This window comes from Pristiophorus japonicus, chromosome 1 (assembly GCF_044704955.1).
Source record: "Pristiophorus japonicus isolate sPriJap1 chromosome 1, sPriJap1.hap1, whole genome shotgun sequence".
In the NCBI taxonomy this organism is placed as follows: Eukaryota; Metazoa; Chordata; class Chondrichthyes; family Pristiophoridae; genus Pristiophorus; species Pristiophorus japonicus.
The window spans coordinates 408,160,726-408,304,904 of NC_091977.1; the positions used below are offsets into that span (position 1 = coordinate 408,160,726).

General features: G+C 44.9%; 1 protein-coding gene across 4 annotated transcripts; it reads left to right on the top strand.

The window, feature by feature from the left end:
- The first annotated feature begins 5,019 nt into the window (after nucleotides 1-5,019).
- ca8 (carbonic anhydrase VIII) lies at nucleotides 5,020-115,250 on the top strand. Of its 4 annotated transcripts, none has more exons than XM_070875575.1 (9): nucleotides 5,020-5,244; nucleotides 5,762-5,953; nucleotides 16,927-17,051; nucleotides 24,803-24,898; nucleotides 51,356-51,418; nucleotides 61,492-61,540; nucleotides 61,654-61,766; nucleotides 71,716-71,873; nucleotides 115,201-115,250. In XM_070875575.1, the coding sequence occupies exons 1-8, from the start codon at nucleotides 5,169-5,171 to the stop codon at nucleotides 71,848-71,850; spliced, it is 849 nt and encodes a 282-aa protein (XP_070731676.1). In that variant the 5' UTR covers nucleotides 5,020-5,168; the 3' UTR covers nucleotides 71,851-71,873; nucleotides 115,201-115,250. The 4 variants fall into 4 exon arrangements, with proteins under 4 accessions (XP_070731676.1, XP_070731658.1, XP_070731666.1 ...); XM_070875557.1 differs by lacking the exon at nucleotides 115,201-115,250 and adding an exon at nucleotides 111,331-114,023; XM_070875565.1 differs by lacking the exon at nucleotides 115,201-115,250 and adding an exon at nucleotides 113,521-114,023.
- The last annotated feature ends 28,929 nt before the right edge of the window (nucleotides 115,251-144,179 follow it).

The following is a 144,179-nucleotide window of genomic DNA, read 5'->3' on the forward strand; positions in this document are numbered from 1 at the left end:
AGGAAATAGTTAGTTGGATTGGTTATTTGGAGGATCCTGGGGATCTTATTTAATGCATGGAGCAGTTATTCTCGTTATGATAATAGTTACCTGTTGTCTGATTATTGGTTGCTTTAATGTCTGTTGTAAAGTAATGATGGCAAAATTCGGAGCAAACTCTTGCAGTCACGAGCTCCCGGAATCTGGTTCAACAGACTAAAAGTTTACTCGAGGATCAAGAAGAGTATGAGAAACAAGAATGCGAACGGCTGAATGCGATACTCCTGGAATAATCACCAGGGTTATCATGGAATGATAAAAGGGGGGAATGAGAATGTGAATAGAAGAGTTGTGAATGTGTCAGTTGAATAGGATCATGGGAAGATGGCTAAAAGAAAATGTCAAGCTGAAATATTTGCAATGTCGACACAAAAAGGGGTTACTCAGAGTTGTGGTCAAACACGAGTTACACGAAAAAGCAAAGTCAGGCATGAGTCAGACGAGGGGCTGCTATAACCAGCCATGAAATAGGGAAATGCTATGTAAATCGAAACTATAAACACATCTCTGGAGCCCGCCCTATTTGGAGAGTTGTTAGCCTGCAATTGGGTATGCTATGGGGGAAGTCAACCAATGATTGTATAAACTGAGTGTCACTCAAATATGTTCTGCTGTAACAATGTATAAATATTAAGCTTTTGTACTGTTACGGGACTTGTCAAGAGAGAGGTGGACAGGCTCAAATCGAGAGTGTTCCCTTTATCTTAACAGGTCCCGGCCGGAGAATCTCTAATAAAGGTCTTATGTTGCTAAGACTAAAAGTGCTCGTGTGTCAGTGAATTCGCTGAAAAAGATTGAAGGGAAAAGAATCCAGTATCTACATGGTGGCCGTTGCACACCAGCCACCACAAGGGCTTGACAGAGCTAGGTCTTGGTCCAGTGGCAAGGATTAACCAAAATGACTGGAGACCACCTCTGCTGCACAGACCTAGTGTGCATACAAGCGCAGTGTGGGCTGGCGCGTGCTGCCCCTGGGCCCACGCCTCTTCTGGCCCCAAACTCACGCCTCTCCTGGGCCTCGATCGCGTCGCTCCACGATCACTTGCCGCTCCTGTGCCCCCAGCTCGCCGCTCCTGCTGTACCTGTCCACACTCCAATCACTGACCTGGACTTTGATGATATCCAATCCAGTCGCCCTCTTCGCTGCCGTCACCCTCCTGCACCAGCTCGTGCTGTACCTTGCAGTGGTATGCCGCCACGCTGCTCCAGACTGCCCTCACCAACTCATGGGAGACTACGAATGGGACAAACCAACTTGTAAGCCCCTCGGGGGCACCGGACCCCAGTTGAGAACTCACGTGTCCCAACAGTAGCCAATCACAGGAAGCCTGACAAAAATTAATACAGCAGAAAATAAATCGTGAGTTTTTACAATTCAAAGTGTGAGATCGTGAGTTGGGATAAATTTTCATTAAAAATTGCGTGTCTCTCAATTAATTCGCGAGAGTTGTCAATACTGGCAATGCCACTGAAGGTAATTTTTTTAATTCATTCTGGGATGTGGGCATCACTGGCAAGGCCAGAATTTATTGCCCATCCCTAATTGCCCATGAGAAAGTGGTGGTGAGCCGTCTTCTTGAACTGCTGCAGTTCCTGTGGTGAAGGAACTCCCACAGTACTATTAGGGAGGTAGTTCCAGGATTTTGACCCAGCAACGATGAAGGAACGATGATATATTTCTGAGTCAGGATGGTGTGTAAATTGGAGGGGAACTTGCAGGCGATAGTGCTCCCATGCGTCTGATGCCCTTGTCTTTCTAGGTGGTAGAAGACACGGGGCTGGGAGGTGCTGCCGAAGAAGCCTTGGTGAGTTGCTGCTGTGCATCTTGTAGATGGTACACACTGCAGCCACAGTGCGCGGTGGTGGAGGGAGTGAACATTTAAGATGATGGATGGGGTGCCAATCAAGTGGGCTGCTTTGTCCTGAATGGTGTCGAGCTTCTTGAGTGTTGCTGGAGCTGCACTCATCCAGGCAAGTCATCATCATCATAGGCATTCCCTCGTGGCTTGCTTCCACTCTAAAAGTGAGTTCTTAAGTGACTAAACAGTCCAATACAGGAATTACAGTTTCTATCGCAGGTGGGACAGATAGTCGTTGAAGGAAAGGGTGGGTGGGGAGTCTGCTTTACTGCACGCTCCTTCTGGTGCCTGCGCTTTCTTTCTGCATGGTCTCAGCGACGAGACTCGAGGTGCTCAGTGCCCTCCTGGATGCTCTTCCTCTACTTAGGGCGGTCTCTGGCCAGGGACTCCCAGGTGTCGGTGGGGATGTTCCATTTTATCAAGGAGGCTTTGAGGGTGTCCTTGAAACATTTGCTGTGCCCACCTGGGGCTCGCTTGCCATGTAGGAGTTCCGAGTAGAGTGCTTGCTTTGGGAGTCTTGTGTCAGGCATGCGAACAATGTGGCCCGCCCAACGTAGCTGGTCAAATGTCATCAGTGCTTCTATGCTGGGGATGTTGGCCTGATTAAGAACACTTTACCGGCTGTCCTCCCAGGGGATTTGCAGGATCTTGCAGAGACATCATTTGTGGTATTTCTCCAACGATTTGTGATGTCTACTATATATGGTCCACGTCTCTGAGCCATACAGGAGGGCGGGTATCATTGCAACCATGTAGACCATGAGCTTGGTATCAGATTTGAGGGCCTGGTCTTTGAAAACTCTCTTCTTCAAGTGCCTGAAGGCTGCACTGGCACACTGGAGGCGGTGTTGAACCTCGTCGTCGATGTCTGCCCTTGCTGATAATAGGCTCCCGAGGTATGGAAACTGGTCCATGTTTTCTAGGGCCACCCCATGGATCTTGATGAGTGGGGGGGGCAGTGCTGTGTGGTGGGGTCAGATTGGTGGAAGACCTTTGTCTTACGGATGTTTAGTGTAAGGCCCATGCTTTTGTACGCCTCATGAAGATGTTGACTATGACTTGGAGTTCAGTCTCTGAATGTGCGCAGACACAAGCGTCGACCACGTACTGTAGCTCGACGACAGAGGATGGGACGGTCTTGGATCTGGCCTGGAGACGACGAAGGTTGACTGGTTCTGTAGTTTAGTTTCACTCCAATGGGAAGCTTGTTGAGTGTGAGGTGGAGCATTGTAGCGAGGAAGATCGAGAAGAGGGTTGGCGCAATGACGCAGCCCTGCTTGACCCTGGTCCGGACGTGGATTGGGTCTGTGGTGAATCCGTTAGTCAGGATCACGGCTTGTATGTTGTTGTGGAGCAGGTGGAAGATGGTGACAAACTTTTGAGGCAGCCGAAACGGAGGAAGACATTCCATAGTCCCTCGCAGTTAACAGTGGCAAAGGCCTTTGTAAGTCAAAGAAGGCCATGTACAAGGGTTGGTGCTGTTCCCTGCATTTCTCTTGCAGTTGTCTTGCGTAAAGATCATGTCCGTTGTGCCCCTAGTGGACACAATCCGCACTGTGACTCCGGGACGAGCTCCTCAGCCACAGGGAGGAGACGGTTGAGGAGTGCTAAAGCATAGTTGATGAAATAATATTTACTTATACATTATCTGGGTTGGTATTGGTGGGATCAATAAATGAATGACGCCTGACACACCACAGTCAGGTGCCTCTCACAGCTGGCTTACTCTATGGAGGTCCGTGAGAGTGTGCATACAGACCTTTTGAGGCTTGGAGTATTTGTAGACCATCAATACAGGTGCACACGTAAAATGATACACATTGACATCATATTCTACCAGTCTGAATAGTTGGACTTGGGCTGGTAAGTAGGGTAGTTTCAATGAATTTTATGATATTCTGGCATACTTGGATTCTGGGAGCCTGCAGTTGTTGCGAGCAGCAATTCTTGAGTCTAACAACCTACTGACGTGGGGTATATATAGTGCAGTTAAATCGGAAAGACATTTGGTTGCTCGGCGCTGTAACTTTCAGAATTTATGATGCTGTGTAAATTCATTGCAAAGTATGACAGTGGATGAAGGATTAACAACTGTGATATATATTTGCTACTTTATTGAGTGTTAATTTAGTTTATTATGGAAAAATTCCAGTAAGTACATTAGATATTTTTGTTTTAAAATATAACCTTTTAAAAAACACCAGGAGGCATGCACTTCTGCTTGATAATGTGGTTGCCAGACTTCCTGTCGTAGATCTGCACTATTCATCGAACGGGTTGCAGAGTGGAGGAAGTCTTCTGAAGGTAAGGCAGAGGTGAATGTAACATTTTAGAACGGCACTTTAAACCAAATTTTCTCTGTAATTCGACTCGAAATCCACAAAATAATTATTAAACAATATTTGTTCCTTAATAATCCACAATGCTGAATTACAAAGTTTTGTGCTGGGAACGGGGTTTATACTTGAGGGAGAGTGATACTGATTTCTGGTTGCATCGTTGCAAAAACCTCCGCCTGAAGATTATCGATATTCAGCTGCATACCGGGCAAATTTACTAAGCAATCCGAATCTGTCAACTAAATGGGCCATTCCGCTGAGCGACCATAATTCAATGCACGTTATGTTTCATGGCAGCGGCCTGAAATCGGTTCAGTGATACCATCCCCGTAACATGAACATCGCTTTAACAACTCTCAAGCTTCAACCCATGACCCGGTTGGAAGTTAACGCACCTGACAGATTAGAGTGGTTGCACAGATCCTCCTACTTTGAGTATAACCTGGGAAAAGGAGTGAAAACTCCAACAGCTGTGGCTTACGTGGTTTAGCGGCACCAGGGGTTTGCAGTTTCAAAATATAAAAATGCATTTTACTTTAAATTGCACAATACTTAAATATTTCTCGACTTGTATCAGTGCATTTAGCTGCAGATATTATTGGAACAGAAATTGGAAGCGTAACATTTCTACTTCTCCAAGGTGATAATGTGTGACACTGTTTTGCAGCTGGTCTGATTGCCGTTTCCGCTGAGTTGGTGAATTGTTTATTTGTGTATTTTTCTTTAAAATCAAGATTGAACGTCCGTTTAGATATCCATAATGTTTTGGCTAGGGCACAGCAAGGAACCTTGGAGCAGCCAGGAAAGTGCAGCTTGTGGGCTGGCGAGCGTTTCCTGCGCGCGCGCCTGTCAATCAGTGAAGGGCCGGCCGGGGATCATTGTCGGGAGCAGCAAGCGAGCGCCCCGCAGCTCAGTCCCGGCAGCATCCTCAATGGCTGACAGCACTTTCATTGAGGAAACAGACCCTGACGGGGATAAGGAAGGACTGGAATGGGGTTATGAAGAAGGTGAGCTTTTGAACAACTTTTTTTTTTTAAGTGTGCAAATAAATGCTACTACTTCATTTTTTTTAAAGAAATCGTATCAAAATTAAATTTTCCATAAACTTGGAAGATATTTTTATCCTTAGGGTTGTTTCTTTGGCGAGGGATTTATTGCAAACAGGTATACTTGTCCTTAAAAGTATTAATTCGCCATTGAGTTGACGATAGATACATGGTAAACTCCATTTAGGAAGTTTAAGTCATTCTTTCGATTTTAAGTCACGAAGTCCAAAACTCTCCAAGAAGCTCAACTAATGTAAGAAGTAATTATTTGTGTACCTTTTTATAATACGGGAACTTGTAAGCAGTCAAACTCTTCTAAGTGTCATTGGTAACCTGCTGCTCCAAATTCAACCTGCAAAAGCTATATCCATTTGATTTTTAAATCTGATTTTATTTTTGCCGTGTGAAAAATCAGTAAGCGTTGTAATAATACATAGCTGAAAACAGACACACAGACCATCCAATTGTTCTATTTTAGGAGTGGAATGGGGACTCCTGTTTCCTGAAGCTAATGGAGAGTATCAGTCTCCTATAAATTTGAACTCCAGGGAGGCGAAGTATGACCCTTCACTATTGGAAGTGCGTTTATCACCAAATTATGTCGTTTGTCGGGATTCTGAAGTAATTAATGATGGCCATACCATTCAGTTACTGCTGAAGTCCAAATCGGGTACGTAAAACAAATGCGCAAATAATTTAACTTGTGCATTTGATTGTGCATTTTGCTTTTGCATTTATTCATCTCGTTCTAATCCATTGTTTATTCCTAAAACAATTGCCATAATGTGTGGTAGATTAAGCTGCCTGTGTAGATTGAATAGATCGGCACAATTTATAGTACTGGCTTTCAGCAGCAGGCTCAACACGTAATACTGTTTATGGCACATAACATAGCACACAGAAGGAATCGTCTGTATCTGTAGTGACGTCACGAACACTTAGTGTTTTGCCACAAATATAGCACAATGGTATGTTTGTGGGATATTTTATCCCCCAATTTTGTAGATGAAACAACAATTTATTGGTATGTCTTGGAGAGGGAGTCTAGATCTAGTTTATACTAAAATTGATCTGAATGGACATGGGTTTGAATCTTATCCTAAAGTGCTCCTGTTGTAAGATGGCACTGATTCAGCACATCTAAGTCATCCAATTTTTCATTGTCAAATGAATACCAGATTTTAGGACTGATTTGACGATGAAATAGTATGAGTTTTTGTAAGATTTTGGCCTGGTGGTTCTCACCATGGCTTCATAGTACAGTATCATAGAAATTTATAGCACAGAAGGAAGCCACTTGGCTCATTGCGACTGTGCCAGCTTAATCCAATTTTCCAGCTCTTGGTCCGTAGCCTTGTAGGTTACGGCACTTCAAGTGCATATCCAAGTACTTTTTAAATATGATGAGGGTTTCTGCCTCTACCACCCTTTCAGGCAGTGAGTTCCAGACACCCACCACCCTTTGGGTGAAAAAAGTTTTCCTAAATTTCGCTCTAATCCTTCTACCAATTACTTTAAATCTATGTCCCCTGGGTATTGACTTCTCTGCTAAGGGGAATAGGTGCTTCCTATTCACTCTATCTTGGCCCCTCATAATTTTATACACTGCAATTAAATCTCCCCTCAGTCTCCTCTGTTCCAAACAAAACAACCCAAGCCTATCCAGACTTTCCTCATAGCTAAAATTCTCCAGTCCTGGCAACGTCCTCACAAATCTCCTCTGTACTCTCTAGTGCAATCACATCTTTCCTGTAATGTGGTGACCAGAACGGCACACAATACTCTAACTATGGCTAATGTTTTATACAGTTCTAGCATAACCCTCTTGCTCTTATAGTCTGTAAATCGGCTAATCGAGGAAACTATCCCGTATGCCTTCCTAACCACATTGTCTATATGTCCTGCTACTTCAGGAATCCGTGGACATGCACTCCAATGTCCCTTTGCTCCTCTACACTTCTCAGTGTCCTATCATTTATTATGTATTCCCATGCCTTGTTAGCCCTCCCCAAATGCACTACCTCACTTTTCCGGATTAAATTCCATTTGTCACTTTTCTGTCCACCTGACCAGTCCATTGATATTTTTCTGCAGTACACAGCTTTCTTTCTCATTATCAAGAACATGGCCACTTTTTGTATCATCTGCAAACTTCATAATCATGCCCCCTACATTGAAGTCTAAATCATTGATATATACCACAAAAAGGAATGGGCCTAGTACTGAGCTGTTCAAAACCCCACTGGAAATAGCCTTTCTGCCACTGAGCCAATTTTGGATCCAACTTGCCACTTTCCCTTGGATTGCATGGGCTTTTAGTTTTCTGAACAGTCTGCCATGTAGGACCTTGTCAAAAGCCTTTTCTAAAATCCATGTGGACTACATCAAATGCTCTACCCTCATCGATCCTCCTTGACACCTCATCAAAAAATTCAATCAAGTTAGTTGGACACGACCTTCCGTTAACAAATCCATGCTGATTGCCCTTGATTAATCTGTGCCCCCCCTTTCTAAATCAGTCATTGAAAGTTGGCATGCAGGTACAGCAGGCGGTGAAGAAGGCAAGTGGCATGTTGGCCTTCATAGCGAGAGGATTTGAGTGTAGGAGCAGGGAGGTCTTGCTGCAGTTGTACATAGCCTTGGTGAGGCCACTCCTTGAATATTGTGTACAGTTTTGGTCTCCTAATCTGAGGAAGGTCATTCTTGCTATTGAGGGTGTGCAGCGAAGGTTCACCAGACTGATTCCCGGGATGGCAGGACTGACATATGAAGAAAGACTGGATCGACTAGGCTTATATTCACTGGAATTTAGAAGAATGAGAGGGGATCTCATAGAAATATATAAAATTCTGACGGGATTGGACAGGTTAGATGCAGGAAGAATGTTCCTGATGCTGGGAGGTCCAGAACCCGGTGTCACAGTCTAAGGATAAGGGGTAAGCCATTTAGGACCGAGATGAGGAGAAACTTCATTCCGAGAATTGTGAACCTGTAGAATTCTCTACCACAGAAAGTTGTTGAGGTCAGTTCGTTAGATATATTCAAAAGGGAGTTAGATATGGCCCTTACGGCTAAAGGGATCAAGGGGTATGGAGAGAAAGCAGGAGTGGGGTACTGAAGTTGCATGATCAACCATGATCATATTGAATGGTGGTGCAGGCTTGAAGGGCCGAATGGCTTACTCCTGCACCTATTTTCTATGTAAATACCGATTAATACTGTCCCTCAGAATTTTTTCCAATAACTTGCCCACCACCGAGGTTAAGCTTACTGGTCTGTAATTACTCAGTCTACCCCCTTTCTCTCTTTTTAAACAATGGTGCAACATTAGCAGTCCTCTTGTAGAGTGTTTTGCGGCTTTTCAGTATCATCTAGTTCCATATATAAAGAAAAAATAAACAAGCTCTAAGTTGCTCTGAAAGGAAAATGATAATAGATAGGATAATCTGTGGCTGTTGCTAAGGTCCAAGACAAAAATTGAAACAAAGACTTTCAGCGTTAATGGAACCCTGTTCGCTTACTGTTTTGAATCTTTAACAAAATATAGATAGTAGAATTGACTGGCTTCTAGCTTGGAGCTCAGTTCAGAGGTCAGTCCTCCTGATTTTGCTGTCACAACTTTTACTGATTGGAGAATCAGAAGTGCTGTGAATTGGGCACACTGACTACACCAGATACTTCAATTCATGCTCATGGTAAGGCTTTATGCCTTCTACTATTTAAGATTACCCTTTATAGTTATTGCCAAATTTGTTAAGTTTCTCAGCAGTACTAGTTGCCATTTCTGTTGGTGCTGTTCATCTTTAGCTGTTGGGTAGTAGAGCTCACAAATAATATAGGTGGTTGGTACGCAACATCACTTCACTAGTGACACCGTTTTTATGTAATGACAGAAAAAAAGAAATGTAAAAAAAGGTGCAGTAGTCACCAATCTTAAAAAATAGGCCTGAAAATTCCTCAAGAGTAGATGCACCACAGGAATTGTGACAAGGTGGGACTTCCACCTGCCAGTCTGCCCTGGTGCTGACTTCATCCAAATTCCTGAGACAGCATCATTAACATAAAAGGGGCTAGTGCCCACACCATTTATGGTGCTCCTGTGTTCCTGTGTACCCACCCCACAAGGAGTCTGGAATTTCTTACAGCTCTGTAGGGAGGGGTGGGTGGGGGAGCAAGCGGATGGGCTGGTCTGGCCTGAGAACAAATTTTCCATTCTGATGTCATCATCATTAGTGTAGTTGCCATTTTCTTAAGTGGTTGATCACTCTGAGATTGACTGCTGCTGGGAAATGATGTTGTGGGCCCTACTTATGCCTGTTGTATGGCAAGCATAATGCCTGCTTGCATTATGCTTGCAGGTGTACTGGATGTTAGGTGGAACTGGCGGTGTTTCTAGTGAGGTGCATGATTGCTTTGGTTTCCCCATCTTAATACTGACATCTGTATTTAGGTTAGAAAGGGGTGGTTATCTGGTGGAATGGGGTTCAGATGTAAACTTCCACACCACCCAAATTACATAATTTCCATGCCAATTTTTTCCCTCCCAACTTTCTATCTTCCCCATCGCTAACTCTTCACAATGACACTCAATTATGTAATTGCACAACATTCTTTTCCAGCGAGGATCACTGAATAACAAATGAGTGGAAACCCTAACTTGTGTTGCTAAAAGCCTATGGGATCCAGGGCAAAGTGGCAAGTTGGATCCAACATTGGCTCAGAGGCAGGAAGAAAAGGGGAATGGTTGATGGGTGTTTTTGTGACCGGAAGGCTGTATTCAGTGGGGTTCTGCAGGGCTCAGTGCTGGGTTCCTTGCTTTTTGTGGTATATATCAATGATCAAGGCCTCATCAAGGACACCGAGGCTGTCAGGGCTCGCTGGAAGGAGCACTTTGAAGATCTCCTCAATCGAGACTCTGCCTTTGACTCAAGTGTTCTCGACTCCATCCCGCAGCATGCTACCCGCTATCACTTCAGTAAGGCACGAGGTAGAAAAAGCCATAAGACAGCTTTAAAAACATCAAGGCTATATGTGCGGATTGAATCCCTGCTGAGGCACTGAAGTATGGCGGAGAGGCACTTTTGGCGTGAATACACAACCTCATCTCTCTCATCTGGAGGGAGGAGAGCATGCTGGGAGATATCAGAGATGCAGTGATTGTGACCATCTTTAAAAAAGGGGACAAGTCCGACTGCGGCAACTACAGAGGAATTTCCCTGCTATCAGCCACTGGGAAAGTCGTCGATAGAGTCCTCCTCAACCATCTTCTCCCCGTGGCCGAGGAGCTCCTCCCGGAGTTGCAGAGCGGATTTCGTCCCCTACGGGGCACAACGGACATGATTTTTTGCAGTGCGACAGCTGCAGGAAAAATGTAGGGAACAGCGCCAGCCCTTATACATGAACTTCTTCGACCTTACAAAGGCATTTGACACTGTCAACCACGAGGGTCTATGGTGCGTCCTCCTCCATTTCGGATGCCCCCAAAAGTTCATCACCATCCTCCACCTGCTCCACGACGACATGCAGGCAGTGATCCTTACCAACGGATCCATTACAGACCCAATCCACGTCTGGACCGGGGTCAAACAGGGCTGTGTGATTGTCACAAACCTCTTCTCAATCTTCCTCGCTGCCATGCTCTACCTCACAGTCGACAAACTCCCTGCTGGAGTGGAACTAAACGACAGAACCAGTGGGAAGCTGTTCAATCTTCGCCGTTGTTGTGTATGGAGAAAGAATCAGACTGAATACTGTGAGCTCAAAGTAACGTGTGACCTTAGTCTTTTATTGCAGGTCTCCAGAGAGCCTCTCTAACCTGTGAAGCCGCCTTAAATACCTGTGCTCCCAAGGGATTATGGGATCCCTTGGGACTCTGGGGAATGAGCCCTCTGGTGGCTGTAGAGAGTAAATACAAGTCTACATATATAACATTCCCCCCCCAAAGTCAATAGTGTAACTATTTACAATGTGAGTCAATCTGGGGCCCTTCTTGCCCTGGTTGATTGTCTCGGTGGGAAAGCTGGTGTTGTTGAATCATTTGTTGGGCCTGGCCTGTGGCGGATGGCATAGTTGTATGCGGATAACGTAAGCGCCCATCTCTGGATGCCGGCCGATGTGTTGGTATTTATCCCTTTACTCTCGGAAAACAGGGAGATAAGAGGCTTATGGTCAGTTTCCAATTCAAATTTTAGCCCAACCAGGTATTGATGCATTTTCTTTACCCCATAGACACACGCGAACGCTTCTTTTTCAATCATGCTGCAGGCTCTGTCAACCTTAGACAGACTCCTGGATGCATAAGCAACTGGTTGCTGTTTCCCAAAATCATTAGCTTGTTGCAATACACACCCGACGCCATATGACGACGCAGCACATGCTAGTACCAAATGCTTACATGGATCATAAAACACAAGCAATTTGTTTGAGCATAACAATTTTCTCGGTTTTACAAAGGCATTTTCTTGGCTTTTGCCCCAAACCCATTCTCTGTCATCGTGCTACAGTATGCAGACGATGCCTGCGTCTACGCACATAGAGGCTGAACTCCAAGACATAGTCGACGTATTTACTGAGGTGTATGAAAGCATGGGCCTTAAGCTAAACATCCGTAAGACAAAGATCCTCCACCAACCTGTCCTCGCCGCACAGCACTTCCCCCTCCCCCCCCCCCCCCCCCCCCCCCAGACATCAAGATCCACGCCGTGGCCCTGGACAATGTGGACCAATTCCCTTATCTCGGGAGCCTCCTATCAACAAGAGCAGGCATTAGCGACGAGATCCAACACCGCCTCCAGTGTGCCAGTGCAGCCTTTGGTCGCCTGAGGAAAAGAGTGTTTGAAGACCAGACCCTCAAAACTGCCACCAAGCTCATGGTCTATAGGGCTGTAGTAATACCACTCTCCTGCATGGGTCAGAGACATAGACCATGTACAGTAGACCTCAAGTCGCTGGAGAAGTACCACCAACGATGTCGCCGCAAGATCCTACAAATCCCCTGGGAGGACAGTCTCACCAACGTTAGCGTCCTCGTCAAGGCCAACATCCCCAGCATCGAAGCACTGACCACACTTGATCAGCTTCAGTGGGCAGGCCACATAGTTCGCATGGCAGACATGAGACTCCTAAAGCAAGCGCTCTATTTGGAACTCCTTCATGACAAACGATCCAAAGGTGGGCAGCGGAAACGTTTCAAGAATACTCTCAAAGCCTCTCAAAGTGCAACATCCCCACTGACGCCTGGGAGTCCCTGGCCAAAGACTGTCTTAGGTGGAGGAAGTGCATCTGAGAGGGCGCTGAGCACCTTGAGTCCCATTGTCGAGAGCATGCAAAAATCAAGCGCAGGCAGCGGAAAGAGCGTGCGGCAAACCAGTCCCACCCACCCGTTCTCTCAATGACTATCTGTCCCACCTGTGACAGAGACTGTGCTTCTCGTATTCGACTGTACAGCCACCTAAGAACTCATGTTAAGAGTGGAAGCAAGTCTTCCTCGATTCCGAGTGACTGCCTATGATGATGATGATGATGATATATCAATGACTTGGACTTGAATGTTGCGGGTATGATTAAGAATTTGTAAATGACACTAAAATAGGCTGTGTGGTTGATAATGAAGAAGAAAGCTGCGGATTGCAGGAAGATATCAATGTACTGGTCAGGTGGGTGGAACAGTGGTAAATGTAATTCAATCTGGATAAGTGTGAGGTAATGCATTTGGGGAGGTCTAACAAGGCAAGGGAATACACATTAAATGGTACGTCACTGAAAAGTGTAGAGGAACAAAGGCATCTTGGAGTGCAGGTCCACAGATCCCTAAAGGTAGCAGGCCAGGTAGATAAGGTGGTTAAGAAGGCAAATGGAATACTTGCCTTTTATAAGTCGAGGCATGGAATACAAGAGCAAGGCGGTTATGCTTGAACTGTATAAAACTCTGGTTAGGCTGCAGCTGGAGTACTGCGTGCAGTTCTGATCACCACATTACAGGAAATATGTGATTGCACTTGAAAGGGTGCAGAGGAGATTTACAAGAATGTTGCCTGGACTGGAGAATTTTGGCTATGAGGAAAAATTGGAGATGCTGGGTCAGTTTGCTTTGGAACAGAAGAGGCTGAAGGGAGACCTGATTGAGGTGTATAAAATTATGAGGGGCCTGGATAGAGTGGATAGGAAGGACCTGTTTCCCTTGGAAGAGGGGTCAACAACCAGGGCACATAGATTTAAAGTAATTGGGGGAAGGTTTAGAGGAGATATGAAGGGAAACTTCTTCACCCAGCGGGGATGTGGAACTCACTGCCTGAAAGGTTGGTAGAGGCAGAAACCCTCCCACATTTAAAAAATACTTGGATGTGCATTTAAAATGGCATAACCTACAGGGCTATGGACCAAGAACTGGAATGTGGGATTAGGCTGGATAGCTCTTGGTTGGCCAGCGCAGACACAATGAGCTCAAATGGCTGCCTTCCATGCTGTAAATTTCTACGACTCTATGTTTGGATGTCCAACATGACTCGTTTGAGCCCTAACAATGAATCCTTTGAAACCAAGGCAGCTCCAGCTGATTCTGTTTATATTTCTTATTTGTTGGTTTGTCCTGTTTGAGTTTGAAGGACCTGCAATTTTGAAAGATCTGTCTCCGTCATGTATTTAACTGTCATTGAACCCATGTATAAACTGACCTCAGTTGTACACTGAGAACATTGACCACTAGGTGGTGAACTTGTGGGAGACACTTCTAACCTGGTCTTTCAGGTATAAAAGGGGAAGCTCCACCCACCTTCATCACTTCAGTGCTGGAATAAAAGTTACTGGTCACAGAATGACCTTCTCTCAAGCATGGGCCTCGTGTGCATTTGTACTGTATAGTAAGGACCTATCAGTCTCTCTTACTATTGCCTCACTAGTGAATAAATCCAAGTGCAACACCAAGAACTGCTGGTACCAGCAACTTGAGATATATGCAAATTAATAGGAACATGTATTTAAATTTTATGTGGCCTCTGAGGCTCCATAGTACATGCTTATGTGACACACAAGGACAAACTAACCCGGGAGCATTGAGGCTCATATTCTACTTCTTCTACTGCTAGAGTCCTGCCTGATAGTAGCACACATCAGGGATCGGACCTGAGACCTTCTTGCTACTATGGCTCACCTACTCATTGAATAAATTACAGACCCATGGGCTAGAAAGTATTTGATTTCAACCAACATGTTAAAAGTGCTTCTACTCATTAACCTAGATGACTTGGACTAATTATCAGCTTATTTGAAAAACAAAGCAGCCCAAAATAGCAAAAAGCTGGAAAATCCACTTGGATCGCAGCACCTAGTTGGCTATTCATTGAACAGCACAAGCAATAGTCAAGAAAGAAAGAACTCGAACTTATATATAGGCCTTTCAAACATATGAAAATGAAGCACAAGAAAAGACCAGCTGGTCCCATACTGTCATGCTGCAAATAATGCACGCCATGACCTAACCATACTCACCCTCCCCCATCAACCTGCTAGGTAAACTCCTGGGAGCAGCAAAATATCAGAAAAAAAACCTTGGGCTAATTAAGTGGGGAAAAAAAACTTTGGGAACTTACTCCTCGACCCCTGAAGAAGATCAAACAAATTCCAGGAAATCATGGTGACTCCCAAAACCTACCTACCTTCTGTATATTGTTCTGTCGGCCACACGGAAAACTTGTCCAGCTTCCTTTTGAATGTTTGCAGCAAATCTATATTTACTGCACAAGCTGGCAACTTGTTCTATAGGTCGACAACTGTCTGAAAAGGACTAACATTTAACCTCATTCTATGCATATGGACATGTACTCATGCTCCATGGTCCTCACTAACCTACCTAATTCTAATAGCTAATCCACATGGACTGAATCTAATCTCATTCTTTCATTATTTGAAACCCCTCATTCAAATCTCCTCAATGACTGCACTGTTTTTTAAAGTAAAGAGCCCCAGCTCTCTAACTCTGTTGTGATAACTAAAGGCCTTTGAACTAAGTATTAATCTTGTAACTTTCTTCTGAACCTTTCTCAGGGCCTCTAGAATAGCCTATCATGCGAGAAGACTGATGCTGAACAAAATATTCTAATAAGGCTTAATCATGGGTTTGTACAAATACAGTATAGTTTTGTTTTTTTGTACTCTATTGTCCTGGCAATACATCCCAACATACATTTTTGCATTGGTTTCTTGACACTAGTTATGAACCTTTAGTGATTTAATGTACGACAACACCCAGGTCTTTCTCCTGCTTAATAGCCTTGAGCACACAACCTTGCATGGTGTGCACATGCTTGGAGTTGGCCTGACCCGTGTGGATAACACTGCATACATATTAAATGACATTTTGTAATACCCGAGCCAATTCCCCCATTGCATCTACATCCACTTGTAAACTATTTTTCTCATCTAAGGTCCGAACACCCGCTACAACAGTTTCCCAGATGCCTTCATTCAAATGAAGGTGAAGAGCAATAACCCTAATGCCATTTCTGTGGAACTTCACTCGTGAATGGTCCATATGCAGAACCACGACCATTAATATTAACCTTTTATCTATGAAAATGGAACAATTCCTTATTAAACCCCAAATCTCCCTACTAATCCCACAGGACTCGATCTTATTAACCAACATATTCTGTTGCACCTCGTCAGGATGTTCCAAAGCACTTTGCAGCCAATTAATTACTTTTGTGGGGTGATTACTGTTGTTTTGGAGGCAAACATGGCAGCCAGTTTGCACATAGCAATGTTTCAAAAGCAGCATTAAGACAACAGATCAGTTACAGTTTTTGATATTGTTGTTTGAGGGACAACTGTTAGCCAGGACACTTCCCCTGCTTTTCTTTGAATAGTGCTGTGGTTTCTTTTAAATCCACCTGAACAGGCATAGGCTCATTTGAAAGAGGACACTGCTGACAATGCAGTGCCTCCTGAAGGAGCATCAAGTACTTTGGGTCTGGGATAGCACCACCCACTAAACCCATCAGAAGAAGATTAATTGTGGGATGGGACAGATAACAAATCATGTTGATGTGCTCCAAGTGGAACAAAAATAATTCACCTATTTTATGATCCACATTGAGTTATCCCACAAGAATTCTCATTTCTATGTGGTGTGTCAAAAGGAAGAACCATGTCTATTCAAGTAGGGCATGACAAACCAGAAGATAATTTGTTCTGGCTTTAATAACATTCTATATACTTAATGAGAAGAGTGGTATATAATTTAGATTTAAAATCTGTAATTAATTAATTACCTCTGGTCTACTTTTGTCACATTTTGATTTTAAAGCACTTAATTAATGCACTATTTTTAACTCTAATGCTGATGAGTGCAGAGACTTAATTTCTCGCTGTAATGGTAGTACTGGAGCTTTGTTTCTAGGCCACTATGACCTAATAAAAGCAGCTTCTTTGAGTGTTTTTTCTTATGTTGCTTCTATTGTTGGTATGTTGCTTTTGATGAATTCAGTTCAAATTAATGAACGTGAAGTAGGTGTTCACCAAGGGTGGCTACACTACAAATGAAAATGCAGTAAAGTAAACATATTTTGTGAAAAATCTAATGTTTACACATAACATAAATTCTACATTGCTTTTAATTTGTAAAATTATTTTGTTGATCTATTGCAGTTTTAACTGGTGGCCCTTTTCTTGGCAATCATGAATATGAATTGCATGAAGTTCGATTTCACTGGGGTAAAGAGAACCAGCGTGGCTCTGAACATACTGTTAATTTTAAAGCATTTCCCATGGAGGTAAGTGCTAGACCAAAATAGATACTTGTGAATGGGTAGTGTTGTGCAGGAAGTTTGAGTTACCCCTTTGGAAATTGTATTGTTTTACCAGCTGAAAATAAGAAAAATATCAAATCCCAAAAGGTATGTTGATGTATTGTGGAATGTCGGTAATCGCTCCTTGTTCGGTTGTTATCAGTGTTGAACACTCATTGTGCTGTCCTGTCCAAGTAGCTCAAAATGCTTTTCACAATAATATCCTGTTTAGCATTCTCTACACATGTACTGCATTTCTCAGTTCATAGTGAGGAATTAGTTGCTGAATCTTGGGTAGTTTTGTATCGTGTTGTAACCTTTTGGGCTGCCTCCTCCTCCTATCCCACCCCCTAAAAATGTTAGGTCCTTGAGCATTAGTTCAGTACTTCAGCCTGTTTACCCACTGGACTCTTGTTCCCTGGGGGGAGGGGAAAGGGAGGTCTCTGAAGAGTTGTGGGGTCCTTGCACTCGATATCACAACTTGAAGGCCAGAAGATTTTGAACATATTTCCTTTTCAAATGCACAGATGTTAATTTTGTTAATAAACGGCAAGAAAAGACCAAATTATATTTCTGACTGTCTTTGATTTTGCAGCCTTGAATTTGTACTTCTTTGATCTGGAAGATGTAATTTGTTGTGCATTCATGGAACACTAAAAAGGTCACTTTGACTCTGACTCTGGAGTCAGTCACTTAATTAGGTTTCTTTTTAAACAGGGCCACCTGTTCATCAGACCAACTTTTAAAGTGGGAACATCTTAATTAAGTCCTTTTTAAAATCAGGGCATTGAGTGGCTTAGCTGGAATATCTGACTCATGATAAGATCCCTGGGTTTGCGAAACTCACTAAAATAAATAGTACATTTTGTGCATCTCCATATCGAAGAGGAAGGATGGTCATACTCCTCTGGGCCAGTCTATTAGCTGTGGGTTCAAACTTTGGCACTATTATATGTACCAACTCAAGCCGTTGCCTGAAGATGTGGAAAGGTGTCTGAGCGACTGGATTGTTAAGTACTCCATTCTGTAGTGTTATATCTTCAGTACAACTCACAAGCACACACAAGCCTTAAGATGGCAGAACTCTAGTCAGGTGACCTGTTCCCTCTTTATTTGTACACAGCACTGGCTGCAGTGCCACAGTAGTCCACAGGTGGAGCTATATATATTGCACTTCTCCCTCCTTAATGAAGAAGTAATTATAACAAAATAATCATCATTCATAACTTGCATGGTTATACATAACAAAAGGTATGGACTTTTTTGCCATATTTACAAATCAAGCTTAACCACTTGTTTTCTGTTTCGAAGAGGATACTTTCGCTCTCTAACAGAACCTTCCAAACATGGTGTCAAATTTAAACTCATTCGAGGCTATTTTCTTCCAAGGGATGCCCTTGATTTCCATTTGAACTCTCTCTCTCTTACTCTACCTCTATCAAAGTAACTGCGTGCAAAACTCTTGGTCAAACACATTCCCAGGCGCTGGTCATGGAGGTCTCCTAATAATTTGGACCTGAATTTATTTGGTATAACCACTCTTGCACACCACATGATACAATCTATCGACTGATAATTCATTCTTACGAATGAAGAATGGATGAATATCTTTGTTACCTGGTTTGGCCAGCTATTTGCAATATAATCATACACCTTTGACATCACTGGGTCACGTTTGGTTGCTCTGCCAATCTCTTCAGCTGTGACTGGCAGTTCATCAATGTATGAAAAATAGAACACTTCTTCCTTATTGGGTGTAACTTGTGATGTGGCAGGCAATCTAGACATAGCATCAGCATTACTGTGATCAGCTGATCGTTTGTATTCAATATCATATGTATATGCTGACAAAATCAAAGCCCATCTCTGCATTTGGGCAGCAGCTAATGTTGGAACTGGGGACTTTGGATGGAAGATTGCTGTCAGGGGCTTATGGTCTGTAATGGTGGTAAACTTATGACCATACAAGTATTTGTGGAACTTCTTGACCCCAAAAATGAATACCAAAGTTTCACTTTTGATTTGCGCATAATTACGCTCACTGGCACTGAGTGCGTGAAGCAAAAGCAATTGGGCTCTCCTCCCCACTGTGTAGTACATGAGAGATCACTGCCCCAACTCCATATGGAGAAGCATCACATTGCTAGCTTGATCTCCTTAGATAGATCATAGTGAACTAACATGGTGCTCTCTATCAATTTGCTTTTACACTCCTTGAATGCTGTATCGCATTCATCTGACCACTTCCAATGGACCTGTTTTTTCAATAGTTCATGCAGTCAAATTTGGTAGGAACTTCCCATAATAGTTCAATAGACCCAAAAATCATTGAAGTTCAGTGACATTCTTGGGAGTGGGTGCATTTCTGATTACTTCCAGCTTTCCCTTTGTTGGATGTAAACCATCGTTGTCTACTCTGTACGCTAAGTACTCCACTGAGTTTTGAAATAACTCACACTTGCGAGCAGACACTCATACTCTGTGCTTCTCTAGCCATTTGAGGACTTCATTCAATATATTATTATGAATTTGCCTATTTGGTGCAGAAATTAGTATGTCATCTAAATAACATACTACCCTTTCAAAGCCTTGCAAAATCTGGTTCATCACCCCTTGAAATATGGCAGGGGCGGAAGACACGCCAAATGGTAGCCTATTCAATTGATATAGGCCTAGATGAGTATTTATAGTCAAGCATGACTTGGACTCCTCATCTAGTTCAAGTTGTAAGTAGGCATTCGTAAGATCCAACTTTGAGAAGATCTGACCACCTGTCAGTGTTGTGAGCAAATCTTCTATATTTTGCAATGTATTGGGGAGATTACCCTCTAGAACCTGGTTTACGGTTACTTTATAATCACCACACAATCTTACCTTACCATCGGACTTAAGTACAACAACAATGGGTGTAGCCCAATTACATAGATCTATTTTAGAATTAATGTTCTCAGTCTCTAGTCTTTTGAGTTCTTGCTTAACTTTCTCCTTGAGTGCATATGGTATGGGACGTGGCTTGCAGTAAATCAATCTAGCGTCCTTCTGTACCCTGACACTTGCCTTGAAGCTGTGGATCAGACTGCCTGTTTCGCAGAACACCTTCAGATAATTCTCGATGACATCATCCTTTGATGCAAATCTTGTTTCAACATGAAAAATCTCACTCCAATCCAACTTCAGTGATCCCAACCAATTTCTTCCTAATAAGGCAGGCTTGTCTCTTGCCACTACTAATAGAGGCAAACTCTGAAATTGATTCTTGTTTTCACCGGTACGGTGATTCAACCTACCACAGAAATGTTCTCGCCCGAGTAACCTCGCAGCTCTATCTTAGAATTCTCCAATGGGAAATCATGCAATTTGTCGAGGTATAGCGTCTCCGGTATTACACTCACAGATGCACCAGTGTCGATTTCCATGGGTATCTTGGTTCCTGCAACATCTATGTGGATTATACTTTTCGAATCGCTGTTAGTTATCCTTGTGCTCCTGATATGTAGCTCTAAAACCTCCTCATCCTGTTGTTTTTCTTCCATGCTATGTAGTCTCTGGGGATTTCTACTTATAGCTTTGAAAGCTGGTTTACCCTTCAGTCGATATGCGTTCACAAGATGCCCAGTTTTCCTGCAGCTGAAACACTCTGCCTTCACATATAGACAACTTTGAGCAATGTGTTGTCCCAGGCACCGATAGCGGGACTTCAATGCTCTGTTACCATTGCCAGTTCCTGAGACCTTGGGGACCACTGCCTTTTACTTTTAACCTGCAGGCGATTCACTTCGGTTGTCTGACGACTGGAAATAGTCTGAAATTCTTGGGAATATTGGTCGACCATGTTCATTGACATAGCTGCCTGACACGCTAAATCAAAAGTCAAGTCCGGCGTTGTCAATAACTTTCTTCTGATTGCATCATTTTTCATCCCACAAACAAAGTGTTCACGCAATGCTCGGTCCTGAAAGTTTCCGAAATTACAGTGGATAGCTTTTTTTAATGCTACAATGTACTCACTGATATTTTCTTTGGTTAATTGATCTCTTATTCCGAAACGATAACTTTCAGCAATTTCCAGGTGCTCAGGACTGTAGTGCTGTTGTGACTTATCTGCTTAAGAGTTGTGTCCTTTGGCTTGACAGGCACAAGCAAATTTTTCAGGGTTTCATACACCTTGGGCCCTGCTTCAGTTCAGAAAATTGGCCATTGTCTTTTCAACACCACCCGGTTATGGTTTTCATCATTGGGGACTTCGATGATATAATTTGCGGTGAAAAACATTTCTAGCCACTCCACATATGCTCCGAAACTTTCACAGTCGTGTTGAAACTCCCCCAAAATGCTCTATTATTCCCATAGGCATGGCTATCTGGACTCTGGCAGTTCAGACAAGTGTGCTTGTAATTTATCTTGGATTTGTAGCTATTAATGAGTTTGAGAGCTTCTCTATTTTAATTGTCAGTTGGCTGAATCCTCCACCAACAAAAATTGCAGCTTTCTTTCCCAGATTATCTCATTCTCATCGCCATTATTATATCTTCAGTACAGCTCACAAACACACACAAGCCTTAAGATGACAGAACACTCTGGAACTTTAGTCAGGTGACCTGTTCCCTCTTTATTTGTACATAGCACTGGCTGCAGTGCCACAGTAGTCCACAGGTGGAGCTATATATATTACATATTGTGGTAACTTATTGGCTGGTAACAGAAAGAGATGCAGGATACAAGGTGACTGAGAGAATGTGGTGGCTGAGAAGTGGTTTCAGCAAGCAGCTGCAGGGCCAGTGGGAGAATCACTGAAAATGGCATCTCAGCTGAGTCTTGTCCTCCTCACATAACACGAAGGCAAGTATCTGACTACCATGAGAAAAATAATTGCCCTCAATTTTTGCTTGTTGTCTCTTGTGGCACAACACCTGGCTAGGACATGCTTCACAAGTGCAGCACTAAAAAGCACTGTTCTATTTTTACAAAGGCAAACTGACCTCACAGATCTGGAATAGTCCCAAAAGCAATTAACGATACATTGATTTAATTTCTTGTGAAAAAGAGCTGGCTTTTTTTTGGAATAAGACTGAAGATTACAAGAGTAACAATAGACAGAAGATCATAAGAAATTCTAACAGAATTTTGATTTTTATAAATTGGGGCAGAGAGTACAAGAGCAATGAGGTAATGAAACATTTGTATAAGACAATGGTTAAACCACAATTAGAGTACTTTGAAGTTCTGGGTACTCCGATTGGGAAAGGACATTAATGCCCTCGAGAGTGTTACGTTCATAATCAAGTAATGTAACTGAGTACTGTAGACATGAGTAAGTGTGACCTTAGCTCCTTTATTCAAACTCCAGAGTATTGGTACAGCATGAGAGGCCTGCTTATATACAGTGTTCCCAAGAAATGCTGGGATCCCTTGGGACTCCAACAGGTATGCCCTCTGGTGGTGATATGATACAGGTTACCTAGGGTTGCATACATAACAGAGAGCATAAAAGTGTAAATTCACCAGGATGAGACTGTGGATGAACAATAGTACAGTAATTATAAAGTGAGACTTTAGATAATGGGACTATTTCTACTGGAGCAGAGAAGGTTATAAGAAATTATATAATGTTTTTAAAATTATGAAGGATTTTGATCGGTGAATAGGGAAAGACTTATTTCTTGGGAAGTGAATGAAGAAAGGTCAATTGAAATTTGTCACCATAGAAGTTTGGAGGAGTTTCTTTATGAAGAGCATGGAATACTTTGCCACTGGAATAGTTCAGGCAGAGACCACTATATCTTTTAAAGGAAAAGTAGATAAATAATATATGGGGAGAGAGCAGAAAAGAGCTGCCATGGACTGAACGGGCCAAAACCAAAAAGTTCTGACCAAGCAAATGTGACCCTAAATGGATTAAAAGTGAGATAGAGGAGAAATTGGCTGTACAAATCCTTTAGGAAGAAAGGAGGAGGGGATCGCTGGGATGAAAATAAGAAAATATTAAAAGGTTTAATAGAGGGTCAACGTGAATCCTTGAAAAGGCATTGAAGCTGAGGCTAAGCATAACAATTACAAAAAAAACCTCTCTTAGTATCACAACAGTAAGAGGGCAGTCAGAAAAGAGCTGAATCCCATAAAAAGTGCAAATAGCCTTGAAACTGAGGACTAGCACAAAATAATCTGAATGACCATGTCTTCCCTGTGAATACTCAGAGGAAATAAACAACATGACTGCACTAAAAACAGATACCCCAAGTATAATCAATGACTTCACTATAAATGAAATAGAATTTTTGGACAGGTTAAATGGGCTCAAAACAAATAAATCCACAAGGATAGATAGTATTTATCCCAGCGTGCTGAGGGACTAGGAATGAGATCTGTGAGGCACTGACAACCATTATGAGGGAGCCCTTGGACTCTGTTGTACCAGTAGATAGGAAAAAGGGTGAATGTGATGCCTATATCTGAAAAGGTGCTAAAATAGACCCGGGCAACGGCAATCCCATTAGTCTTACTTCTATTCCATGTAAAATAATGGAATGAATTATAAGGAGTAAACTTGAGAATTATCTGTCCAATAACCTAGTTAACAGTGGTCAACATGGATTCAGAAGGGGAAGATCGTGAACAACCTCTTCAACTTCTTTGAGAAAGTGGCAGTCAAATTAGACTATGGTAAGCCCCATGATGTGTATCTCAAGTTCAATGTTTGTGGTAGGAACACAAGATACCACAATAATCCCAAAAGATTGCAGAGGGCAGTTAAGAGTCAACCACATTGGTGTGAGACTGGAGTCACATATAGGCGAGACAGCAGTTATAGGCAGTCTTTTAAGAAAAATTCTAAATGTGAGACTGCCCTCTCATTACCATGAGATGTCATCAACCCACGTGTCAGTAGTTAGACCATGATGGGGTTGATGACAGGTGCATGCACCATGGCTTTCAGACATCTGCAGACACACAAGGCTGAGTGTGAAGGAACACTTGCATGTAAAGGCTGGGGGTGTAAAGGACCTATGCCTCCTCAGATATTAATGCTAAGCTCTTAAAACACTTGAACACAGCGAATGGGAGGTAGTTGACATGGTTAGTGTAATGCATTCTTGGAAGTTGTGGCTGACTTTCCTTTTATTTCCTGATATGGTACGAGTCATTTAACTTCATTTGGCAGTAAATTGTTGCACGTGGGGTCATTGGGTTGGCACTGGTTGCCCTAGCCATATCCTTCCACTGGACCTTTTGATGGTCTTTATTGCTTGGTCTCAAACAGGGCCTGCTTACTCTGTCTTACTTGGGCCTGCATCATTTCCACTGCTGCCTCTGAAAACGTGGGGGCTCTATGCCCTGCAGCAACCTCTATCTTGCCCCAAAGAATCTAACTACTACTTTTGACGAAATTATTTGCTGATGCCTGACCTTTTGAGGTGCTGCAGCAGGTTACTTTCTGCCACTAATTTCAATGGGGTCAGCACCAGTGTGATTGGGAGGCCGAAGACCGACACTGCTGCATTCTAGCAGCAATTGTCACACAGGAAAATCTGGGCTATTATGTTGTTTTGTTCTGTATTTATTTAAAAAAAAATCAAATACAAGATTAAAGGATCTGATTTTGCATAAGAATCAGCAGACAATACTTTTGAAAAGGCTTATTTATTGGGCATTCCAGTTTCAAAGAGCGAACAATGATTGAAGTGGTTTCTTTTTTTTATAAAATTGTTTTTCCTAATTTACAATATTTGTATTTTCAGCTCCATCTTATCCATTGGAACTCTACCTTGTTCAACAACATTGATGAAGCTTTGGGGAAGAAAAATGGGATAGCTATCATTGCTTTGTTTGTCCAGGTAAATATTCAATTGTAGACGAGCATATTATTCACCCTTGCTTGGGAGGGGAGGGAGGCGGGAGGAGGGGGTAGAGCTATATTATAGAACGGGTTGTTTGGCTGCTCTTGTTTACCTTCTTGCGGCCACTTACAAAGTGACATTATTGAAGTCTGGCCCATTTGCACCAGCTATTTTTGTACTAAATTCAATTCTGTCAAGTAGCTTCACTACAATGGACTGTGCCATTCTTTAGAGCACTTTTTTAGTTGCACCCATTAAGGCACTACAATTACATCCAAATTGCTGTAGAGAAATAACATGATTAATGCCATACAAGATTTGGATTCCGTACAAAAAACAACAGGTTTAAAGGCAAATTTCTGTGCTACACAGCTGTGAAAACTTTTGGTTTAGACAGTCTGAAGGTATCCCTGATTTTGGTTCTTTGTACCAATTTCTCGTAGGCCATGTTGCATTTCAGAGGTGTATGTGACTTATATGGAACAGGGCCTGCAGTCAGGTAGTAGAACCTGAAGCTGTGGAGCAGTGGGGATTGGAGCCTGTAGCCAGAGAAACAAAAGTGCAAATGCTTAGAGAGTCAAAGTAGTGAAATAGCAGGAGTTTCAGGAATGATCACCAATGGCCCAAAAAAGGGAGTAATTAAGGATTTAACAATAAAATACCATGAGCTAACAGTATAAACAAATATACATCTGTCAGATTATGCACTGTGGGGCAAGAATGCAACCATGGTACACAGTGGAAAAACAGAAGGGCCTTTAAAAATAGTGGAAGAATGTATGTGTGTAATCTGAAATAGCTCCCAAGTAACTTCTACAATGGGGCAAGAGATGTACTTTAAGCAAAACTAAATTATAATTGAAGCTGGTACAGTACAACATAACAAGCAGAAATTGTGCTTCTCATGCATCAAACTCCGCACAAATTGCAGTCACACCCACTCCTCCCCGCTGCCGCCACATGAAATCAGGACTTGAGCCCCTTCCACAAACTATAAATTGCCATGCAACAACACCAGAAATGAAGCAACAAACACACATTCAATTACCCCACCCACATTGAACAGCAATTCATGGATCAGGCCATAAATCCGTGCTCAATGGTCTCATGCACTGAGCATAAATTTGGGGATTAGACCCGAACTTTTCTTTAGGATTTCCCCACCCCACTGAGCAGAGGGAGTGTGCTTACCTCCACACCCATACTCCCTTCCCCATTGGCTACAGATATGTGAAAGGAACCCTCCACTCCAAATTTGGCAACTCCCTTAACTGAGCAGAAATATAGAACACCCCGAACTCTATTATTTGGCAACACCCATTAAGTCAAATAACACCCCCTCCCAAACTGACCATTATTTTGGTAATTGGATCCCAAAACCCCCACTTAAGAGCATCTTTCCATCGATCATCACTTGGGTGATTGGATCCCACTATCCTCAGCCGAACAACACCCCACTTACTGAGCATTGTTTTGGTGACTGAATATAACCGCCTCACTTGAGCATCTTTCCACATAGCTGATTGGAGGCACTCTCCCCATTCGCCTACACCTCCTTTCCCGTTCCCCCTCTACCTCCATTTCGTTGCATCCTTCATCTCCTTTCCCTCTATTCCCTTTATTTTCACTCCTCTTTTTCCTTTCTTACTCATCCTTTCCTATTTCAATGATCCCCTGCCCTCTAGCTTGACCTAAATAAAGCACTTGATCTTCATTGCCCATGTGCAGCACCACAGAAAATTAATTAATTCAGAAATATAACTAAAACTGACCCATACTCTTTTCGATATGTATTAATGATCTGGACTTGGGTATGCAGGACATAATTTCAAAGTTTGCAGATGACACAAAACTCAGAAATATAGTAAACAGTGAGGAGGACAGTAACAGACTTCCGGAGAACATAGAGAGATTGGTGAGATGGGCAAACACATGGCCGATGAAATTTAAGGCAGAGAAGTGTAAAGTTTTGGTAGGAATAATGAGGAGAGGCAATATGAATTAAAAGATGCAATTCTAAAGGGGGTGCAAGAACTCTGAATCTTTGAAGGTGGCGGGACAAGTTAAGAAAGCTATTCAAACACATATGGGATCCTTGGCTTCATAAATAGAGGCATAGAGTACAAAAGCAAGGAAGCTATGCTAAACCTTTATAAAACACTGGTTAGGCCTCAGCTAGAGTATTGCATTCAACTCTGGGCACAACATTTTAGGAAGGATTACAAGGCCTTTGAGTGTGCAGAAGAGATTTACTAGAATGATACGAGGGATGAGGGACTTTAGTTATGGAGAGAGAGTAGAAACGCTAGGGTTGTTCTCCTTAGAGCAGAGAAGGTTAAGGGGAGATTTGATAAAGGTCTTGAAAATCATGAAGGGTTTTGATAGAGCAACTAAGGAGAAACTGTTTCCAGTGGCAGATAGGTCGATAACCAGAAGACACAGATTTAAGGGGAGTGGCAAAAGAACCAGAGGCGACATGAGGTAAAACAATTTTACGCAGCGAGTTATTGTGATGGAATGCACTGCCTGAAAGGGTGGTGGAAGCAGATTCAGCAATAACTTTTGTTGTGTATGCATGCCTGTTTCCTGTGTGATGTCCTGTAACACTGTTATGTAACACTGTTATGCAACACTGAATGGACCATTACACTGTACACACCTTACCGGTACACAAGAGGGTGCTGCTGCTGGAGACCTAAGGATTACCTGCACACTGCAGATAACCCAGTATAAAAAGGAACTCTCAGCTTGTTGTCCTGACTCGAGGAGCTGCAAATAAAGGACTACAGGTCTACACAGTTTTAGTATCATACCCTGCCTCGTGGAGTCATTACTAAAGGTGCCTACATACACTACAACTGGTGACAGGTGACGAGAATACGAGGTCACGAACTACACGCTCAACATGTCTAACCTCAGCAACTTTCAGCAATTTATAGAGGGGGAAGATTGGGATGCTTTTGTGGAAAGATTGGAACATTTCTTTATAGCCAACGACCTGGATGGGAATACACCGGCTACATGACCGAACAAGCGCAGGGCTATCCTGCTGAGCAGTTGTAGGCCCTCCATCCATTGTCTCGTCAGGGACTTGCTAGCCCCAACAAAGACAACCACCAAAAGCTATGAGGAACTTGTAACACTTTTATACAGGAACAACTAAAACCAAAAGGAAGCATCCTCACAGCCAGGCACCAGTTCTACTGAGGGCCAAGAAATTGCTAAATATGCTGCACACCTAAGAAGACTAGCTGCTCCATGTGATTTAGTAGACCACCTAAATGAAGGCCTAAGGGACATATTCATCATTGGAATCGGCCACGAGGGCCTCCTGCACAAGCTGCTCTCTGCTGACATCACAGTCACCCTGCAGAAAGCAATTCAAGTGAGACAGGCCTACATGGTTTCGGCCAGCGACTCCAGGCGAATGCTGACCCAGGACTCTAAACCGGCGAGCGCAGTGCACTGCATGGATACTTCTAAGGGCAGAAACGTTGCCCCGAGTCCCGCAACCATGAGTCTGCCACATGGGGCAAACCAGATGGCCCCATGCTGGCGCAAGCTCGTGCCGACTCTCTGCAAAAGCACTTCAGCTAGTTTCACTGCGGAAACCACAGTGCCCACCAGTGCCGCTACAAAGACTATGCATGCAAAGGCTGCAAAGAAAAAGGGCACTTCAGAGAATTTACGGAAAAAGCTGTACTCGCCGCGTTTCATGAGTTGGCTGATCAACCGGGCTCCGACACAGATGAAGAGGAAATTGCTCAAACCCTGGAAGAAGAGTATGGAATTTATACATGCTCCACCGAAAGTTCTCCATGGACGATGGAAATAGACATCGATGGGGTCCCAGTCTCCATGGAAACCGACACCGGGGCAAGCCAGTTTGTGATGAGCCAAACGACCGTTGAAAAACTTTGGATAAATCTTGCCACTCGACCAAAACTGTCTCGTGGAGTCATTACTAAAAGTGCCTACATACATTACAACTTTTCAAAAGGGAATTGGATAAATATTTGAAGTGGAAATATTTACTGGGCTCGTGGGAAAGAGCAGGGACTAATTGGCTAGCTCTACCAAAGAACTGGCACAGGCATGATGGGCTGAATGCCCTCCTGTGCGGTACCGTTCTATAATTCTATATTGTAGGAGTTATGCCAAAATAGATTTTTTTTTTTAGAATTAATAATGGAGTAATTTTATTTCAAGCAAATTTAAATATTAACTCCACCAATAAAAGCTTTTTTTTAAACAAAACAATAGATGCTCCTTTAACAGGCCGACTGCCTTGGACCTGAACCAGCAGAACTGAGGGAATTTACAGGAAAGGAAAAGTCACTGGGAAAGGTTGAGAGGAAATTTGATAGAGTTGTTCAAAATCGAGAGGGGTCTAGACGGAGTAGATAGAGATGAACTGTTCCCATTGGCAGAAGGGACGAGAACCAGAGGACACAAATTTAAGGCGATTGGCAGAAGAACCGAAGGCGACACGAGGAAAAACTTTTTTATGCAGCAAGTAGTTGGGATCTGGAATTCACTGCCTGAAAGGGTGGTGGAGCAGATTCAATTGTGACTTTCAAAAGGAAATTGGAGAAGTACCTGAAGGGAAAAAGAATTGCAGGGCTACGGGGAAAGGGTAGGGGAGTGAAACTAGCTGAAGTGCTTTTGCAGAGAGTCGGCACGAGCTTGATGGACTGATTGGCTTCCCTCTGTGCTGGATCCTGTTGTGTATCTGTAAAGCATGCACACCCATGTTCCGCCACCAGGGAGCTCATCCCCTGAAGTCCGAAGGGATCCCAGCATCCCTTGGGAGCAATGTATATAAGCCAGCCCCTAAGGCATGTTCCTCACTCTGGAGTGTCTTCTTAAAGACTGAGGTCACTGTTACTTTAACCTCCCTGTGTGCAGCCTCATCTGTTAGGGACACACTAACTGGCGACGAGAATACGAATCCAACGCAAAGATGCAGCAAACTTTGGGCATCTGGAGAAGCTCTCGGAGGGTGAGGACTAGGAAGCCTATGTCGAATGGCTAGATCAGTACTTTGCAGCCAGCGAGCTGGACAGAGAAGGAAGTGCTGCAAAAAGGAGAGCGGTCCTCCTCACAGTCTGCGGGGCACCGACCTACAGCCTCATGAAGAATCTTCTGGCTCCGGTGAAACCCACAGATAAGTCGTATGAGGAGCTGTGTACACTGGTTTGGGAGCATCTTAACCCGAGGGAGAGTGTGCTGATGGCGAGGTATCGGTTCTACACGTGCCAGCGATCTGAAGGTCAGGAAGTGGTGAGCTATGTCGCCGAGCTAAGGCGACTTGCAGGACAGTGTGAGTTTGATGGCTACCTGGAACAAAAGATCAGACATTTTTTGTACTGGGCATTGGCCATGAGACCATCTTACGAAAACTTTTGACTGTAGAGACACCGACCCTCAGTAAGGTCATTGCGATAGCACAGGCGTTTATGTCCACCAGTGATAACACCAAACAAATCTCTCAGCACACAAGTGCTAGCAATGTTCATAACTGGAACTGTGTTTGCGAGCAGAAATGTACAGGGCAGAACCCATGAGTCTGCAACTGCCAGCAGGCCTCAAGTGACCCAGATGACTCAAAGTCTGCAACAAAGGATGAATGCAAGGCAATTCACACCTTGTTGGTGTTGTGGAGGCTTCCATTCAGCCTATTCATGCTGCTTCAAAGGGTATGTTTACAAGAGCTATGGAACAATGGGGCACCTCAAACGAGCTTGCAAACAAGCTGCAAGCTCTGCAAAACCTGCTAACTACCACGTGGCAGAGGAAGATTTGTCCATGGTAGATCAAAGCAATTTCGAGTCTGAGAGGATGCAGATGCTGAAGTACATGGAGTGCACACATTTTCAACAAAATGTCCACCTATAATGCTAAACGTAAAATTGAATGGCTTACCCGTCGCCATGGAACTGGACACTGGGGCTAGCCAATCCATCATGAGTAAAAAGCTGTTTGCGAGACTGTGGTGCAACAAGGCATTCAGACCAGCCCTGAGCCCCATCCACACGAAACTGAGAACGTACACCAAACAGTTTATCACTGGCCTGGGCAGTGCCATGGCCAAGGTCACCTACGAGGGCACGGTGCACTAACTGCCACTCTGGATTGTCCCGGGCGATGGCCCCACACTGCTTGGAAGGAGCTGGCTGGGCAAAATCCGCTGGAACTGGGATGACATCCGAGCGCTATCACATGTTGATGAGGCCTCATGTACCCAGGTTCTTAACAAATTTTCTTCCCTTTTTGAGCCAGGCATTGGAAACTTTTCCGGGGCGACGGTGTGGATCCACTTGGTCCCAGAGGCACGACCCATTCACCACAAGGCGCGAGCGGTACCTCACATGATGAGGGAGAGAGTGGAAATCGAGCTGGACAGGCTGCAACGTGAGGGCATCATCTCCCCAGTGGAATTCAGCGAGTGGGCCAGCCCGATTGTTCCAGTACTCAAGTGATGGCACGGTCAGGATTTGCGGCGATTTATAAAGTAACTATTAATCATTTCTCGCTACAGCACCAAAACCTGCTACCTAAGACAGACGACCTATTTGCGACGCTGGCAGGAGGTAAGACGTTTGATTAGGGCAGGGAAAATGGAGTACGAGAATAAGCTTGCAGGGAACATTAAGGCGGATTGCAAAAGTTTCTATAGGTATGTAAAGAGAAAAAGGTTAGTAAAGACAAACGTAGGTCCCCTGCAGTCAGAATCAGGGGAAGTCATAACTGGGAACAAAGAAATGGCAGACCAATTGAACAAGTACTTTGGTTCGGTATTCACTAAGGAGGACACAAACAACCTTCCGGATATAAAAGGGGTCAGAGGGTCTAGTAAGGAGGAGGAACTGAGAGAAATCTTTATTAGTCGGGAAATTGTGTTGGGGAAATTGATGGGATTGAAGGCCGATAAATCCCCAGGGCCTGATGGACTGCATCCCTGAGTACTTAAGGAGGTGGCCTTGGAAATAGCGGATGTATTGACAGTCATTTTCCAACATTCCATTGACTCTGGATCAGTTCCTATGGAGTGGAGGGTAGCCAATGTAACCCCACTTTTTAAAAAAGGAGGGAGAGAGAAAACAGGGAATTATAGACCGGTCAGCCTGACCTCAGTAGTGGGTAAAATGATGGAATCAATTATTAAGGATGTCATAGCAGCGCATTTGGAAAATGGTGACATGATAGGTCCAAGTCAGCATGGATTTGTGAAAGGGAAATCATGCTTGACAAATCTTCTGGAATTTTTTGAGGATGTTTCCAGTAAAGTGGACAAAGGAGAACCAGTTGTGGTATATTTGGACTTTCAGAAGGCTTTCGACAAGGTCCCACACGAGATTAATGTGCAAAGTTAAAGCACATGGGATTGGGGGTAGTGTGCTGACGTGGATTGAGAACTGGTTGTCAGACAGGAAGCAAAGAGTCGGAGTAAATGAATACTTTTCAGAATGGCAGGCAGTGACTAGTGGGGTACCGCAAGGTTCTGTGCTGGGGCCCCAGCTGTTTACATTGTACATTAATGATTTAGACGAGGGGATTAAATGTAGTATCTCCAAATTTGCGGATGACACTAAGTTGGGTGGCAGTGTGAGCTGCGAGGAGGATGCTATGAGGCTGCAGAGTGACTTGGACAGGTTAGGTGAGTGGGCAAATGCATGGCAGATGAAGTATAATGTGGATAAATGTGAGGTTATCCACTTTGGTGGTAAAAACAGAGAGACAGACTATTATCTGAATGGTGACAGATTAGGAAAAGGGAAGGTGCAACGAGACCTGGGTGTCATGGTACATCAGTCATTGAAGGTTGGCATACAGGTACAGCAGGCGGTTAAGAAAGCAAATGGCATGTTGGCCTTCATAGCGAGGGGATTTGAGTCCAGGGGCAGGGAGGTGTTGCTACAGTTGTACAGGTCCTTGGTGAGGCCACACCTGGAGTATTGTGTACAGTTTTGGTCTCCTAACTTGAGGAAGGACATTCTTGCTATTGAGGGAGTGCAGCGAAGATTCACCAGACTGATTCCCGGGATGGTGGGACTGACCTATCAGGAAAGACTGGATCAACTGGGCTTGTATTCACTGGAGTTCAGAAGAATGAGAGGGGACCTCAGAGAAACATTTAAAATTCTGACTGGTTTAGACAGGTTAGAATGTTCCCAATGTTGGGGAAGTCAAGAACCAGGGGTCACAGTCTGAGGATAAGGTGTAAGCCATTTAGGACCGAGATGAGGAGAAACTTCTTCACCCAGAGAGTGGTGAACCTGTGGAATTCTCTACCACAGAAAGTAGTTGAGGCCAATTCACTAAATATATTCAAAAGGGAGTTAGATGAAGTCCTTACTACTCGGGGGATCAAGGGGTATGGTGAGAAAGCAGGAAGTGGGTACTGAAGTTTCATGTTCAGCCATGAACTCATTGAATGGCGGTGCAGGCTAGAAGGGCTGAATGGCCTGCTCCTGCACCTATTTTCTATGTTTCTATGTTCACCAAGCTCGACCTGACTTCGGCCTACATGATGCAGAAGCTGGAGGAGTCTTTGAAGGGTCTCACCTGCATCAACACGCACAAGGGACTGTTCATCTACAACAGATGCCCGTTTGGAATTCGGTCGGCTGCAGCGATCTTCCAGAGAAACATGGAGAGCCTACTCCCGTCGGTACTACACGTCAGGACGACATATTGGTCACGGGTCGGGACACCGCCGAGCACCGACAAAACCTGGAGGAGGTTCTCCAGCGACTGGATCGTGTAGGGCTGCGGCTGCAGAGGTCGAAATGGGTCTTCTTGGCAACAGAAGTGGAGTTTTTGGGAAGAAAGATCGCGGCGGACGGCATTCGGCCCACAGACGCCAAGACAGGCTATCAGGAACACGCCCAGGCCACAGAACGTCACGGAGTTGCGGTCGTTTCTGGGACTCCTCAACTATTTTGGTAACTTCCTACCAGGATTAAGCATCCTTTTAGAACCCTGACATGTGTTATTGCGCAAAGGTGAGAACTGGGTATGGGGCAAAAACCAAGTAATTGCTTTTGAGAAAGCCAGAAATATTTTATTGTATTGTATAACCCGTGTAAAAGACTTGTGCTAGCATGTGACAAGTCGTCGTACGGAGTCGGGTGTGTATTACAACAAGCTAACATTGCGGGGAAGTTGCAACCTGTTGCCTATGCTTCCAGGAGATTGTCTAAGGCCAAGAGGGCCTACAGCATGATTGAGAAAGAGGCATTAGTGTGTGTGTTCGGGGTAAAGAAAATGCATCAGTACCTGTTTGGCCTCAAATTTGAGCTGGAAACCGAGCATAAGCCCCTCACATCCCTGTTCGCTGAAAACAAGGGGATAAATACTAATGCCTCAGCCCGCATACAAATGTGGGCACTCGCGCTATCATGTATAACTATACCATCCGCCACAGGCCAGGCACCGAGAACTGTGCGGATGCTCTAAGTCGGCTACCATTTCCCACCACGGGGGTGGAAATGGTGCAGCCTGCAAACTTGTTGATGGCGCAACCCGCAGACTTGTTGATGGTCATGGAAGCATTTGAAAATGATACATCACCTGTCACGGCCTGACAGATTAGGACTTGGACCAGCCAAGATCCTCTGCTGTCCCTAGTAAAAAACTGTGTACTGCATGGGAGCTGGGCCAGCATTCCCGTTGAAATGCAAGAGCCAATCAAACCGTTCCAGCAGTGAAAGGACGAGCTGTCCATTCACTATTGTGGGGTAACCGCGTAGTGCTACCAAAAAAGGGCAGGGAGACGTTCATCTCTGATCTCCACAGCACACACCCGGGTATAGTAATGATGAAAGCGATAGCCAGATCCCACGTGTGATGGCCCGGTATCGACTCTGACTTAGAGTCCTGTGTATGGCAATGCAACGTATGTGCTCAGTTGAGCAACACGCTCAGAGAGGCACCACTAAGTTTGTGGTCCTGGCCCTCCAGACCATGGTCGAGGATCTATGTAGGCCCGTTTCTCGGTAAAATGTTCCTGGTGGTGGTTGATGCCTTTTCAAAATGGATTGAATGTGAAATAATGTCGGGAAGCACCGCCACCATTGAAAGCCTCAGGGCCATGTTTGCCACCCACGGCCTGCCTGACATACTGGTCAGTGACTACGGGCCATGTTCCACCAGTGCTGAATTTAAAGAATTCATGATCCGCAATGGGATCAAACATGTTACCTCGGCCCCGGTTAAACCAGCCTCCAATGGGCAGGCAGAGCGGGCAGTACAAACAATCAAACAGAGCCTTAAATGAGTCACAGAAGGCTCACTCCAAACCTGCCTGTCCCGAGTACTGCTCAGCTACCGCACGAGACCCCACTTGCTCACAGGGGTGCCCCTGGCTGAGCTAAGGACACTTAAAACCAGACTCTCGCTGGTTCACCCCAACCTACATGATTAGGTAGAGAGCAGGCGGCAGCAACAAAATGCAAACGATGGTCGCGCCACTGTGTCACGGGAAATTGATCTGAATGATCCTGAGTATGTGCTAAACTATGGACATGGTCCCAAGTGGATCGCGGGCACGGTGATAGCTAAAGAAGGGAACAGGGTGTTTGTTGTCAAACTAGACAATGGACAAATTTGCAGAAAGCACCTGGACCAAACGAGGCTGCGGTTCACAGACTGCCCTGAACAACCCACAGCAGACACTACCTTTTTCGAGCTCACAACACACACAAAGGATCAACGACACCACGCCGGACTAGGAAATTGAACCCATCACGCCCAGCAAGGCCAGGCTCACCCAGCAGCCCTGCAGGGCCAACAACACGCCAGCCCAGCGAGGGCACAGCCAACACACCAGAACAGACATTTGTACCGAGGCGGTCCATCAGGGAAAGAAAGGCTCCCGACTGACTCACCTTGTAAATAGTTTTCACTTTGACTTTGGCGGGGGGAGTAATGTGTATCTGTAAAACATGCACTCCCATGTTCCGCCACCAGGGAGCTCATCCCCTGAAGTCCCAAGGGATCCCAGCATCCCTTGGGAGCGCTGTATATAAGCCGGCCCCTAAGGCCTGTTCCTCACTCTGGAGTGTCTTATTAAAGACTGAGGTCACTGTTACTCATCTGTGTGCAGTCTCATCTGTGTTAGGAACACAATATATACGTTCCATGATTTTATGATAATCGCTATGTCCATTCTCATTCACTAGCTAGCGACTGAATCAAACTTCCATTGCTCGATGCCTGTCTGTCGAATGCCTGTTCATCCTCTTAATTAGGGCCTGGTATGTGGCACAGAGAGATCCTGGAGAACAAAAAGGTCAAAATAGAAATTAACTCAACTGTCTTATTTGCACTTTGTAAAATAGCAAGCCATGTAACTTAATTAACAATAATGGCCTGAATATTTCAAAAAGGTAGAAGATGCATCACCAAGATTAATGCCATTCCCTCTTGAAACAGCTTCTCCTCTATTAGTGGACAAAAGACAGAGGCCTGATTTGAATAGTGCAAGTTCTTAAGGGCTAGAATTTCCACTTCATTTCCGGCGGGTTTCTCGGCAGTACTGCTCATTTTTGGCGGAAAACCACCTGGCGAAAATTTCCACTCCATTTTTTAAAGAGTTCTGCCGGTGTTTGAAAATTATTGCTGGGGGGCTGACCGCTGATGTGCATCGCCGAAAAAAACACTACCGTCCAAGTTTGGGCTCAGCGGTGATCCTTGGGTAAGGTCGTAAAAACCGCCCACGAAAAGCAGCCAGAGCTGGGCAGTAGGTAAGTAGCCCTGCAAAGAAAGGTGAGTTAAAGGGTTTTTTTATAATTCTTTAAAAATTCTTTTACAGCGATGATGTTAAAAAGGGTCTTGAGAATATTTTCTGATTTTTTTTATTTTTTGTTTCTTGGAAAAAATATTTTTTGTGTTTTCATCCTCTCGGTCTAGATTTGACAATTACCGCCCATTTTGATTAAGAACCGTCCAATTTGGCCAGGATCGCGTTTAACCGCCGAGAATCGAGGTGTAGATCCATTTTCTCGCCAGGCGGTATGGTTTCCTTTTTTTGTGCAATTTTTCGCTGCCGTTAATTAAGAATCTTGGCGATCTTTTTGGGCGGAAATCCGGCGGTCGGTGGCGGATTTTAGGGAAATTCTAACCTTTTTATCTTTAAGGATTTATACAGGGGACTTGATGATGAATAGCAGAAGCTTGTTTTACAAGTTCAAGTAATTACAGCTGGGAAGTACCTTTTGTTGTAATTGGCATTTAGTTCCTGGTTCAATATGAAGGTCAGTTAGTTTAGATTGAAAAACTTTGGGCTGGAAATTCGTTAAGTTAGCGCCACCAGTTAGAGCTTGGTCTGGATGCTAAGGGGTTAGCGCCTGACTGTGGCGAATCCAATGGTGTATGCGACCGTCAGTGGTGAATTAACGCTGTCGCTGTTGGCGCCTAGGCCTCTAGCGCCTCATGTTCTCACATGGTGACGTCAATGTGTGTGCAATGCTCCGTTAATGGCCCCAGTGGAAAATTGCTTTTAGCCCCCTGCTTCAGTGCCTTGCGCCAACAATGCCGGTAAGAGGAGGCGTGCGCACTTGGAAGCGGACTGCAGGAGCAGTATTTAAAGGGAATGCTTACATGACACTTGAACATCACGAAAAAGGCGCTTTCAGCGATTGGACCATTTATTACTTGCACCAGTCTGGTAGCTGCGCAAAATTTTTTGCACCTTTTCCTCAAACGTCTCCAAATGCTACACTTTCTGAAAGTGATGAAGGCTGCAATGGCAGTCGCTCAGATCGCGTTAAAAAAACACCACTGATGACTGAGGTTATACAGCGTGATTGGCCCTTCCCTTTAAGAGATGGAAGCAGCCTGTGTCATTAAGGAGTGCTGTTTGGACTGCATATGCCATTCTTTATCACTCTGCTGGTAGCACACCACTCTTAGGTTAGCACCCTAAGTTAGGAGTACAGCGCTTGATTTACCACTCCACTTCCCTTTTGGAGTGCTAACAATGAATTTCGCGGGAGTCGTCAATGATTAGCGCCTGGCGCTAATTCTTCAATCTTTAAAGTTTTAGCGCCCCAAATGGGGCTATACTGAATTTCTCCCCCTTTAAGTCCCAGGTATGTGACCTTTGGTTTTACTGGATATATGAAATAAGAAATTGGATAGTTCCAGTCCTACATGGAAATAAGAGAGACACATTGGGCTCAATTTTCCCCAAGCCCGTTTTCTAGGCCAGAAATGCGTCAGAAATATTTTGCCAAAGTTTCCCCGATGTATAATTCGAATTTGGTGCCCCGCAGCGTGTCCAGTCACCTCGGAGGGTGGAGCTTGCTGTCGGCGCCGAAAAATGAAGCCGCACCTTCTGTGCATGCGCGAAAAAAAATTAAGTTTTTTACAACGACTCAATGAACGCGTGTGCTCAATTCAGCTCGGGTTTGGCAATTGGCTGTTTTTGAAGAGCCAGTTGTGTGTGTGAGAGAAGGAATGCTGTGAGAGCATTGGGAAAATCGTAGCTGGAGCAATACAAGATGCAACGCAGGGCAAGGACCAAGAATTTCTTACAGGAAGAAGTGGAGGCACTAGTTACTGTGATTGAGAACAGATGGCAGGAACTGGACTCCAATGCAGCCCTGTACCTTTGGGAAGCCAGCAATCCTGGAGAAGCCCACAGCCCTGTCATGGATCGCTTGGCCTGCCCATTGGAGGCTGGTTTAAACGGGGCCGAGGTGACATGTTTGAGCCCATTGCGGGTCATGAATTCTTTAAATTCGGCACTGGTGAAACATGGCCCGTTGTCACTGACCAGTATGTCAGGCAGGCCGTGGGTGGCAAACATGGCCCTCAGGCTTTCAATGGTGGCGGTGCTTCCCGACATTATTTCACATTCAATCCATTTTGAAAAAGCATCCACCACCACCACCAGGAACATTTTACCGAGAAACGGGCCTACATAGTCGACATGGATCCTTGACCATGATCTGGAAGGCCAGGACTACAAACTTAGTGGTGCCTCTCTGGGCGCATTGCTTAACTGAGCACACACGCGGCATTGCCGTACACAGGACTCTAAGTCAGAGTCGATACTGGGACACCACATGTGGGATCTGGCTATCGCTTTCATCATTACTATATCCGGGTGTGTGCTGTGGCAATCCGAGATGAACGTCTCCCTGCCCTTTTTGGGTAGCACTATGCGGTTGCCCCACAACAGGCAGTCTGTCTGAATGGACAGCTCATCCTTTCGCCGCTGGAACGGCTTGATTGGCTCTTGCATTTGAACGGGGATGCTGGCCCAGCTCCCATGCAGTACACCGTTTTTTACTAGGGACAGCAGAGGATCTTGACTGGTCCAAGTCCTAATCTGTTAGGCCGTGACCGGTGATTTATCATTTTCAAATGCTTCCATGACCATCAACAAGTCTGCGGGCTGCGCCATTTCCACCCCCGTGGTGGGCAATGGTAGCCGACTGAGAGCATCCGCACAGTTCTCGGTGCCTGGCCTGTGGCGGATGGTAGAGTTATACATGATCGCGCGAGTGCCCACCTTTTGTATGCGGGCTGAGGCATTAGTATTTATCCCCTTGTTTTCAACGAACGGATATGAGGGGCTTGTGATCGTTTTCCAGCTCGCATTTGAGGTCAAACAGGTACTGATGCATTTTCTTTACCCCGAACACACACACTTAATGCCTCTTTCTCAATCATGCTGTAGGCCCTCTCGGCCTTTGACAAGCTCCTGGAAGCATAGGCAACAGGGTGCAACTTCCCTGCAACATTAGCTTGTTGTAATACACACCCGACTCCATATGACGACGCATCATGTGCTAGCACAAGTCTTTTAAACGGGTTATACAATACATGCAGCTTGTTGGAGCATAAACAGTTTTTGGCTTTCTCAAAAGCAATTACTTGTTTTTTTTCCCCATACCAAGTTCTCACCTTTACGCAATAACACATGCAGGGGCTATAAGAAGGTGCTTAACCCCGGTAGGAAGTTACCAAAATATTTGAGGAGCCCCAGGAACAACTGCAGCTCCATGACGTTCTGTGGCCTGGGCGCATTCCTGATAGCCTCTGTCTTGGCGTCTGTGGGCCGAATGCCGTCCGCCGCGATCTTTCTCCCCAAAAACTCCACTTCTGTTGCCATGAAGACGCATTTCGACCTCTTCAGCCGCAACCCTACGCGATCCAGTCTCTGGACGACCTCCTCCAGGTTTTGTAGGTACTCGACGGTGTCCCGACCCGTGACCAATATGTTGTCCTGGAAGACCACCGTGTGTGGTACCGACTTGAGTAGGTTCTCCATGTTTCTCTGGAAGATCGCTGCAGCCGACCGAATTCCAAATGGGCATCTGTTGTAGATGAACAGTCCCTTGTGCGTGTTGATGCAGGTGAGGCCCTTCAAAGACTTCTCCAGCTCCTGCGTCGTGTAGGCCGAAGTCACATCGAGCTTGGTGAACGTCTTGCCTCCTGCCAGCGTCGCAAATAGGTCGTCTGCTTTAGGTAGCGGATATTGGTCCTGTAGCGAGAAACGATTAATAGTTAATCGTCACACATCCTGTCCGTGCCATCACTTTTGAATACTGGAACAATCGGGCTGGCCCACTCGCTGAATTGCACTGGGGAGATGTTGCCCTCGCGTTGCAGCCTGTCCAGCTCGATTTTCACTCTCTCCCTCATCATGTGAGGTATCGCTTGCGCCTTGTGGTGAATGGGTCGAGCCTCTGGGACCAAGTGGATCCGCACCTTTGCCCCGAAAAGTTTCCAATGCCTGTCTCAAAAAGGGAAGGAAATTTGTTAAGAACCTGGGTACATGAGGCCTCATCGACATGTGATAGCACTCGGATGTCATCCCAGTTCCAGCGGATTTTGCCCAGCCAGCTCCTTCCAAGCAGTGTGGGGCCATCGCCTGGGACAATCCAGAGTGGTAGTTCGTGCACCGTGCCCTCATAGGTGACCTTGGCCATGGCACTGCCCAGGCCAGTGATAAACTGTTTGGTGCACGTTCTCAGTTTCGTGTGGATGGAGCTCTGGGCTGGTCTGAGTGCCTTGTTGCACCATAGTCTCTCAAACATCTTTTTACTCATGATGGATTGGCTAGCGCCAGTGTCCGGCTCCATGGCTACGGGTAAGCCATTCAATTTTACGTTTAGCATTATAGGTGGACATTTCATCGAAAATGTGTGCACCCCGTGTACTTCAGCATCTGCCGCCTTTCTCTCAGGCTCGAAATTGCTTTGATCCACCATGGGCCGATCTTCATCTGCCACGTGGTGGTTAGCAGGTTTTGCAGAGCTTGCAGCTTATCTGCAAGCTCGCTGGAGATGCCCCATTGTTCCAAAGCTCTTGCAAAAACATACCCTTTGAAGCGGCATGATTAGGCTGAATGGAAGCCTCCACAACGTCAACAAGGTGTGAAGTGCCTTGCATTCATCCTTTGTTGGGGACTCTGGGTCACCTGAGGCCTGCTGGCAGTTGCAGACTCATGGTTTCTGCCCTGTACATTTCTGCTCGCAAACACAGTTCCAGTTAATGTATGAACATTGCTCGCACTTGTGTGCTGAGAGATTTGTTTGGTGTTAGCACAGGCTTTATGTCCACCAGTGATATCACAATGGCCTTGCTGAGGATCGGTATCTCTACAGTCAAAAGTTTTCATAGGATGGTCTCGTGGCCAATGCCCAGTACAAAAAAGTCTGAGCATTTGCTCCAGGTAGCCATCAAACTCACATTGTCCTGCAAATCGTCTTAGCTCGGCGACGTAGCTCGCCACTTCCTGACCTTCAGATCGCTGATACGTATAGAACCGATACCTCGCCATCAGCACGCTCTCCCTCGGGTTAAGATGCTCCCGAACCAGTGTACACAGCTCCTCATACGACTTATCTGTGGGTTTCACCGCAGCCAGAAGATTCTTCAAGAGGCTGTAGGTCGGTGCCCCGCAGACCGTGAGGAGGACCGCTCTCTTTTTTGCAGCGCTTCCTTCTCCGTCCAGCTCGTTGGCTACAAAGTACTGGTCTAGATGTTCGACATAGGCTTCCTAGTCCTCACCCTCCGAGAACTTCTCCAGGATGCCCATAGTTTGCTGCATCTTTGCATTGGATTCGTGTACTCGTCGCCAGTTATTGTGTTCCTAACACAGATGAGGCTGCACACAGGGAGGTTAAAGTAACAGTGACCTCAGTCTTTATTAAGACACTCCAGAATGAGGAACAGGCCTTAGGGGCCGGATGCTGGGATCCCTTGGGACTTCAGGGGATGAGCTCCCTGGTGGCGGAACATGGGAGTGCATGCTTTACAGATACACAAGAAAACCTATCACATTAATTATCCTCTCCTGTCAGTAGTGATGCTATTGCATTTATTTCATTAACAATCTCTTCTGCGTGAATGGCAAGGCGAGAGCTGGCCGTCCAGTTAACTCTCCCCTTGGCCTTCCTTGCCAGCTGCTCCTGCTCACCTATGCTTGAGGGGACTGCACTGAAGAATTCATCAAGACACTTGGATGCTGATTTCTGTGGCCTGGTGCTGAACAGGACTGAGATTCAATCTTCAGCATTTAAAAATAAAATGACTTCTATGCATTTCCTCCCCATCCAACACCCCCCTCCCTTCCTCCATCGCCAACACTGTGGTCGCTGGCAGTGGGGCAGCCATCACCGACCCTCTCTGCATCTTCCTCCAGAATGTCCATTCGCCTGCGAACAAGGTCCTTCCCTTCCATGAGCTTATCGTGGATGATGGCATCGACATCATGTCTCTGACGTAAATCTGGTTGAGAGGCAATGACACCTTACCCTTACCCTTACCCTGGCTACATCTTCAGACCGTCGTGGTGGCGGTGTGGCTCTCATCAGAAAATCTGCCCCCCTACTCCTCCGGCACTTTTTCCTCCTTTGAGCATCTCACTCTAATACACCCCTCTCACCTCTTATTTAATATTCTCGTTCTCTACTGCCCACCCAAGTACCATAAAAATGCTGTTACCGATATTTCTTCACTACTTTCCTCCCTCTGCCTCTGCATCGAACAACTTCTCATCCTTGGTGATTTCAACCTCCATCTCAATTCATCATGTGGTCTCTCCTGTGAGTTCAATAGCCTCCTATCCTCTCTCAATCTATCCCTCCATGTAAACTTCCCAACCCATATTCACGGCCACCCCCTCAACCTTGCCATCTTTCGTGGCCTCACTACTCCCATCGTGTCAATTGCAGATAAGGCCATCTCTGACCACTTCCTTGTATCGCTCTCCATCCACATACCCGGCACCCCCGCTGCCTCCAACCCTACCTCCTTTTGTGTCCGCCCCTGGAAAAAAAACTCCCGACTCTCTTAGAACAGCACTTATGAATTCCCAACTGTCCAGCCCTTGGCCTTCCATTCACCATGACATTTCTGCAGCTACCAATCTGCTCAATCAAAACCTCACCACCACCTTTGATGCCCTAGTCCCTGTTAAAACAATTACTCTATCTTACTCTGGCCTGTTATGTCTTTGGATGCTCTGATCATGACTCCACGAGGCAATGTATTGCACTTGAACTGCAGTGACCTTAGTCCATTTAATATAACTCCAGAGTGAGGATCACACATGGTGGCCTGCCTTTTATACTAGGCCTGGCACAACTGTACAGGTAAACCTACAAGTCTCCCACTGCAGTGGCACACCTTAGAGACCATACAGCTGGTGTACAAGTTTCCCATAGTAGTGCCCTCTGGTAGCACATCATATGTAATAGTGCAAGCAGTAAACATGTCTAGATACATGACATCACTCTCCCCCAAGTCCTAAGTGCAAATCACCTTCATACTTTGACTGTGCTCTGGGCTTAGCTCTATCTGGTTGACCTTTGGAGGGTCGTTTCCATCTTGGGTGAATAGGTGGTGTTTCGTTGGCAGTAGAGGTGCTGGTGGTTTCTGTTTGTGAGTCCATGACCATTCCATTCTCTTTCCCCCCCCATATAGATTATGCCGGTGGCTCATTACATTCAAATGCATTCAAGTCCAGGAAAAAAAAAATGGCATTTACGTCATTACATTTGTGGTGCATTTTTACATTTGACAAGGTCCCGCATAAGAGATTGGTGTGCAAAATCAAAGCGCATGGTATTGGGGGTAATGTACTGACATGGATAGGGAACTGGTTGGCAGACAGGAAGCAGAGAGTTGGGATAAACAGGTCCTTTTCAGAATGACGGGCAGTGACTAGTGGAGCGCCGCAGGGCTCGGTGCTGGGACCCCAGTTCTTTATAATATACATTAACGATTTAGATGAAGGAATTGAGTGTAATATCTCCAAGTTTGCAGATGACACTAAACTGGGTGGCGGTGTGAGCTGTGAGGAGGATGCTAAGAGGCTGCAGGGTGACTTGGACAGGTTAGGTGAGTGGGCAAATGCATGGCAGATGCAGTATAATGTGGATAAATGTGAGGTTATCCATTTTGGGGGCAAAAACACAAAGGCAGAATATTATCTGAATGACGGCAGATTAGGAAAAGGGGATGTGCAACGAGACCTGGGTGTCATGGTTCATCAGTCATTGAAAGTTGGCATGCGGGTGAAGGCGGCAAATGGTATGTTGGCCTTCATAGCAAGGGAATTTGAGTATAGGAGCACGGAGGTCTTATTGCAGTTGTACAGGACCTTAGTGAGGCCTCACCTGGAATATTGTGTTCAGTTTTGGTCTCCTAATCTGAGGAAGGACGTTCTTGCTATTGAGGGAGCAAGTGAAGGTTCACTGGACTGATTCCAGGGATGGCTGGATTGCCATATGAGGAGAGACTGCATCAACTGGGCCTTTATTCACTGGAGTTTAGAAGGATGAGAGGGGATCTCACAGAAACGTATAAGATTCTGACGGGACTGGACAGGTTAGTTGCGGGAACAATATTCCCGATGGTGGGGAAGTCCAGACCCAGGGGACATAGTCTTAGGATAAGGGGTAGGCCATTTAGGACTGAGATGAGGAGAAACTTCTTCACTGAGAGTTGTTAATCTGTGGAATTCCCTGCCACAGAGAGTTGTTGATGCCAATTCATTGGATATATTCAAGAGGGAGTTAGATATGGCCCTCATGGCTAAGGGGATCAAGGGGTATGGAGAGAAAGCAGGAAAGGGGTACTGAGGGAATGATCAGCCATGATCTTATTGAATGGCGGCGCAGGCTTGAAGGGCCAAATGGCCTACTCCTGCACCTATTTTCGATGTTTCTATGTACAGTTGTGAGGCAAGTACATTTGACTGGTGAGATACATTCTTGATACATACTTTGAATCAGTACTAGTGTCAGCACTGGTGCTTGAGGACAAGCTAGTTCCAGAACTGCTGGATGGTGTCCACTTAGTCTGGTGGCGGTACGGTGCCCAGTGCTGGCAGTGGGAACCCAGTTGGCTCAAGTTGGCTGCTCTCGGGGCCTTTGCCATTGCTCCTAGCGTCGCGCAGTTTCACAGATGCCTGTGACCTCCCTGCCCTTTCCTTACGCCCTGGGTCGCTGCTGCTCCCTGAGGAGCTGTCGTCTGACTCGCTTGCCTGGGCGTGAATTGGTTTTGGAACCTGGCTCGTCCTGGTCCCATTTTGGAGAATCGTTGCGGGTGACCCTTCGTTCCTGGGTGTAGCCTTGGTGGCGATAGGGTCTGGGGGCTGTGCCTTAGCGCAGTTTGTTTTTTCAGGCTCGTGGCAGTTGGTGTCAGCGGGTGCCCGAGAGGTGGGGCCAATCAGGGGCACGTTATCGATACCGGTGCCGTTGCCCTCCTGAGATCGCTTGCTCTGCAGCTTGTCTATATTAGCTGCTTGTGGCCACAATCCGTGATGCATCACGCTGGTCCCAGGGACGCAGGCTACAGCATTGAGTAGCCCGCTGGACCTATGTGCTCCCGATGGGTGTTTGCCCGCTACATTATCTGAATACAGTTGAAATCCTACATCGCACAACTTTTCTTTGCCTATTACATGTATAAAACTCTGATCATCAATTACAAGCTTTACATTTAATTCACAGTTGCTGTTGGATTGATTGAGAATGTGGAACTGTCCCTTTAAGTGTGGTGGGTTGCTGGCTTCCTTTTAAGAGAGCCTTACTATCTTTACCCCAAACCTCTTCTTCGCTCGGTACCACGTGTTGTTCCATCAGCGCTTCATGGTTTGGGCGCCATCTTTCTTCCATCTACGATGTCGACAGCTGTGATCCTCTTCTCCCCGGGTTCTGCCACCGAAACTGCGAAGTCGCCTTTGGATCCGATTTTCTTCCTCCGGAGTCCTGCCACTGGAGCCTGGAAGGTGCGTTCGGGTCGTCTCAGCTGGATCATCACCACGCAGTCGTGCTGAGCGGTCTATGCCTCGGGTGCTGTGCTGGTCTGCTCTCTGGTGCTGGATCCAACATCAGGTGGGGGCTTGCTTTGCCTCTGAGCGCAGGGCACGTCGATCGCTGGAGGGATGAAATCTTCCCAGCTCCAATGGATCTTCTTCTTTCACAACCTTCCGAGTAGTGTTGGTCCATCACCTGCAACAATCCACAGAGGTAACTTGTGCACCACGCCATCATGGAGTACCTTTACATCTGCACTACCAACGACTGGGATAAGTTCATTGTTGTAGGTGCGCAGCTTTGCCTGAACCGGGACCAACTTGGGTCGTTCAGCTTGATTGTCCCATAGCCTCTCAAAGGCTTCTTGAATCCTTACTGACTGGCTCGCCCCCGTGTCCACTTCCATGAAGACTGGAACGCCGTTTGTTGACTTCCATCCGCAACAGGGAACATTCTGTGGTGCAGGTAAACGTGCCATACATATGATCGTGGGGCTGAGCTGCCTCTCTGATTATCGCTTCATAATCCGCGCTGGATTCATAGCCATCTGCAGACTCTTCATCAACACAGTGAGGCATATTTCTTTTACACATTCGCTGGAGGTGGCCCTTTGTGTGGCATCCTTTACACACATAATCCTTAAAACGGCACTGGTGAGACCTGTGATTCCCTTCGCGACACCAGCATGGTGCTACTCGATTAGCCCCCCTCGGCGGACTCTGAGAGGTAAGGGATTCAGGGGCCTGTTCTCTCTCCCCTGAGGAGATTCACGTTCTACAGTCCAGCCTTTAAAAGGCGCTAGTCTGTGTACAGTACTTGCCGGGTTTGAGTCCGGAGGATGAGTCATCCGCCTTGAGTCGCAGGTCGAGGTCATGAATGCCTGGCTCATGGTGATGGCCGTCTGCAGTGTGACTGTGGTATCCGCAGATAGTAGTCTGTGAAGAAGGCCCTTGTGGCCAATTCTGATGACAAAGATATCCCGCAGCACTTCGGTGAGGTGGTCGCCGAAATCACACAGTGCCGCCAGCCTCCTGAAGTCTGCAGCATATTTCGCGATTTCCTGGCCTTCGGGACGTCAGTGGGTATAAAATCGGTGTCTGGCAGTGAGGATGCTCTCTTTGGGCTTGAGTTGTTCTTGGATCAGTGTTACAAGCTCTTCTTGGCCGTTGTCTTCGCTGGTGCCAGCAAGTCCCTGACGAGGCCATAGACGGTGGGCCCACAACTGGTTAGCAGGATACCTCTGCGCTTATCAGTCAGTGTGGCCGGATTATCGCCTGCCAGGTTGTTTGCTGTGAAGAAATGGTCCCATCGGCGAACTGCTGCAACTTACCAAGGTTAGCCATTTACGCGTGAAAGTCCGTAATCTCGTCGCCAATTGTTATGTCTTTGGATGCTCTGATAATTACTCCACGCGGCAATGTATTGCACTTGAACTGTAGTGACCTTAGTCCATTTAATATAACTCCAGAGTGATGATCACACATGGTGGCTGCCTTTTATACTAGGCCTGACACACCTGTACAGGTAACCTACAAGTCTCCCACTGCAGTGCCTTCTGGTGGCACACCTTCGTGACCATACAGCTGGTGTACAACTTTCCATATTAGTGCCCTCTGGTGGAACATCATATGTAATAGTACAAACAGTAAACATGTCTAGATACATGACATGGCCGATACCCCGGTACAGCCCTGATCTTCGCTTCCTTACATCCAAGGGACGCAGACTCGAATGGATATGGCTGACAACTGGTTTAGCCATTCACTGCCAGATCTGGCTGGATCACATAAAGCATTATAGCTCTCGTCTTCCAAAATTGCTTTCTATTCCAGAATCACTTTGGAATGTAAAGATAAACCCTCGCTTCTATTCTCCACTGCTAACAGTCTTTTTAAACCCCTCTCCCCAGTCTCCACCCGCACCTCCGACAATAAGTGTGAGAAGCTCACGGACTTCTTTTATGATTGAGACCATCCATTTGGCTGCCTCTGCCTCTTTCCTTCCTTCCCTTAGCCCACTGGACCAAATTTCCTCTAAGGATCCCCCCTGCCTTAGCCTTGACCTCACAACCTTCTCCAGTTTCTATCTGATTTCCCCTCATGACCTTTCCAAGCTCATCCTGTCCATGAGACCCACTTTCCTGCTCCCTATTCTCAACAAACTGCTGACCACCCAACTTCCTTTTCTGGCTCCCATGTTAGCTGATTAGCTGACATTGCTAACAGTTCTCTCTCCTTGGGTACTGTCCCCCTCTCCTCAAATCTGCTGTCATCAGCCCTCTCCTCAAAAAACCAAACCTCAACCCCTCTGTCCTTGCAAACTACCGCCCCATCTCCAACCTCCCTTTCCTCTCAAGTCCTTGAATGCCCAAATCGGTGCCAATTTTTCCCGCAATACCATGTTTGAATCCCTCCAATCAGGTTTCCGCACCTGCCACAGTACCGAAATGGCTCTCCTCAAAGTCACAAATGACATCCTTTGTGACTGTGACAAAGGCAGACTATCCCCCCTTGTCCTTCTTGACTTGTCTGCAGCCTTTGACACGGTTGACCACTCTATCCTTCTCCAACACCTCTCCACCGTCATCCAGCTGGGTGGGACTGCACTTGCCTGGTTCCATTCTTATCTATCTAATAATAGCCAGAGAATCACCTGTAACGGCTTCTCTTCCCACCCCAGCATCGTTATCTTTAGTGTCCCCCAAGGATCTATCCTTGTCCTCTCCTATTTCTCATCTACATGTTGTCCCTTTGCGACATCATCCGAAAACACAGCGTCAGTTTCCACATGTACACTGATGATACCCAGCTCTACCTCACTACCACTTCTCTCGACCCCTCCACGGTCTCTAAATTGTCAGACTGCTTGTCTGACATCCAGTTCTGGATGAGCACAAATTTTCTTCAATTGAATATTGGGAAGACCGAAGCTATTGTTTTCGGTCCCTGCCACAAACTTCGTTCCCTAGCTACTGACTCCATCCCTCTCCCCAACTTCTGTCTGAGGCTGAACCAGACTGTTCGCAGTCTTGGTGTCATATTTGATCCTGAAATGAGTTTCCGACCACATATTCGCAGCATAACTAAGACCGCCTATTTCCACCTTTGTAACATCGCCCGTCTCCGCCATGCCTTAGCTCATCCGTTGTTGAAGCCCTCATCCGTACCTTTGTTACCTCTAGACTTGACTATTCCAACACACTCCTGGCTGGCCTCCCACATTCTACCCTACGTAAACTAGAGGTAATCCAAAGCTCGGCTGCCTGTGTCCTAACATGCACCAAGTCCTGCTCACCCTCACTCTTGTGCTCGCTGACCTACATTGGCTCCGGGTTAAGCAACGCTTCGATTTCAAAATTCTCATCCTTGTTTTCAAATCCTGTCACCCCCATCCCTATCTCTGTAATCTCCTCCATCCCCACAATTCCCCGAGATGTCTTCGCTCCTCTAATTCTGCCCTCCTGAGTATCCCTGATTATAATTGCTCAACCATTGATGGCCGTCCCTTCAGTTGACTAAGCCCTAAGCTCTGGAATTCCCTGTCTAAACCTCTCCGCCTCTTTACCTCTCTTTTCTCCTTCAAGACACTGCTTAATACCTATCTCTTTGACCAAGCTTTTGATCACCTGTCCTAATTTCTCCTTATGTGGCTCGGTGTCAAATGTTTAATCTCATAATACTCCTGTGAAATGCCTTGGGACGTTTCATTATGTTAAAGGCGCTATATAAATACAAGTTGGTGTTGCAACACTAATTAATGAAGGGAGGTTTCAAAACATGTTGGATAGTATGTTGAAGTTCACCACTCGCATATGGGGTATTCCTGCATGGCTTTGACACTCTGCAGTCAACCAGGGTAAGAATGAGTAAAGGTGCATTGTTGAGGTTTTTGTCATCAGTCTGTCTAGTACTCGTGTCTGAGTTTTCTGATTGACTTGTAAGTTTTCTGATAGTACATGAGGGTTGAAACGCCTTATCCAGACTAGGGTTAGGGGGTGGGTTAATATATGCTCTGGATAAGGGGTTTCAACCCTCATCATGTGTGAGCCTGATTACTATGGTGTACACGATGACAAAAAAAAGCAGCGTGTGGCCAAAGGGAAAAATAGCTGTGAGGGTAGTAGCAGCTTTTGAGAGTGTAAGCAGAAAGGAGGTGGTGCAGTTTTCTCTGCTTACTTGTGACCAACCATGGGAAGTGGGGCTGTGCATAAAGGATGAGAGATGTAAAGGGAATTCTTACTGTCGCAGCCCTGGTGATATTTTTACATTTCCTTCTGTTCTTCAGTCAGGTCCTGGAGAAAATGCAACTCGCATTCGCATGTTATGCCATCTCTTGCCATACCTGTTCACTAAATTAAAAGAGTGTGCTTACTTGCCTGAATCATGTTGCTGTATGGAACACTAAATGTTCTGAACTCCATGATGACTGCCAGTTACTCCAGAGCCACTTCAGATGTTGGTCAGAATCCTACTCAATCCGAGTAAAATAGCCATGCCTGCTCCACCATCAAGTCTGCCATGCCTAGATAAAATAGTTACAGCATAATAGTCCCATAATCTCACTCGTCCTCCCATGGTCGGGACACTTCTGTACAGCAATTATATATTCTCCTCCCCAAACCCACCATTACCTGGAGAAAGCTGAAGTTGCAGGAGTTTACATAGTCCTTCATCTGTTCCCTATGAAGGCACCAGTGTAAATGGATGGGAATGGTAAAGAGGGGCAGGTGTTTTTTCTCCCCTACCTGCAGTGCCAACTCTTTCTTCAGTATAAAAGAGATTGAACACAGATGCATGATTCATATTCCTATACTACTGAATCTGTTCGTATTTATATTTTTTGAATCAGTCCTAAATATAATAATGTTTTAAATGTTATAAAAGGATCTGCTGTGGCAGCTTCAAAAAATGTATTTCAGTTTTGTTCAGTGACCTACTGTTCTGCAGCACTGATATATATGATGGCTTACTGTAGATAGCACAAGTTCCAGACAAGATTCAAGGTTATTATGTGTAAAATGTTCAAGTATTATTAACAGCAATATTTATGTATAAGGCTAGCCGTTTGTTGCTGGGTGAGTGATTGCTAAGTTTTTAATGCCTCTTATTTTCACGCACTGGATGAAAAATGGTAAAGGTAAATAAATACCTATTTTTGTTTGTCACAGATAGGAAAGGAGCATTTGGGTCTAAAGACTGTTACTGAAATCCTTCAGGAAATTCAGTACAAGGTAAGCTATAAATAATTTTCGCTGTAGAACAAACAATATCTGCCTCCCTTATGGTGACTCAACATCCTTATAATGTAATTAAGATAAAGGAAGTTAATGCAGCCAACTGGCTTCATATATATTTGTATTCAGAGATAGGGAAAAGGAAAGCAGCACTTGGTGGTGTAAAAATAAAGGAGATTGATACACTTCAAGTTAGTTCAGCTCAAGTGATTTGTGTTACAAGGCTTACCACTCACTAGTACAGCACAGGCCCCCATTAATGGAGAGAGAGCATCTCACAATTGTTCACATTGCTTAAGTGAAAGTCTTGGATGCTAATGTACCTAATGTACATAACAGCTCTCTTTTTCAGTGATCTGCTCCCACAGACAGAAAGGAGATGAGGAAAAGTGGAGGGCAGAGAAACCCAAGGCAAAGAACAAAAAGGACCACTGTACAGCAAAATTCTAAAAGGACAAAGGGTGTTAATAAAACAAGCCTGAAGGCTTTGTGTCTTAATGCAAGGAGTATCCGCAATAAAGTGGATGAATTAATTGTGCAAATAGATGTTAACAAATATGATGTGATTGGGATTACGGAGACGTGGCTCCAGGATGATCAGGGCTGGGAACTCAACATTCAGGGGTATTCAACATTCAGGAAGGATAGAATAAAAGGAAAAGGAGGTGGGGTAGCATTGCTGGTTAAAGAGGAGATTAATGCAATAGTTAGGAAAGACATTAGCTTGGATGATGTGGAATCTATATGGGTAGAGCTGCAGAACACCAAAGGGCAAAAAACGTTAGTAGGAGTTGTGTACAGACCTCCAAACAGTAATAGGGATGTTGGGGAGGGCATCAAACAGGAAATTAGGGGTGCATACAATAAAGGTGTAGCAGTTATAATGGGTGACTTTAATATGCACATAGATTGGGCTAGCCAAACTGGAAGCAATACGGTGGAGGAGGATTTCCTGGAGTGCATAAGGGATGGTTTTCTAGACCAATATGTTGAGGAACCAACTAGGGGGGAGGCCATCTTAGACTGGGTGTTGTGTAATGAGAGAGGATTAATTAGCAATCTCATTGTGCGAGGCCCCTTGGGGAAGAGTGACCATAATATGGTGGAATTCTGCATTAGGATGGAGAATGAAACAGTAATTTCAGAGACCATGGTCCAGAACTTAAAGAAGGGTAACTTTGAAGGTATGAGGCGTGAATTGGCTAGGATAGATTGGCGAATGATACTTAGGGGGTTGACTGTGGATGGGCAATGGCAGACATTTAGAGACCGCATAGATGAATTACAACAATTGTACATTCCTGTCTGGCGTAAAAATAAAAAATGGAAGGTGGCTCAACCGTGGCTATCTAGGGAAATCAGGGATAGTATTAAAGCCAAGGAAGTGGCATACAAATTGGCCAGAAATAGCAGCGAACCTGGGGACTGGGAGATATTTAGAACTCAGCAGAGGAGGACAAAGGGTTTGATTAGGGCAGGGAAAATGGAGTACGAGAAGAAGCTTGCAGGGAACATTAAGGCGGATTGCAAAAGTTTCTATAGGTATGTAAAGAGAAAAAGGTTGGTGAAGACAAACGTAGGTCCCCTGCAGTCAGAATCAGGGGAAGTCATAACAGGGAACAAAGAAATGGCAGACCAATTGAACAAGTACTTTGGTTCGGTATTCACTAAGGAGGATACAAACAACCTTCCGGATATAAAAGGGGTCAGAGGGTCTAGTAAGGAGGGGGAACTGAGGGAAATCTTTATTAGTCGGGAAATTGTGTTGGGGAAATTGATGGGATTGAAGGCCGATAAATCCCCAGGGCCTGATGGACTGCATCCTAGAGTACTTAAGGAGGTGGCCTTGGAAATAGCGGATGCATTGACAGTCATTTTCCAACATTCCATTGACTCTGGATCAGTTCCTATGGAGTGGAGGGTAGCCAATGTAACCCCACTTTTTAAAAAAGGAGGGAGAGAGAAAACAGGGAATTATAGACCGGTCAGCCTGACCTCAGTAGTGGGTAAAATGATGGAATCAATTATTAAGGATGTCATAGCAGTGCATCTGGAAAATGGTGACATGATAGGTCCAAGTCAGCATGGATTTGTGAAAGGGAAATCATGCTTGTGCTTGACAAATCTTCTGGAATTTTTTGAGGATGTTTCCAGTAAAGTGGACAAAGGAGAACCAGTTGATGTGGTATATTTGGACTTTCAGAAGGCTTTCGACAAGGTCCCACACAAGAGATTAATGTGCAAAGTTAAAGCACATGGGATTGGGGGTAGTGTGCTGACGTGGATTGAGAACTGGTTGTCAGACAGGAAGCAAAGAGTAGGAGTAAACGGGTACTTTTCAGAATGGCAGGCAGTGACTAGTGGAGTGCCGCAAGGTTCTGTGCTGGGGCCCCAGCTGTTTACATTGTACATTAATGATTTAGACGAGGGGATTAAATGCAGTATCTCCAAATTTGCGGATGATACTAAGTTGGGTGGCAGTGTGAGCTGCGAGGAGGATGCTATTAGGCTGCAGAGTGACTTGGATAGGTTAGGTGAGTGGGCAAATGCATGGCAGATGAAGTATAATGTGGATAAATGTGAGGTTATCCACTTTGGTGGTAAAAACAGAGAGACAGACTATTATCTGAATGGTGACAGATTAGGAAAAGGGAAGGTGCAACGAGACCTGGGTGTCATGGTACATCAGTCATTGAAGGTTAGCATGCAGGTACAGCAGGCGGTTAAGAAAGCAAATGGCATGTTGGCCTTCATAGCGAGGGGATTTGAATACAGGGGCAGGGAGGTGTTGCTACAGTTGTACAGGGCCTTGGTGAGGCCACACCTGGAGTATTGTATACAGTTTTGGTCTCCTAACTTGAGGAAGGACATTCTTGCTATTGAGGGAGTGCAGCGAAGGTTCACCAGACTGATTCCCGGGATGGCGGGACTGACCTATCAAGAAAGATTGGATCAACTGGGCTTGTATTCACTGGAGTTCAGAAGAATGAGAGGGGACCTCATAGAAACGTTTAAAATTCTGACGGGTTTAGACAGGTTAGATGCAGAAAGAATGTTCCCAATGTTGGGGAAGTCCAGAACCAGGGGTCACAGTCTGAGGATAAGGGGTAAGCCATTTAGGACCGAGATGAGGAGAAACTGCTTCACCCAGAGAGTGGTGAACCTGTGGAATTCTCTACCACAGAAAGTAGTTGAGGCCAATTCATTAAATATATTCAAAAGGGAGTTAGATGAAGTCCTTACTACTCGGGGGATCAAGGGTTATGGCGAGAAAGCAGGAAGGGGGTACTGAAGTTTCATGTTCAGCCATGAACTCATTGAATGGCGGTGCAGGCTAGAAGGGCTGAATGGCCTGCTCCTGCACCTATTTTCTATGTTTCTATGTTTCTACACAGATCCATCGATAGCACGAGGGAGTGCCAGCAACTGGGGCATGGCTTAGAGTAGGAACAGATAAGGTTGCTATTTCTTAGGCAGCACTACATTTGGGCCATCTAGCCTCCACTACTTAAATGACAGAAGATGTGCCGAAAGAAAGAAAAACCTCAGCAGCACCTGATGTGGCAGAATCTGTTGCAAGCCCATTTCATAATTTCTTGCATTTATATAATGCCTTTCATGACCTCTGGTTGTTCCAAAGCACTTTGGAGCCAATGAAATACTTTTGAAGTGTCGTTACTGTGGTAATGTAGGTAATGCAGCAGCCAATTTGTGCACTTCAAAGTACCGCAAACAGCAATGTGATAATGACCAGATAATTCCAACGCTCTTCTAGTGCCATGGGATCTTTTACATCCACCTGAGAGGGCAAATGGAGCCTTGTTTTAATGTCTCATCTGAAAGACGACACCACCAAAAGTGCAGCACTCCCTCAGCATTGTACTGAAGTGTTGGCCTAGATTTTGTGCTCAGCCCCTGGAGTGGGACTTAAAACCACAACCTCTGACTCAGAGGTGAGAGTGTTACCACCCACTGAGCTACAGCTGACACTGATCTAGCACAAGATGGTTCAGGGCTTCTTCAATCCCAAGAGCTGCCATGTACACCCACCAGCTAGCTCCTTAAATTGGGGAAGCACCTATAAGGCGTACTTGCAATAGGTTCTGGAAGACAATTGTTATACTCTGTTACCAATTGCTGTATCTGCATTCACTTTCTAACCATGGGTTTTGCAAGAGTTTTATTAACAGGAGCTGTAGAAGGCAGCAGTGGCCTCCTGGAAAGCAACCTTCAAATTTCTTTTCTCCTTTTTGAATAAACTGGTTATAGAAAGTTGCCGTAAAATAAAAGTACTGTCATTGTTGCATGGGAAGTGGGCATTAACCTGCTGATTGTGCTGCTGATTTGTGATTACCTGGACAAAGATGTGGAAATTCTTTTGGAGTCAGGAATGCTGTGACAATGGCCCATAAATTGCGACCTCTCTGGGTGCGTACAATTTGCCCAGCGACTGTCCTTCAAACTCTTACGCCTGGTAAAAGCATAAGGTCTGCTTTTACTAGCATAAGAGTTTCAAAAGATAGAAAAAAAACTTATTTTTATATTAAAAACCCTGTCCATTAAGGTAAGTTTATTTTTACCCCTATTAAAACATATATTTAAAAAAAAATCTAACTTTTTTTTTGTCTAAAACATTTAATTAATTTCAATTTCAATTAATTTTAAATATGTGAAGTGTTTTTTTATTTATTTCAAATGATTGTGTTTTGGGGGGTATCCCCATTCATAGGGCCCAAGTTTCCACATGATTCGCACCTGATTTTTAGGAGCAACTGGTGGAGAACGGACTATTTTAGAAATCGCAATTCTCCACATTTTTTTTTCTGCAGTTCTAGTCAGGTAGAACAGTTCTAGTTTAGAACAGAATTTTTTCTTCAAAAGGGGGCGTGTCCGGCCACTGACGCCTGATTTGAAAGTTTCCACAGTGAAAATGTACTCCAAACTAAAGTAGAATGGCGCCAGTGAAGATTTTTGTAGAACTGAAAAAACCTGTTCTACACATTAAAAAATCAGGCACAGGTTACAAATTAGGCGTCCAGAACAAGGTGGGGTGGAGAAGGGAACTCATTAAATTCGACAATAAATCCTTATTTATACTTCTACAAATATTATACAAATAAATCCAACCTGAATAAACAATTATAAGCCAAGAAAAGATTAAATAAGCCATCTTCCTACCTGTGTGAAAGTGCTTCAGCCAGGGAGAATTCTGCAGCTGTTCGTGCCGCTGAGGGAGCGAGGGAGAGAGGGAGAGGGTCGGGGAACAGGAGCGGGTGTTGGGTCGGGGGGGGGGGAGCGGGTCTCGGGTCGGGGCGGGGGGTGGGGGAGAGCGGGTCTCGGGTCTCGGTCGGGGCGGGGGAGAGCGGGTGTCGGGTCGGGGCGGGGGGGGAGCGGGTCTCGGGTGTCGGGGGGGGGGGGAGCGGGGGTCGGGTCTGGTCGACGGGGGGGGGGGGGGGGGGGAGAGCGAGTGTCGGGTCTGGTCGGGCGGGGAGCAGGAGCTTGGCCGTGGGAGGAGCCTCATTCACGCAGCCCCAGTGAGGCCATTGGGCCAGGGCTAGGGGCTGCGTGCTTCGGGCCCCTCCCACACAGTTCGGCGCCTGGAGCTACTGCACTTGCGTGCCGACTGTAGCGCGCATGTGCAGAGGTCCCGGCACTGTTTTCAGCGCAGGGACCTGGCTCCGCCCCCCCCACCGCTCGTGCCGGCTGTGCCGAGTGCCACAGAACCTGTAAGTAGGTGGAGAATACAGAGGATTTTTTTAGGCGCCGTTTTAGGTGCGAAAAACGGGCGCCCAGCTCAGAGGGGTGCCCGTTTTTTTTCTTGTGGAAACTTGGGCCCATAGAAATGGTGATCTCTGTACAAACGGAACTCGCCATTACTGTGAATAGGGATATGCCATTTTCATTGGTTGGTCCGGCTCATGTTATCCCAGTTATTATTTAAATGGAGAAAAATTGCAAAGTGCTGCAGTACAGCGGGACCTGGGGATACTTGTGCATGAAACACAAACGGTTAGTATGCAGGTACAGCAAGTGATCAGGAAGGCCAATGCAATCTTGGCCTTTATTGCAAAGGGGATGGAGTATAAAAGCAGGGAGGTCTTGCTACAGCTATATAAGGTATTGGTGAGGTCACAGCTCACTGGAATACTGCGTGCAGTTTTGGTTTCCATATTTCCGAAAGGATATACTTGCTTTGGAGGCAGTTCAGAGAAGGTTCACCAGGTTGATTCCGGGGATGAGGGGGTTGACTTATGAGGAAAGGTTGAGGAGGTTGGGTCTCTACTCATTGGAATTCAGAAGAATGAGAGGTGATCTTATCGAAACATATAAGATTATGAGGGAGCTTGACAAGGTGGATGCAGAGAGGATGTTTCCACTGATAGGGGAGACTAGAACTAGGGGGCATAATCTTAGAATAAGGGGCCGCCCATTTAAAACTGAGATGAGGAGGAATTTCTTCTGAGAGTTGTAAATCTGTGGAATTCACTGCCACAGAGAGCTGCGGAAGCCGAGACATTGAATAAATTTAAGACAGAGATAGACAGCTTCTTAACCGATAAGGGGTTATGGGGAGCGGGCAGGGAAGTGGACCTGAGTCCATGATCGGATCAGCCAAGATCGTATTAAATGGCAGAGCAGGCTCGAGGGGCCGTAAGGCCTACTCCTGCTCCTATTTTTTATGTTCTTATGTTCTTATGCACATACCCTCCTGGAATACGTGGGCCCTGCGCTGGGCTGCGCATCGAGGCCTCGGAGCAGGAGTCTTCGTTCTTTTGGGACCAGCAGGTACATAGAAACTAGGTGCAGGAGCAGGCCATTCGGCCCTTCGAGCCTGCACTGCCATTCAATAAGATCATGGCTTATCATTCAACCTCAGTACATCTTTCCTGCTTTCTCTCCATACCCCTTGATCCCTTTGGCCGTAAGGGCCATATCTAACTCCCTTTTGAATATATCTAACGAACTGGCCTCAACAACTTTCTGTGGTAGAGAATTCCACAGGTTAACCACTCTCTGAGTGAAGAAGTTTCTCCTCATCTCGGTCCTAAATGGCTTACCCCTTATTCTGAGACTGTGACCCCTGGTTCTGGAACTCCCCAGCAAAGGGTTCATTAAGGAGAAAATGACAGAGCTGGGCATCTGCTGTAAGCTGACCTGCAGGCAATCTCAAGCAAAATAAATATTTTTGTGGTCGGAGGCATCCGCTCGCGGGAAGCCTCAGATCGCAATTTCGGGGCCAATGTGGATGCATTAATTTTGATTTTTCCAAATTTCCTTAGATTCTAGAATGGTCTAAGTGGATTGGGAAGGTAGCAAATGTAACACTGCTATTCAAGAAGGAGAGCGAGAGAAAACCGGGAACTACAGGCCAGTTAGCCTGACATCAGTCATCGGGAAAATACTGGAATCCATTGTTGAGGAAGTGGTATCAGTGCACTTAGAAAATCATAACATGATTAAGCAGAGTTAACATGGTTTTATGAAAGAGAAATCAAGTTTGACAAATTTATTTTGAGGATAATGAAGGGGAACCAGTGGATGTAGTATATTTGGATTTCCAAAAGGCATTCAATAAGGTGCCACATAAGGTTACTAAACAAGATCGAGGCTTATGGGATTGGACGTAATATATTAGCATGGATAGAGGATTGGATAATGGACAGAAAACAGAGAGTCGGGATAAACGGGTCATTTTCAGGTTGGCAGGCTGTAACCAGTGGGGTGCCGCAAGCATCAGTGCTTGCGACTCAGCAATTTACAATCTATATTAAATGACCTTGATTAAGGGACCGAGTGTAACGTATCCAAGTTTGCTGACGATACAAAGCTAGGTGGGAATGTAAGTTATGAGGAGAACACTTTGGGGGAGAAATTCGGTTGTGCCTCAATTGGGGAGGTGTCCTAGGCAGAGCGGTTAATTTTACGCCGGCAAATGGTTTGCATTTGCCGCTGCAAAATTCATCAGCTGGGCCCAGAAATTGGAGTGAGACGCTAAGGGAGGCGTTGACGCATCTTTTGGGGCACTAGGCCGGCTGAGTAAGGGAAAATCCCGAGCCAAACGGCCGGTCTTGGAGCGCCATGACAGAGGCCTGGGGGGAGGGGGGAGAGAGTGGAAAAACCTGAAAAAAAACACCAAAAACATTCCCAATACATAGTTCACACCAGCACAATATAAATCACAAAAAATAAAATAAAAAACAATCATACTTACCTCATTGCGGCTGCTACAGCTTAGAACGCCTGCTTTCACAGGCATTCCCACCAGGGCGCGCTATGGAGCGCTAAGGGTCGGGCAGCAACCAAAAATCGAGCCGGTGTCACAACCATAAACGTTGAACATTGGCTCGCAATTTCCGGGCGGTAATGCTCTGTGCCCATCGATACCGGCACCGAATGTCCCAGCAGGGCGCTGGAAGCTGGCCGTCCGGGCGCAAGTGCTTTCCGCCGCCATTGTTGCCTTCCGGGACGCTAAGAGGTGCGGCAGATAGACAAAGTGACTGGAGAGTCTCGAACTAGAGGGCATAGTCTCAGGATAAGGGGTAGATCTTTTAAGACCGAGATGAGGAGGAATTTCTTCACTCCGAATGTTGTGGATCTTTGGAATTCTCTGCCCCAGAGTATATTCAAGACTGAGATAGATGGAATTTTGGACTCTAGGGGAATCAAGGGATATGGAGATCGGGTGGGAAAGTGGAGTTGGGGACGATGATCAGCCATGATCTTATTGAATGGGGGAGCAAGCTTAATGGGCCGTATGATCTACTCTTCTTTCCCTTCCAAAACATTGTGATATTGGGAGCACAGGTATTTAAGGAGGCTTCACAGGTTGGAGAGGCATTCTGGAGACCTACAATAAAAGACTACGGTCACACTTTACTTTGAGCTCAGTGTTCAGTCTGACTCTTTCTCCATACACAACAAAATCCATTTATACAATTTTAATTGCAGCAATCTCAATTCCAGCCATCCAGCTTTAAGACACTACTTACATACAAACATATGACAATGATGGACAAAAAAAACTTTCTGGTTTATCTAGCCTGTCCCACACAACTACAATGCCTTGTCGTCACAATATATACACTTCCCACCCAAAAGCCTCGTACTCTCCCGGGAGAGGCGAGAAAACAGATAAATACTCAGGACAATTAGGGGAAAACTTCTCCAGAAACAGGTCCAGAAAGGCTAGAAAATTTTACATCAATTTTATATGGAGGAACGAAGTGCACAGTGTCAAAAGGCCAATCAGAAACACTATGTAAGTCTAGTGGGAAACTGGTTAAATTTAAATTAGCACTATTTTACATCCATTGCTTGTCTGCACTGCGTTGAAGAGAATAATCCTGCTGGTTAGAAGACTACCCCCATTGACCATTTAATCATAGAAAATGTCACAACAAAGCTCTTCTATTGTTTTCCTTCCAGCAGGGTCACTGGGTAGCAATTAGACTAATGTCCCCTCCTCCTTCTTTAGCCCTGTGATCAATCATTTTTATTGTGAGAAAAAAATAAAGTTATTGTGAGTGACAGAAAATTAAACCATGTAACATTCATAATTAGACAATCGTAAACGACTCCAACTGGAAGTGTGTATGTGTGAACGTCGGGTCAGGATGGGGCTCGGGGTTTGGCAATAATGCCACTGCAGACAAATATCTCTAAGGTCACACCTGAAGAATGACTGTACCGTACCCCAGCATTGACAACTTCAGGAGAGGAAAGGGTGAAAATTAGTCGGAAAAATACACTGGTTATCAGAATTAGGCAACAATATAACAAAATGGTTAAAATTAAATGGTGAAATTGGTGTATTTAAAAAAAAATAGTTTAGTTCAATTAAGAAAATGTATATGAAATTACTTGGATTAACTTCCAAATATTGGTTGTGAATCAGAGACAATGTTAGAATATCATTGTTAGGTGGTCAGTTTTATTGGTTATGAGAAGAATAGGTCAAGTTTGTGACATGATACAAGACTATAATTTTCTTCACTTAACTGTACCATGTAATTATTCTTGGATATAAAGATTTTCTCTCTTTAAAAAAAAATTGTGTATCTTTTGATTAGGGGAAATTGAAAACCATACCATGTTTCAATCCTAATACCCTACTCCCTGGTAAGTATTATTTACTCCTTGATGACATTCACAGTATCATTAATAATTAAATGGGGCACTTTGTAATCTTTTAAAAATGTTTCTAATTTCCTCACATCTTTTCAATGTTTTAGATCCACTCCTTCGAGATTACTGGGTATACGAAGGCTCTCTGACTATCCCTCCGTGCTATGAAAATGTGACCTGGGTATTATTCCGATACCCTTTAACAATCTCTCAGTTGCAGGTACATAATTCACTTCACAAAGCTTGCCTCTGTGGAGAAAACTTGGAAAACCACTTTTCTAAAGTTTCTTTATGTCTTTTAAGTAAAGGTTACAGTCTTTGAATTCATACAGGCAACAGAATCCAAGCAAAGGTCAAAGATGAAATGATAGTTGGCTTTTATCACATTTTTGCTAAACAGGTCAACAGGAGTTGGGTAACCATAGGGATCAACCAATAAGAGAATAAACGTACCATGTTGTGTATTTCCACTTTGGTTTAGCTGTTAAATGTTACTGTTTGAAGTTGTTGTATAGTGATGTTTGAAAAAAAGAAAAATAATTTACCCTAAACTTTTGAAGCACAAAATTGGATATGTGAGCTAGAAATAGCCATATGGTCATTATAATATTCTTAATTTTACCCAGGTTAATTTGAATATTAATTCAATACAGTTTACCTAACAATGTAATATGTAAATCATTCACCTGTGAAATTTATCCAGATTAGAAAGGAAGAACTTGCTTTAATATAGCATCTTTCACAACCTCAGGATATCCTGAATGCTTTACAATCAATTAAATACTTTGTGGTCACTGTTGTAATAATAGAAACACAGCAGCCAATTTTGCACACAGCAAGGCCCCATAAACAGCAATGAGCTAATGACCAGATAATGTTTGTGATGTTGGTTGAGGAATGAATATTGGCCAGGACACCAAGGGGTAACTCTCTTGCTCTTCTATGAATGGTGTGATAATAAGTCCACCTGACGTATACCAGGTTTTAAAAATTCTTAAGTGAACATTGATGACTTCCATTAAAGACATTGACAGTGAAGAGTTTTGAAAACTAACAGAAAGAACAAATTAAGTTAATGTCAATAGATTCCATCATTAACCTAATGTAAATCAATGCATTTTCCATTAGAACCATAATAGTTTCATCATCATTATAGGCAGTCCCTCGAAATCGAGGAAGACTTGCTTCCACTCTAAAAGTGAGTTCTTGGATAACTGAACAGTTCAATACGGGAATTAGAGTCTCTGTCACAGGTAGGACAGACAGTAGTTGAAGGAAAGGGTGGGTGGGGAGTCTGGTTTGCTCCTTCCGCTGCCTATACTTGCTTTCTGCATGCTCTCGGTGACGAGTCCTCCCGGATGCTATTCCTCGACTTAGGGCGGTCTTTGGCCAGGGACTTCCAGGTGTCGGTGGGGATGTTACATTTTATCAAGGAGGCTTTGAGGCTGTCCTTGAAATGTTTTCTTTGCCCACCTGGGGCTCGCCTGCTGTGTAGGAGTTCCGAGTAGAGTGCTTGCATTGGGAGTCTTGTGTCAGGCATGCAAACAATATTCCCGCCCAACAGAGCAGGTCGAGTGTGGTCAGTGCTTCGATGGTGGGGATGTTGGCCTGATCGAGGACACTAACGTTGGTGCGTCTGTCCTCCCAGGGGATTTGCAGGATCTTGCGGAGACATCATTGATGGTATTTCTCCAGCGATTTGAGGTGTCTTCTGTATATGGTCCATGTCTCTGAGCCATACAGGAGGGCGGGTATCACTGCGGCCCTGTAGACCATGAGCTTGGTGCAAGATTTGAGGGCCTGATCTTCGAAAACTCTTTCTCAGGCTTTCACCTTGTGAGCCATAGCAGCGCGGCGGTCCTTCTAGGGGAGGGCGCACTGCCACGATCGCCATGTCTTTTTTTGATCGGCTGACTGCCAGGTCGGGCTGACAGTTATGCTTCTGGGTTCGGCTGGTAGCCTGGCACCCCCTCTTGGGTGCCAGACAACTGGCCCGGCCGAAATCCTCCCTGATGGCCCAATGGACAGAAGTTTCAAAATGCCGAAGGCTCTCCCCTTTAAGTGAAGGGGAGAGCATGGTGACACACACGCGTCGTGATATCATCTCTGCTCTGCTGCTGACTGACAGCGGCGGAGACTCTGTCCTGCCTCCACTTCCGCCCCTCTAGAGTACTTTATTGCCCCACTTTCACCCCCATTATGACCGACTTCTGATCCGCTTCAAAAAAAAATGACAGAGCTGAATTTACCGAAAGAGGCGACCTCATCCGACATGGCGGAAAAAACACTTCAGGAGCAGAAAGTGCAACCCGTTTCGGGTGGAGGTAAATTTTGGCCCCATTCTGTTTTTTGTAGATAGGATATTGGCAATCTTCCACATTGGCAGGTAGATGCCAGTGTTTATAGCTGTACTGGAACGGCTTGGCTGGGGGAGCAGCTAGCTCTGGTGCACAGGTCTTCAGCGTTACAACTGGGATGATATCTCGGTCCACCACCTTTGCTGTGTCCAACACAATTAACTATTTCTTAATGCTATGTGGAATTAACTAAATTGGGTTGGCACTGGTATCTCTAATGATGGAGGATGCCAAGTAGGATCATCTACTTGGCACTTTTGGCTCTAGGAATTTGCAAATAATTCAGCCTTTTCTCTTGTACTCAAATGCTGGGCTCCACTATGGTTGAGGATGAAGATGTTCATAGCTGATCTTCCTCTCATTCGTTACTTGGTTGTCCACTACCATTCTTGACTGGATATGATTGGGCAAAGCTTTGTAATGATAAATGACATCAGTCTGTGGGAAATGACAACACCTATCTGGGTTTAAAAAAAAATCATTCTTGGGATTATGGGCATCTCTAGCAAGGCCAGCATTTATTTCCCATCTCAAATTGCCCTTGAGAAGATGGTGGTGAGCCGACTTCTTGATACTTCAAGCTACCCAGACTACCTTTCAAAGTTTTGGATAACCACATGTCACAGTATTCTCTGAATAAAAAATAGTTTAATAATGTCTGCATCTCTAAGGTGCATTTGACCTTTGTCCAGACCCTCATGACTTTTGAAAAACACTTCTCTTGTGATTCCATTTCTTCACGATTGTTGGGGGCTTAACCCAGTGATTGCTCTTTTACATCATTGCCTAAATACCTGGCCGTGCCAATATCTCTGCCAGCACTTCATGCCAGTGAGGGTCCCAACAGGTGCTACTGTGATGAGTAGTCATCATCATATCATCATCATCATAGGCAGTCCCTCGAAACTTGCTTCCACGCCAAAAAGGGATGAGTTCACAGGTGTTCCAATGAAGAACCTAATGTTCCAGGTCCCAAACTACATCTTGAAAGGTGGAAGATGCCTGCGTGTGAATTTTTTTAACGTGTGGTGGCCGTTGCACACTAGCCACCACACGGGCTTGACAGAGCTAGGTCTTGGTCCAGTGGCAATGATTAACCAAGACGACTGGAGACCAGCTCTGCTGCATAGACCTAGCGTGCGCACACATCGCAGTGTGGACTGGCCCCGGGCCCTTGCCTCTTCTGGGCCCCGAACTCACGCTTCTCCTGGGCCCCAATCATGTCCCTCTACGACCTTGTGCCGCTCCTTCGCCCCAACCTCGCTGCTCTTCTGCTGTCATTTGAAAGATGCTTTGTTCTCCTCCAGCAGATAGGATATAATCAGTGAATAAGCAGATAGCTCTTTGCATATTATATTGCTAGTAAATAGATTTTTATGTGGTTAGGGACTACCTCTAAGTATGAACAGATTGAGAAGTACTATACCTGTCAGATCAGAAGTAGGGACAATTTATTGGAAACCTAATGAACCGCTCTTATACCCATTCTAATGGTTGGCTGCCCAGTAGTTTTGGTAGCATCTGCCACAAATCCATTCAGACATTTTTCATTTTCCAGATTGAGTAATGGGAGAATGTTTTAACTGTCTCCAAATATGACTTTCATCACTATTTGAAGAAAGTTTCATTTTATGATTGTACATTCATTAATGCTTTTCTTCTTTCTTTAAATGGTGTCTCTCTCAATTATATGGCCGCCTCCTCCATTTACAGAAAGGGATTTCTTTCAATTGTGCATTCATTCACAATGCCATTTCCACACACAAAAACTAGGTAGTGTTTCAATTTGTTTCCATGTGTGGCTTGCAAGCACATTGAAAGAATGCTGTAACAATTGAAGATTAATTTATAATTTGTTTGCCTTTATAGAATCAAAGAAATTGCAGCACAGATAGAAGCCTTTCATTCCACCGTATTTAGCTATTAAAGTGGAGTAATCTACTCCAATCCCAATTCCATGTCCCTTTCCCGATATATAACCTTTTACATTCTTTTTTTGTGTAGAAAAAAAAATTATATCCTCTATTAGCATAATACCTATATTTAAGAAGGGGGATCGAACATGTCCAGGGAATTTTAGACCAGTCACTTAACATCGGTGGTATGAAAAATAATGGAATCCCTACTAAAGGAGAAAATAGAAGAACATCTAGAAACAAAAAATAAAATAATGAATAGTCAGCAGGGATTTCAAAAGGGAAAGTCTTGCTTGACCAACCTCATTGAATTTTTTGAAGAGGTAACAGAGAGAGTAGACAATGGTAATGCAATAGATGTAATTTATCTAGATTTTCAAAAGGCCTTCGATAAGGAAGCCCATAATAGACTGATGAACAAGGTCAGAGAATGCGGAGTCAGGGCACAAGTAATAGAATGGATAGCTAGCTGGCTTCAAGATAGAAAGCAGAGACTGGGGGTAAAAGGTAGCTATTCACAATGGCAGAAGGTGAGTAGTGGTGTTCCACAAGGATCAATGCTGGGACCACTGTTGTTCACAATTTATATCAAAGATTTAGACTTTGGAATCAAAAACACAATTTAAATTTGCGCATGACACCAAATTGGGGGTAATAGTCAATACTGAGGAGGACTGCAACAAATTACAGGAGGACATTAATAAACTTGCAAAATGGGCATATAATTGGCAAATGAAGTTCAACATAGATAAATGTGAGTTATTACATTTTGGTAGGAAGAATAGGGAGGTCACTTATTACTTGGGGGATGCAAATCTAATTGGGGTAGAGGAATAAAGGGATCTTGGAGTAAAAATACACATCACTAAAACTTGAGATATAGGTTAGCAAGGTCATTAAAAAAGCACACTAAGCACCAGCGTTTATTTCTAGCGGTATAGAATTGAGAAGTTATGCTAACCCCGTATCAAACCTTGGTTAGACTGCACTTAGAGTACTGCGTACAGTTCTGTCGCCATATTATAAAAAGGATATAGAGGCACTGGAAAGGGTGCAGAGAAAATTTACAAGGATGATACCAGAAATGTGAGGGTATACATATCGGAAAAAGATGAACAGACTGGGTCTCTTTTCTCTTGAACAAAGAAGGCTGAGGGGTGACCTAATATAGGTCTTTAAAATTATGAAAGGTTTAGATAGAGTGGATACAGAGAAAATGTTCCCACTTGTGGGGACGAGCATAACTAGAGGGTATCAATGTAAGATAGTCACCAAGAAATCCAATTGGGAATTGAGAAAAATTTATTTACCCAATGAGTGGTGAGAATGTAGAACTTGGTACCACAGGGAGTGGTTGAAGCGAATAGTATAGATGGATTTAAGGGGAGGCTAGACATACAAATGAGGGAGAAGGTAATAGAGGGTTATGCTGATAGATTTAGATGCGGAAAGATGGAAGGAGGCTCGAGTGGAGCATAAATGCCGGCAGGGACTAGTTGGGCCGAATGGCCTGTTTCTATGTCGTGTATCCTATGTAATCAGCTCTTGCATATTTGTCTTTTGCTAGATTTTGTTACGTCATTGGCTTACTTTAGAGTTATTGTCAAGTTCCTCAAGATTTTTCCTGACCTCCTTTGAGATTGAGATTGTTGTTGAGAGTTTACTCAACCTCAAACATTTTGCTAAGTACTTTAACTGTATGATTCTAAAAAGATTATTCCTTCTGTCTACTCCAGGATTTCAGTAGCTGTGGCAGTGAAGCAGGCTTAGTGAATTCACTGATTAGACAAGTTTTTAACTAACGCTTTGGGCCATAACTGCCTTAATGGCCTTTGCCACTATTTTTACTAGTTAAATGCTCTGTTGGAGCAAGTGCAGGTGATTTCTCTCCGCTTCCCCACCCCCCCCACCCAACCCCTCACTAAAAGTAGGGAGTAAATGCTAGTCTTGATGAATCACAACCTAGAAGCTGGCCAGTGAGTGGTATTAGCAATGTTCGGAGATGTTAACTGCTTGAACAGCCTCGAGTGTTGAAAAAAAAATGTAAATAAAGTTTGACCTTCCTCCTGTCCTCTTTAAAAACTGTGAAAGAGTAAGAATAAATATCGTTTCTTTGAGTGGTTTCCCTGACTGTCCTGGAATACATTAGATGTTGCACCTCTCTTAAAACTTTGCCCTACGGCACCGTTGAATAGCCAAGGAACACAGTGCTCTTAAATTTGGGACATACTTATTTCATTAGAATCATAGAATGGTTACAGCACAGAAGGAGGTCATTCAGCCCGTCGAGCCTGTGTCAGCTCTCTGCAGGAGCACTTCAGCTTGTCCCACTCCCCCGCCCTTTCCCCGTAGCCCTACAAATTTTTGTCCTTCTGTAACTTATCTAATTCCCTTTTGAAAGCCACGATTGAATTTGCCTCCACCGACCTTTCAGGCAGTGCATTCCAGATCCTAACCACTCGCTGCGTTCATTTTTTTTTTCCTCGTATAGCCTTTGGTTCTTCTGCCAATCATTTTAAATCTGTGTCCTTTGGTTTGTGACCCTTCCGCCAGTGGGAACAGTTTATCTCTATCTACTCTGTCTAGACTCCTCATGAACACCTCTATCAAATCTCCTCTTAACCTTCTCAGCTCTGAGGAGAACAACCCCAGCTTTTCCTGTCTATCCATATAACTGAAGTCCCTCATTCCTGGAACTATTCTTGTAAATCTTTTCTGCACCTTCTCTAAGTTCTTCACATCCTTCCTAAATTGCAGTTCCCAGAATTAGACACAATTGAGGTTGAACCAGTGTTTTATAAAGGCTCATCATAACTTTTTTGCTTTTGTAGTCTATGCTTCTATTTATGAAGCCCAATATCCCATATGCTTTTTTTAAACCGCTTTCTCAACGTGCCCTGCCACCTTCAACGATTTGTGCACATACACCCCCAGGTTTCTCCCTGGATGCACCGCATTTAGAATTGTACCCTTTAGTTTATATTGCCTATTTCTCACTTTTCTGCGATAAATTTATTCTAAATTTCATTATTTGCAGAGTTCTCTAAAATAATTGTTCAAAGATGTTAGAATTGCCAATGTTAACAGCCATTTTGTGAACTGGTGTGTGAATAAACAATTGGACCCCAAGGGTTGACAAGTAACCAGGAACACTTGGATACAAGACTTCACTCTAGTTCCACCAGATAAGCATGACAACAATTTTTTTTCCTTTACCATTCAGTGGCAGGGAACCCTTCCCAGCTTACAAAGGGGGCTCAACATATTAACTTTCCTATTGAATCCTATAATGAGCATCCTGTTTTTTGGCCTAGGCCTTCTATAGATTTAATGCATTAACACCTGTCTTACAGTAATGCTACAACAACAATTTGCATTTATAAAGAGCTTTTAACAATAAAATGTCCCAAGCTTCACAGAATCGTAATCACAAATGGATGTCAAGCCAAAGAAGGAGATATTGGGAGACATTTTAAGGACGGTCTTAAAGGAGGAGAGGGAGGTGGAGAGCTGGAGAGGGAATTCTGGTGCATGATTAGCAGGAATTTGGTGCAAGATCATTCATCAGAAAATTATTATTTATTCGTTCATAGGAAGTGGATGTCGCCAGCAAAGCCAGCACTTATTGCCCATCCCTAATTGTCCTCGAAGGCAGTGATGAGCTGCCACCTTGAACCGCTGTGCCTTTTGACAGTTTGGTACAACTGACTGGCTTGCTCGGCCACTTCAGATGTAACCACATTGCGGTGGGTCTGGAGTCACATATAGGCCCAGACCGGGTAAGGACGGCAGATTCCCTTCCCTAAAAGACGTTAGTGAACCAGATGGATTTAGTTTTGAAGGGTAACTGCATAGCAGACAAATTTGTGGAATTGACTCTTCAATAACCATGGCAGCTTTGATATATTGCTTCAAATGATGCACAGTTTAGCAGGGCAAACTTCACTACATTCTTCAGAACACACCAAATAGGTAATTCTGTTTCCTAGCAATCTGTATTATGGTATATGTTACTAATGATGTGGAATATAAGCAATAAGGCTGGGTCAAAACTCTTTGCCTAATAGCATTGTGGGAGTACCTTCACCACACAGACTGCAGTGATTTAAGATGAAGGCTCACCACTACCTTCTCAAGGGCAACTGGGAATGGGCAATAAATTGGAGCCTTGACAGCGATGTCCACATTCCAAAAATGAATTAACAAAACACGTAATGCAACTGCTCGCCTTTAGGTATATTGTTCAGTTAAGATAAACCGCTCATACTAAACTTCCCCCATCCCAGCACCCATCTAGACTGGTAATGATCTATTTACTCGCAAGGTGCTAAATTAATGGTGCAATTCAATGTTCAATTTAATGATGTCCTTTAACTTTTGTTTTGAAATCTGAAATTAAAAAGGACAATGCTGAATGACATAGCACCTCGTTAGCATCTGAAAGACTGCAGGAAGAACCTGAAATATTCGCCTAAATTTCTCTTTCAGATTTTGAATGACCTTTGTATTTTCTCTCTAGCTTTTATTTCTCCTGCAATAATGAAGTATTAGATCCTTTGAAGTCCTTTTCTTATCTCAAAAGACCCCTGACAATTGACAGGAACTTAATATGACTAAATTGAGCTTCTTTACATAGTTTAGAAATGGGAGAATCATATGCTTCTGCACTAAAAGTTTCTTAAAAGGCCACAGCGTCCCTATTCATCCGCCCTCTCTAGATTCTAAAATCTTGTGCAAGTATCTAGTTCCTGCTAATGAGATTCTGTGAACCATAATAATTGGTGATGCAATTAAGAAGCTGTTCCTTGCTTTAAAAATGAATACATGGAATTAAATTGAATATTTGGCCCAATGAATTGCAGCTTAAAACACTGTCAAGTACAGTTAGAAACCACATTTGTACTTATGATTTCTCTTTACAGTGAGCTTTTTTCGTTATTGCACGGAAGTGAATATCTAGTTTGTGTTTCTCAATGTAGGAATAATTTTTTTTAAGTCAATATTTGGATAAGTTCTGAATATTGTTGCAACTTGGTAACAAACTGTGAAATAAAGTACTTCCCTCATTTTATTGGTACATTAATCTTTTTGTTTTTTGTAGAGGTGCATGCACATGTTTGCATACTCTTGTTTTTTATTTCTTTGTAGGCTTTATTGTCTTTTTTTAATGGCCGATTCAAAATTGATCATTAACTTTTAGCTTATGTTGCATAATGCCACCCTATTTTTCTGTTCATTAATATTTTGGGGAAGTCCAGAACCAGGGGTCACAGTCTAAGGATAAGGGGTAAGCCATTTAGGACCAAGATGAGGAGAAACTTCTTCACCCAGAGAGCGGTGAACCTGTGGAATTCTCTACCACAGAAAGTTGTTGAGGCCAATTCACTAAATATATTCAAAAAGGAGTTAGATGAAGTCCTTACTACTAGGGGGATCAAGGGGTATGGCGAGAAAGCAGGAATAGGGTACTGAAGTTGCATGTTCAGCCATGAACTCATTGAATGGCGGTGCAGGCTAGAAGGGCCGAATGGCCTACTCCTGCACCTATTTTCTATGTTTCTATGTTTCTATTTAATAAATGTGCTCTTTAGTGCAAGAAAGGAGATTGAAGTGCAGCACAAGGCATTAAAATAGCTCCGCAATTACTTGGGTGTAATGAATCAATGCCAAAGTAGTTATTACAGGAGTAGTTTTTTGATGACGATACTGATTGTATTTACACATCTGAACAAGTTAAATTGCTTTAGTAAATCATTCCCCTTTTAATACATTGAGAGTAAAATATATCTGCGATGTATAGATATATTACTTAAATAAAATAATCTTATGTATAAAATGATGCTTTATAAAATTGCATACTCTTATAAATCTGGTTTCATTTTATTTTTCATCCTAGATAGAAGAATTTAGAAGGGTACGGTCCCACATAAAAGGAGCAGAACTACCTGAAGGATGTGATGGAATTTTAGGAGACAATTTTAGGCCAACTCAGCCTCTCAGTGATCGAATCATCAGAGCTGCATTCCAATAAGAAACAGTGATAATCAATTTCAGGTAATCATAAAACAAAATGTTTTTATCTGCTCTACAAACACACATTTATCATAAAATGTGTGATCATAAAGGTATGTCAAAAGAGTCTAGTGGCAAGCTGCCATGCTGTAGGTTTATTGAAGTTTTTGAAAATCATTTCACTTCGAGACATGTTTGATGCATACAGAGATGTGATTGTCTTTAACTTGAGCAACAATACATTTTATTTGTTGTTACAATCCAGGTTTCTTTTACTAAAACGATATGAATAAATTGAAATTAAGTAAAATGTAATCTTTGTTGAACACTCGAGCAGGAGTACCTCTTTTGTAACATTAATGCCCCTTTTATACTAAGTTTTAATTGCTAAATGTATGCCCATGGCTTTGTAAATTCTACAGGAACATTTTATATAAGCAGATAAATTTCATACTGGTTTTGTTACTTTGTCTGCACCTCCTAAATAGGCAGTTCAGTCCTGAGGGGATGCTATCCAATTTTAGAAAGAAGGACATTAATATTGGGCCAGAAATCATGCTCCCCATGGGTGCGTACGAGGTGCGCACGTGTCTGTGGGGTCCCCCACAAGTCCCAGATTTAGGTATGTGAAACCTAAACCGATACTTGCGATCTATTTAAAAAAGGAGGCAGACAAAAAGCAGGAAACTATAGACCGTTAGGCTAACATCTGTGGTTGGGAAAATGTTGGAGTCCACTATTAAAGAAGCAGTAGCAGGACATTTGGAAAAGCAAAATTCGGTCAGGCAGAGTCAGCATGGATTTATGAAGGGGAAGTCATGTTTGACAAATTTGCTGAAGTTCTTTGAGGATGTAATGAACAGGGTGGATAAAGAGGAACCAGTAGATGTAGTGTATTTGGACTTCCAGAAGGCATTTGACAAGGTGCCACATAAAAGGTTACTGCACAAGACAAAAGTTCACGGGGTTGGGGGTAATATATTAGCAAGGATAGAGGTTTGGCTAACTAACAGATAACAGAGAGTCGGGATAAATGGTTCCTTCTCTGGTTGGCAACCAGTAACTAGTTGGAATGCTGCAGGGATCAGTGCTGGGACCCCAACTATTTAAAATCTATATTAATGACTTGGAAGAAGCGACCGAGTGTAACATAGCCAAGTTTGCTGATGATACAAAGATGGGAGGAAAAGCAATGTGTGAGGAGGACACAAAAAATATGCAAAAGGACATAGACAGGCTAAGTGATTGGGCAAAAATTTGGCAGATGGAGTATAATGTTTGAAAGTGTGAGGTCATACACTTTGGCAGAAAAAAAATCAAAGAGCAATTTATTATTTAAATGGAGAAAGATTGCAAAGTGCCACAGTACAGCAGGACCTGGGGCTACTTGTGCATGAAACACAAAAGGATAGTATGCAGGTACAGCAAGTGATCAGGAAGGCCAATGGTATCTTGGCCTTTATTGCAAAGGGGATGGAGTATAAAAGCAGGAAAGTTTTGCTACAGCTATAAAAGGTATTGGTGAGGCCACACCTGGAATACTGCGTGCAGTTTTGGTTTCCATATTTATGAAAGGATATACTTGCTTTGGAGGCAGTTCAGAGAAGGTTCACTCGGTTGATTCCGGGGATGAGGGGGTTGACTTATGAGGAAAGGTTGAGTAGTTTGGGCCTCTACTCATTGGAGTTCAGAAGAATGAGAGCTGATCTTATCAAAACATATAAGATTATGAGGGGGCTTGACAAGGTGGATGCAGAGAGGATGTTTCCACTGATGGGGGTGACTAGAACTAGAGGGCACAATCTTAGAAACATAGAAAATAGGTGCAGGAGTAGGCCATTCGAGCCTGCGCCACCATTCAATATGATCATGGCTGATCATGCAACTTTAGTACCCCATTCCTGCTTTCTCTCCATATCCCTTGATCCCTTTAGCTGTAAGGGTCACATCTAACTCCCTTTTGAATATATCTAACGGACTGGCCTCAACAACTTTCTGTGGTAGAGAATTCCATAGGTTCACAATTCTCTGGGTGAAGAAGTTTCTCCTCATCTTGGTCCTAAATGGCTTAACCCTTATCCTTAGACTGTGACCCCTGGTTCTGGACTTCCCCATTCTTCCTGCATTTAACCTGTCCAATCCTGTCAGAATTTTATATTTCCATGAGATCCCCTCTTATTCTTCTAAATTCCAGTGAATATAAGCCTAGTCGATCCAGTCTTTCTTCATATGTCAGTCCTGCCATCCCGGGAATCAGTCTAGTGAACCTTCGTTGCACTCCCTCAATTGCAAGAATGTCCTTCCTCAGATTAAGGGACCAAAACTGTACACAATATTCAAGGTGTGGCCTCACCAAGGCCCTGTACAACTGCAGTAAGACCTCCCTGCTCCTATACTCAAATCCTCGCGCTATGAAGGCCAACATGCCATTTGCCGCCTTCACCGCCTTGCTGTACCTGCATGCCAACATTTACTGACTTATGTACCATGACACCCAGGTCTCGTTGTACCTCCCCTTTTTCTAATCGGTCACCATTCAGATAATATTCTGCCTTCCTGTTTTTTTTCCACCAAAGTGGATAACCTCACATTTATCTACATTACACTGCATCTGCCATGCTTTTGCCCACTCACCTAACCTGTCCAAGTCACCCTGCAGCTTCTTAGCATCCTCCTCACAGCTCACACTGCCACCCAGCTTAGTGTCATCTGCAAACTTGGAGATATTACATTCAATTCCTTTGTCTAAATCATGAATGTATATTGTAAATAGCTGGGGACCCAGCATTGAACCTTGTGGTACCCCACTAGTCACTGCCTGCCATTCTGAAAAGGACCCAGAGGACAGAGAGTGGAGCGCATCAGTTCAAACTGTCAGGAGACAGAGGGTGGAGAACATCAGTTCAAACTGTCACAGGAAGGAGAGTGGAGAGCACCGGTTCAAACTGTCACAGGAGCATCCAGTCATACCCCGGTAACTGCCCCCAAAGGAAGTGGAGTGTGGGCCGCTTCCAGTGAGGGGTGGTAAGGCCAATTCTGCGGCGGGAACAGGACTTCCACACTGGGGGCTAAAATTCCCGGCCCCAGAAGGTTACCGCCCCCAAGATGGGAGCCTGTGCGGGGAGGCAGAGGGAAGTGGAGGGGAGACGGGGGCGGGGGATGGAGGGGAGAGTGGTGGAGATGGGGGGCGGAGAAACCCAGGGCGGGGGACAGGAGGGGCTACATTGCAGTGGAGGTCTGGGGGGTGGCGAAGTGTGTTGGCGGGGCGGGTCAGGGGGCTCTGTGCCTCGGTGCGGGGAGTGTTCGGAGTGGGGTGGACGGGTTGACTGTGCAGATGGCGGTCGGTGGATGTGATGTGGTTGGCGTCGCGGGGGCGCGGCTCCGGGGTGGCCGGGGCTGGGGGCTCGACATCCGGGGGTGTTCGGCATTTGGGAAAGATTCTGACGGGACGGCGCGGGTTGGGTGCTGGAGGTGTGTTCCCCGGTGTTTGGTGGGTCCGGAGCCGGGGGAGGGTGCAGGGTCTTGGGATGGAGGGTGGGCTGTTTGGGGCTGGGATTGGGAGAGACTTCTTCACTCGGGGAGTTGTTGGCCTGTGAGGTTCCCTGCCGCGGAGAGTTGTTGATGCCAGTTCATTGGATGTATTCGGGAGGGAGTTGGATGTGGTCCTTGCGGCTGGGGGGGGGGGTCGGGGAGGTGCTGGGGTGGGTGATCAGCCATGATCTTGTTGAATGGTGGTGCAGGCTCGAAGGGCCGAAGGGCCTACTCCTGCACCTATTTTCTATGTTTCTATGACCTGTTTATTCCTACTCTTTGCTTCCTGTCTGCCAACCAGTTCTTTATCCACGTCAATACGTTACCCTCAATACCATGTGCTTTAATTTTGCACACCAATCTCTTGTGTGGGACATTGTCAAAAGCCTTTTGAAAGTCCAAATACACTACATCCACTGGTTCTCCCTTGTCCATGCTACTAGTTACATCCTCAAAAAATTTTAGAACATTTGACCAGCTTGATTTCCCTTTCAAAAATCCATGCTGACTGCTTTTCAAATGCGCTGCTATTACATCTTTAATAATTGATTCTAACATTTTCCCCACTACTGATGTCAGACTAACTGGTCTATAATTCACTGTTTTCTCTCTCTCTCTCCTTTTTTAAAAAGTGGGGTTACATTAGCTACCCTCCAATCCATAGGAACTGATCCAGAGTCAATAGAATGTTGGAAAATGATCACCAATGCATCCACTATTTCCAGGGCCACTTGCTTAAGTACTCTGGGATGCAGACTATCAGGCCCTGGGGATTTATCGGCCTTCAATCCCATCAATTTCCCTAACACAATTTCCTGACTAATAAGGATTTCCTTCAGTTCCTCCTTCTCGCTAGACCCTCGGTCTCCTAGTATTTCCGGAAGGTTATTTGTGTCTTCCTTAGTGAAGACAGAAGCAAAATATTTATTTAGTTGGTCTGCCATTTCTTTGTTCCCCATTATAAATTCACCTGATTCTGACTGCAAGGGACCTACATTTGTCTTCATTGATCGTTTTCTCTTCACATATCTATAGAAGCTTTTGCAGTCAGTTTTATGTTACCCGTAAGCTTACTCTCATACTCTATTTCCCCCCTCCTGATTAAACCCTTTGTCCTCCTCTGCAGAGTTCTAAATTTCTCCCAGTCCTCAGGTTTGCTGTTTTTTCTGGTCAATTTATATGCCTCTTCCTTGGATTTAACACTCCCTAATTTCCCTTAATTCCCTAATTAACCACGGTTGAGCCACCTTCCACATTTTATTTTTACGCCAGATAGGGATGTACAATTGTTGACGTTCATCCATATGATCCTTAAATGTCTGCCATTGCCTATCCACCGTCAACCCTTTAAGTATCATTCGCTGGTCTATCGTGGCCAATTCACGTCTCATACCATCGAAGTTACCTTTCTTGAAGTTCAGGACCCTAGTCTCTGAATTAACTGTGCCACTTTCCATCTTAATGAAGAATTCTACCATATTGTGGTGACTCTTCCCCAAGGGGCCTCACACAACAAGGTTGCTAATTAATCCTCTCTCATTACACAACACTCAGTCTAGGATGGCCAGCTCTCTAGTTGGTTCCTCGACATATTGGTCTAGAAAATCATCCCTTATAAAACTCCAAGAAATCCTCCTTCACCGTATTGCTACCAGTTTCGTTAGCCCAATCTATATGTAGATTAAAGTCACCCATGATAACTGCTGTACCTTTTATTGCAAGCATCCCTAATTTCCTGTTTGGTGCCATCCCCAACTTCACTACCACTGTTTGGTGGTCTGTACACAACTCCCACTAGCGTTTTCTGCCTTTTGGCGTTCCGTAGCTCTACCCGTACAGATCCCACATCATCCAAGCTAATGTCCTTCCTTACAATTGCGTTAATCTCCTCTTTAACCAGCAACGCTACCCTACCTCCTTTTTACTTTCTGTCTATCCTTCCTGAATATTGAATACCCCTGGATTTTGAGTTCCCAGCCATGGTCACCCTGGAGCCATATCTCTGTAATCCCAATTACATCATATCCGTTAACAGCTATCTGCACAGTTAATTCATCCACCTCATTACGGATACTCCTCGCATTGAGACACAGAGCCTTCAGGCTTGTTTTTTTAACACTCTGTCCTTTTAGAATTATGTTGTAATGTGGCCCTTTTTGATTCTTGCCTTTGATTTTTCTGCCCTCTACTTTTCCTGATCTCCTTTCTACCTTTTGCTTCTGCCCCCATTTTACTTCCCTCTGTCTCTCTGCATAGGTTCCCGTCCCCCTGCCACATTAGTTTAAACCCTTCCCAACAGCATTAGCAAACACTCCGCCTAGGACATTGATTCCAGTCCTGCCCAGGTGCAGACCGTCCGGTTTGTACTGGTCCCAACTCCCCAGAACCGGTTCCAATGTCCCAGGAATTTGAATCCCTCCCTCTTGCACCATTCCTCAAGCCACGTGTTCATCTGAACTATCCTGCTATTTCTACCCTGACTAGCACGTGGCACTGGTAGCAATCCTGAGATTACTACCTTTTGAGGTCCTACTTTTTAATTTAACTCCTAGTTCCCTAAATTCTGCTTGTAGGACCTCATCCCATTTTTTACCTATATTGTTGGTACCTATATGCACCATGACAACTGGCTGTTCACCCTCTCCCTCCAGAATGCCCAACAGCCGCTCCGAGACATCCTTGACCCTTGCACCAGGGAGGCAACATACCATCCTGGAGTCTCGATTGCGGCAGCAGAAATGCCTATCTATTCCCCTTGCAAGAGAATCCCCTACCACTATAGCTCTCCCACTGTTTTTCCTGCCCTCCTGTGCAGTAGAGTCACCCATGGTGCCATGAACTTGGCTGCTGCTGCCTTCCCCTGATGGGCCCTCTTCCCCCAACAGTACCCAAAACGGTATATCTGTTTTGGAGGGAGGTGACCGCAGGGGACCCCTGCACTGCCTTCCTGCCACTGCTCTTCCTGATGGTCACCCATTCCCCCTCTTCCTGTGTAACCTTTACCTGCAGTGTGACCAACTCACTAAACGTGCTATTCACGACATCCTCAGCATCGCGGATGCTCCAGAGTGAATCCATGCGCAGTTCCAGTGCCACAATGTGGTCTGTCAGGAGCTGTAGCTGGACACACTTCCTGTGCACATAGTAGCCAGGGACACTGGCAGCATCCCTGACTTCCCACACAGCACAGGAAGAGCATGACATGGTTCTGGGCTCTCCTGCCATGACTTAACCCTTAAATTAACTTAATTTGGCAACAATGCCAAAGGTTACCTACTGATAAGAAAAGAAAAGGAAAAAGATAAAATACCCACCAATCCACGAGCCAATCACTTACCCGCTTGGCTGTGATGTCACACTTTGATTTCTTTTTACTTCTTTGTTTACTTTCTGCCCCTGCACCAGCTGGCCTCCTCGACTGCCGCTGTTCCAAGCTGCCGCTGCCCGCTCTCGCGATGCTGGCCTTCTCTGATCTGCCACCGCTCCCACTTGCTGCCGCCGCCCTTTATCCTCCTGCGCCGCCCGCTCTCGCGATGCTGGCCTTCTCTGATCTGCCACCTTAGAATAAGGGGCCGCCCATTTAAAACGGAGATGAGGAGGAATTTCTTCTGAGGGTTGTAAATCTGTGGAATTTGCTGCCTTGGAAAGCTGTCGGAGCTGGGACATTGAATAAATTTAAGACAGAAATAGACAGTTTCTTGAGCGATAAGGGTTATGGGGAGTGGGCGGGGAAGTGGAGCTGAGTCCATGATCAGATCAGCCATGATATTGAATGGTGGAGCGGGCTCGAGGGGCCATATGGCCTACTCCTGTTTCTATTTCTTATGTTCTTATGATCTGCCAAACAGATTGCATGCATCCAAAACTAAAGGGCCTCTGTGGGCAGAGAGTTGTGTTATTTGCCCAACTTCTGCCCAGCGAATGTCCTTGAAATTCTTGCAACTGATAAAAGCAGAAGCAAGACCTGCTTTTAACAGCGTAAGACTTTTAAAGTGCAGAAAAATACATTAAAAAAATAATTTAAACATTTAAAATCCTGTTAAGTTTATTTTTAAACCCTTCACAATATGTAAATTTATTTTTCAAAAAATTATGTTGGTTTTAAATAATTAAATTTAATTTTTATTAATTTGAAATATGTGATGGTTTTTTTTAGTTGTCAGTGTTTGTGTTTTTGGGGGTATTCCAATTCATACTTATGGTGATTCCGTAAGTATGAATGGGGATCACCTACTCTGATAGGTTGGGCTGGCCCACGTGATCCCATTGACGTGTACGAAACTCATACGTTCCTGGGATACATGTGCCTCTATGAAGGCCTTCGCGTAGAGGGCCAGGACTGCAAGCCTACGAACATCTGGGACCACCAGGTACTTTCGTAGACATTTTTGCGGTCGGAGGCATCCGCTCGCAGGATGCCTTCGACCGCAATTTCTGGGCCAATAAATTTTTTTGTTAATGGTAATGAAAAGAAATGCCAGTTTATTTTGTTTTCTACTGGGAGAGTTTGCTCTATAGAATTTTGTTAACTTTATGATGCCAACTGACATAAACATGGTTAATCAGGACTCAACTGCAATAATGTTGATTTTACAGATGAACAAAATCTTTAATCGTCAGAAATCTGAAAGACTGGCTTTTAAATCTGTATCATAAGAATCAAGATATTTATGCTTTTATGTGTAAGTAACCTCAGGGTTTTTAAACCAGAAAGTACATTGTCTGCTTGTGTATTTTGTATTTAAATGTAAATCATGTTAAAAGGAATTACGCACCGGCATCTTCCACTCGACTAACATGAAGTTCGGGACCTGGAACGTCAGGACCCTCATGGGCAATTCCAACAGCGACCGACCGGAACGCCGCACCGTCATAATTGCCCAGGAACTTACTCACTTTGATATCGGCATCGCAGCCCTAAGCGAGACCAGGCGGGCAGGGGAAGGCCAGCTTAAGGAACAAGGCGGAGGTTATACCTTCTTCTGGAAAGGGAAACCAGAGGCAGAACGCCGCCTCCACGGAGTCGGGCTTCGCCATCAAAAACGAGCTGGTTGACCGCCTCAAAGACTCCCCCCGCGGGACTAACGAACACCTCATGACTCTTCAACTCACCCTATCCCAGAACCAGTGCGCCACAGTCATCAGTGCTTACGCCCCAACACTCGATGCAACAGATGAGGCCAAAGAGGGTTTTTCCTCCAACCTCTCAAAATCCCTGACCTGCGTCCCTGCGGGTGACAAACTGATCCTCCTCGGCGACTTCAATGCCAGGGTCAGCAAGGACACAGACCTCTATGGAGGCGTCATTGGCAGAGAGGGGGTAGGGAAAGCCAACTCCAGCGGTATCCTACTCCTGACAAAATGTCTAGAACATGACCTTGTCATCACCCAACACCTTGTTCCGCTAGAGGGACAAATACAAGACATTGTGACAACACCCTCGCTCCAAGCATTGGCACCTGCTCGACTACATCATCATCCGAGCCAGGGATCGCAAGGATGTGCGCAGCACCCGTGCCATGACATGAGCTGTCGACTGCTGGATAGACCACCGCCTAATCAGATCCATCATTGACATCAACATAGCCCCAAAGCGAAGGGGGCAGCAGAAGCAGTGTCGCAAAAAAGTCAATGCCAGAGCACTTAAGGACCCAGCTAAGAGAGCCCTTTACAGTCAACGCCTCACAGCTAACCTGGCGTGCCTTGATGACCCAGAGATGCAGAATGCCCATAGCACTTGGTCTGCCCTCCAGGCCTCCATAACCAGGAGACGCTCGGTCACTCACCCAGGAAACACCAGGACTGGTTCGATGAGAATGATCGGGAGATTCAAGAACTAATAGACTGTAAGCGCAGGGCATTTCTGAGCCTTAAACAGCAACCCAACTCTGGAGCAGCAAAGCAGCATTACAGACGGCTAAAGGCTAAGGTCCAACAAAAAACTCGGGACCTAAAGAACAGGTGGTGGATGGAGAAAGCACAGGAGATACAGCAGCTGGCCAACAGCCATGATGTGCGAGGATTCTTCACCGCAGCCAAGGCCACCTACGGACCAAATTCACAAGGCCCCACCCCACTCCTGGCCAAGAACAGGGAAACACTCATCAAGGACACCGAGGCAGTCAGGACCCGCTGGAAGGAACACTTCGAAGATCTCCTCAATCGAGACTCTGCCTTTGACTAGAGTGTTCTCGACTCCATTCCGCAGCATGCTACCCGCCACCACCTCAGTGAGACCCCAACACTGCACGAGGTAGAAAAGGCCATAAGACAGCTAAAAAAACAACAAGGTTACGGGAGCGGATGGAATCCCTGTTGAGGCACTGAAGTATGGCGGAGAGGCACTACTGGCGCGAATACACTCATCTCTCTCATCTGGAGGGAGGAGAGCATGCCGGGAGATCTTAGAGATGCAGTGATTGTGACCATCTTTAAAAAAGGCGGCGACCGACTGCAGCAACTACAGAGGAATCTCCCTGTTATCAGCCACTGGGAAAGTCATCGCTAGAGTCCTCCTCAACTGTCTTCTCCCCGTGGCTGAAGAGCTCCACCCGGAGTCACAGTGCGGATTTCCTCCCCTCCGGGGCACAATGGACATGATTTTTGCAGTGCAACAGCTGCAGGAAAAATGCAGGGAACAACATCAGCCCTTATACATGGCTGCCTTTGACCTTACAAAGGCCTTTGACACTGTCAACCGCGAGACCTATGGAGCGTCCTCCTCCGTTTCGGATGCCCCCAAAAGTACGTCTCCATCCTCCACCTGCTCCATGACGCATGCCCCAACCCTCTTAATCTTCCTCGCTGCCGTGCTCCACCTCACAGTTGATAAGCTCCCTGCTGGAGTGGAGCTAAAGGACAGAACCAGTGGGAAGCTGTTCAACCTTCGCTGTCTCCAGGCCAGGTCCAAGACCACTCCAACCTCTGTCGTCAAGCTACAGTACGTGGACGACGCCTGTGTCTGTGCACACACAGAGGCTGAACTCCAGGACATAGTCGACGTATTTACCGCGGCGTATGAAAACATGGGCCTTACGCTAAACATTAGTAAGACAAAGGTCTTACTCCAGCCTGTCCTCGCCGCATAGCACTGCCCCCCAAACATCAAGATCCACGGTGTGGCCCTAGACAACGTGGACCACTTCCCCTACCTCGAGAGCCACCTATCAACAAGAGCAGTCATTGATGATGAGATCCAACACCGCCTCCAGTACAGCCTTCGGCCATCTGAGGAAAAGAGTGTTTGAAGATCAGTCCCTCAAAACTGTCACCAAGCTCATGGTCTACATGGCTGTAGTAATACCCACCCTCCTGTATGGCTCAGACATGGACCATGTACCTCAAGTCGCTGGAGAAATACCACCAACGATGTCTCTGCAAGATCCTGCAGATCCCCTGGGAGGACAGATGCACAAACATTAGCATCCTCGACCAGGCCAACATCCCCAGCATTGAAGCACTGACCACATTTGATCAGCTCCGCTGGGCAGGCCACATAGTTTGCATGCCAGACATGAGACTCCCAAAGTAAGCGCTCTACTTGGAACTCGTCCACGGCAAACGAGCCAAAGGCAGGCAGAGGAAATGTTACAAGGACACCCTCAAAGCCTCCCTGATAAAGTGCGACATCCCCACTGACACCTGGGAGTCCTTGGCCATAGACCGCCCTAAGTGGAGGAAGTGCATTCGGGAGGGTGCTGAGCTCCTTGAGTATCGTCGCTGAGAGCATGCAGAAATCAAGCGCAGGCAGCGGAAGGAGCGTGCGGCAAACCAGGCTCCCTGCCCACCCTTTCCCTCAACAACTATCTGTCCCACCTGTGACCGAAACTGTGGTTCTCGTATTGGACTGTACAGCCACCTAAGAACTCATGTTAAGAGTGGAAGCAAGTCTTCCTCGATCCCGAGGGACTGCCTATGATGATGATGATGTATGTTTAAATTACAGTCACACCACATCAAAGTAATCCATTGTACATTTAGCATTTTGTAATACTTTTTGGAAACTTGCACAATTATGATTAATTCATTCTTGGGATATGGGCATTGCTAGCTAGAAGGAACAACGATTTATGTGTAAGTCAGGATGGTGTGTGACTTGGAGGGAATTTGGAGATAATGGTGTTCCCATGCGCCTGCTGTCCTTGTCCTTCCAGTTGTTGGAGGTTGCGGGTTTGAGTCGGTTATATATTTATTTCTTGGTTTGTTCAGGACTTTCCTGTATTTGTAATGTATTTAAACATTCCAAACCTTTTGATTTTTGATTTCCCAAGAGGAAGAATGAAAGGTAGAGCTGAGCAGTGTATTGGAGCTTTTAATTTGTTTACATGCCACCAGCAAACTGCAGGTGACAAGTATGCATACTACTTGCAGCTGGCCAGTTGTGGGAAGGTGGGAAATGGTAAAATTCTTAAACACAATGAACGAACCGAGAGATCGCAGGGTGGCAATACACATGTGCTGACTTTTCCAGCACAGACTCGATGGACTGAATGGTCTCCTGCTGTGCTGTACTATTCTATGATTCTATTAACTGCATGTGGAGGACAGGCTGTCTCCCACGCTGAGCCCGCTGATAGTTGAAGTCTTTGGGGGTGGGTGGCAGGGTGGGCGGGGGATGGCGGCACAGATAGGCTGGTAGTGAGCTTGAGTTTTTTTTGTGTCTTCCTCCTTCTGGCCCCACCAAACCATAAATGTACACATTGTTTTAGCAGCCTCCAGCGGTCCCTTTAAGGATCCCAATGTAAGGCATAGGACCCTGATTTGCATATTACAAATGGCCTCCCACCTGAAACAGATGGGAGTGTCAGCTGGCCATCTCGGGACCCTATCCAAGATGGCAGCAGCTGGAGTCCCAGCATAAATGGGGGTAAGTGACGCAACACCATTTTTGGGCCACTACTGCTCCATTTATCCCGGTTGGAGCGAATTAAAGTTAAAGGTGGGAGTGCAGGTAGAAAAAGCCATAAAAAGGAAAATGGGACTCTGGAATTTATATATTAGGGTATTAACTAAAAGAAAAAAGGTGATGTTAATCAGTACAGATACTGATTAGGCCACTATTGGGAGTATTGTATACAGTTCTGGGCACCCATTAAAGGAAGGGTATTGGAGCAATGAAAAGCATACTGAGAAAACTACCAACCTTTTATTTGGAATCAGTGGCTATAGCTATGAAAAAAGATATGGATAAATTGGAGCATTTTTCATTGGTACAGAGAAGATTAACGTGGCCTAAATATTTTCAAAATCCTAAAAATGAAATTAAATGTGTGAAGAATGAAACGTTTGCACTGGCTGGTGAATCAGTAACAAGGGGCTATAGATTCAGGATTATCCTTAGAAACATGAAAGGAGGATGTTAGAAAAAAATATTTCACGCATATAATTATTAGACTGCTTTACGACAATTGTCTTGAGGTGGAGACTACAGTGTAATTTAAAAGGAAACTGGATCAGTATTTGAAAAGGAAGAATGTAAAAGGATATAGGAAATGGGCATAGAAAAAGATAGTGCATAACTCCAGTTGAAGAGTTAGCACTGCCGTGGGCATAACATGTTGTAATTTCTATGATAAGATGGCAGTAGAAGTCTCGGTTCATATGTGTATGTTTCCCTTTTTGTACATGTGCATGCAGATGTGTACTGAGGTTCACAAAACAGGATGACCTATATAGGAGTCAATCTAATCATTCTATTTAAAACAGAATTTTCATTTGTCCATGTCCCTCTGAAACATAAAATTAAAGTTACATTTAAAGTTCATGAACCCGTTCTTTTTCATAAAAGGAATAAGTGTACATGAATAACCTTGGATATTGTCCCACTTTTAGACAAACTACAGTAATCCCAATTCTCCCCCAATTCTATTCTCCAGTTGTTTTACAAATCAGCAAAAAAGTATATTTCTAGAATTATTCAAAATGTATATATTTTTTGCAACATTTCTGTGGAAGCATACACATAAACCACAACTTTTCAGCAATGTACTCCAGCTGCAGATTTTTTCTGGGACATCAGTTTGAATATTAACTTGGAAGTATTTGAAATCATTATCTGTATGCTATTATCTAAAAGTTTCATATCTGTAAAATTACATCCCACTGCAAGGAATTGCAGTTATGATGAATTACTGACAAAGACATCAGTATTTACATAAATGATGGTAAATCACAATTTTAGAACAATAGAAGAGATTTTAAAAAACGACAACAATCTGAAATAAAGAGAGAAACTGCTAGAATATACAGGGATCTATCAACATCTGGAAAAAAGCAAACATTTTCTTTTGCATTTTCTATTTTAACTCAGTCAAAGATGATTAATCATAAATGAAACTGCTCTGGTTGGCGGGTTTTTAAAATTTATTCTCTGGACATGGGTGATGCTGACAAAATCACTTTTAGTGCCAATCCCTAGTTGCGCTTATCCCTTTTACTTATCTTTAGGTTACCATTATTTCCACCCATTTCCCCCTTTAAACCAGTTTTTTAAAAAGGATAGGGGTGGGGTGGGGGAAAGGGGTGTAAATATTAGATAAGAAAAAAACGATGTATAGGTCATAATACAAAAAGTCGTAAAAATAACGTACTCTAGGAGCATACAATGTTGTAGGAAGTAACAACAAAATACCTGTTTAAAATAAAACAGGAGTGATGAAAAATAAAAACATTAAATTGGCTGTATAGCAATGCCAAAGTGTGAGGAAAAACATCAACGGGGCAGGGTGGGGATAGTTACCCAAATAAGTGTTTGTATATGAATGCGCGTAGCATATGAAGTACAACAAATAGTTAGAAACATAAATTCAGCTTAAAGTGTATGATGATGTAGTCCTAGGGTGTGGTGGGAATGCAGGACAGGTGGGCAAGCATTGCTAATAGGAGTTCAGACTCCTAAATCCAAGCAGGGCAGTGGTGCATAGAGAATGGACCATCAACAAAGAGGCTCAAGGCTCATGGACTGGTGGCAGCTTTATTATATTTAATAAATTAAAATCAAGCTTGCTTGTGGCAGTAGGAAATAAAAGTTACAAAAATAAGTTTACTTGCAGAGCAGTTAAATAAACAAATATAAATAAAACTTATCTGCAGTGCTACCTACATGAATGGACTAATGGACCTGCAAGTCAGAGTTTGGAGGTACAGCAGCTCCACCTAGTGTTGAGACGATTGAAAGGCAAGTCGTCATCATCATAGGCAGTCCCTCGGAATCGAGGAAGACTTGCTTCCACTCTTAACATGAGTTCTTAGGTGACTGTACAGTCCAATACGAGAACCACAGTCTCTGTCACAGGTCGGACAGATAGTCGTTGAGGGAAGGGGTGGGCAGGGAGCCTGGTTTGCCGCACGCTCCTTCCGCTGCCTGCGCTTGATTTCTGCATGCTCTCGGCGACGATACTTGAGTTCAGCGTCCTCCCGGATGCACTTCCTCCACTTAGGGCGGTCTATGGCCAAGGACTCCCAGGTGTCAGTAGGGGATGTCGCACTTTATCAGGGAGGCTTTGAGGGTGTCCTTATAACTTTTCCTCTGCCCGCCTTGGCTCGTTTGCAGTGCACGATTTCCAAGTAGAGCGCTTGCTTTGGGAGTCTCGTGTCTGGCATGCGAACTATGTGGCCTGCCCAGCGGAGCTGATCAAGTGTGGTCAGTGCTTCAATGGTGGGGATGTTGGCCTGGACGAGGACGCTAATGTTTGTGCATCTGTCCTCCAAGGGGAGTTACAGAATCTTGCAGAGACATCGCTGCTGGTATTTTTCCAGCAACTTGAGGTGTCTACTGTACATGGTCGACGACTCTGAGCCATACAGGAGGGCGGGTATTACTACGGCCTTGTAGACCATGAGCTTTGTGACTGTTTTGAGGGCCTGGTCTTCAAACACTCTTTTTCTCAGGCGGCCGAAGGCTGCACTGGCGCACTGGAGGCGGTGTTGGATCTCGTCGTCAATGCCTGCTCTTGATAGGAGGCTCCCGAGATAAGAGAAGTGGTCCACGTTGTCCAGGGCCACGCCGTGGATCTTGATGTTTGGGGGGCAGTGCTGTGCGGCGAGGACAGGCTGGTGGAGGACCTTTGTCTTACTAATGTTTAGCGTTAGGCCCATGCTTTCATATGCCTCGGTAAATACGTCGACTATGTCCTGGAGTTCAGCCTGTGTGTGTGCACAGACACAGGCGTCGTCCACGTACTGTAGCTTGACGACAGAGGTTGGAGTGGTCTTGGACCTGGCCTGGAGACGGCGAAGGTTGAACAGGTTCCCACTGGTTCTGTAGTTTCGTTCCACTCCAGCGGGGATCTTATCAACTGTGAGGTGGAGCATAGCAGCGAGGAAGATGGAGAAGAGGGTTGGGGCGATGATACAGCCCTGCTTGACCCCGGTCCGGACATGAATTGGGTCTGTGATGGATCCGTTGGTAAGGGTCACGGCTTGCATGTTGTTGTGGAGCAGGCGGAGGATGGTGATGTACTTTTGGGAGCATCCGAAACGGAGGAGAATGCTCCATAGACCCTCGTGGTTGACCGTGTCAAAGGCCTTTGTAAGGTCGAAGAAGGCCATTTATAAGGGCTGGTGCTGTTCCCTGCATTTTTCCTGCAGCTGTCGTGCTGCAAAAATCATGTCCGTTGTGCCCCAGAGGGGACGAAATCCTCACTGCGACTCCGGGAGAAGTTCCTCGGCCACGGGGAGAAGACGGTTGAGGAGGACTCTAGCGGCGACTTTCCCAGTGGTTGATAGGAGGGAGATTCCTCTGTAGTTGCTGCAGTTGGACTTGTCCCATTTTTTAAAGATGGTCACGATCACTGCATCTCTAAGATCTCCCGGCATGCTCTCCTCCCTTCAGATGAGAGAGATGAGATCGTATATTTGCGCCAGTAGTGCCTCTCCGCCATACTTCAGTGCCTCAGCAGGGATTCCATCCGCTCCCGTAGCCTTGTTGTTTTTTTAGCTGTCTTACGGCTTTTTCTCCCTCGTGCAGTGTTGGGGTCTCACTGAGGTGGTGGCGGGTCGCATGCTGCGGGATGGAGTTGAGAACACTCTAGTCAAAGGCAGAGTCTCGATTGAGGAGATCTTCGAAGTGCTCCTTCCAGCGGGCGCTGACTGTCTCGGTGTCCTTGATGAGTGTTTCCCTGTTCTTGGCCAGGAGTGGGGTGGGGCCTTGGGAGTTTGGTCCATTTGTATCTCCTGTGCTTTCTCCATCCACCACCTGTTCTTTAGGTTCCGGGTTTTTTGTTGGATCTTAGCCTTTAGCCGTCTGTAATGCTGCTTTGCTGCTCCCAAGTTGGGTTGCTGTTTAAGGCTCAGAAATGCCCTGCGCTTGCAGTGTATTAAAAGGCAAGTACAATAGTAAGCACAGACACCTTGCAGTTAAAATATGGGACAAACTATTCGTACTGCACTTTTTTTGACACTGCCCGCCCCCACCTCCCTGCCCGTACTGCTCTTTTTTGACCGATAGGCGACAAGCCCCGCCCCCTGTGAAGCTCCGCCCCCCCTCGCCCGGTCGAATCATTCCATGCGGTTGGTGCCAGGAAGCAGGAACTGATGCTCTGACTCTCTTTCCCTCCCTCTTCCCCCGGCTGCCGATGGCAGTGGGAGGGGCACGATGGCGGGAGAGAGGCTGGGGGGAGGGACGAGAGACTGGGGGAGAGGGAGAAGTGGGACCCTGCGATCAGTCTGACCACGTTGTTGCTCCACGTGTTCTTCAGCCAAGCTGCTCCTCCGGCTGACCGTCGACCAAGTCTCCTGCTTAGCCACGAGTCCCGAGCAACGGCGGGGGAGAGCAATGGCGGCGGAGGAGGGGGAAACCGAGAGATTGAGGGGAGGGAGAGTGTGAGAGAGAGGCTGTTGGGGGCGTGGGGGGGGAGTGAGAGAGGCACTGTGGGGGGTGGGGGGGTGAGTGAGAGAGGCGGTGGGGGGTGGGGGGTGAGTGAGAGGGGCTGTGGGGGGGGGGGAAGTGAGTGAGAGGGGCTGTGGGGGGGGGAAGTGAGTGAGAGGGGCTATGGGGGGGGGGAAGTGAGAGGGGCTATGGGGGGGAGAGAGAGGGGCTATTGGGGGGGAGTGAGAGAGAGGGGCTATTGGGGGGGAGTGAGAGAGAGGGGCTGTGGGGGGGGGTTAGTGAGAGGGGCTGTGGGGGGGGGTGAGTGAGAGGGGGTGAGTGAGAGGGGCTGTGGGGGGGGGGGGTGAGTGAGAGGGGCTGAGTGAGAGGGGCTGTGGGGGGGGGGTGAGTGAGAGGGGCTGTGGGGGGGGGGGGAGTGAGAGGGGCTGTGGGGGGGGGGGAGTGAGAGGGGCTGTGGGGGGGGGGAAAGAGTGAGGGGGCTATGGGGGGGGGGGAAGAGTGAGAGGGGCTATGGGGGGGGGGAAAGAGTGAGTGAGGCTGTGGGGGGAGGAGTGTGAGGGGGGATGGGAAAGGGTGAGAGGGGCTGGGAGGGGGAAGTGAGAGGGGCTGGGGGGGGGGAAGGGTGAGAGGGGGTGGGGGGAGAGTGAGAGGGGCTGGTGGTGGGGTGGAGGGGGGAAGAGAGAAATGGGCTGGGAGTTGGAAAGAGAGAAAGAGGCTGGGGGGGAAGAGTGGGAGGGGGTGGCGGGGAGAGTGAGAGGTGCTGGGGGGGTGGAAGAGTGAGACTGGGGAGGAGAGAGAGGAGAGACACGGGAGGTGGGTGGAAATCAGAGGGGAGAGAGGGAACTTGGGGAAGACAGATCATGTTCTTCCAACCCCCTACAAGGGATATCGTTGGAGTGGATGATATCCAGAAGTCACGACACTCACTATTCACTTCATACCCAATAAATCTGTTAACAATCCGTACACAATGCCTGCCCCATCTGTGGTGGTGTGGTGGGTGGGAGAATGCACATGCGCTGGGGTAAGGCACTTTGGCTGGCCCTTGCTGTCCTCTGGGGAGCTCTGTCCTCTGTTGCTTCAGGAAGTCAAAGTGGATCGAGTTACAACTTGCAAAGTCAGTGAGACCTTGGGATGGGCAATTCCAGTGACACATTCCTGTGAAACTTCAGGGTGTGGCTTATCCTCCAAGTGGACCAATCAGAAACAAAGGGTAGAGCATGTTGGGCATTTTGGCAGTACAAATAAAATAACTCGGATGTGGCACCGAGGTGTGCGAGCTGTTTCCACCAGATCTGGGCTGGCTGGGTGATGGGCAGCAACAAGTGCAATGACAGAGTGGGATCAGGGATGCTGTCATCCTGAGAGAGAACAGCAGGTTCCTGCTCCACTGACCCACCACCACTCGCCCGGGGCAGCACCTCAGCATCCTCACCAATCTGCTGCAGGACAGATTGCTGGGCTGCTGCAACACCATGAGATCGCCGGTCAATTGTGATGGACCCAGTGATGATGACAGCAATCAGAGCTTGCGTGGCATGCAGCTGAGACAGCTTAACAGCACCAAGACATTGCGTGGCATCAAGCTGAGACTGCATGAGAGCAGTCTAAGCATCCATGCGAGCAAGATGTGTCGCTTTATTGCAGCAGCAAGATGTGTCGCTTCCACCTGTGCTGCAATGCAAGTTTCCACACCGCCCATGACACGCGTCATGAGGTCTGGAACCGCACGGTCTGTCCGGGAGTCCACCATCGTCTGCACAGTGGCAATGATGGGCTCCATGGTGGGCGCAGAGCTGTGTACAATGCGGGAGATGGACTCCTCCATGCTCCTTACTACTGCCTACAGGCTCTCGGACACCTTTGCCATTGCATCCATCGTGTCCGAGTGCATGGCCATCGCTCTTTGTGTGAATGCCTCCCCATCGAGGTCCTCATCTGAGTCCTGTACCGTAGATCTTGTCTGCGAACTCACTTTCTGGGGAAATGGCTCCCGGGGTTCCCTTTCCCCTTAACCATGCTGCAGCCCGCTAGGCCCCGGTGCATCACCCAGTGCAGATCCCTCTACTAACCTAAGCTCTAAGGACCTCGTAGTGCCAGTATCTGAGCTGGTGCCTGCGGGTGAGAGAAGCAGTGATGTAGTGCTTGGCTCCTCCTCCTCTTTCTCCCCCCCCCCCCCCCCCCCCCCATCCTCGTCCCCCTCTTCTCCCTCGTGACTCAGTTGGGGGGGCTCGGGGACAGGCTGGTCATCTGCTGTATGGTTATCTGAAAGCATAGAAACATAGAAAATAGGTGCAGGAGTAGGCCATTCGGCCCTTCTAGCCTGCACCGCCATTCAATGAGTTCATGGCTGAACATGCAACTTCAGTACCCCATTCCTGCTTTCTCACCATACCCCTTGATTCCCTTAGTAGTAATAGAAATGGCACGAGTCACGTTAAGGTGAGGGCAGGGGGGCAGGAATGGAGCAAGGAAGGCAGACAGTATGAGGAGCTGGAAAGTGATAAGGCCTTGTGGTTTAACGGGCAAGTAGGATGAGAAGAGGGGATAAAGATACCATTGTTGCCCCTAGCGGACACGACGTCTCCGCCGGTCATGGCGCCCACCACCTATGGACCAATGAGCCGCAGCATTCACTCTTACAAGTCAGTCAGCTGGCGCAGTTCAGCTTCCCCTCCCTTCAGTCCGCTGCTGCTCCCATCTGTTATGTATCATCTTCACCTGCAAAAGAGAGTCCAGCTATGAATGTGGAAGATATGCCTGCCGTGGTTGAATAGCTGTGTATCTAGGCAAGGTGTGAAATGAGGATGTGACTGTGAGTAAGTACAAATGCTTGATGGTTGCCTGTTGGGTTAAGTGCTGGTTTGCAGAGTGTGCACCGACAGAGGCTCAGAGGCTGATATGCAAGAGTTATGCAACTCGCCTTGACCATCCAGCTGAGGTTGTTGAATTTCTTCCGGCACTGTGTTAGACTTCTGTTGACCATGGTGCTGGCCGACAGCTCCGTGGCCACCTCTGCCCACGGCCCTAAAAACCTGTGGAGTTGGCCTTCTCCCAGATGGAGGGAACAGTGCATCCTTCCTTCTCTCCACTGCCCCCACCAATGTCTCTAATGCCAGGTCATTGAACTGAGTGGCCCTTCTAAGAGAATTTGGAGCAGTTATCTCAGAACTTCCTTCTAGCTCTGTGAAGTCCAGCAACGATGAAAAATGACCAGGTGCTGCCTGAAACGACATCCCCTTTAAGAACTGGAATGAGCAGGAGGCTGATTATTACTGAATCAAAGTCACCTGAAATTGGGTACAGCTCTGGCAATAGTGCTACAGCAGTGGCCATTAGCACTTCAGATACTACCTCCCTTCATTTTTGAGGTGAAAATGCCAAATTTCCCACAATTTTGCAGCCCATCTCACCGGGCGCTAACTGGCCAAAAAGTTAAAACTTAGCACCCCACTGAATTTTGCCCCCAAAGATTTTATAGTACTTAAAGTTGGCTTTTAGCAGCATGGGATGCTGATAGCCAGACCGTGGGTCGATCCAGGGAAGGTGATGGAGTTGAACAAAATGCGGTCAACATCCAGTGAGGGCTCATGGTAGCTCAAGGTTCAGGCAAGGGTAGGAGACAAACAGTTGGTGGAAACAGCCTGAGGTGGTGCAATCTACAGACGAGCCTTCCAGGCCCACAGCTGGTCACGGATGTCCTGCAAGTCTATCTGTAGTCTCTGGCCCTGGCACACAACAGCGTTCCACCAGCCGTGCTGCAGCCACAGGGGACACGTTGCCGAGGAGAATTAGAATAGCTCAACGAAAGAGGGGATATAGGAAATGCACAAGGGCGATGAATAAATATGCATTTATACATTTTATTGTTTTATAAATGTTGATTGGAATGTTTAATGTTTGCTGTTGTCTCTCATTTCAGTTTTGGGGCTTTGGTATGGAAGGGAAAATTAATGTGATGATGGGGATGTCCACAGGAACCGGGAAGTGGGATGGAAATCAGTGGGAATGAGCTGTGATGAGATGGTCGCGGACCTCTGTTGCTGGATCATGATGGAGTCACTGCCTCCTCCATTGCGGCTATTGCTGATCCTGCTCTTCCTTGTCCTGCTGCTGTTGCTGCTCCTCCTGGTCTTCCTCCTCCTCCTGAGATGGTGCCGCTGTGCCTGGTGGCAATGGCTGTGCCCTCATGATGGCGAGGTTGTGCAGCATGCAGCAGATGATGACGAATCGGGACACCCGCCCTGGCGAGTACTGGAGGACTCCTCCTGAGCAGTCAAGGCAGGGGAACCATTGCTTGAGCATTCGATGGTCTGCTCAAGGATGTTACTGGTGGCGCCATGGCTCTCATTGTATGAGAGCTGGGCAGGAGTGGTGGGGTTACAGAGGGGAATCATGAGACAGGTGGAGAGCGGATAGCCCTTGTAGCTGAGCAGCCAGTCGTGGGCTTGATGTGGTGGCTGGAAGAGAACTGGCACACCGGTCTGGCGCAGGATGAAGGCATCATGGCTGCATCCAGGATTGCGGGCATTGACGGTTGTAAGATTAGGATCACAGGTTACACACACATTACCCAAAGGGTCTTAGGAGTTGTAAGGTGTAGCTCTTTAATAAATCAGATACTACATGCAATTGAGATAGATATAGTAGACATACAACCTGTGACAGATGAGAGCAATCTACGCCCTCGGAATGGAACGGACGGACGTTGAGGCAGAACAGCGGTCTCTGAACAGATCCCGAGCTGGTGGAGGTGTTGGGCCGAAGCCAGCATAGGGTGCACCTCAGAGGTTTGAGCTTGACCAAGGTGTGAGGCTGAAGCCTGCATGAGATGCACCTTGAATAAACTCCTCAGTCTGCCTGTTTCTCTGTCTCGGTTGCCCGTTTTTATACCTTATTTCAGTGGGCTGGTGGATACCTTGCATCAATTATGTTTTACCCATTCAATTGTCCAATCACAGGGGAAGGGGTACCTATGAGGTCATTTTCTTCCTTATCACTATCTGAATGTCTTGTTGCCCTTTCAAAAGACAGCTTGTTTATCTTTAAGGCGCCTTGCTAAATCCCTTATCGCCATAGTTAGACCTTGAAGGCCTGTTTTTCTGACTTGATCGTAGCTCTCTGTGTCTGCTGATCTGGCACAAGTTTTTCTTTTATAAAACCATTATTTCTTTTATAATTCGGAATTTCTTCGGAATCATAATTTCTTACCTAGTGAGGATGCGGGGTGTGTGGTCGCACACCAACTGCACATTCAGTGAGTGGTAACCATTGAGGTTATGGAACATCTCAGGATTGTGATGTGGTGCCCGTAAAGCGACTTGGGTCCAGTCAATGGCGCTCTGTACCATGGGAAAGCCTGCTGTCCTGACTAATCCACATGCATGCTCGTGCTGCTTCTCTCTGCTCAGGGGGAAGGAGATGTAGTCCCTTCTCCTGTAGAGAGCACCTCTGACCTCGTGGATGCAGCAATGGATGGCCAGCTGGGAGATGTTGAAGATCTCTCCTGTTGCACAGTGGAAGGATCCATTGGTGTAGAAATTGAGCACGATGGTGACCTTGCCTGCCACTGAAAGAGCCATCTGAGGCTCGAGGTCTGGTTGCAGCAGATGGCAGAGCTCTGTGATCACGTCCTTGTTAAAGCGCAGTCTTCGAACACACTGCTCCTCAGTGAAATGGAAGTAGGAGAACTACTGCTGGAATACCCTGGGAGGAGGGTATGGTCTCCTGTTGCCAGCCCAGTTGCGCCTTCTCCCTCTGGCCACATTTTGCTGTCTGTGTACCTGTCTTTCTCCCTCTCTTTGTCTTTCTCCTTGTATTGCTGCTTCTCTTTCTCTCTGCCTTTCTTTCTGCCTTTGACTCCGCCTAAGTAATCTCCGACGGTGAAGTCGCAGCGGGAGTTGAGTGCAAACAGCCCTCATGAAATGTGATAAATGTTGCAGTGTCCAATCTGCAATGAATTAAAGCAATGCTTAAGAGCCAGAACAGTCCTTTTAGATGAAAACAGCTACACTCCTTGCAACAGGCACTCTGCCTATTTGTCAGCAAAATGGAAATAATAATGGCAAACGGAAACGTTTTTGACAAGATGGCGCCTTTAAAAAGCGCTTCTCCAGCTTCCTCCTGCCAGCAACTCCACAGCTGAAGCTGTCGTTGTCAGCGCCAGGCAGTACCTGAGGGGGAGAGGCCACATTCATGGGGGGGGATGGTACTGAAGCTGTCATGTAAGTACATGCTGTTTGTAGCCACCAGATGGTGTCATTGTTGGAGGCCACTAAGCAGCACGTGCATGATGCTGCTCTGATATAAAAGGCCAGCCATTCTGTGAGTCAGGCACTTTGGGTCTAAATAAAGCAGAAGCAAGGTTAAACAGTACTCAGTTTGAACCTTTATTGCATACATAACATTTGGCGACGAGAATACAAGAACCTTTGTTTGCAAAATGAGCACGATTGGATTTTTAAAGTGATTTGTGGAGGGAGAAGATTGGGCAGACTTTATGAGCCATTTGAACCAGTACTTCGTGGGCAACAAAATGAAGGGGGTCGACGATGCAGATCGTGCCGGGCCGCGTTCCTCACTCTGCGGCTCAAAGATCTACGGTCTGATGAAGAATCTACTCGTGCCTAGTGATCCAACAGAGAAAACGTACGATGAGTTGTGTACATTGGTACAAGAGCCAGCCCACACTGCGATATATGTGTGCGCGCTGGGTCCATGCAGCAGAGCTGGTCTCCAGTCGTCTTAGTTAATCCTTGCCACTGGACCAAGACCTAGCTCTGTCAAGCCCGTGTGGTGGCTGGTGTGCAACGGTCACCACACGTTAAAAAAATTCATGCACAGGCATCTTCCACCCCCTCAATTGGATCCTTCATCGAAACACCTGTGAACTCGTGGAAGCAAGTCATCCTTGTTCGAAGGATCGCCTATGATGACATTGGTACGGGGGCACTCAAGCCAGACGACGGCATCATCATCTCGAGATACAGGTTTTATACACACATTCGATCGGAGGGCCAGAGTGCGGCGGAATTTGTTGCCGACCTGAGACGTCTAGCGGGACCGTGCAAGTTCGGGACGGTGTTGGCAGACATGCTGCGGGATTTCTTTGTTATCGGTATTCTGCGCAAACTTCTGCCGGTGGAGGAGTTGGATTTAAAAAGGGTCATCCAGATCGTTCAATCATGTATGAAGACGGACAGGAGTTTAAAGCAAATATTGGTGAAGAACCGAATCTCAGCAAGTATTGTCAATGCGACTGATTCAGCATTCGGCAAGCGGCACATGGCAGGGCCTATCCAGCTGCGTTCACGAAACCTGTGGCTGTCCAAAGTCCGCCAGCGGGAATGTATCTGACTTCGCCGGGTTGGCATTGTGGGGGAAATCATCGGCACCAGCAGTGCCAATTTAAGCAATATAGTTGCAAAGGCTGTCTGAGAGTGGGGCATCTCCAGCGCAAGTGTCCGCAGATGAGCAAGTGAGCTGTGACACACCACATGGGGAATGAGTCAGACTAGCGTGGATCCGGATATACAATCCGAGATGCCAGAGGAGGAAGTGTGTAGACTGTACTCTTTTTCATAACCAAGAGTAAACCAATTTTGATGTGAAGTTTAACGGGATACCGGTATCGATGGAACTGGACGCGGGCGAGTCAATCGATCATGAACGAGAGTGCCTTTAATAATCTGTGGGATACTTCCCTGTTAACGCCAAGCTGCGCACGTACACCAAAGAACTGATAAAGGTGATTGACAGTGCACAAATTAATGTGTCATATAACGGTGCGGTTCACGAGTTACTGCTGTGGATTGTTCCAGGCAATGGCCCAACGCTGCTCGGCAGGAGCTGGTTGGAGAAAATCAGATGCGACTGGAACGACATAAAGACATTGTCATCGGAGGAAGATACATGTGCCCAAGTATTGAGCAAGTTCCCCTCGCTGTTCGAACCGGGTATCGGCAACTTCACAGGAGCGAAGGTGCAGATCCACGTGGACTCACATGCAAGACCCGTCCATCATAAAGCTCGGGCAGTGCCGTATATGATGAGGGAGCTTGAAGAGATTATGGGCCCAAGTTTCGAGCCGCGCCTAGAACGGCGCAGTCCCGACCTGGACGCCCGTTTTTCGCGCCACAAAGTGCGCCTAAAAAAAAACCTCTGTATTCTCCACCTCCCTGCAGGTCCTCTGGCCCTCAGCGCAGTGCAGCACGAGCTGTAGGGGGCGGAGCCAGGTCCCTGCGCTGAAAACAGTGCCGGGACCTCTGCACATGCGCGCTACAGTGGGCGCGCATGTGCAGTCGCTCCAGGCGCCCAAAACTGTGTGGGAGGGGCCGAAGCACGCAGCCCCTAGCCCTGGCCCAATGGCCTCACTGGGGCTGCGTGAATAAGGCTCCTCCCACGCCAGCTCCTGCTTCCTCCCGTCCCGACTCCCGCTTCCGCCCCCACCCCCGCCTCCCGGACTGGATCCGACCTGACCTCCCTCTCCCTCCCTCCCTTCCTTCCCCCTGACCCGAACCGAACCAACCTCCCTCCCACCACCCCCCCGCCCCCCGACCCGAAGCCACCTACCTGTAAATGTGGTGCTGGGGACGGGCCCTGCCCGAAGTCTCGGGCCCGGCCCGTTCAGCCTCTCTCCCCATTCTCCTTTCCCTCCCCCTTCCCCCTCCCCCTCCCCCCCCCCAATCTCCTTTCCCTCCCCCTTCCCCCCCCCAATCTCCTTCCCTTCCCCCCCCCAATCTCCTTCCCTTCCCCCCCCCCAATCTCCTTCCCTTCCCCCCCCCCCATCTCCTTCCCTTCTCCCCCCCCCCAATCTCCTTCCCTTCTCCCCCCCCCCCCAATCTCCTCTCCCCCCCCCAATCTCCTCTCCCCCCCCCCTAATCTCCTCTTCTCCCCCCCCCAATCTCCTCTCCTCCTCCCCCCCTCAATCTCCTCTCCTCCTCTTCCCCCCCCCCCTCCCCCGAATCTCCTCTCCTCTCCTCCCCCCCCCCAAATCTCCTCTCCACCTCCCCCCCCAATCTCCTCTCCTCCTCTCCCCCCCCCCCCCGAATCTCCTCTCCTCTCCTCCCCCCCCAAATCTCCCCTTTCCCTCCCCCCCCCCCCCAAATCTCCCCTTTCCCTCCCCCCCCCCCCCCAATCTCCTTTTCCACCCCCACCACCCCCATCTCCTTCTCTTTCCCCCACCATCGCCTTCTCCCCCCCCCCCCACCAAGGTTTTTTCGAGCGTACAAAAATCTTCACTTACTCCATTCTAAGTTAGTTTGGAGTAAGTTTTCACTGACGAAACTTTAAAAACAGGCGTAAGTGGCCGGACACGCCCCCTTTTGGAAAAAAAAATTCTGTTCCAAAGTGAAACTGTTCTAACTGACTAGAACTGGAGCAAACTAAATGATGAGAATTCCGATTTCTAAGATATTCCGTTCTACACCAGTTGCTCCTAAAAATCAGGAGCAAATCATGTGGAAACTTGGGGCTTATATCAGCGGTCGAATTTAATGAATGGGCCAGCCCCATTGTTCCTGTGCTGAAAAGTGATGGCACAGTCAGAATCTGTGGAGACGACAAGGCTACGATCAACAGGGTTTTGAAACAAGATCAGTACCCGTTACCGAAGGCTGATGACTTGTTTGCGATGCTAGCCGGAGGGAAGTCGTTCACAAAACTGGACTTGACTTTGGCCTATATGACGCAGGAGTTGGTTAAGACATCGAAGAGACTTGCGTGCATTAACATGCACAAAGGACTGTCTATTTACCACAGGTGCCCGTTTGGAATTCACTCGGCTGCAGCAATATTCCAGAGGAATATGGAAAGTCTACTGAAGTCCGTTCCCAGAACCGTCGTGTTCCAAGATGACATCCTGATCACCGGTTGTGACTCCAAGGAACATCTGAACAACCTGGAAGAGGTTCTATTGCGTTTGGACAGAGTGGGACTCGGACTTAAATGCTCGAAGTGCGTCTCCATGGCACCAGAGGTCGAATTCCTCAGGAGGAAAATCGCCGCTGATGTCATCAGACCGACTGAAGTGAAAACCAAAGCGATCAAGAATGCACCCAAGCCACAGAACGTGATGGAGCTGTATTCGTTCCTGGGTCTACTCAACTACTTTGGTAACTTCCTACCTAAATTGAGCACCTTGAACCACTGCACATGCTATTGAGAAAAGGCAACAACTGGGTGTGGGGCGCATTGCAAGACACAGCTTTCGAGAAACTGCTTTGCTCGAACAAGCTGCTGGTACATTATGACCCGTGTAAACGTTTAGTTTTGGCCTGTGACGCATCGTCATATGGAATTGGTTGCGTGTTACAACAAGCCAATGAGTTGGGGAAACTTCAACCTGTCGCATATGCATCCAAAAGTTTTTCGAAAGCAGAAAGCCCACAGTATGTAGAAAAATAAACTTTAGCATGTGTGTACGGTGTTAAAAAGATGCATCAATACCTATTCGGTCTGAGGTTTGAATTAGAGACTGATCACTAGCCGCTTATTTCGTTGTTTTCCGAGAGCAAAGGTATCAATACCAACGCTTCATCCCGCATCCAAAGGTGGGCGCTGACATTGTCTGCCTATGATTGTCATTCACCACAGACCTGACATAGAGAATTGTGCCGATGCTTTGAGCCGGTTGTCGTTGCCCACACCGGAGGTGGAAACGCCACAACCAGCGGATCTAATGTTAATCATGGATGCTTTTGAAAGTGAAGGTACCCCGTCATGGCTCAACAAGGTAAGACCTGGACCAGCCAGGATCCGATATTATCGCTGGTAAAGGGTTGCATCCTCAAAGGAGATTGGTCTGCCATACCTAAGCAAATGTGCGTGGAGGCCAAACCGTATATTCGTCACAAGGACGAACTGTCTATTCAAGCAGATTGCATATTGTGGGGCAATCAAGTTGTAATGCCTAAGAAAGGGAGAGCGAAGTTTGTGCATGAGTTACACAGCACACATCCTGGTATAGTGATGATGAAGGCCATCGCCAGGTTCCTCGTATGGTGGCCAAGAATTGATTCCAAGCAGGAAGCATGCGTGCATCAGTGCAACATCTGCATGCAGCTCAGCAAAACACCAGCGGAATCGCCACTGAGTCTGCGGTCATGGCCATCCAAACCTTGGTCCAGGATCCATGTAGATTTTGCAGGTCCTTTCCTGGGCAAGATGTTTTTAGTGGTGGTGGATGCTTATTCGAAGTGGATAGAATGCATAACCATGTCATCCAGTACATCCATGGCAACCATAGAGAATCTCAATGTCATGTTCGCGACACATGGACTGCTTCACATAGTGGTGAGTGACAATGGATTGTGCTTCACCAGTCAGGAGTTTGTAAAACTTAACGGCATAAAACATGTAAGGTCAGCACCGTTCAAGCCTGCGTCCAATGGGCAAGCAGAACGTGCAGTATAAATTATCAAGCAAAGCATGAGGAGAGTAACCCAAGGGTCACTGCAGATCCGCTTGTCTTGCATACTGCTGAGTTACAGGACAACACCCCACACACTCTCAGGGGTCTCGCTTGCTGAACTCATGATGAAAAGAGGTCTTAAAACCAAGTTATCTTGTACATCCAGATTTAAATAATCATGTTGAATACAGAAGACAGAGTCAACAAGGGTGTGACGCGAGATTTCTGTTAATGATCCTGCATATGTGTTGAATTATGGTCAGGGACCCAAATGGATCGCTGATATGGTAATGGCCAAGGAGGGCAACAGAGTATTTGTTATTAAGCTCAAGAATGGGCAAACTTGCAGAAAACACATGGATCAAACAAAGCTGAGGCACACAGACGAGCCAGAGCAGTCGGACGAAGAAACCGTCGATGACCAACCAAACTACCAGCAGCCTTCAGTGGACTCGAGGGTCATCAGTGAACCCGGAATTCCCATCACGGACTTGTTCAATAAAAATGGATTTGCAATTCCTGACATGGCCACTGCCACCACCAACAAGTCAGCCATCCAGCCACCAGCCACAATAGACTCCGCACATTCACCCAAGGCCGGAATCGAACTGAGACGGTCAACCCGGGAGCGTAAAGCACCGGACTGTCTCAACTTGTGAAAGACTGTGAAAAGATCTCCGAGGAGGGTATTGTCACGTATGTACATGCTGTTTGTAGCCACCAGATGGTGTCATTGTTGGAGGCCACTGAGCAGCATACACATGGTGCTGCTCTGGTATAAAAGGTCAGCCATTTTGTGAGTCAGGCACTTTGGGCCTAAATAAAGCAGAAGCAAGGTTGTACCTTGTTTAGTTAAATAGTACTCCGTTTGAACCTTTATTGCATACATAACAGAAGCGATGTGCATGGCGATGATGTCATCATCGCCGGGCGCACAGAGCTTGGGAGGTGCTTGGTAACTTCTCAAAAAAACCCGAGGCCAATTTTGCTGGGAGCAATCACCCGGGCGAAATCTGGTTTACGCCCTGATAGCGCCTCCCGGAGGTTCTAACAGGAGGCATAAATGAGGGCACTTTCGGCTCCTTTATCTTTCCTCTCTACCTCATTCCAATGCCTCCTCCCACGACCCACCACCTGCCCTTGCATTCCACCTTGCCTTCACTCATTTCCCAACCCTAAACTGAGAAACTGATTCTTTGTGATTAAAAGCAATTGCTGTGCTTTACAGTATAGTTGCTGACTGTACAACTGTAGAGTTGCATTAGGTATAAGCCAGGAAACCAGTAAAGATATGACTATAGCACAAAAAAAAAAAGAGGTTGTGAGAACCAGCGGAACCCCAGCCATGATGAGACAATTGCGAGGCCTCATTAAAAATGGCTTGCTTTTTTAAAAAAAATTTAAAATAAACCTTACCTAAGTCTGTAGTGGCTGGAAGATGGTCTCTACATTCCGACCTATGCAGAAAACAGATGTAGAAGCCCTCAACTTAACTTTATAAATTTCAGTTACTGAGGGGAAAAAAAATTAGCAGGCAAAATTGTTTTTGGATTTGAATAGAAATATAGAAAATAGGTGCAGCAGCAGGCCATTCAGCCCTTCGAGCCTGCACCACCATTCAATATGACCATGGCTGATCATTCCCTCAGTACCCCTTTCCTGCTTTCTCTCCACACCCCTTGATCCCTTTAGCCATAAGCGCCACATCTAACTCCCTTTTGAATATATCTAACGAATTGGCCTCAACAACTCTCTGTGGTAGAGAATTTCACAGGTTCACAATTCTCAGAGTGAAGAAGATTCTCCTCATCTCGATCCTAAATGGCTTAACCCTTATCCTTAGACTGTGACCCCTGGTTCAGGACTTCCCCAACATCGGGAACATTCTTCCTGTATCTAACCTGTCCAATCCTATCAGAATTTTATATGTTTCTATGAGATCCCCTCTTATTCTTTTAATTCCATTGAATATAAGCCTAGTCGATCCAGTCTGTCTTCATATGTCAGTCCTGCCATCCTGGGAATCAGTCTGGTAAACCTTCGCTGCACTCCCTCAATAGCAAGAATGTCCTTCCTCAGATTAGACTAAAACTGTACACAATATTCAAGGTGTGGCCTCACCAAGGCCCTGTACAACTGCAGTAAGACCTCCCTGCTCCTATACTCAAATCCTCTTGCAATGAAGGCCAGCATGCCATTTGCTTTCTTCACTGCCTGCTGTACCTGCATGCCAACTTTTAATGACTGATGTACCATGACACCCAGGTCTTATTGCACCTCCCCTTTTCCTAATCTGTCACCATTCAGATAATATTCTGCCTTCCTGTTTTGCCACCAAAGTGGATAACCTCATATTTATTTACATTAGATTGCATCTGCCATGCATTTGCCCATTCACCTAACCTGTCCAAATCACCCTGCAGCCTCTTAGCATCCTCCTCACAGCTCACACTGCCACCCAGCTTAGTGTCATCTGCAAACTTGGAGATATTACATTCAATTCCTTCGTCTAAATCATTAATGTATATTATAAATAGCTGAGGTCCCAGCACTGAACCTTATGGTACCCCACTAGTCACTGCTGCCATTCTGAAAAGGACCCATTTATTCCTACTCTTGCTTCCTGTCTGCCAACCAGTTCTCTATCCGCATCAATACATTACCCTAAATAGCATGTGCTTTAATTTTGCACACTAATCGCTTGTGTGGGACCTTGTCAAAAGCCTTTTGAAAGTCCAAATACACCACATCCACTGGTTCTTCCTTGTCCACTCGATTGGTTACATCCTCAAAAAATTCTAGAAGATTTGTCAAGCATGATTTCCCTTTCATCAATCCATGCTGACTTGGACCGATCCTGTCACTGCTTTCAAAATGCATCTTTAATAATTGATTCCAACATTTTCCCCACTATCGATGTCAGGCTAACCAGTCTATAATTTTCTGTTTTCTCTCCCTCCTTTTTTTAAAAAGTGAGGTTACATTAACTACCCTCCAATCCATAGGAACTGATCCAGAATCTATAGAGTGTTGGAAAATGACCACCAGTGGATCCACTATTTCTAGGGCCACTTCCTTAAGTACTCTGGGATGCAGATGATCAGGCCTTGGGGATTTATCGGCATTCAATCCCATCAATTTCCCTAACACAATTTCCTGACTCATAAGGATTTCCTTCAGTTCCTCCTTCTCGCTAGACTCTCGGTCGCCTAGTATTTCTGGAAGGTTATTTCTGTCTTCTTTAGTGAAGACAGAACCAAAGTATTTATTCAATTGGTCTGCCATTTCTTTGTTCCCCTTATAAATTCACCTGATTCTGACTGCAAGGGACCTACTTTTGTCTTCATTAATCTTTTTCTCTTCACATATCTAAAGAAGCTTTTGCAGTCAGTTTTTATGTTCCCTGCAAGCTTACTCTCATACTCTATTTCCCCTCTCCTAATTAAACCTTTTGTCCTCTGCTGAATTCTAAATTCCTCCCAGTCCTCAGGTTTGCTGCTTTTTCTGGCCAATTTATATGCCTCTTGGATTTAACACTATCCCTAATTTCCCTTGTTAACCACGGTTGAGCCACCTTCCCCATTTTATTTTTATGCCAGGTGGGGATGTACAATTGTTGAAGTTCATCCATGTGATCTTTAAATGTTTGCCATTGCCTATCCACCATCAACCCTTTAAATATCATTCGCCAGTCTATCCTAGCCAATTCACATCTCATACCATCGAAGTTACCTTTCTTTAAGTTCAGGACCCTAGTCTCTGAGTTAACTGTGTTACTCTCCATCTTAATAAAGAATTCTACCATATTATGGTCACTCTTCCCCAAGGGGCCTCGCACAACAAGATTGCTAATTAATCCTCTTTCATTACACGTCTAGAATGGCCAGCTCTCTAGTTGGTTCCTCGACATATTGGTCTAGAAAACCATCCCTTATACAATCCAGGAAATCCTCCTCCACCGTATTGCTACCAGTTTGGTTAGCTCAATCTATATGTAGATTAAAGTCACCCATGATAACTGCTGTACCTTTATTGCACGCATCCCTAATTTCCTGTTTGATGCCATCCCCAACCTCTCTACTATTGTTTGGTGGTCTGTACACAACTCCCACTAGCGTTTTCTGCCCTTTAATGTTCCGCAGCTCTACCCATACAGATTCAACATCATCCAAGCTAATGTCCTTCCTTATGAATAACTTAAACCTTTCCTTTCTCTTACATAGTGGGTAGTTTATTGAATTTAGCAAGAACATGAGATGTGTAAATATAATATTGGGCTCTAAAATGACATCTCACACAGGCTTGGTCTTCAGCAATAATTCATTTGGTTTTCAGTATATTTGAGCTGTTTGTTTATATTTAACATCCATTTAAAATTGTACAGGTGATTGTCTTGAGTGAGTTCTCGGGTGAGCACAGTGTACCAAAAGTGTGCCCAGCCCCAAGAAGCACTAGAACACCTGAATTTCCTGGTTGTCCTCATTAACATGTAAAGGGTGGACATTGGGCAATACTGGAAGTGTTCTATTAGGCACAGGGATAGGGGGAAAGGCAGGTAAAGTTAAAGTCCCATGGGAGAGCCAGATATGAAGACAGAATTTTTATCTGGACGATGATTTGTGATAAGTTTCTCATTTAGTTTACGTGCGCTAGAAGCTGTAATGGTGATCTTCATGTTAATTTAAAGGCTTGTTTGCTCTGAATGAATTCGTGCTGTTGTGCTATGGCTGGGTTGGCAGCAGAACTCCACTCTGGGTACTTCTACAGTCTGCCTTGGAGGGAACTTGTAAGAGGGCAGCACCAAGTAGTAGGTAGAGAGACAGGGAAATCAAGAGTGGGAATGAAGAATAATGGTGTGTGAATAGATGACGGTGCATGTTTGATTGGGAGGCTTCTCATTACTAGAGGTGACATGGAACAGATGTATACTTGGGGGGAGGGCGATTTCTACTCTGCTGAAGAATCACTTGTTCGTGGCAGAAGCAGAAAAACATTTTTTTAGTCAAAAAGCCAAAAGTAAATATCTGGACAATATCAGTCTGTCCCTTTAAGACACACACTACTAAAATAGAAGCTATAGCACCAGGCTCTTTTCTAAATAGTTTGGCCCAAATGGCACCTTTTGCTAAAGCAGGAAATCTGAGCGCAGAGGTCTCTGACATTAATTTATATTGCGCCCTCTTCAGGCATTGTCAAGTTCAACCACCTGAAACACATGAAATTCTGTTGCAGTGATATTCAGGCACAGAACCGGAACAACGAATGAATGTCCACTATTTTAATGGAAGCACAAATTAGTTTATTTTAAATGGAATAATGCCTACATTAAAATAATGGCTAGAGGAATGTTATATGAATCCATTAACCAGCCTTAAATTATTATTGCCAACAGCACTTCCCAGCCTTTGTTATTGTGTAGCAGCACACTATGCAAGGATCACAGAAAACGCTGAGAATATCGATGCGGTGTCATCTTAATATTGATGGGACTATTTGAATTTGTATTGATAAAACTGGCATTGATGAAGACATGGTGGTAACGAAGACAGGGGAGCTGTGCACAGGCCACAGTCCCTTTGTACTAAAGAACAAACATAGGGGACCGAAATAACTTTTATGACACTTTGGGGCCGAAATTCAAGCACACCAGAAAGCTGGCGCACCAATGATTTCTTACCTGATTTTTCCGCCAGGAGCGATTTTAGGCAATTTGAAATTTTGTTGATGTCGGACCGGAAGTCGGTCATAGTGGGGACGGAAAATCATGCTGAGGGGCGGAAGTTGGGGTGGAATCAAGTCTCTGCCATTGTCACTCAACGGCGGTGACGTCACAGCGCGTGTACGTCACCACGCTCTCTCCCCTCCGTTAAAGGAGAGAGAATTGGGGATTTTTTAGCTTCGGCCACTGGGCCACCAGGGAGGGTTTTGTCCGGGCCAGTGGCCTGGCACCCAAGAGGGTAAGCCAGGCTGCCTGTTAGCGGCCCGGCCGAACCCAGGGCAATAATTTGTCGGCCGATCGGGAAGTTGGCCGGCAAAAATAACAATATGGCAGCCGCGGCAGTGGGCCCTCCCCTTGAAGGGCTGCTGCACTACTGGGCCGCACACAGGAAGGAGAAGGTGCACAGAGAGAAAAAGCTGTCGGGGGCACCGTTCAGTGGCTCGTGGATTTTTTAACCTAAATTTGGGGCGGATTAAAATGCACCTACAGGATCGCGGCAGTACGCACTTTGATAATGTGCTTGCGGCGGTCAGCAGCAGCGGGGCGGAAGTGGGGACAGGCCGAAAAATCCCCGACCTGAATTTGGGTCGGGGCAGCCAATGGACTGCAACACGGTGGCCACTCAATTCCACCACATGGCTGCTGCAAAACGGCAGAAATGGGCCTTATATGGACCCTGAATTTCGGCCCCTTTATGTCCAAACTGCAAGACTTAGGAGGAACTGATCTCGCTCATTCGAAATGTATCTATTCAGAAGCTACACTTGTGCCATTACATTCAGCTTTTCTGCCTGAAGAAGGAGGCATGGGGATAATTTGGCAGTGGTGGTAATTTTAAAAACATTTTAAAATGCTTTACTCTGGTACAGTAACTGATTTTTTTTACTCTTGCATTTTTAACATTCACTGCATGGATCTTGTTTTGAGTTGTTCGAAGATATGCCTTCTATGTATCTACTGTCCTTTGCCCATATACCAGGATGTGATAGGCTTTACCCATATACCAGGATGTGATAGGCTATAAATAGTTGAGGTTAAACTGATTTCATTAAGCAGTGTACAACTTGCTAAGTTTTGACCTTCCTTTCAGTCCATTTATTTGCTTCAAGGCTGTTTCTGTCACACAAACATAATGGTTGATATCCATAGCAACAGAGCAGCACAGATTTCCAAATCAATAGATAAGTAAAATCAGAAGTTACCTGGTGCATGATTTTACTGGAATGAATATTACTTCTCAGTACCGAATTGCTTATTTCAACTAAAATCATACAATCTTCTTGTACCCATATGTCCTTACCAGTGAAACTAGAAGAAAACATTGGATAAGGGCAGCACAATTTTATTAAATAACATTTGTATTGAGAATCAGATGGCGCTTACTGTGGAACTAGAGCTCAAGCTCGAAAGAAATTTTGGGCAGACGCTGCATAATGGCACAAGTGTAAAATCAACAAATGCTTAAATAATGGTTTTACATGTGAAATAGAAAAATGTGATTTGAAATTTATAATTTCAGTGGTATTTATCACCAGAAAATTGTGTCCAGATCTTCTTTGCAATCCTACACATTTTCTTTTTATTCTCCCACAAAAATGGCAGGGTTGATTTTAACCCAGCTGGCTGGAACCTGGTTAAATTCGTCTGGGTGACTTACCACTGCGTCTTCAATTTTAACCTGCCTGAAGCAGGCGGAGACCTTTTTTAAATATGCATATTGGGGTCATCGGCTCTAACTGCACTTTTAAATATGGTCTGAGCAGGGATGCGTTGTTGCTTTCCCACCAGGTGAAGACAGTGGGAAAAGGGTCTGGAACCAGAAGAGATCCAAACAGATATATATTTTTTTACTTTCCTTGTGGAGCCAGAAGGAGCAGGAACCCTCTGGCAGGCCCATGAAGCAAGTTTAGGTCTCGCCTGCCCAGGACTACCTCCTTTCCCTCTCGAGAGACCCACTAATTGTGCTTTTGCTGGCGGCTGTTGCTTTGCTACCGGCTCGGGGCATCCTGTGGCTAAAATTCTGCTCCTGCCCGCTGGCCAGCTACCACTTTCTACCCATTTCGGGATGCTGATGAAACCTGGCAATTAAAATCGCCCAGGCTTCTCACAGCCGAGATCAGTGGGGTGGGTTTGCTGCTCACCTCACGCGACCTCACCAGCCCGATTTCCGTTCCCAGTTAAAATTGGGATTTGTATCTCTCATCAACTTTTTAGATATCCCTAGGTTTTTAGTACTTTCAATTATTTCATCCATAACAGTTGTCCTTACGATCAGCAAAGAATCTCATCAAACGTAATCTCAGTGGTGGTGTTTGATACTCAAATAACTAAAATTGTGCACATCATTGTAAATGACAAACAGCAAATCCAAATATCAGTATACCCACAAGATTGGTTCAGATGAAGAAGGTATTTTAATACCTTGAATAAAGTTTTTGCTTGAATGCCTGAGCCTATTCCTGTGCAACCAGAAAATTACTTTTTGGCTGCACTATTAGGGACCTTGTCAACTTACACAGACTTTAATAAACCAAAATTTCCATTAAAAAAAAAACAAAAGTGAACTCGAAGCACTCAAATGTTAATCGTTTATTAGTTTCCAAGTTTATATATTTAAAAATCCAAAAGGCTCAAAAATAATTTAAAGAGAATTTTTTGTTCTGGCTTTTCAACAGTAATTGACGCAACTAACTGCAAAAAAAAACCCCATTCTTGATAAACAATCTCCTCTTATCGTTAAGAAAGGAACCACACCTGCTCCAATCACAGGTGGTGTCTGTGATCAGTTCCTAATAGAAAAGAAAGCATTGATTAATAATGACAACGTTGAAATAAAGCTTTGAGAATTCAATCTCTAGCTTATTTTACAAAAAGGAAAGAAACTAAATCCCCCCACAGGATGAGGGAACACTCCCTTTTGCCCTTTAAGTTTTGTTGATGCACATCTTGCATGCTGGGCACTTCTGCATATTCCACAGGTCAGGAATGCACAAATTGCACACTAGGAAAGTTTTGAAACTGCACTTGCTCAAAACACACGAATGCGGTTGAAAACTTTGTCTAACTGTTGAGTTTAATAAAAATTATCCAACTGAATCACAGGTTCTTGAGACAGTCTTGAGGATTTCAGGTTAAAACTTTAACAAAGGTACTAAAATACACCTTCAAGTTCCCCTCCAAGTCGCATGCCTTCCTGACTTGGACATATACTGTCGTTCCTTCATCATCACTTGGTCAGTATGTTGGCATTCCCTTCCTTGTGATTGGAGCACGCGACGAGGACTGCAGCAGTTCAAGGAGAAGGCCCACTACATTTTCAGGGCAACTAATGATGGCCAAAAGTGTAGCCTTGCCAATGTCACTCACATTCTGAGAACAAATATTTAAACAAAATGCATCCAGTTTGTTTCAATTTCAGTGGCTTGAGACACAGCTTCAGGCCTGAGAGGTGCCAGCAGCTACACTCCGATTTGCTCCTGTCTTTTTGGTGCAAGGCCCAGTTTCTGGAGTTTCCCTGGGCTATGCAAATGGCTGGCAAGGAAGAAAACAATAGGTAGCTACCTCCTCATGGATGCATTTCATCTTGGGTGGGGACCTAGCGATAACAAGTTGCTATATGTAGTTTGTTTCCCCCATGAAAGAAGACCTCTTCCTTCTGATCACAAAGTTTACTCATTAGGGGTCATTTCATTTTCCTGCTTCACCAGTAAAGAATGTAGAAAAAATGATTAGTGATAACATTGTAGCCCTGATTCTCTGGTCTACGCTCCCTACTCTGTGTGGAACCACCCTTGTATATTTGGTTTATATCTCGGGAAAAATGTAGTCATTTGTTTAAAAGTCACTTTTAACTCTATTGTTCCAAACTTGAAATAATGTCACAGGAAACCTATCCTGATGTCAAAAGGAAGCGTCGTGTTGGATGACCTTGGTAACAACTTGTTTACTATATAAATGGACATCAGAGTCACTTAAATATATATTTGAGTGCAACATCCTTTTCCCATTGCTTCATGAAGCCACCTTGTTTATACTATCATTTGCAAACTGCAGATAGAAAAATAAACAACCGCTTCAGCGCTCCTGAAGCTATAATCCCTCTTGTATAGCATCCCACCCTTTACTTTCTTTGCTGCAGGGGTCCCAGACAAAACTGTTCCAAGTAAAAGGAAAGAAAGTCTTGCATTTATATAGCATCTTTCACGACCTCCGGATGTCCCAAAGCACTTAACAACCAATGAAGTACTTTTGAAGTGTGATCACTGTGGTAATATAGGAAATGCAGCAGCCAACAGTAAAGTAAAATGCATATTTTTTTTGTGATTGTGAGGCGGGGCATTGGTTAGGAAGCAGCACCAGTCAATCTTTTTTGAAATTGTGCAGGATCTGAGGGCGGGCTTCATGGGAGGGTATTTTCTCTACTTCACTTTAAATTTATCCAGAACTCAGATTAAAGATTTGAGACAATTCAGGGGGTTGATAATTTTTGCCCTGAAACAAACACCACATTTGTCCAGATTAACATATTAATTTGATCAATGTCCTTTTGTGCAGAAAACATGGTGTTGCTTTCATTGGTTTGAGTTGGTCTGCTTTAAACCAAATAAATAATGTTTTAACCTATTTCTCACCCCTGATCTTGTGTTCTTAAAGCCAGAAAGAAGTTTTGGAATTTTAATTGTACTGAAGTAAGAGATAAAGTGGAGTGACTACTTCCACACCAGCAGTTTATACATACCTGATGGGAAGTGCTGACACCATGTGATGTACAACTCTGAAAGCTATAAGAAATATATATGCAGCACAGTGATTGTTTCAAACCCAGTTGAATAGCACATAGATAAAATTATTCCATTGAGTAATTTGTAAGACAGAATTGTACAGTGGTAGACTCCACTGATATATTAGAACTGTTTTCTTGTTATTCCATCTGTCTGATCAGTCAAATGAACAGGGTGAACCTTCCACTAAGGAATTTCTCAGGCATGAATGTGCTATTCTCTTTTAACAGGGTGAAGACAATGAACCCACAGTATCCCTCTGTATGAGAAATGGATCTTTCTGAAGCTGCTGCTCCTTCAAAATACAAAGCATGTTTTGTGTTGCCTTCTATAATTAATGCAGTCCTGAAAAGCAGCTGTGGCAGTTGGCTTGTTCTCATCGTCCTGTTAAATATTCCAGAAAAAAGAGCTGATGCGCAAGAACAAGAGTTCATTTTAGGTGCCCCCATGCTTCATATAATTGTTTTTGTAGGCTGTTTATGCACTTGTATTTTGTAAAAGGTTATTTGTTAAACATTTTATTGTTGCAAAGATTCTGTCATATATTTACTATAGTTTAATAGTGATAATGTATTTCTGAAGTTTGAGTTTGAAATTTGAAGTGTGTTTGCGAGCTCTTTGCTGCTTGAAAAAGTAAGACTTTGCATACTGTGGTTTAGCAGTATTAAAAAGAAAAAAAAGTTTGCTCTTGGACAAAACCAATGTGACTTGAGGGTTATCTGCATGACTGAATAAAACTGAATTGAATGCAAGGGGGGAAAAAAGCTTGCCAATCCTTGCAAGGATTTCAGTAGCCAGTTGGTTTACTTTATTTACAAAAGCAACCATTTAATTTGGTGAATTCTGAGCATGTTATATTTTAACATTTTCTGATGAACTTCATAAACTGAGGTTACTGTAAATTGAATGTCTTCCTGGAAGGAAGAGATGCATCCTGCATTTATTTTTTTTTTACAAAAGAGAGGGCTTGTGCAATGAAATAAGGTTGTAGTATGTAGATTTTACTTCAGGTTATGAGAAGCTAAAATCAGTTTGAAAAGTCTTGAATATTGAACCAGTCTGCTCCTGAATAATGCACTAATTTAGTAATTGCAAATTAGAGTGGTAGTAAGCGCAACTTTCTCTATAATGCATAGTTTCAATAAGCTTTGATTATTTGTATATTATTGAACTGGCAGTGGAACTTTATTTAGCCTCAACTGGATGTACATTTGGGATACTTAAGTACGTTCAATGTGTAAGGTACAATCATTTTTAATGCAACTTCATTCTGAATATTTTGGGGGGAGGAAACATGACGTAAAGAAAGTTGAAGTAAAATGCTCAAGAAAATTCAAGACGAATCACAAACTTTTGCTGACAATTCTTCATATATGACTCGTAAAGCTAATGTAAGGACTATTTGTATCAATGAAGTTTCTTTGTAAAGTGGTGAATTCAAACTTTTGAAAATATAATGGGCCCACAGTGCAGACTATAATTATTGTTTCTCCCTTCTTTGCATTTCCTGCTTTGTTTCCTTTGAGTGCTACTTTATTTTTATTTCAAAGTTTTATTTTTTTGCTTTCTTCTTCTTCCCATTGGGCTGTGCGAGGCATAAATTGCTAATCTTGCTGAGAGAATGCTTGCCATGAGAAAGTATGTCGGGTCAATTGTTTTAAAACTACAAACCAAACCAAGTTAGTTGAAGTCCTGAGTAATTTATCGGAGCCAGTTAAATTCAGCGGAAATTCTTATTTATTTTCATATATAATAAACTGGAAATCATTGTTTAATTTGTTTTCAACATTTCCTATAAATTAGAAAATATTATTTCCAGTGTTGTGAAAAAGTTTCAAGTTCGGTAACATCTCTCAGTTGATTTGTACTGAAAGTCACAGGCTGGGTAGGTATCTGCAAGATACTTCTACCAGGATTTAAATGGCACAGGAGTGCATAATGCAACCAGTGAAACAATAATTAATCTTTAGCTGATCACATCTGCTGCTCTAAATTTTAAAAATGAACTTTTAACAGGTTGTTTAGGGTTTAGTTTTAGATATTCCAATAGCCAACATGGCAGTATTTCATGAATGTTTTTGGAACAGACTATTCCACAAACACAATCTGTTTCTTTTAGCATTTTTATATTTTCTTCTTATCCGTTACATCGATTTTCTATCCATGTAGAAGTACCAACACCGTTTACATCAAGATTGAGGAGTTTCAAAGGCAACATTTAAAATATTTAAAGGATCTGTAGATAGATAAACCCTGTTTCTTTAAGAGTAATTAATGCATTGGAATCGCTAAGAGTTTGCTTAGTTCCTCAAAGCAAGTGCTTATGTCTGAGTACAAACAGCAACATGAAATAAGCTTATGGCCTTACTGAAGGCAGTGATCATCTCAAATGTATGATGCATCTGACTTTGTTTTTAAAGGAAGCTGGGGTTACCGTACGAGGGCTAAAGTCAGAATCACCGAATCACATCTTTGTTATGTCTAAGTAATTTCAAGCAATGGATTTAAATTCTTAGCACTGATTATAAAGAAAATAATGTTGGTTGGTTCCATTATCTCTAGAATTGATGTCCTTTAGTTCTGTACAGTGCAAATTTTTGTAATGTAATAAGATATGCAGACAATATCCAAAATCTAACTTTGGGAGTATTTTCAAAACTGTAAAATAAAACATTGTCCTTGATGTGAACACAATTAAACATTCCCTGTCTCTGGAACACATGACTGGAAATTTTTCCTTGCCTAACAAAATCTGCCAAAGGTTCTGTGCTACAATTGAGTTTTTGACATTATATTTGTTACATTTTAAATTAATTTTAAACGTAATTTGTAATACATACTCAGTCAGACAATCCTCTTTCAACAAACTTATATGATGTAACATACATATTCAGTAAGGCTCTTTACATGAATTAAATCCTGTATAGCCACACTTATTACCAAATGAGACTTTAACCAGCTTTCATAAATACATTTATTAAAAAGCTGGTTTGTTCTCCACATTAATACAATTACAGTATAGTTTTGAAAAGTCCATTCGTGGTGGATGTTATCCTTGCTGTGAATATTTATTTATATTTTACATTTTCAATTAAAACTCTTAAGGCAGTACTTGCATTGCAATAAATGTCTTCTCTCAATAATTATCTTGGTGGTGTTTTTATCATTAGTACTTATAAACAGATCTCAAGGGACATGCATCTGACTCTCGCCATGGTTTTATTTCTTTAAATATGCGCAAGGATGTAAGTAACTTGGTATCAGTGCAAAAATAACCTTGACAGAGCTTGCACCAGTCACATGATTCATGTCATGCACTTCTGCTTTGTTGCAGATACTTCCAATACATTCTGTAAGTAAAATGCAAATTACATACCTAGATAATTAAGAGTATTGCATTCAGCATGCAAATGTAATGCGTGGAAAAGTATCCGTCACACTTACAAAGTATCACTTTTTGAAAGTGCCTGTCACTTTTTTTTTTAAAAAAAGCAAAAAAATTCACTTAATGAATTGTCAACCAAGCCACTGGTGAAGAATCAGAAAACAACAAAAATAAGCCAGCAGTAAATAACTAGCAGGCCTGGAGATTGGAAACCCGTGTAATCACTGAAATGCTACCAGTAAATAACTAGCAAGTCTGGAGACTGGAAACCACGAAATTGCAAATTTTTTTTTTCTCAATGTCTACTATTGCCATACTGCTTTCTTGGCAACCCACGGATAAAGTACTAAATACCTGTATAGCATTTTGAACAAACCCATAAATAAAAATTCCCAACAAAATCATGAATTACCTTTTTGGTGTTTGAAATTTTGGGAACATTTCTCTCCGTATGGGGCCTGGGACTTAAATTGTGTTGTTTCTGGAGCTTGCAATTACCTTTCTGTTGATATGGAGGCTCAGTCAGTTAGCAAACCACAAATCCTAGAATGTACGAGTATTACTCTGTTGGACCACAGATCCCAGAACAGGAAGTATGACATGCTGTGTGAACTTTAATTATTATTTATAATATATATATATATATTTTTTTAAATGGTGCTTTAATGATGCATCCCAATTTTCTGATTAAACAAACAACATATTTTTCTCCTAGATACAGTCTTCTGATTCAAAATCAGCTGCCATCACAATTTTCTGTTTCCCTGACACTATTAAACAGGTAAGTCCTGTAGTAAAGCGGATTAGGGCTAGTTGCCTAATAAGCAATGATTACTCTACTAACAAGACTTTTGGAGCATTCTGGTTAGCAACTGTATTTAAAGATTGTGGAACTGCATGGTAACTGCACTGAATAAACTGCAAATGCATTGCTGCTCTGATGAGTTATGAGTGTTTTAAGTTTAATAGTTATCTGAAAGAAATTCAGATCAACGGCTTTAATTTTGAAATTGTGTACCTGCTTCTCAGTGCTCCCCCGCCTGATGTGCTCCACACCCTGGCACAAATGGCACAGTGCTAAGCAATATAATCATGCACGAAACCCAGATTACCCATGAACAAAAATATTGGAGATCAACTAGTGGTTAAAAAACCATTAAGATGGAAGCATGAAGTTGAGTTTCAGATAATGGACTATGTTTTAATCATGCTGTTGGCATTGATTCTACTTACTGACATATTGCTTGTTTTAGATTGTAAGCAACAGTTTTACTACTAAATACATTTTTTAAAGTTTTTAATGCAACGTTGATGCTGCCATTGTGCTGAATAACTCTGAGAAAAATGGCCATGAGAAATGCCAGGCTTAGAAGTTTTGAATCTGTCTTTAAATATTCTCTCAAATACAGCAGTGTTGGTCACTTCTATATGCAATTATATGCCCTGGTGATACCGCACCTGAACTATTGTGTATAGTTTTGGTCTCCTTATCTAAGGAAGGATATATTTGCCATTAAGGGAGTGCAACAAAGGTTTATCAAACTGATTCCTGGGTTGGGGGGATTGTCCTATGGCTGTGCAAAACATATGGGTGAGTACTGTTCTCCTGACAGTACATTCAAATCAGGTACCTTATTTGAAAGTCACGTTGATATATTCACTCTGCTGCAGCACAAAAACATAAATTTTCTTCTGTGCTGATTGTTTGAAGCTTGTATTATGTTCAGTGCTGGGGAAGAATAGATCTACACATCACCTGTATGTTGGAGACCATAGCATTCTCTGCTCCTGGTATACAAGAGCCATTTTGCAACATTAGGGTCACAGACTTACCTCTCCAGGAGCGCATATTTGGAAATCCTGGAGGTACTGCCAACATCTTTCTGTCCATTGTGTATAATTTTGTAAAGTTGGCATTATCTTCTCTAAATGAGACGTTCTTTGCTCTCAAGTCTTCTCCCCTCAGTATGAAAATTATGGTGGCAACTTTCATTTTCAGTGGAAAGGAAAGTAGGGCAGGGTGTATAATGGGTGGCCAACCTGACACTAGCACTGTTTTGTCCCCTGTTGAAGTGGAAAGTTACTCTGTAATATATTTTTTTAAATGTGGAAAACTACCATATCTGTACCACTTAGTGAATCTTCTTTCATTGATGCACAATTAGCATTTAGTGCTAATCTCACCCCAAATTGTGTAGCCACATCTCATTTGGATTCAAATTTGTTGTGCCAGCATTTGAAGCCTTTGAAAATTGGCTTTTGTTTCTTTTCATGATAGAAACTGTGTTTTAGGCAGTATAAATGTTATAAAATTGAGCTCCGTGATTGATGTACAGTCAGAGTGTTCTCCGGAGAAATTACGAACAATTTTGAATCGCTCTAGTCATCTTTCCTTGATCTCATTAAATTTGACCCAAAAGAAATTGAAAAATGCTTTTATAGTTTAATTCTAACCAATAATTAGTGACTGATTTCCACAACTGCTACACTTGCTTTTTTGTTTGTTTAATGATACAATGTTCTTCATATATATTTTTTTTTATTTGCAAGTTAAAATTTCTGGTTTGTAAGGACTTCTATATCTCAACATGGTGATGCAGTGCTAATTGTTGTCTTGTGTATTTTTTTGCATGCTGTGAACAACATTCTACAAAATGCTATTGATGGACAGTTTTCTCTTTTCTGAAGACTGTGAAAAAGCTAGAAATGGCTGGAAGGTCAAAAATTACACACTATTCAGTTCCATTCACCAACAAAGTAGCTCAAGTCGGCCTCAAACAGCTCAAGTCAGTTTAAGCTGATAAGTTGCAGGTAACATTCATTCCACTTCAGTGCCAGGTACTAACAACTTTCAAGAAAAGGCCCAACCATCTCCTGGACATTTGATGCAATTATCATCAAGTTTCCCACTATCAAAATCCTGGGGGTCACCACTAACCAGAAGCTTAACTGGAGCAGTCATGTCAACAAAATGACTAAGAGCAGAATAGAGGCTGGGTATTCTGCGATGGGTGAATCATTATCTTCTGATCCCTTTAAAACTGCTCCACCATCCAGCAGGCTCATGTCAGGATGGGTGCAGTTGCTCAAACACTTTAAAGCTTGATCCCATTTAAGGAAAGCAGCTTTTCACCTCTCCTTCACCATAGTGGCTCCAATGTGGCCAGTGACAGCTGTGGCTCAATGGGTAGCACTCTCGCCTTTGAGTTAGGAGGCTGTGGGTTCAAGTCCCACTTCAGAGACTTGAGCACAGAAATCTAGGCTGACACTCCAGTGCAGTGCTGAGGTAGCACTGTACTGTTGGAGGTGCCGACTTTCAGATGAAACATTAAACCAAGGCCCTGTCCTCTCGGGTGGATGTAAAAGATCCCATGGCACTATTTCAAAGAAGAGCAAGGGAGTTATCCCTGGTGTCCAGGCTAATATATATCCCTCAATCGACATAACAAAAACAGATTACCTGGTCATTATCACGTTGATGTTTGTAGGAGCCTGCTGTGTGTAAATTGGTTGCTGCATTCCTCACATTACAATAGTGACTAAACTTCAAAAGTACTTCATTGGCTGTAAAGCGCTTTGGGACGTCTGGTGGTCGAGAAAAGCACAATATAAATGCAATACTTTTTCTTTTTACTATCTACAGGATGTACTGCAGCAAATCACTAAGTGTACTTTAACAGCATCTCCCAGCCCCATGTCCCCTACTACTAAAAAGAATAGCAGCATTATCATAAGATGGCCCACCGCTCCAAATCACACACCATCCAGTCTTGAACATATATGGCTGTTCCTTCTTTGTTGCTGGGTCAAAATCTTGGAAGTGCCTGCCTAACACCATTGTGAGAGCACCAGCAGTATAAGGACCAGGTGGTTCTATTAGAAGGCCCACCACTATCACTTGAGGGCAACTAGGGATGGATAATAAATATAGCCTTCTCAGCATCTCCTACATCCAAAGAACATTTTTTTAAAGGAATAATTACTGCTCCATTTATATCTTTGAGTTAACTATAGCAGTTGAGACATTTTGTTCTTCTATTTCATTTATCACTCCAGAAATTCACTGATAAATGAATGAGAGAAAAGACGAGCACATAATCTAGACTGACACTTCAGTACAGTAATGAAGGGAGTACTTTATTGCCATATTTTGGATGAACTGTTAAACCAAGGCTCTATAACTGCCTGCTATTCATTTCATTGCTGTTTGTGGGATCTTGCAATTCCCAATTGGCTGGTTGACATTAACCCATTCATCGTAGCCCAGTTTCTGTGAGGGGACCTAAAACTGGCATCCGGTCCCTCATTTACATATGTAAGGAATCTAGGGGTAAAATTGCCTTGCTCCCCAATTGGGGGCGGTAACCTGGGATCGGGACTTTTAGCACCCGATGCAGAAGTCCCGCCTCCACTGCAGAATTGCCCTTATCACCCCTCAAAGAAAGCGGAGTGCAATCTCCACTTCCTTTGTGGGCGGTGACTGGGGCGCTTAGAGGGTCGTTGCGCACTCTGCAAGACCTCTGATGGTCTCCACTCGGCCACCAGAGTGTGACCGGGCCAGCAACCCGGCACCCAAGATGGAATGCCGCACTGCACGATGGCAGCTCGGACCATGCTATGGCCGCCATCATTGAGCTAACCTGAGAGCGGATATCGACCAGCTTCGTGACCTGCGAAGCAGGCATTGACATCCGCTTGTGCCAGCCTCGCGGTCCACAGAGCAATTTCCCCCGTGAAGCGTTAAGTGGTTGGCGCGCACAGCGATGATATCATCGGCGGTTACGCGGCAACCCGGGGCGATAACCGCAGGGCACGGCACTGCCGTGTCAGCGCTTCCGCAAACTCCTGGACAAGTTCCCAGGGGGCGATAGCACCACCCTCCCATGGTCGACAAGTGTTAGCACCTCCGGGGTGTGCTAACGGGGCTATAAAAAGGGGCAATTTCACCTCTTGATATCTGTTTTAGGCAACCACCTTAAACTGGTATAAAATAGTTCAATCCAATTTTTGGTCGGATTTTTTTCAAGCATATTTGGGGGCTGCAGGACGTTGGTCCCCAAAATTGGGCCTTTTCTTTCCCGCTTCTCAATAAAAGGTCTATCATTTTTTTTACTTGTGTATTCTGGAACCATTTTCAATTATGTATTTGCAGCAGTTACAGTTGCAAACTTCAATTTGAATGTATAGCAAAATGATATTTTTAAATTGCTTTTTAAAATTTGCTTTCAATTAAATGTATTATACATCCAAAGAAATGTCAACTGACAAATTGTCCCCCACATTTGCAGATTGTGTTTAATTGGGAATTATATCCGATTGGTATTTACTGTAATCTCATTTTATTCATTTTTATTCCAGGACTTTTCCTTTTGAACTCTACTTACCAGTTTGTCATCACCCCCTAGTAGATTCAATTTTCTTTTTCATGCTAAATAGGTCATTAAAGGAGTTTACAGTTTTTTTTTAGGGTTTCACCAAGAATCCCTTTTCTTTTGGATGTAGGTAATTGACTGATCAAATGCGTTGATTAATTAGTAATTATCTGTTTTTAAATGTGAGCACTCGCTCTCAAGTTCTTGAATTCCCTATTTCATTTTTTATAATTATTCAGTGCAGAGTCAGAGGTTGGTTATTAGTTTCACATAGCCATGGCTACACTCCTAATAAATGACTATTTGGAAATAGGATTCTTAAGTTCGAGTAAGTGCAGAACAACGATGTCAGCATGGTATTTAGATTCTCATTAGTTACTCAAAAAATAGCTTTAAATGGCTTTATGGTGTAAAATGTTCCACCGTGTTGCAGGGAGCTAAGGTATAGATTTACATCCATAATTTCCCCCACAATGAGTTCCCAATCATGGCCATGCTGACAAAGGGAGTGGATCAACTTGAGCACCTCCATTATCACAGAGGGAAAATGAATAAGGTGAGCTGATCTTCCTAACCACCAAGCAGTAGCTGCCAGCCCTTTGACCAGGAACAGTGTTTTCCATTAAATTCCATTTGATGCAATCCACTTCACAGCTGTAAAGGCAGCAAGGTAATGCACTTCCATTCTAGTTTATAGCTATCCACAAGGTGCTGAATGAATAAACAAACAAGAGGCCTATTTTCTTTCCACCATTGCTGAGGTGAGGCACCTAGGTTTAGTGAATACCTCTTTGTGATGTCTCAGCCTTGCTGTACAGGGATTTACAGAAATATCCACATCCGATCACTCTGGTGCAGCACAATTATACACTAACATGGTCCAAGCACCATCAGACCATTCTCAATCCTTTCCCAGTGAATGGCAGCTGTTAACCCTGGCACTGAGCCAAGGGAATTGCCTAAAACACTAATTATAGGCTTAGTTGCAAAGTAAATAGCCCATTTGTGGTTAAGCTCCTGAATTGAACTTCTCTGGCTGAGGGATGGTTAAACAACCAGAAAGATCTTTGTTAATTTTATTGCTTAAACTAAACATTTCAAGTATGTATGAAAATATACATTTCTTTTAAGTTATAGAAAACAGTTGGGCCTGACAATGAAGTGGGCACTATTCCTACAATAATTGGTTCAAATTAAATGTTTCAAAAGACCAGTGATTGGGTTTAGATTTGAATGAAATCATTGGTTTTTTAAACAAACCTACCGCCATAAGGGTAAGGACTTTGTCAAAGTTTTGACAGGATAATAAGGAAAAAGATTATTTTAAGTTTAAAGTGACAACTGTAATTTATGATTAACTCAATCATGCCCCCAGAAAACTGGGAACTTTAACCTGGCAATAAGTAATTTTCTTAATCACATCTATGCATCCTAATAACATTATTATTAGAAGGCAGATTGCACTAGTTTTACATGAATAAAGCTGCCCAGAAGTCTGAACATCTACCTGTAGCCTTATTTTTTGACTTACATTTTGATTAATTGGTCAACTAGCTATAGTGTTGTTCCTGCTGTGTATAGGTGTAGGCTTTGCCTAAATTTTGACAGTATTTGCTTAGGTTCTTGTAACTTTTTCAACACTTTTACACATGTTACTATGTTCATGTTTAGGCTTGCTGTGTTGTTTAATGTAGTTATGGGAATTCTCACCTTAAAATTATAAAACTAACACCTGTGACGTATGTAGTGGGTGGTTTCAGGCAATGACATGTAATCTAATTTAAACTTTTTTATTTTGGTTGTTCTCAGAATATATTACGAAATTCTTTTGCTTCTTAGATTCTTTGAACACAAGCGAGTGCCTGAAATGGTGTTATATAAACAGATAATCAACTAGATGGTCTACAACATTAGCATACTATTCCTGAGATGCCAGTCCGAGGACTCTTGTAAATACCTAAAATATACTCCGCATCTGACACCAATATAGAAATATATATGGGTAAAACAGAAAATGCAGAAATAAAAATGAGTATTTCAAATACTATATTCTTATTGTGCAGCAAACACTTGGTTTTGCATCAAATTCTTAATCAGTCATCAATCTTACTATTGGCAAATTAAAGCAGAATAATTAGTTAGTAGCAGTGAAGTGACTGAGTAGAGTAAGAGCTGTGAGGAATCTCCTTCTGAAACAAATGCTAAATGGTAGTAATTAAGTGAGATGTATGTCAACCATCATTATGAAATCATTCTAAAATTAGCCTGGAGTCTTAAATCTCATTTACACAGCAAATTAAATCAGTATATGGATCAATTGAATTTGAATTAATTAACTCTACTCTATTTCTTTCTACATTTATAAACCTCAGTCAAGCTAGTTGGATGGAAGCCATGAAATTTCTGCTCTGCCAAACATATGTAATAAAAACTATATTTCTTCATTATAAGTATTAATAAAGGATGTACAGGGAACTAAGAGGTTTCTGGAACAGAGCATTTTAAGTGATTTGTAAATTGGAAGATAAAAGTGAAAGAGAAGGACATTCTAAATGTCATGTATTTAATTGATCACTATGACTAATAAATGATTGCATATATTAACTGTAACTTCCACTTTAGAAAAACACCACTTTTTAACCCTCTTGACCCCTGAGAATATATAAAAATGCTATTGATACATTTAAATAGAAATTTTCAATTTACAATCCAGTGTGGGTCAGCTTGTCAACAACCAAAGGAAGTGAAGAGCACACAAGCAAGAAAACAATTTCAGCCAGTGTATTACCTGTAAGTGCATTATTAAGTTTTCTCTCTTTTGTAAATTTGGGCTCAATTTTCCCCAGTGATTTGCGCCGTTTTTATGGAGCAGACTGCTTTTTTTGCAACAATTTCCCCAATTGCACCAGTGTAACTCAGTTACGATATTTTTAGGTAAGTTTTTCTTTCAGTCAAAGGGGGCGTAACTTACCACCCGTGACAATTCTGGTAATTTAGGCAAGTTTGGCTAGCTCAGAGTTACTCCAGTTCTTCTTAGGCCAGCGTATGTGGTCTCTGCAGAAAAATCTTCTGGAGAGTTAAAGAAATCAGCGCAGGTAAGGAAATCGGCGCAGGTAAGGAAATCAGCGCAGGTAAGTGCAGCAGATGCTCAGACAGCAGCAGCAAGAAAGGTGAGAGAAAGGAGAAGGGGAGGAGGGTGGGGGGAAGAGAGAGAGAGGGGCTGGGGGGTGAGAGAGGCGGGGGAATCCTTTCGGGTGTAGTTAGGTGTGGGGACTGGGAGGCACTCGGGCCTGGGGGGGAGCGCTCGGGGCGGGTGGGGGAGCTGGAGCTGGACTGGCACCAGCAAGGGGCTCGGGGCGGGCTAGGGAAGCAGACTGGCAAGCCCTTCGGCCAGGGCTAGGGGGTGGGGGAGTGGGACCGACACCGGCAAGGCACTCGGGGCTAGGGTCAGGTGGGGGAGCAGGACCGGCAAGGGGTTTGGGGCGGGCGGGGGAAGCAGACCGGGGATCCCCTTTGGCCTGGGATAGGGACAGGGATCGGCACCGGCATCAGGGCGACTTTAATAATTGGAGGTAAGTTGCTGCAATATATTTTAATGTATTTTTAAGTTGATGTAATGTGTTGCGAGCTGGCTGTATGTTTCACTTTCCAGCCTCAGCCCGCATCGTGTCCCTGGTTACCGTGGCAAACTGATCTTTTTGGCGCAGATCAAGGCTCCACCCCCAAAACTAAAGGACGGGTTCGGCTGCGCCAAAATGAAGAAATGAAACGGAGAAACTTAGAAATTTTTTTTTTGCCGTACATGGACCCCCAAAAAATGGGCGTAACTCTTCAAGTACGCCAAAAAAAAGCTGTGGGGAAAATTGAGCCCATAGATTTGTATGAATGTGCATAACTTCAGGATGTCTCCCATATTCCACATGCCACAGAGAAGTGATTAATGGGTCATTGGGTGAGAATCTCTGCATTAAAGCCTCTCTGGACTGCTGTTTTTGTTTTTATTTAAATGCAGGTTAATCTTTTAAGAGACACACAAAAAATTAGCCACATGGCGTGACAGCGCCACCATCTGTCCATACAATATACTTCTAGGCAAACACTAACTTTCTCAATTTCCATCTGTCAGTGTTTAATATAAAACATGATTCATGTATGGAATGTCACTGAATAGCAAGTCTAATTAATGAATGAAGATCAGACACTTGGATAACTATGACCAGCAAAACATTGAAAACCAAAGAGAGACTGTAACTGTTTTATCTGGTTTAAAAAAAAACTACTGGAGTGATGATTAATTTCATGTGTATTTGAACAATTTTCTTTACTATGTAGGTAAGCATTAACAACAGTATCACTCCTATCAAATTATTGAGTAATTCTATGTAGGGATTTAGTCTATAAAAGTTCTATATATGAATATCAAATTTGAATGAGAAAAATGTGGCAGTGTAAATAGTGTGCTTTCTTCCTAGTTATAGGTTAGAGTCTGGGGTGGTCTGTTACTCAGATTCATAGATGAGAGGATATGTTCTATTAATTTTGGAACTAAAATACCATTCAGTAATGGAGTGCTCTATTTTGTTGGAAGGAAATGCTGGGTCATTACCAGTGACGAGCTTGCTTACTGTCAGATGATCACTGAAGAGCATTAACAGTGATTATCATAGCATCAAAGAAGTTTACAGCCATTTCGGCCCATCGTGTCCATGTCGGCCAACAAGAGGCTATCCAGCCTAATCCCACTTTCCAGCTCTAGGTCCGTAACCCTGCAGGTTATGGCACTTTAAGTGCACATCCAAGTACTTTTTAAATGTGGTGAAGGTTTCTGCCTCCACTACCCTTTCAGGCAGTGAGTTCCAGACCCCCACAACCCTCTACGTGAAGACATTTCCCCTCAAATCCCTTCTAAACCTTCTACTAATTGCTTTAAATTTATGTCCCCTGGTAGTTGACTTGTCTGCAGGGGAGTGGGACTAATTGGATAGCTTTTTCTGAAGAACTGGCATAGGCATGAGGGGCCGAATGGCCACCATGTTATCCTACAGCTACTCTGGCTAGTTATATGATGCTGGAGCAACACAAATTATGTTTTGTGGCAAAAGCAACCAAAATATGTCATCCACAGCACATGCTATGTGCATTTATTGAGCATTTATGTAAAGTAACACTGATACTAGGCACTGACGACAGCACAACAGAATATTTTTCTATCCACTATATCTAGGCCTCATAATTTTATACACCTCAATGAGGTCTCCCCTCAGCCTCCTCTGTTCCAATGAAAACAGACCCAGCCTATCCAATCTGTCCTCATAGCTAAGATTCTCCACTCCCGACCACATCCTCGTAACCCTCCTCTGTACCCTCTCCAGTGCAATCACGTCCTTCCTGTAATGCGGTGACCAGAACTGCACGCAGTACTCCAGCTTTAGCCTAACCAGTGTTTTATACACTTCAAGCATAACCCCCCTGCTCTTGTATTCTATGCCTTGGCTAATAAAGGCAAGCATTCCGTATGCCTTCTTAACCACCTTATCTACCTGGCCTGCTACTTTCAGGGATCTGTGGACATGCACTTCTATGTCCCTTTGCTCCTCTAGATTTCTCAGTATCCTACCATTTAATATGTATTCCCTTTCCTTGTTAGCCCTCCCAAAATGTATTACCTCACACTTCTCTGGATAAAATTCCATTTGCCACTGTTCTGCCCACCTGACCAGTCCATTGATATCTTCCTGCAGTCCGCAGTTTTCTTCTTCATTATCAACCACACAGCCTGTTTTAGTGTCATCTGCAAACTTTTTAATCATACTCCCTATATTCAAGTCTAGATCATTGATGTAAATCACAAAAAGCAAGGGACCTAGTACTGAGCCCTGCGGAACCCCACTGGAAACATCCTCCAGTCGCAAAAACACCTATCAACCATTACCCTTTGCTTCCTGCCTCTGAGCCAATTTTGGATCCAATTTGCCACTTTGCCCTGGATTCCATGGGCTTTTACTTTTGTGACCAGTCTGCTATGTGGGACTTTATCAAAAGCTTATTATAGAGAATCCATGGCCCAGACCCCTTCACTTTCTAAGCTGAAGTAGCCTATAGGAAGGCCTTGCAAATAAAGTGAAGCAGCTCCACAAATAACTCACATTCCAGAGACTTAAAACATATGGGGGCCGAAGTTCAGCTCCCCAATAAGGCCCATTACCGCCCATTTGCGGCGGCCATGTGGCAGAGTTGAGCGGCCGCCGATTTCTCGTCGAATGGCAGCCGCAAGCTAAATTCAACTCTTGGGGGGGGGGGTGGTTTCTGGAGGTCCTCACCTCCATCCCACCACTGCCGACCGGCCGTGTATGCATCATCAGCGTGCGCACTGCCGGAAGCCCCCACCTCCCGCAAAATTTAGCGAGCAAAATCTTATTGCCGCGAGGGGTGCCCCCGACAGCTTTTTCTGTTGGTGCACCTTGTATGCTCTCTCTCTGCCCTGGCTGTGCAGTGGCCATTAAAGGCTGGGCCCAATTCCGCAGCCACCATTTTATTTTTTTTGCCGGACGACTTCCATGTTGGCCGGACTATTATGCTCCTGGGTTTGTTGGCAGCCCGGCATCCCCTCTTGGGTGCCAGGCTGCTAGCCTGGCCAAAACCCTCCCTGGTGATCCAGTGTTCGATTGTGACTGATGGCTGATTCCCCTTTAACGGAGGTGAGATACGTGGTGATGCACATGCGCAATGACGTCACCACCGCTCCGCTGCTGAGTGACAGTGGCGGAGAATCCGTACCGCCTCCACTTCCGCCCCTCACCAGCACTTACCGTTGCACTTCTGCCCCCTTTATGACAAACTACCTACCCGATTTTTTAAAAAAGCAAAGAGGTGAATTTCGTGAAAGAGGGGACCTCTTCCGAAACAGTGGTACAAACTCTTTTTATTAAAAAAAAGGTGGAAGCGCCGGAAATGTTGTCCTACAGCTACTCTGGCTAGTTATATGATGCTGGAGCAACACAAATTATGTTTTGTGGCAAAAGCAACCAAAATATGTCATCCACAGCACATGCTATGTGCATTTATTGAGCATTTATGTAAAGTAACACTGATACTGGGCACTGACGACAGCACAACAGAATATTTTTTTTGTTGCAAGTAAGGAAATGGGAAACTAATAGCTTTATATCCCAGAGCTCACCACAGTTGCCTTTTATATCATAGTCAACCTTGCATTGGGACCCAAAACTTTATCGGAGAAGCACAAATTAGTTGAAAAGAATGTGATGTCAAGATTTGTAAATCGCATTGTAATATATACAAATCAAAGTATTGTATTAATAAACTCTTGCATCAAAAATATAATATTGTGACCTAAAAATTCAGTGTAGCCCGGTTTGAGATGGTGACACCACCTGTTCGCTAACTTTAGCACTGACCAATGTTTACCGCCAATCCAACCGGAATATTGACTATTAGCGCCGCAAGCGGGGAGTGGAGCACTGAGGGAAGCATTCCACACTACTCTTCGGGGATAATGAAGTTCTGGTGCTAGGAAATTGGCATCCGAGAGCCGAAAGGGGAGGTCAGCCGGACCACCCGAAAAATTAGAGAAAGTTGAAGAGAACCTTGGAAACATCAGCAGCAGTATGTCAGACGTCACAGAATCACAGCAATGTCAAAAGATTTTACACTGAATACCCACCTGCTCTTGCTTTATAATGTCACTCTAGGAGCTTCCACGGAATGCCTGCTCTCCCTGTGTGATGGCGCCAGGTGCTATGGCAGGCGAAAGGAGTGAAGTTCGGGATCGTGTTGCTAATGTCGCATTGCACACTCATGATGTCACCAAGTGAGTGGCGCTAGAGTGCACAGCGTTAACTGATAGCACTGCCACTAAACCACCAATGCGGCAGGCACTAACAGCGCAGCGCTCGGGTGCTAAGCAACCCAATTTTTAGCCCTGTGACTTTAATTTAGGAAGTTTTCAAGAATAATGGTCGACATTGCATTTTATTACAGCATCAACAACAACAACTTGTATTTATATAGTGCCTTTGATGTAGTAAAACATCCCAAGGCACTTCACAGGAGTATTATAAGACAAAAAATCTAACTTTATTGTATATTTTATTCATACCTACAGGAATCGTAGCCACAAGACATGTGGCAAATCTTATTTATTCTGGCTGGCTGCATAAGTTTGGTTGACTACATTTGGCTTTATATAGCCTGGGACATAGATCTTCTAACACTTTCACATTTAGAATCATATGGATGTGACAAGCAATTAGAACTACAATTTATAACTTTAAGTAAATAACAAGACAATTAATCAGTTTTGCTACAACAGCTATTAATATTCTCCCAACTACAGTAGAGAATTCCTATAACTCAGTTTGTTGGAGCCTTGTCATTCAAAAATACTAGTAGGATGTATCTAATTAGCACCACCAATTTAGTAAGCATGTCAACAGGCTCTGAAAAAGATCCCAATCAGGTGTGGCCCTGGAAATCTTCAACATTGACCCCCGACTCCATGAAGTATCATGGTGTCTGGTCTAAAACAAGGCCAAGGATCATCACCCCGTCAACTTACGAATTGGTAACCCTTTGTATTGAGCAACATTTGGAGGATGCACTGAGGAAAACAAGAGCACAATGTGTACTCTGGATGGGGTATATCAATATCCACCTCTGAGAGTAGCTCTGTAGTACCACCACTGACCAAGCTAGTTGAGTCCTGAAAGACATCGCTGCCAGACTGGGCCTGTGTCAGGCAGTAAGGAAACCAACACAAGGGAATCGCCTGCTTCATCTCGTCCTCAGTAAACACCTTGTTGCAGACATATTTATCCATGACAGCATTGATATAATTGCTTACTGCATAGTCCTTGTGAAGACAAAGTCTCATCTTCACAGCAAGGACACCCTCCTTCATGTAGTGTGTGCTACCACTGTGCTCAGTGGGTCAGACTAAGGGTTAAACTGGACACCAAAACTGGGCACCCAGGAGATTCTATGGATCATCATCAGCAGTAGAATTGTTTACCACCACAATCTCATTGCCCAACACATGCCTCACTGCACCAGTTGCATCAAGTTGGGAGATCAACTCTGGCTCAATGGGGAAATATAGTTGGCGTGCCAGGAGCACCACCTTAGAATGAGACTTCAACCTAGTGTAGGTACAACACAGAGCATCCTGTATCTAAGCACCCAAAGTACCAGGCTATAAACAGAGTTAAGCACTCCCACAACTAATGGGTCAAGGCAAAGCTCTGAAAGCCTACCATATCCAGCTGAGAATATTGCAGGGCAATCAGGAAACTTATCAGGGAAGTAGGAGGCTCCATGAACATTCCCATCTTCCACCATGGTGAAATCCAACATGTGAGTGCAAGAAACAGGGCTCAAATATCTTCAGCCAAAAGACTAAACTGACTTGGCCTTCGTCCGAGGTCCTTATTGACATAAATACCAAAGTTCAACCAATTCGGTTCACTGCATGTGACACCAAGAAGTAGCTGAATACACTGGAGAGACAAAAAAATTATAGTACCTGATAAAATCCCAGCTGTAATAATGAAGATCTCTGCACCAAAACTAGCCATCCCCTTAGCTAAGCTATTTCAGTACTGCTATGGTTCTGGCATTTACCCAACATTCTGGAAAATTGCCTAGGGATGCCCTATCCACAAAAAACAGAACAAATCTAACGTGGCCAATTACCATCCTATCCACCTCCGCCCAATATTTAGTGAAGTGATAGAAGAAATCATTAATAGTGACAGCTACTCACCAAGAACCTGTTTGCTGATGCTCAGTTAAGACTCCATCAGCATTACTTGGCTTCTGACCTCATCATATCCTTGATCAAGCCCTGGAAGCAAGAGCTGACTGCCAGAAGAGAGGTGCGAATAGCTGTCCTCCACATTTGAATATGGCATCAAGTAGCCCTAGCAAAACTGAGGTTAACGGATAAATCCTCCATTAGCAGGAATCATCTGACACACAGGAAAATGGACGTGGCTGTTGGAGTTCAATCATTATAGCCCTAGGACATTATTGCCAGAGTTTCTCAGGGCAGCATTCCAGGCCGAACCAGCTTTAGCTGCTTCATTACTACCCTTCTGTCAAAAGGTCAATAGTGAATTGTTCACTGATGATTCTACAGTGTTCAGCTCCATTTCTAACTACTCCATTACTTGCCAGCCTACAGCAGAAGTTGGACAACCTCGAGGTTTGGACTGCCATGTGGCAGGTAACATTTGCACCACATAATTACCTGTTAATGACCATCTCCAATAAGAGAAAGTCCAACCAGCCAATGTTTCTCTAAGCCATGTAGCCCGAGACTGGCTTTTCGTGCATGCACAAAGCTGTGAATGGGACGCGCACCTAAAAAAAAAAAGAATTAGGGGCTACCTGTGACCTTCAACAGCATCAACATTGCTAAATCCCACAACATTAACATCCCAGGGACTACCATTGACTAGAAGTTTAAGTGGACCAGCCACATCAACATCATGGTTACAAGAGCAGTGCAGAGAATGGACACTCTTGATGAGTGGCTCACCTTCTGTCTCAGTGCCTCTCCATAAAGCTCAAGTCAGGACTGTGACTCTCTTTTCCATGGCAACCTCTTCTCTTGCTGTTCACTTCTCTCCTGGGGTCTTGGGTTGCTTGTACCCCTGCTGTCCCCACCACCTGACACTTTCACCCACCTTGGGCAATGGTCCCTGCCCTTGCACTCTACTGTCACCTGGCCTGCTGCTTTAGACCTTGGACAATCTGTTGCCTGTGTTATAGAAACATAGAAACATAGAAAATAGGTGCAGGAGCAGGCCATTCAGCCCTTCTAGCCTGCACCGCCATTCAATGAGTTCATGGCTGAACATGAAACTTCAGTACCCCCTTCCTGCTTTCTCGCCATAACCCTTGATCCCCCGAGTAGTAAGGACTTCATCTAACTCCCTTTTGAATATATTTAGTGAATTGGCCTCAACTACTTTCTGTGGTAGAGAATTCCACAGGTTCACCACTCTCTGGGTGAAGAAGTTTCTCCTCATCTCGGTCCTAAATGGCTTACCCCTTATCCTCAGACTGTGACCCCTGGTTCTGGACTTCCCCAACATTGGGAACATTCTTTCTGCATCTAACCTGTCTAAACCCGTCAGAATTTTAAATGTTTCTATGAGGTCCCCTCTCATTCTTCTGAACTCCAGTGAATACAAGCCCAATTGATCCAATCTTTCTTGATAGGTCAGTCCCGCCATCCCGGGAATCAGTCTGGTGAACCTTCGCTGCACTCCCTCAATAGCAAGAATGTCCTTCCTCAAGTTAGGAGACCAAAACTGTACACAATACTCCAGGTGTGGCCTCACCAAGGCCCTGTACAACTGTAGCAACACCTCCCTGCCCCTGTATTCAAATCCCCTCGCTATGAAGGCCAACATGCCATTTGCTTTCTTAACCGCCTGCTGTACCTGCATGCCAACCTTCAATGACTGATGTACCATGACACCCAGGTCTCGTTGCACCTTCCCTTTTCCTAATCTGTCACCATTCAGATAATAGTCTGTCTCTCTGTTTTTACCACCAAAGTGGATAACCTCACATTTATCCACATTATACTTCATCTGCCATGCATTTGCCCACTCACCTAACCTATCCAAGTCACTCTGCAGCCTAATAGCATCCTCCTCGCAGCTCACACTGCCACCCAACTTAGTATCATCCGCAAATTTGGAGATACTGCATTTAATCCCCTCGTCTAAATCATTAATGTACAATGTAAACAGCTGGGGCCCCAGCACAGAACCTTGCGGCACTCCACTAGTCACTGCCTGCCATTCTGAAAAGTACCCGTTTACTCCTACTCTTTGCTTCCTGTCTGACAACCAGTTCTCAATCCACGTCAGCACACTACCCCCAATCCCATGTGCTTTAACTTTGCACATTAATCTCTTGTGTGGGACCTTGTCGAAAGCCTTCTGAAAGTCCAAATATACCACATCAACTGGTTCTCCTTTGTCCACTTTACTGGAAACATCCTCAAAAAATTCCAGAAGATTTGTCAAGCATGATTTCCCTTTCACAAATCCATGCTGACTTGGACCTATCATGTCACCATTTTCCAGATGCACTGCTATGACATCCTTAATAATTGATTCCATCATTTTACCCACTACTGAGGTCAGGCTGACCGGTCTATAATTCTCTGTTTTCTCTCTCCCTCCTTTTTTAAAAAGTGGGGTTACATTGGCTACCCTCCACTCCATAGGAACTGATCCAGAGTCAATGGAATGTTGGAAAATGACTGTCAATGCATCCGCTATTTCCAAGGCCACCTCCTTAAGTACTCTAGGATGCAGGCCATCAGGCCCTGGGGATTTATCTGCCTTCAATCCCATCAATTTCCCCAACACAATTTCCCGACTAATAAAGATTTCCCTCAGTTCCTCTTCCTTACTAGACCCTCTGACCCCTTTTATATCCGGAAGGTTGTTTGTATCCTCCTTAGTGAATACCGAACCAAAGTACTTGTTCAATTGATCCGCCATTTCTTTGTTCCCCGTTATGACTTCCCCTGATTCTGACTGCAGGGGACCTACGTTTGTCTTCACCAACCTTTTTCTCTTTACATACCTATAGAAACTTTTGCAATCCGCCTTAATGTTCCCTGCAAGCTTCTTCTCGTACTCCATTTTCCCTGTCCTAATCAAACCCTTTGTCCTCCTCTGCTGAGTTCTAAATTTCTCCCAGTCCCCAGGTTCGCTGCTATTTCTGGCCAATTTGTATGCCACTTCCTTGGCTTTAATACTATCCCTGATTTCCCTAGATAGCCACGGTTGAGCCACCTTCCCCTTTTTATTTTTACGCCAGACAGGAATGTACAATTGTTGTACTTCATCCATGCGGTCTCTAAATGTCTGCCATTGCCCATCCACAGTCAACCCCCTAAGTATCATTCGCCAATCTATCCTAGCCAATTCACGCCTCATACCTTCAAAGTTACCCTTCTTTAAGTTCTGGATCATGGTCTCTGAAATTACTGTTTCATTCTCCATCCTAATGCAGAATTCCACCATATTATGGTCACTCTTCCCCAAGGGGCCTCGCACAATGAGATTGCTAATTAATCCTCTCTCATTACACAACACCCAGTCTAAGATGGCCTCCCCCCTAGTTGGTTCCTCAACATATTGGTCAACATATGTGCATTTTCACCTGCCTCAGGCCAACGTTCAGGTCAGAGTACTGGATGCACCCCTTCCCCCACCATCTACACCTTTGCATAATTGAAGCCTCCATCTGAATCCCAAGCTCTGCAGTTTTACTTCATTGTGCCTCACAGGGTTTATTGTGCTTTACTCAAAGAACAAAGAATCATATCTCAGTCTGCTGGGGAGGAAATAAGGGAAGAAGACAAGAGGCTGAGGGAAAACAACAGGGGTTGGAACAGGATGGTGATGGGGGTTTAAGGTAAATTGTTAAAGAAAAAGAGGGAAGGGGATATGGGTGAAGGAGGAAGATTGGGAAGGTGAGAAAGACAGGATAAGGAGTCGGGGGAAGAAGGAGAGAGATGGGTTGGGAGTATAAAGGCTGTGGGGGATGAGATGGCAGGTAGGATGAGAAGATGGGCAGTGATAGTGAAGCTGGTTGCCAAGCGTGAGGGGAGTTGATACAGGGCATGGGAGTGGCCAGGGTAAGAAAGGTCTTGGAAGCAACTGGTTCGTGGGAACATGAAGGGGCAGGGTAGACAATAACAGTGACCACTTTTTGTGAAATGGCCACTGATTGCCCTTCCGAGGTTACCTGGCGGTGCCCTGATTCAGCCCCCCCACGCCCCCCACCGCTCCGCTGCTGCTGATCCATCTTAAGTGCGACATGCCTCTCGGAAGATCTTCGGCCCACCCAGCGGTGCCAAAACCTGTTTTTTCCCGGTGGTCCAGTGAGGCTGTGGCCTTCTGCAACGGCGGTGCAGCTTCCCTTAAAGGGGAGGGCACACTGCTGCAGCCGCCATGTTTTTTTTTTCAGCCGACTGCCATGTTGGCCCGACAATTGTGCCCCCGGGTTCAGCCTGGCATCCCCTTTTGGGTGCCAGGCCACTGGTCTGGCCGAAACCCTCCCTGGTGGCCCAGTGGGCCAAATTTTTAAAATGGCGAAGGTTCTCCCCTTTAAGTGAAGGGGAGAGCCGTGGTGACACAGCGCCATGATGATGTCATTGCGGCGGTCACTCCGCACCCCCCCCAACGTCCACCCCTCAGGTGATGCCAACGCCGCGTATCCGCCCCTCTCGTGTAGTCACTGCCCCCATTATGAGCGACTTCCGGATCGGAATTAAAAAAAAAACAACAAAGAACAGAATTTCGCTCACGTGGCGACCTCAACCACAGTTGCGGTAAAAATGTGCGCTCCGTTTCGGGTGGGGAGGGCGCGGGGAGGCAATTTCGGCCCCTATACCTCTGACAATGCTATTTTCCCTCAGTACTGCACTGAAATGTCAGTCTGGATTAAGAGCTCAAGTCCCTGGAGTGGTACTTGAATGTGTTTGCAAGCGGCACTATTAACGACTCCCGCTATATTGGGTGGGAGTTTAGCGGCGACGCTAGAGCATTGCGCCCCGATATCCTGTGCCCGGAGATCGTGACGTCATCGCCGTGTGCATTGCCCCGTTAGCGCCCTGACTTCTAAATTAGGTTTCGCCCCCTGCAGCTGCGCCAGGTGATAACAGCGATAGCTTCAGGGGGCGCGGCACCAGCCATTACTGGGGTGAAAATTAAAGGGGAGGTGGCCGACTGCTGGAAAAAAAACCACCTTTTCGTTGCCACTCCGGACGCGGTTTCTTTGTGGGGTTGGGTCACAATCGTTCATCCCGGCCCTCTGTTTGAGGGCCGGACTGATCGCGCAGCTCCCCAGTGCTCCAGGTGCCTTCTTTGGCCAAGTATACAGCTTGGGCCCTACCCTTTAATTGAGGGAAGTGCCCCTTGGACGCGGCAGCATTACAAGGCCCAATGCATAGTGCTGCTGAGGTGTCCGCCCTGTTACCTCACCAGGAAGGATGCGGAGTGCTTGGTGCTCCACCTCCTTCCTGGGGCAGTCACTTGAATTTACTGAGCAGGGTGGAACTTTCGCGCCTGGTGCAAAGTTTCACACCTCCCCCAAACGGGGCGATACAGAATTTCTAGGCCACAATCTTCTATCCCAGAGGCAAGAGTGCTATCATTGGACCAAGCATATATTTGTAATGCTAATTATTATTAATTCTACATGTGAATTCCTGAGCTTATTTTCTAGTTGTTATCATACACGGTATAGATCGAGAGTTTTCAGACAATTCTTACTGTAAATCAATCCCATGGTATGGTGGGAGGTGGGGGGGGGGGTGGTCGGTGTGGTGGGAGGGGGGGTGGTCGGTGTGGTGGGAGGGGGGGTGGTCGGTGTGGTGGGAGGGGGGGTGGTCGGTGTGGTGGGAGGGGGTTGGTCGGTGTGGTGGGAGGGAGGGGGGTCGGTGTGGTGGGCAGGGGGGTGTCGGTGTGGTGGGCGGGGGGGGGGGTTCGGTGTGGTGGGGGGGGTCGGTGTGGTGGGAGGGGGGGTCTGTGTGGTGGGAGGGGGGGGTCGATGTGGAGGAGGCGGGGTCGGTGTGGTGGGAAGCGGGCGGGGGGGGTCGGTGTGGTGGGATGGGAGGGGTCCGTGTGGTGGTGGGGGGGTCAGTGTGGTGGGAAGGGGGCGGGGGGGGGTCGGTGTGGTGGGGTGGGAGGGGTCCGTGTGTGGTGGGGGGGTCAGTGTGGTGGGAGGGGTCGGTGTGGGGGGAGGGGGGGTCGGTGTGGAGGAGGCAGGGTCGGTGGGGGGTCGGTGTGGTGGGAAGCGGTCGGTGGAGTGGGAGGGGTCCGTGTGGTGGTGGGGGGGTCAGTGTGGTGGGAGGGGTCGGTGTGGGGGGAGGGGGGGTCTGTGTGGTGGGAGGGGGGGGTCGGTGTGGAGGAGGCAGGGTCGGTGGGGGGTCGGTGTGGTGGGAAGCGGGCGGGGGGGGGTCGGTGTGGTGGGAGGGTGTGGTGGGGTGGGAGGGGTCCGTGTGGTGGTGGGGGGGTCAGTGTGGTGGGAAGGGGGCTGGGGGATGGGGAGGGGGGGGAGGAGTTCGATGTGGCGGAGGCAGGATCCAAAAGCGATAAAGTGGAGTAGTTGCAATAACACATATTTCCAGCAGAGGGCAAAAGAAGCACATGTTTATAAATGGTAAAAGTGAAATCCTTTATCTTGCCAAAGAATATTTTTGTTGCTGACTCTCATGTAGTCGCTTACATAATGTATTTTTAATATTGAGTGTAGGGTTTTTACTCGTATTTCACATAATTTGATACTTGTGTTACTAATGCTTTCCTGAAGGTGAATGTTTTAAACACAATTAAGATAATGATACAAATGTAACTTATAACATCAAAATATACAATTTCTGTTTGTTAAAATGGAGTAATTAATTTAAATAGTTGAGAATGTTTTTTAAGTGGGTAAGCAGCCACTACTGAATTCTCCATTCTCTTTGCAGATGGACTTACACTGGTCATGTAGTTTTCCACCATTAATATTTTGAATCAATTATGCAGTATATTTAGCATTTTGATTGACTGCTAAAATGAGACAGTTTGCTGGCAGTGGTATGGAACTGCACTGAGCTCACTATTCTAAATGAAATGTTTTGTGGAATATGAGCTTTTGTGGAAGATTGCTCTGCCGCAAAGGACACTTTTTTGACCTGTGTGTTTTAAAAAAAAATGTTGCAGTTCTACTAGTTCCTTGACGAGAGTGAACCAGCACCAGAGAGGAAGTGGTTCAGTAACCAGTTTCAGCTGCAAAGGTGTGTGTTTAATGTTCTTACCATATGGTAATAATCTTACAATACAGTATATTGCATAATACTTTTAGGCACCAGGTTGGAGAATGGAATGTTGTGAACAGGCACCGTCATGTGTTTTTGGCATCAACTATCCCTTATTTACATATTAGCTTCACATGTCTTTGCAATGTAGTTCAACATGACTAAAGATGCTGTGTCCAAAAAAATGTTGAAGGACTTAACCACAAAAGTAAGTGCAGCATGAACATTTATTGTTTCAGGTTCAATGTGTATTCCTGGAATTTGAGAAAACTATATTGAGAATGGTTTATGAGAGCTCAATACGTAGTGTATTTTAGCAAAATGGTGACGTGAGTATCACTTAAGACTGTCACTGTCATATCTTATGACTGAGTAACTTTCATTCATTTTCAGTTATTGTGCTGCTTTTGATGTAGTTTATAGGTGATCAGAGCAGCTGGTTGAAGTGGGCAGGAGCCTCAGTACTATGCAGTATGCAGTACTACAGAGACACTAGGCAGACAACATCAAGCGAAAGCAATAATAATAAGTCAGCCCTTAGTGCTTTTGGTTACATTTCTTCTCTCTTAATCTGCTACTCCTGCATAGCACTCCCAGTGGCTTCAGCGTGGGAAATGGAAGGCTACTGATATTCAACTGACAGCTTCTGAGATGCCCATGGTTGGTGACCCCTGTGAGCTAAGGCCTGAGGGCCCAGCTGCATACTGCAGCATCTCGGCTACTGTTGGGGGAGTCCGGCCCACGACGCTTCCTGACACAGTGGCGGGCATTGGTTCAGGGTATGGCATGGGAGCAAGTGTGCTGTCATTGTGAGAGAGGGCAACTTGCACCTTTCCAATTGGACCACTGCAACTCCCATGGGGCTGCAGCTTAGCATTCCCATTGATCTACAGGAGAGCTGACTGTAGGAGATCTTTGATGCGACAGATGTCCCTATAATTGTGTTCCCAGCCTTTTGAAAGTGATGCCGATGGTAGAGCCCAGAGCGTGAATGGCACTAGTTTGAGCTTTGATCAAAGATGCTAATACTGATGCCATAGACTCATGGTCAGAGAGCCCAGCTGCTCCATCCATAGAGGTTGAGCTCATGGTCCATGGCAGACTGTAGAACGTGTAGCCATAGTGCAGCAGCTCTTAGGCCAGCCGACCAATGCTCAAGCAATTGCTGGTGCATGTGCAAGATCTTCCTTTTAAAAGCTGGCTGGCTGAAGTCCGTATTGCTGTCCTCTTCAGCAGAGCTAGGACCTGAGCTTGCCCTCTGGCCAGCCATCTGTGTTCTGTCCTTTCCACTAGCCCCTGCTCCTACTTACAGAAATCAACACCCTGGTCGGATAATGAGTGAGTTAGAGGGGCCTGCACAGTGATTTTCTTTTTCAAATTGAATGCACATCTTGCTTTAAGTTCATTTTAAGTAGACCTGCTGGAAATCTCAACCTCCTGAACTACCAATCAACACTACTAATATGTGGGCAGCTAACATTTGAGACCTAAATGAGGCTTGACCAACAAAATGGTTTAGGTCTTTCGCTACTAACATTGGGCAGGCGTTCCGATCGCCTTGCCACCACATTGTGATTAGCACCACACATGAAGTTCGAAACCAAGATCTGTGAAAGGCATCCTTAAATATTTCCAGTATTTGCACCTGAGGAACAAATAACACTCGGAACAAATCACAATGGAAAATTTCAGAGTGCAAGGGGGAAATGTTGTCCACAGAAAGAAAGACATTTGCAGAAACATTTTAGAAAAGCTGTGCATGATTCTCCCCTCCATGCCTTGAGTTGCTATATTGAGGATGTTGTCTTTAATAAAGGAAGTATATTTCATACTATTTCACTGTGAAGTATTCACAAGTTTAATATTTTCAGAAATGTGTTTCACTCAATGTGAAGACGTGAAATTAAATCTGTAGCCTTATCACAATTTTGTCCTCCGTTTTACTACAGCATTGCAGATTTAAAATAAAAATCTACCTGTAAATAGCTGCTATTACATACTGTACAGGTAAAGGAAATATATATATATATTGTAAATACTCTATTTTGTGTTGATATGCTTTAAGATATTTGAGAAGGGCATCAGTATGATGAAAACCAGGGTAATTGATTGGATAAAAACTGATTTTAAGGGGCTGAGAATAGAGCTTGGGAAAATAAAATGAGGAACAATATTGGCAAAAATCGACGTAGAGCAGCAATGGGAAACATTTAAAACAGTGTTCAACAGAGTGCAGGAACAAACTAAAGACTAATGAGACTGCATGGATGAATAAAGCCATAAGCGAACAATTGAAGGTAAGGAAAGAGGCATACATTAAGCAGGGTAGAGTATCATAATGGAGAATACGAAAAGGTTAGAAGAGAAGTCAAAAAACAATTAGGAAGGCAAAAAGGAACTATGAAATTACATTATCAAGGAACATAAAACAAAATAGTAAAATATTTTACAGGCAGATCAATTAAAAAAAGGAAGGCTGGGATGTGAATAGGGCCATTAAGGGATAGACAGGATAATACCACAGGTAATAATAGAGTGATGGCAAAAATATTAAATAATTACTTTGTTTCAGCATTTACCAGGCAGATAGAACAGGTGGACATGACATTGGATGATAAGATTAGTAATGAAATAAGTACATTTAAAATAAAAAGAGGGGATATATTAAATTAAACTAATCATAAAACCCCTGGTCCAGATGGATTGCATGCATGCATTTTAAAAGAGATAGCAGAGGCATTATTACACATAGTTAATAATTCGTTGGAAAAAGTTGTAGAGCCAGAGGACTGGTGAATAGCTAACGCAATACCCATATTTAAGAAGGAGGATGGAACATGATAGTCTGCATCCCAGAGTACTGAAGGAAGTGGCCCTAGAAATAGTGGATGCATTAGTGATCATTTTCCAACAGTCTATCGACTTTGGATCCGTTCCTATGGACTGGAGGGTAGCTAATGTAACACATTTTTTAAAAAAGGAGGGAGAGAGAAAACAGGTAATTATAGATCGGTTAGCCTGACATCAGTAGTGGGGAAAATGTTGGAATCAATTATTAAAGATGAAATACAAGCGCATTTGGAAAGCAGTGACAAGATCGGTCCAAGTCAGCATGGATTTATGAAAGGTAAATCATGCTTGACAAATCTTCAGGAATTTTTTAAGGATGTAACTAGTAGAGTGGACAAGGGAGAACCAGTGGATGTGGTGTATTTGGACTTTCAAAAGGCTTTTGTCAAGGTCCCACACAAGAGATTGGTGTGCAAAATTAATACACATGGTATTGGAGAGAACATACTGATGTGGATAGAGAACTGGTTGGCAGACAGGAAGCAGAGAGTCGGGATAAACGGGTCCTTTTCAGAATGGCAGGTAGTGACTAGTGGTGTGCCGCAGGGCTCAGTGCTGGGACCCCAGCTATTTACAATATATATTAATGATTTGGATGAAGGAATTGAGTGTAATATCTCCAAGTTTGCAGGTGACACTAAACTGGGTGGTGGTGTGAGCTGTGCGGAGGACGCTAAGAGGCTGCAGGGTGAATTGGACAGATTAGGTGAGTGGGCAAATGCAGTATAATGTGGATAAATGTGAGGTTATCCACTTTGGTGGCAAAAACACGAAGGCAGAATATTATCTGAATGGTGGCAGATTAGGAAACGGGGAGGTGCAACGAGACCTGGGTGCCATGGTACATCAGTCATTGAAAGTTGACATGCAGGTACAGCAGGCAGTGAAGAAGGCAAATGGTATGTTGGCCTTCATAGCTAGGGGTTTTGAGTATAGGAGCAGGGGGAGGTCTTACTGCAGTTCTACAGGGCCTTGGTGAGGCCTCACCTGGAATATTGTGTTCAGTTTTGGTCTCCTAATCTGAGGAAGGGTGTTCTTGCTATTGAGGGAGTGCAGTGAAGATTCACCAGATGATTCCCGGGATGGCTGGACTGACATATGAGGAGAGACTGGATTGACTGGACCTTTATTCACTGGAGTTTAGAAGAATGAGAGGAGATCTCATCGAAAAATATAAAATTCTGATGAGACTGGACAGGTTAGATGCAGGAAGAATGTTCCCGATGTTGGGGAAGTCCAGAACCAGGGGACATAGTCTAAGGATAAGGGGTAAGCCATTTAGGACTGAGATGAGGAGAAACTTCTTCACTCGGAGAGTTGTTAACCTGTGGAATTCCCTACCGCAGAGAGTTGTTGATACCAGTTCGTTGGATATATTCAAGAGGGGGTTCGATATGGCCCTTATGGCTAAAGGGATCAAGGGGTATGGAGAGAAAGCAGGAAAGGGGTACTGAGGTGAATGATCAGCCATGATCTTATTGAATGGTGGTGCAGGCTCGAAGGGCCGAATGGCCTACTCCCGCACCTATTTTCTATGTTTCTATGTTTCTATGTCCAGGGAATTTTAGACCAGTCAGCTTAACATCAGTGGTAGGAAAAATAAAGAATCCCTACTAAAGGAGAAAATAGAAGAACATCTGGAAACCAAAAATATATTAAGCAATAGTCAGCATGGATTTCAATAGGGAAAGTCTTGCTTGACCAACCTCATTGAATTTTTTGAAGAGGTAACAAAAAGAGTAGACAATGGTAATGCAGTAGATGTAATTTATCTTGATTTTCAAAAGGCCTTTGATAAAGTACCCCATAATAGACTGATGAACAAGGTCAGAGAATGTGGAGTCAGGGCACAAGTAGCAGAATGGATAGCTAGCTGACTTCAAGACAGAAAGCAGAGAGTTGGGGTAGCTATTCACAGTGGCAGAAGGTGGTGTTCCACAAGGATCAGTGCTGGGACCACTGTTGTTCACAATTTACATTAACGATTTAGACCTTGGAATCAAAAACACAATTTCTAAATTTGCAGATGACACCAAATTGAGGACTGCAACAAATTGCAGGATAACATTAATAAACTTGCAGAATGGCTGTATAATTGACAAATGAAGTTCAACACAGATAAATGTAAGGTATTACATTTTGGTCGGAAGAATACTGAGGTCACTTATTACTTGGAGGGTGAGAGTCTAGGTGGGGTAGAGGAACAAAGGGATCTCGGAGTACAAGTACACAAATCACTAAAAGTTGTGACATAGGTTAGCAAGGCCATAAAACAAACAACCCAAGCATTAAGATTTATTTCTAGAGATATAGGGCTAGACTTTCCACTAGGTGGCTAAGGCCCCCCAAAATGGGTCATGTTCCAGCGATGTGGGACATCTCACCCGTGCTGATTGCTGGCAAAAGGCCCATTTTTTTTTTGGCAATTTTCCACTCGGCTTTACCCCAGTGATGTCAAATGGGCGATCTGATTTTTCGGCACGATCGCCCAAAGAAAACGGAAGTCAAACGGAAGTCATAGAAAAAAAAAGCTTCCCTAGCAACGCTATTGTGTGCATGTGTGGGATGTTTTTTTTGGTTGATTTTTTTTGCCACGTTTGGGGAGGTCAGGGGTCATCACACATACTCAGAAGCACAGGGAGGGTCAGAGTGCGGGAGAGAGAGAAGGAGAGAAGATTGTTCGTTTGCTCTGTGGATAGAAACTGAGAAATCTTACAAATCTTACAATTCTGACATATCTGACTAATCTAATATCTTAAAACAATGTTGATGCAGCTAGAAAAGGAAAGGGAGAGTGAAAGGAGAAGGGCCAAAGCCTTTAGTGAGGAGGCCAACGAGGCCTTTGTAAATGTAGTAATTACTAGGTGGGAGGACTTGACACGGGCTGGGCATGGGAAACTTCCACCCCATGCATATCGCAGAATATGGGTCGAGATTCATCGGCATCTAATGAGGTGCGGACTGCTGACCAGTGCCGAAAGAAAGGGAACAGCCTGCTGGCAGCAGCCAGAGTAAGTTGCATTTTATATTCCATATTTAAAATCATAGTTAAAAGCCATATTTAAAATCATACATATGTATTATTTACTTGATGTTTATAAATTTTAATTAGAATCCTCAATGTCATTTATTTATAATATAAAATATTTAAATTATAAATAAATTTATTCACCCTAACACTAAGTTGAATCTTATAGTATTAAAAATTATTCATATGTACTGCAATGTTAATTAATTATTGAACATTTTAATCTGTCAGTCTTAAATATTTATTGTCAAGTCCATTAGCTTATGCCGTGCAATGTTATCTTATAATTTACAGAAGAAGCTAACTATCAACCATGCGGAGCAAAGGAGGATGGGCGGTGGCTCCACAACGGTGCACGTGTTAACTCAATACGAGGAGCTTGCGGTGGCCTTGGTGGGGCCTGAAAGCCGTTCGGTCACGACACATGGTGTGGCCAAGCCCACCCTTGAGTCTCGTGAGTAATGGGAACTGTGCAATTTGTCAAACATTACTAAATACATGCTAAAAATATCGTCGTTACGCATGTAATGTTATGCAATTATAATTCAATAATTTTGATGTACGAATGAAGGCCTGTTACTCCTGGTGAAGCCTTGTGCATATGGGGTTTTGAAAAGTATTGCAATGTTTTGGGTTATTAAAATATTGATATTGATATTGAAATATTGATATATATTGATATGTATTGTTATAAGTTGTTTAGAAATTTCATTCACCTTTCTAAGGTCAAGTGTCCGTTGAGCCAGGTGATTTAGCGGAGATATCTGCAAATATCGACCCTTCCAACAGCTCGCAGGAGGAAGAGATGGAGGAGGAGGATGTTAATACTCAAGTCCTAACACAATTTGAGCTGGAGCAAGAGGAGGAGGAGGAGGAGGATGAGATTGTTTTTGTGGGGGGGGGGGGGAAGAACCTTCGGCCATCTCAATTGAGATGGAAGAGGCACGGGGAGACTAAGACGCGTAATTTGGCAAACACCGACCCCACAGAGGTCCAGTCAGCGGGGTGAGCAATCGCCTACCATGGAGGGCCAGACTGAGAGCATATTATCCCTGTGCAGGGAACGGTCACAATTGGTTGCAACCTTATCCAGGGTTTCGCGGGATTCTCTGCCAACTGGAGCCAGTTCTCCGCGAACTGGAGCCAGTTTCCAGCAACCTGGAGCGAGTTCTGCACGAACTTCTCCAATTGGTCTTCCAAGCAAGCGCAGACTGCAAGGGAGACGTTGGAGGCCCTTCGACAGCAGACAGCTGCAACCAATGCACTATGGCATGCGTTGCTGGCTGGACACGGCGCTGCACCCCAAGGTGTTGTGTCTGCTTGTAGCGATACCCCGAGCATGCAAGCGAGTACGGAGGACACAGTTCCTCCTGACTCATAAGTGGAGCTTCAGGCTTCCGCTTCCGTTCCGCCACCTCCACCACGGCAGGAAGTCTTGCCGTCCCACTCTGCTTGATGTCTTGGTGTCGGTCTGCATAGACCAAAACGGGCGGGTGGGGTACGAACACGGGGTGGGGCTGGACCTGGAGGGAAACGTGGCCGCAGGTAGGGAGGGGGGAGTGCTTCCAAAAGCTTATTCGTTCAGT

Bases quoted from the DNA above. Each gene is read 5' to 3' on its own strand.
- ca8 (XM_070875575.1), top strand. From the start codon at position 5,169: ATGGCTGACAGCACTTTCATTGAGGAAACAGACCCTGACGGGGATAAG. The intron at 5,245-5,761 runs GTGAGCTTTTGA...GTTCTATTTTAG, and splicing joins GGAATGGGGTTATGAAGAAG to GAGTGGAATGGGGACTCCTG. The intron at 61,541-61,653 runs GTAAGTATTATT...TCAATGTTTTAG, and splicing joins TCCTAATACCCTACTCCCTG to ATCCACTCCTTCGAGATTAC.